This window comes from Jaculus jaculus, chromosome 2, assembly GCF_020740685.1.
Source record: "Jaculus jaculus isolate mJacJac1 chromosome 2, mJacJac1.mat.Y.cur, whole genome shotgun sequence".
NCBI classification, from domain to species: domain Eukaryota; kingdom Metazoa; phylum Chordata; class Mammalia; order Rodentia; family Dipodidae; genus Jaculus; species Jaculus jaculus.
Window position 1 is genome coordinate 42456984 of NC_059103.1, and position 144179 is coordinate 42601162.

General features: G+C 42.0%; 2 protein-coding genes across 7 annotated transcripts; both read left to right on the plus strand.

Moving 5' to 3' along the window:
• Positions 1-4065: 4065 nt before the first annotated feature.
• Smad2 (SMAD family member 2) lies at positions 4066-81495 on the plus strand. Of its 5 annotated transcripts, none has more exons than XM_045143321.1 (11): positions 4066-4156; positions 39229-39517; positions 58329-58418; positions 59420-59613; positions 60627-60761; positions 62704-62778; positions 70744-70797; positions 73160-73372; positions 76132-76269; positions 76439-76583; positions 79201-81495. In XM_045143321.1, the coding sequence occupies exons 2-11, from the start codon at positions 39282-39284 to the stop codon at positions 79322-79324; spliced, it is 1404 nt and encodes a 467-aa protein (XP_044999256.1). In that variant the 5' UTR covers positions 4066-4156; positions 39229-39281; the 3' UTR covers positions 79325-81495. The 5 variants fall into 5 exon arrangements, with proteins under 5 accessions (XP_044999256.1, XP_044999257.1, XP_044999255.1 ...); XM_045143322.1 differs by having other exon boundaries at positions 4077-4156; positions 39234-39517; XM_045143320.1 differs by lacking the exon at positions 4066-4156 and adding an exon at positions 4386-4538.
• Positions 12487-12915, plus strand: LOC101605604 (DNA-directed RNA polymerase II subunit RPB4-like). Of its 2 annotated transcripts, XM_045143326.1 has the most exons (2): positions 12487-12726; positions 12823-12915. In XM_045143326.1, the coding sequence occupies exons 1-2, from the start codon at positions 12487-12489 to the stop codon at positions 12913-12915; spliced, it is 333 nt and encodes a 110-aa protein (XP_044999261.1). The 2 variants fall into 2 exon arrangements, with proteins under 2 accessions (XP_044999261.1, XP_044999260.1); XM_045143325.1 differs by having other exon boundaries at positions 12487-12915.
• Positions 81496-144179: the final 62684 nt, after the last annotated feature.

Here is a 144179-nt window from a genome sequence, read left to right on the forward strand (position 1 = left end):
TTTTTATTTATTTATTTGAGAGCGACAGACATAGAGAGAAAGACAGATAGAGGGAGAGAGAGAGAATGGGCGCGCCAGGGCTTCCAGCCTCTGCAAACGAACTCCAGATGCGTGCGCCCCCTTGTGCATCTGGCTAACGTGGGACCTGGGGAACCGAGCCTCGAGCCAGGGTCCTTAGGCTTCACAGGCAAGCGCTTAACCGCTAAGCCATCTCTCCAGCCCAAGTGCTCACATCTTAAACACAATCACTTAAATCATGAAGTTTCATTACATTGATATAATTGCATTACAACTTGCAGTAAATTTGCAGTTGTTCTTTATAATTTTTACTTAGTTTGTTTCATTTAATCAATACCATTTCAGTTGCAAATAACTATGCATTTCCTTGTGATATAATAATGTTTTAATTAGTCTCACTAGGACAAGCAAATAGAGCATGGATCTTGACAAGACACAGCAGTTCTTTGTACAAGTATATCTAGAAGGATGGCATATAAGTGTAGAATGCCTTCAAACCTGTGACACACATGTCATCTTCTTGTTATGCAAACACTGTCTTTTACTGGTTTTTAATTACATTGCATCTTGACAAAGAAGAAATGGAGAATAAACTGTCCTTGGCATTCTGGAATTTACAACTAGATGTGGAGATCAACTGTATGCATATGAGAAGTTAAGAAACTGCTCAAGACTATGAATGAGTCAAAACACTAATCAAGGCAAAGTAATGGCATGTGTAGAATTTTCACAAGAGAAAACAGTTCATAGCTGAGTGATAGAACTTTGGGCTGGAGTAGCCAAGAAGGGTTTTACAAAGATTTACATGAGTGTATCAAGTTAAATTACAGAAAAACTAGTAATGAAATTTAAGTTTTTTACTCATGATCCTCAGGCCTTTTCCAGGAGCACCCACAATTTTTATTATTGTTTTTTGTGTGCATTTTACTACCTTTAAATGCATTCTGAGTTGATTTAGGCTTGAGTTTGCAGTGGCATGAATAATAAAGGGTTAAATGTGTCCATTCATACAAAAAATCAGACTCAATATAACTTGCACAATAGGGATCTACTGATAGATCTTCAGGTACCCTAGTAGATTTCCAAGCTGATTGTTGCCATGGCAATCCCTGCTCTAAGCGCCTTCAGTTCTTGTCTTGACCCACTTTGGTTTAAATGCATTTCTGGCTGAGGGCATAGTAGGCATGCTTCATTTCTATGCCCCTTGAGGGGTCTTCTCTAGTAGCCACAATGCCCTCTTCCTTTTTCTTCAATCCTAGATTCTCTAGCTCTTGAAGGGCTTTCTAAGTGGAAGAGTTATGAACTCAATAGCTGACACTTCAGAGAGATGCTTAAGATAGTCCTCAGGTATACTAGCTACTGGATTAATGTACCTCAAATTAACTCCAATTCAATAAGTAGGTTTTCCTGGAATCCATCTAGCCCTCCTGTGCTAATACTCATGTGGACCTAAATCCACAGATTGATCATGCATATATACAAAATTTACATGATTTAAATAGCTCTTAATATAGCATTTCATATTAAAGCTTTTGATTTGTTTGGGTACGAAGAAGAACCAAGAGCCAGAACCAGACTCCTTGGTGGCTATGGAAGGTTGAGACAGAAGGCACGAGAGGTGACACAGCTCCCTTGGGTGGTTTTCTGGGTGCTCCTTTACAAGCCATTTTTCTTCTAGTGTAACTGCAGCTCAAACTTAAGGGCCTAGCAGAGACCAAAGAACTCTACAACTGAGCTATACTCCCAGCCCATACTGTTTTCAAAAGGTTAGCCTGTCTCTAAACTGTCATTTTGGGGGGTATGAAGAATTAGTTTCTGCTAAGTTTCTCTTAGCATAAATGTTTGTTTATAACCAAAGAGAAGTTAGTGCTTGTTAACTTTGCTTTAATTCCCTCTTAGCATAAATGTTTGTTTATAACCAAGAAGTCAATACTTGCTAACTTTCCTTTAATTTCAAAGTCCTGTGCTATTTACTTTCACATTTTAAAATACTTATTTATCTGAGTGTGTGTGAGGTGCGGGAGGGAGACAATGGGCATTCCAGGGCCTCCAGCCACTGCAAACAACTCCAAACACATGTGCCAGCTTGTGCATCTGGCTTTATGTGGGTCCTGAGGAATGGAACCCGGGTCCTTGGGCTTTGCAGGGTAGAACCTCAACTGCTGAGCCATCTCTCCAGTCCCTGCTTTCACATTTAATTCGCCAGTAGAAACTAGATATAAAGTGCAGTTATTACTTTAATCACGGATTTGGAAGAGAGCTGTATTCAAAACTAAAATTGGCCTATGTTCAGAGCTCTTCCTCACAGCTTCCCCATGACAGTAGTACTTCCGTGCATGAAGACAGAGAGGTGAAAAATTTGAAGGCATATTGAGGAACCATGTAAGTCCATGGGGATGGCCCCAAATCTCTCAAGGTCCACCTGAAGACACTTCCCAAGAGAGGGTATTTTTCAAACACTGCTCGAAAGACTCATATACTTCTGAACTGCTAATACTGCTAGCCTCGTTTCCTCTCTCAACTCCAGTCTCCCAGTATCTATGAAGAGGAGCATGGGCATGATAGCCAGCCAAGAAAACTGATGTAGTTTTGTCTCTGCCACCAGCAACCTGATGTATCTAAATTTCTCTTCAACTTTAAATCTAGAATGTTCCTTGCCTAACATAGTGGGTGCTCAATACTGCCTGCATGTGATTGCTTGGGCAGGAACGTGGGTGTCCCAAAGTTAAGATTAGTTATCACTGTACAGGGTTCTGTTCTCTTGGGCAGTCCCCAAGTTTTCGAATTTGCTTCTTCCTTTAGGGCAAAAGCCAGAAGTAGGAGCCCAGAAATAGCACTTCAACAGGCCAGCAATTACGGAGCACACTGCCAGGAGCTCACACTTCACAATCAGCATCCAAAACAAGCATTATTAATACTTTCACTTCGGGGCGGGGGTGGTGGAGGAGAGATGGATTAGCGGTCAAGTCGCTTGCCGGAGTAGCCTAAGGACCCAGATTCTATTCCCCAGTACCCACGCTTAAGGTGGTGCATGCATTCTGCAGTTCGTTTGCAGTGGCTGGAGGACCTGGCGCATCCATTCTCTCTCATAAATAAAAAAAAGAAAATACTTTCATTACAGAAGGAGCCAGGATTCCGGCATGAGAAAAATCACCTGGCAATCGCAATCGGTCACGCATCCCTCAAACCCTTATCACACATAAAAGATGCCCGCAGCTTCAGCACGAGGGCCCCGCCCACTCATTTGCATAGGACACGCCCAGCAGCGAACAGGTTCGCGGGCCTCTCCACAGCCCCATCGGTCCCAAGCCAATATGGAGGGGGCGGGCCCAGCTCTGAGCACGTGTCCACTCCCGGCCTCACGACGGAAGGTGGGCGAGGCGGAGGCCCACGGTGTGGGTGGTGGGGGAGCTGGGAGGGACGGGTAGAGGTTTTCCCGGCGTGGCAGGCCGCGGGGCCTCCCTTCTCCACAAACCCCGCGGGAGCGCGTCGCAGACTACCTCGAGCGAAACCGCGGACGGCCCATCCCATCTTATCCCTCGCTGCCCCCGCCCGGATGGCCACGCCTCGCCTCGCCTCACGCTCGACGGGGGAGGCGGGACCAATCAGCGAGCGACGTCTCCCTTCCGATTCGAGGCCCCCGACGCGCGGCTCACACCCCGGGCTTCTCGCGCGCTGATTGGCTGCGCGCGCCGCCGGTCGTGCGGGGAGGCGGGGCGGGCCGAAGACACACGGAGGTGGGGGAGGCGGTGACCGGTGACTCGTAGCGTCCCGCTCGGTTCTCCCCACCTTCCCTCCGCCCCCCCGGCCCTTCCCGCGGCTCTCGGCCGCCTTCCTTCTGCTCCTCGGTTCGCTCTCCGGTTTCCGCGCGCGCCCCGCACACGGCGCTCGGCCGGCGTGCCTCGCGCCCTAACGGGCGGCTTGGGGCGCCAATCAGCGGGCGGCAGGGTGCCAGCCCCGGGGCTGCGCCGGCGAATCGGCGAGGCTCGCGGCCCGGGGTGGGAGGCGGGTCTACCGCGCGGCCGCGGCGGCGGCGGCGGCGGCGGCGGAGGAGGAGGAGGAGGAGGAGGAGAAGCAGCAGCAGCTCTTCGAGCCTGCAGCTCGCGAGCTCCGAGTGAGCCGGGGGGATCCCCCGGAGGTGGGTGTGCTGCGGCCGGCGGCCGGGGTGGAGGGCGGAAGCGGAGGTGGGCCGGCGGCGCGCGGGCCGGGAAGGCGGGAGCGCGCGCCCGAGGGGAGGAGGAGGAGGGGCGGCGGCGTCCCCACCCCCTCCTCGGCGGGCGGCGGCCGGCCCCCTTCCCCTCGGCTGGGCTCGGCGCGCCGCCGCGGCTGTGGGCACCGGCCTGGGGAACGGGGCGGGGCGGGGCAGGGGCTCGGCGGTCCCGGAGTGTTTTCAGTTCCGCCTCCGTTCGTCCATTGCCCTCTCCTCCCTGCCAGACCCTCTCATCCCATCGCAAGAGGAAGGAACAAAAGGTCCCGGGCCCCCCAGATCTCTCGGGGCGGGACCTGGCGCCTCGGTGCAGGTATCGCCTGGGCAGCCGCCCGCGGGCCTCGGGCCTCGGGCAGGGGTGTGTGCGCGCGCGGCCCGGCCGGGCTGGCGGGTCACATGGCCGCGGCGGGTGGGGGCTGGGTGTGGCGGGGCCGTGGGCGTGCGGGCCGGGCCGGGGTCCTCGAACCCGGGGGTCCTCGAGCCCGGAGCTCCCGCCCAGCCCGCTTGGCGGCCGCGTCCCTTCCCCTGCGCCGCTCGTGCGCTTGCTTTTTCGGGGCTCGTCCGGATTTCGGAACCCGAAGGGCCCGAGAGCTCTTGTAGGAGTTGTTGGGAAGCCGAGTTAGGAGCGTTGGGACACTTTTGTTTCTACTTTTTTCTTTCTTTTCTTTCCTTTCCACCCTTCTTCATTGGGTCCTGAGCCTTTGTAGACCGTAACCGTGGCGGGGGCCGAGCGGCCCCTGTGTCCTGCACAGACCCGGCTCGCGGCTGCTACTCTGCCCGGGATCGTCCTGGCACTTGGGAAAAGTTACTGTGTGGGTGCAGCTACGTCTTTTTATCACTCGCCTTTAGAAAGCACACTAATTGGTTTCACGTAGTTCAAAACTTGATTTTTCAAAATTGCGTCTTTGGCTATTTTGTTCTCCTAGGGGATGCTGTCTTTGACCCCTAGGCTTTTATGGCTTCGCCGTAAACCTAAACAAAAGAAAAACAACTTAGGATGATTTTGTTAGTCCTTCCTTTTGCCCTGGAAGCTAAATGCTACCTGTTGTCAAACCATTAGGTTTTAAAACTACCCACGCGGAACAAATTCGGAAAACAGCATTTTTTTTTTTTCCATTAAAGTCAAGTCTTGGTTGCTACAGTTCGGGATATCCTGAATTGTGTTTGAAGCTTCTAAAATTATATTTAAAAGAACAGTTGTCGATAAGTCATTCACCAAACTTAGCTGAAGTTCTTCTTTTCAAAAAAAAAATGGTAGGTACCCTGAAATGTCAATTTCCAATTATTTTTTCAATTTTTCCTCTGATTTTCCTCTGAACGTCTGTCCCTATTAGGGTGTTCTTGTAGAGCCTAACGTGAAAATAAATTTGCTGCTATGCTGAAAATATATTTGCTAGTCAACTTTTTATTTCTTTAAAAAGAAGTTTCTGTCTTACAGAGAAGTATTAGCAGTTAAATGAAATTTGAATAATTTTATGGCATGAAAATATGAAGCAAATGTAATACAGACATGAAAGAAATGCAAAATGGATTTCATAAATTTACTACTCGTTCAACTTTTTTATGTAGTGAAAAAATATACTATTAAAGAATCTCCTCTCCTAGGTCATTTAGCAAATGTTTATATTCAGAAAGTAGCACTGATTTTATTTTTAAAATTTCTTAGTTTTTTGCCATAATCTTACCTGTGGCAGTAAGTAAAGATAATTTGTAGCCTTTAAACATTTTTCTAAATTGAGTGCCCACTTAAATGTTTAATGTTCTAATCCGGTGGGTTTAATTGAGTTTATTACCTGGCCAGACCTAACGAATGTGATTTGCAATACCTATTACAGTTCTTCAAAAAGAAACGAGAAGTTGTCTTCTTTCCTTTGTACTTACACCTACAGTGATTTCAGGTTGTGGACACTCAGCAAAGTTTGGTTTTCAAGGTTGTAAGCTGCTTGCATCTAAATTGCTACAGTCTGTAAGGTTCATAAAGTAATAGTCTTGGAGAAGCTGTGTAGGGTAATTTCCTGTTGTTCGTGGCTTGTCAGGCTTGGTATGTTTTAACTCTTAGGAACATTGGGGGTGGTTCTGTAGATGAGCCATTTTCTGTTATGGAAATGAAGGTTGCTTCCACCTAAATAGCAAAAGAGATTTGAGATTCTCTTTTCATTTTCATATTATAGATATTAGAATAATTTTGCCATAATCTTAGTACTTTGCATGGTGGGGGAGGATGTGAGTGAAAAACAAACAAAAGCAAACCTACTCAGTTTAGCTGCATGAGTTGCTGGTCAAGGACCTTTTGAGTTTTTCTATTTTGTTAGAATTTCAGTTTTGATTTTTAGATCTAAATGGTTCCTTATTGTTTGGTTTTGGTCCTGTTGTTCTATGCTGTAGGACTCCAAACTTCAGAGCCTTGTTTTCTAAGGAGCAGCCTTTTATACAGGTGTCTCTGTAGTGCATGTAAAAGCTGTATATAGTACACTCTGACAGATGGAGGTTTATTCATATTCTTGGGACCAGAGTCATTTTTAGAGGGTGGAGAGGGGCATGCATGCCTTTTTAGAGTCTTTGTCTTAATAGGAGCAGAAGAAACATTTTTAAGTCCTTCGTTTCTGTAAAGGCAAAGATGTGTTTCACTAATTATTCAAAGGTCAGTCAGAAGCTGAAATGTAAAGGATTCAAAATCAGGTTAGGAATGAGGATTATTTAATAAGCAACTTGAATTTATTCATTTATACGAGAAACTTTGTCAGGTCTAGGAGTAGGCAGAAAAGATCTAACTGTAAACACACTGGTGTTCCTTGATGGAATTAGGAAAGTGGAAACTCCTAATGTCCTTTGTCCTTAGCTCCAGTGTTGAGGAAATTTAACTCTGTTGGAGTATAAATTGAGCGAGTGCAAGCATGCACTAAATTCATATAGAGCCAATTCTTTAAGTATACCTCATTGCTTTCTGTCCCATGTATAGGGAGGGCAGCCCAAGAGAGGATGTGAAGTGTTAGTTTAATGGCACTGGGATCATTTTTTTTTTTGGACAGGAGGAGGGAGAATTAGTTTTCGCTGTCTGTACAAACTGAAGATACAGCTAATCTTCAGAAACAGTTCATTGTTGAGCAGATGTGCATCTGCAGAGCTCAGCTAAATTTGGCCTCGATTTGATTGACCATTGCCCTTTAGTTAAAGAAAGTGGTTAAGGAAAGAAAGAAAGCTCTAGTCAATCAGGTTCCTATGAAAGGATCAGAAATAGCATATACAGAAAGTTAGGTAGGCCAAAAGGAAAGATTGGGTAGCAGTCTCGCCCAGTGAAAACGGTCTTGGATTTTAGACTCAGAGAGCCCTAGGCTAATACTTGCCTTCTTACATTGTGTTTTTCTCTCTCTCTGAAAATGTTGCAAATAACCTATTAAGATTATTAAAGGACCTTGGTTAAAAAACCTAGAACATTCCTTGAAACAAGGATTCTCTCATATTATCTCCTGTGTGTTCTTAGTTGTAGGCTTTAGTTATTTGGGTTTTTCTGACTGAATGATTTGCCTGCTCCAGTATCTTTATTATCTTTGACCTCTTATAAAATACATATGAGATGCATACACTGAACTTTAACAAAGACCTAGCAGCGCTAGTATGTATACAGGGAGAACCTTTAAGATACTTAGTCACAACCTGTTGGCATTTATTTAAATGTTTTTAACAAGCAGTTATCTGACTTCTAAGTCCACAGTAGATTAGAGACAAGTAGATTATGGGTAGTGTGGGAGGTTTAACAAGGGTGTGGTGGGAGTAGTTAGGAAGATGGGAAATGTTAGTTTACTGTCCATTATAAGAAAAAAAAAAGTGATAACAGCCTGTGAGGATGTTAGAGATAATCTTCAGCAAGACACAAGAGCAAGTACCCAGAGCTTGACTAGCATGCCAGGCCATTGAGCAGGACCAGACTTGGAGGCCTAGTACCACTGTCCATCAGTTCACTAAAAGCTTGTGTGGAGAGCCCTTTTCAAGAGTGTAAGTCTTCTACTTACACTTTACATAATTGTTGAGGATAGTAATAAACAGGCAGAGAGCATGTGCTATATAGCTGAGATCTCTCTTGAAAAATCTACAGTAAAGAAAGGTGACTTTGAGGTATAATGCCTCACACCGCACATCAGAGTGGGCCATTTTTTTCCCCACCATCCTGCAGAAATGTCCTATCAAAGCTTTTACTCAGGCTTTGAGATAGATACAATATGCTAGAAATTTCCTGGACAGAGAAATTGTGGACAGCTGGCCAGCCTGTATAGTCAGGGTTTCTTGCCTCTTAATATTGTCTTTGATGATTATTATTTTGAAGACTAAGAGTCTCACTATGTAGCTCAGACTGGCCTCACACTTAATACTGTGTAGACCAGGCTAGCTTTAAACTCACAGTGATCCTCCTGCCTCAGTCCCAAGTGCTAGTATTCAAGTGTATCCTTGGTAATAGTTTTGGATTCTCTGGCTTGTTAGGGTTACTTTCTAAGTCCTCTTGTCTATTGAACAATTGTTATTGACCCGTGATAAGGCAGCCTTGCCTAGTTTAGCATAGTGCAGAATGAATCCAGTCAGTTTCCTTTTAAGATGTGTGAGGGCTGTTGCTTGTCACTGCTTAATTTTGGTTATTTTCAAGAATGGTGTAATAGTGATGTTTTAGTTAGGGCATGTTTCAGTGCTGCTTCTCTGGAATATAGCTCTCAGTTCATCTCAGCAGTTTGATGTAGGGAAAATACGATTTTGCCAAGCCAGGTAGATGTAGATATTGCTTGTTTTGGCCAGATGGCTAGAAAGATAAGGGTAACTCTGACATACCAACTGGCCTCACACCCTAGACTCTAGGACCTAGGGGGTGGGTGGTTCTGTGGCTCAGTAGATTTTGCTCACTTGTAACTAATCTACTCTACTAGAACAGTTTCTTGATAATTCAGTACGTCTTTGTACTCTCAAGAACCTTATCTTAAATCTTGCATAGATTTTAAACTATCACTAAAATTTGTGTTCAGTGAATTTAATGTGAAATTGTCACTATACTACATCTTAACTTTTTGAAATCTGGGATTTCATTGGTTTCAGGGCTGCAAAGCAGAAAGTCAGTGGAAGATTTGTATTTCTTGGAGTTATCTGCAGAACCCAGTCTCTTTTCTTTTGGGGAAAAGAGGGGTAGTTTGAAAGAGTAATCTTGGGTGAACTACTGGGAGCCCATCTCTTTAATCCTTTTAGTTCCTTAGGTCAAGACTCTTGATCTGAGAAGTAGCATAGTAAGTCTGTGATGTCATACTTGCAGAATAGTGAACTGCATTTTCATGTGCCACCTCATGTACTTCTGGAAACTAAAGGGGTCATTGGCTAAACTTTGTATATGTTAAGAAAGCATCCCATCTTAGTCCCATCTTTCACTTCAGTTTGTGAGCTGGGCAATCTGCTGTGCAGAGTGCACTGTATTAAGTCCTTACAAATGGTGTGGTAGGAGCTGGGGCTTGAATGACTCTGGAACTGTCACATGGGCAATAACTGTGTTATTGGTGGAGTGAGTGAGTGCATGCTCAGAGGAACTTTTTCAATACTTTGCTGTCATGTATGATGAGGTTGTAGTTCATGTCTGCTGCTCAATTAAGCTTTTTTAAAAAAAAACGTTATTACTTTGTAATTTTTTCTTCTGTATTTTCTTTTCTTAAAATTTTATTTATTTATTTGAAAGAGAGGAAGAGGGAGAGAGAGAGAATGGCTGCGCCAGGGCCTCTAGCCATTGCACGCAAACTTCAGATGCATGAACCACTTAGTGCATCTGGCTTTATGTAGGTGCTGGGGAATCAGATCTGGGTCCTTAGGCTTTGCAGGCAACTGTCTTAACCACTGAGACATCTCTCTAGCCCCAAGCTTTTTTAAAAAAATATTTTAAAAATATTTAAAATTTTTATTTATTTATTTGGGAGAGAGAAAGAGGCAGATAGACAGAATGAGTGCATCAGGGTCTCCAGCTGCTCCAGATGAACTCCAGATGCCTGTGCCGCCTTGTGCATTTGGCTTACATGGGTCCTGGAGAATCTAACCTAGGTCCTTTGGCTTGGCAGGCAAGTGCTATAACCACTAAGCTATCTCTCCAGCCCTTAAAATGTTTTAGTATCAGTAGCATCCAGCTTTAGCTCAAAGTTTGTGCATTACCATTTCTGCTGTAACCAGTTGTTTTCACACTATAAGCACACATACATGTGAACATACACCACTAACTCCAAAGCCTTGAGAAAGAGTAATGACTACAGGATTACAAAATGTGAAATGACTAAAAAGTTTTTGTTAGGAGTGGGAGTAGACAGTTGCAGGAGTATTAGGTTTTCTTTTCATTCTAGCTACCCCAAAGCCTTGGAAGCCTCACTTGGAGAGCGTCAGGTGGTACTGAAACCCAGGCTATTTTTGTCAGGTAGCTCCCCACCATGGGTGTCTGTTTAGCACTTGAAATGTAGCTAATGTGACTGAGGAACAGAAGTTAAGTTTTCTTTAACCAATTTTTGTCTTGTTATTTCGAGGGTCTCACTCTAGTCCAGACTGATCTGGATCTCATTCTACAGTCCCTGGCTGGCCTGGAGCTCAAGTGATTCTCCTACCTCTGCTGGTACTAAAGGTGTGTACCACCACACCTGACTAGTTTTAACTAACTTTAATGTAAATTTTGGATAGTCGTATGTGCCTAATGGTTGCTGTATTGGTCTACACAGGTAAAATTAATCATTTTCATCATTGTAGAAAGTTTTGTTGGACAACATGATTTTTAAACTTAATTGAATATGCACAGTCCACAGACCCCTTCCATATGATTGATGTGGGTACTGGATCAGGAGGATGGCAAGATAAACCTGGGAACTGGAAGGGCCTACTTGACACTCCTGCTGATTTGATCTTGAGCCTATTTAGTGTTGTGATGAGTGTTTATTCATGATCTGGAGATGATAACCCAGTGTGCAAGTTGTATGTTTATGAGCTGATTATAGAGTTACTGGTAGCACACGGCCATCAAGAGTAGACAGGTTGTCTCTATGCAGAGCTCACTCTTATGTAAAGTAAACTTTTTCTAAACTCACTACCTGCTTTTAGGGTTAAATTTAAATGCTCACAGTTGGTTGTAGCAGTCCATAAAATTGCACACATGAATGTTTTTGTTTGCTTTTGTTTAAAAGGGCACATTACCCACCATTCTCCATGGGGCCAACTTAGATTTCCAGTTGGCACTGTCTTTCCTTACTAGCTTACAGCTTTGGAAAGGAAATAGTTATTGTGAAAGTTGAGAAACCTGGGTTTTTTTAAATTATGGTTTTCATCCCGTGTGTGTGTAATGCTGTAGTTGAATGTTGGGGCCTTGAACATGTAAACAAGCAGTTATGTCCCCAGCCCCGTGTTTTAGTTTTTTAAAAACAAAATGCTTCCTGTTGCCCTGGTTACCAGTGATTTCTTGGATTAATAGTTGTGAAATTCCAGGTCATGGGTGGTGTTGCTTTTCTTTTACTTTGATAGTTTGTGTTTGAACATAGATTGTCAACATTCTAAGACAGTTATTTTTTTTTGACAGTTTTCATACATGTTTAGTGTGGTTTGATCATATTTTCCTTTAATCACTTTCTTGTTTCTCTTCCACCGAAATATTTGGATGCAAATTTTTTTGCCTCCCTTCATCATTCATGATTGGAGGGCCAACATTATACAGGTAACAGCATTCCTAAGCTCTTCTCCCTATCCTCTGGTTCTTACATTCTTTCTACTACCTCTTCTGCAATTTTGCCTGAGCCTTGGTGGTGGTGGTGGTGTGATACAGATGTCTTATTTAGCACTGATCATGCAGTGGTAATTTTTTTTTTTCTCAGCTCTTTGATAAGTTTTGTGTCTTTCCATTAGTCACCACCATCTGCTAAAAGAAGCTTCTCTGACCAAATACGAATTTATGGACATAAACAAAGATATTCAGATGGCAGTTTGATGGGCACAGTATATCCATCTAGCCCAACAACGGTAGTAGCTTCTCTCGTAGGGTCTGTGACGTTTTCAGACTTAGGTTTTTGACTTGGTTTTCAGGACCAGGCATAAATTTGCTTCTGTGGAGTGGGCCTCAACTCCAATAAGAGTGGTTTGTGACTCCCATAGCAGTCATGCCACTATCGCATCAGTGGGATTATCTTGGCTGGCTGGCCACTTCTATGGCCCATTTGGTCCAGTGCTGGTTAAGACTGTTGATGAGGCTTCCAGTCATGGTGGTGGCGCCTCACGGAGCAATGGGGGCTGGCGGCTGCGATCCGCCGACTGGCGACGTGGAAGAGGATGCCTCGCAGCTCATCTTCCCCAAATACTTTGAAACAGCTGAGACCCTTCTGAACTCCAAAGTTCACATGCTTCTGGAGCATCGGAAGCAGCAGAATGAGAGTGCAGAGGATGAGCAGGAGCTCTCTGAGGTCTTCATGAAAACCTTAAGCTACACTGCCCGTTTCAGCCGCTTCAAAACCAGAGAGACCATTGCCAGTGTCCATAGCTTGCTTCTTCAGAAAAAGCTACATAAGTTTGAGTTGGCTTGTTTGGCCAGCCTTTGCCCAGAGACTGCTGAGGAGTCCAAGGCTCTGATCCCAAGCCTGGAAGGGCATTTTAAAGATGAGGAACTGCAGCAGATTCCTGATGACATGCAGACCAAGCGTAGCTTCCAGTACTGATCTCCAGACTACGTCACTGTGTTCTCCAGGAAACACCCCTCCCAGCAGCACCCCCTTCATAGGGGCAGCCGGCTTTCCCCAGAAGTTCTGTTGCTGAAGACATTGGATTTCTTTCTATTGTTTCTGGTTTTAGAGATGAGATCTTGCTCTGCAGCCCAAGCCATTCTCAGAGGAGCACATCCCAATTGCTGAGATTCCAGGTGTCAGCCTCCACACTTTTTGGAGAGGAAAGATCAGTTTGGTATTGGTCTGTTTCAGATGTGACTGTTAGACAATTGACCGGTCATCTCTGAACAGCCTTGCCAAGGCTGGCTTGATCGTCTAAGCACGCTGCAAACTGGAAAGTGTACGTGGGCTTGCACGTAGTCATCTGTTGACTACCTCATACCATGACTTTCACCTCACCTTATTTTTTGTTTATGACCTTTTATATTTTAATATCAATGTGTTTTGTAGGTTTGAAGCTAAGCTAGGACGTAGGAAACTTGCATAGGAAAAGATTGTTCTTACCTATATGTAGAAGGGAGAATTAAAGGGGTATCATTGTTTCAAAAAAAAAAAAAAAGACTTGATGACTTTTCTCCCCCACAATCCTGCATAACACTTTCAAGCATTATAACAGCCAGCAGTAAAGAGGCTTCCAACTCAAAAAAACTGATTTTATACTATTTCCAGTGAGACACTAGGTGCCCTACTAGGCAACAACCATCATATTTCCAATATTTTATGTTGAATGAAATATTTGACTTTGCGTTTCTATTGAAATTCATAGAAATAAGGTAGTACTTTGTATTTCTTTTTAAAAAGTATCTTATTTATTTGTTTATTTGAAAGGAGAAAGGCAGAGAATTGGCAGGTCAGGGCCTCTAGCCAATGTAAACTCCAGGCGTGTGTGCCACCTTGTGTATCTATCTGGCTTACATGGGTACTGGAGAATCGAACCTGGATTCTTAGGCTGCACAGGCAAGTGCCTTGACTGCTAAGCTATCTCTCCAGCCCAGTACTTTGTATTTCTATACAACTTGAAGATACTTGAAATTTTTTTCCCTCTATACCTTTAAAAGGCAACAATCTACATTTATTTCTACTTGTTACATTTTCAACTTTACTAAGTACTTTTTGCTGGCTGATCTTTCTCACATTGTTTCCACTGCCCTTCCAGATGAACTGTCAAGTATTGTTTCCTGAATGATTATACTACTTTTGTTATTGTTGACGACTTTCTTTTTTAAAGCTTGAGGTGTCATCCTTAGCAAAATTGTTCATTGTTACCTTTTAAAAAAATATTTTGGGCTGGAGAGATGGCTTAGCACTTAAGTGCTTGCCTGTGAAGCCTAAGGACCCCAGTTCGAGGCTTGGTTCCCCAGGTCCCACGTTAGCCAGATGCACAAGGGGGCGCAGGCGTCTGGAGTTCGTTTGCAGTGGCTGGAAGCCCTGGCGCGCCCATTATCTCTCTCTCCCTCTATCTGTCTTTCTTTCTGTGTCTGTCGCTCTCAAATAAATAAATAAAAAATGAACAAATATTTTAAAAAAGTATTTTAAAAAATATTTATTTGATATAGAGGAAGGAGGTAAAGAGAGAGAGAATGGGTATGCCAAGGCCTCCAGCCATTACAAACGAACTCCAGATGCATGTGCCGCCTTGTGTATCTGGCTTATGTGGGTCCTGGGGAATTGAACCAGGTTCCTTTGCCTTTGCAGGCAAGCGCAAAAAAAAAAAAAAAAAACCTTGTTCACCATTTTGTTTAAAAAGTATTTTACATATTTATTTGAGAGAGAGAGAGAAAAAACGGGACAGATAGAGAAAATGAGAATGGACGTGTTAGAGCCTCAAGCTGCTGTAAATGAATTCCAGACTCATGTGCCACCTTGTCATCTGGCTTGACTGGGGAATCGAACCTGGGTCCTTAGCTTCTCAGGCAGTTGTCTTAACTGCTAAGCCGTCTCACCACCCCATTTACCCTTTTTGAGACAGGGCCTTTCATTGGCCTGCAGCTCACCAGTTAGTTTACACAGGTTGGCTGGCTAGTGAGCCCCAGGGATCTTCCTGTCCCTTTGCCCCAGCTCTGTGATTACAGGCATATACCTGGCACTTTTATTTTTACATGGTACTGGGGATTATACTCAGGATCTCATACTTTACCCACTGAACTATTTCCCTGGCCCTAGACTACTTTTCAAATTTATTTTATTTTATTTTTCCAGAAAAGTCCCACTATGTAGCCCAGACTCTTCTTGGAACTCAAGGTCTTCCTGCCTCAACCTTTTGAATGCTAGGATTATACATTTGTGCCAACGTGCCCAACCACAATTTATTATGGCGACATATACACGTGCTAGAGCAGACACAAAATTAGGTCTTATTTGTTCTAATGCAAATACATGGAAATGTTGGATAAACAGACCTTCTTTCATGTATATAATTGACAGGGCTAGACAGAGAATATGCCTAGATAGTAGGAAAAATACCAGTCAATGTTAGGAAAGAGCTGGTCTTGGGGAATTTATACTAGAGATAGGATTCAGTAGCTGAGGGCTAGGTGGTGATTCCATGCAAGAAAAGGACACAGCTATGGGAGTTTCTATACAAAAATAAAACCAAAAAAAAAAAAAAATCATTGAAATATCTGCTTCTCTCAAAACATTCTGTAGAGGAACTTGAAAAGCACTAATTTGCAGGTGTACTTGAATACCACAAGAATTAATCTGAAAAATCAGATCCACAATTAGATATGGAGTGATATTTTTATATAGGTACTACGTTACTGTAATTTGAAGTTAATAGGGTATATTGTGATAGGTCCCTTGCTATCTTTCCAATGGCAAGTAATGTTACTGGGATTTTGTGTATTGTAATATATAAGCAACTTCATATTTATTTCATTACAAATAGGTACTGTTCTTAACAGTATATCTTACAGATTGTTTCATGCTAGTTCATGAGTGCCTCTTTTCATTTGGGTTGCATAATCTACACTGTTGGTGAATATTTAAATTTTTTCAGTCTGTATTAAAAACAATGCTGTAGTTGGGCTTGGTGGTGCATGCCTTTAATCCCAGCACTCAAGAGGCAGAGGTAGGAGGATCTCTTGAGTTTGAGGCCACTCCTTACCCCAAGAAAAAAGAAAGAAAATGCTGTAGCAAATAACTTTGTAACTCTTTAGTGCCTGTATAGGTATGTCTCTTGAGTCTTCAGAAGTAAGTCAAGAATATCTACATCTGTATATTTTTTAGAGGTTTTATTTAGAGAGAGAGATGCACACAACACTTTATGCATCTGGATTTATGTGGGTACTGAGGAATCAAACTCTGGTCATTAGGCTTTGCCTTAACCACTGAGCCATCTCTCCGGCCCAAAATGAGATACTTGAGTATGTCACCAAGACACATGAACAGATGGAAAAGATAAATGGGGCTTCATAACAATTAAAGTTGAAGAGGTACCCGCAAGAAAAGAAGAAAACTGAGCCGGGCGTGGTGGCGCACGCCTTTAATCCCAGCACTCGGGAGGCAGAGGTAGGAGGATCGCCATGAGTTCAAGGCCACCCTGAGATGACAGAGTTAATTCCAGGTCAGCCTGGACCAGAGTGAGACCCTACCTCGAAAAACCAAAAAAAAAAAAAAAAAGAAAAAAAAATAGACATTTCTCCAAAGAAGATATAAAGTGAGCAGAAAGCATTTGAAAAGATACTTAGCAGCAGTAGTCATTACAAAATTAGAAGAACAGGGAGGTGCGCTTCATTTCTGAGGTAATAGCAATTTAGGTTGGGAGTGATTGCTGATTAATTTTACTCACAGTGGTATCATTTAGAAAACCAAAGCCATTCTGAAACTTTTCTAAATGTCCTGTTTGTTTTTTTTCCCTTCCTGGCAATTCCAGCTTTTCTTTGTCATCAGTCTTCTGAGTTTTCTTAGTCATACACTGGCCCTGACGCAGGTGGGTTTTCATCCCTTAGTTGTGGAGTTGTGATGTCCCTTTCCAGTTGAAAACACCCATCTTTCAGTTCAGGGAATTTCTCTTCATTTGTTAAAACTCTCTGCCTATTATCTCTTGTCTTTCTGGAACTCCTGTTTTGGCCTTGTACCTCCAGAACTGGTCCTCTTTCTTTTTCCTACATTCTGCTGTTTGCTACCTTTTGAGACATTACTTCTACTCTTGTTCCACCCCTTTTATTAATTTTCTCTGTTCTGCCTTTATGAGCTAGCTACCAAGCTTCCCAAGAGCAGTTCTTTATCTTATATTATCTGTTACTCTTGACCAAGCATTGCTATATATTACTGCTCTAGCTAGCTTAATGATTAGAAAAATACTTTGTGTCATCTCCATTTTCTTGAAGCTTCCATTTTTTATTTTTGCCAATTTTCTTATGATAAAGTATCCTTCACTAAAAAGCCAGGGTGTAGAAAGCTGGGCAAAAACTGGAGATGCTAAGGATGCTTATCTCCTTTCAGTTTCACTGAGAAAGAGATCTGAGTGGGTGGGTGTTAGTAAGCTCTCACAATTAGTCCCTGATGCCTTCTAGGCTGGTCAGTGCCTCCTTGACAAGTCTCAAGAATCTGGGTAGCTAGGTATGTAGTATGTAGGATCCAGAGCTCAGTGGAAGATGAGATTTGGGAGTCTTACAGTGTACTTGTGCTCATTTACTCCATTTGCTAATAATGCCCATGCCATCTCCCAATCAAAGCCATTGTTTCACCCTCTCCAGGGAGTAGGTTATCCATAGTGAACTGGGAGGGAGGCTCTAAGAATCAAATTCCTTCTCAAATAGTTCTCACCTAATCCTATTTATTTTATCTTCCCCCATTTTGTCCTCAGTTCCTGCCATAGCTAGCTAGTGTTAGTTGAAAATCTATGAGGATTCTGTGAATTCTCTTGCTTAATTTTTCCTGTGGTTAGCCTAAGAGTTAATATTATCTGATTTGTTTACAGTTATTATTTAGCCATTTTCCACCTCACATCAGAGTTTTGTTTCTGTTTTCTCCTTACCTGTTCTCTCTATTGTCATGAAATCTTTTCTTTCAATCCATTTCTTTATTTATTTAGAAGATGTGAATGGGGTTTTTAGGTATGCTGCCCAGGCTGACCTTGAACATTTGAACTCAAGGGTCTTCTGCTCAGCCTTCTCAGTAGCTGAGACTTATTGGCATATTATCCGCATACCCAACTCCTTTCTGCTATCTTCACCTGTAGTCCCCGATGAGCTTTAATATTTCCATGAAAACAATTTTAAGAGTCACCTGAAGAACTGAAGTAGAATACATAATTTGATAATTCAGTAGGATTAAGGTCTGGAAAGGAAGAAAACTTTATAAGGGATGTAACAGGGTGCTAAGGATCCAGGAAAGTCCTTGAACCCTAGGTTGGTTTCTAATTTTAGTCAAAGAATTGAATAAAAAAACTGAGAAGCATAATTATATTTATTGGGGGAAATAGAGCCAAGGAAAGGCACCCACGTGGCTAGAGATCCTACATGGAAAGCCTGGGGAAAAAAGCATGGAAGAAAAAAAGTTCAAGGAGCTCTTGCCATGTGGAGAGCTGGAGGGAATAAAGAACCCATGCAGAATCTGGGTGTGGCGGTGCACACCTTTAATCCCAGCACTTGGGAGGCAGAGGTAGAAGGATCACCCTGAGCATGAGAAAAACTAGGCGGAGAGTAAGGGCTAGAGGGCCCTCCTGGCTTCAGCTGAGGGAAAAGCTCACCCACAGCTGGAAGCTCCCAAGTGGTCCAGGAGCCTGCCCTCACCTTGCAAAGGTATTATAACCTTAGGGTGGTGGGCTGTCTTCTGGCTCAGGTGAACCAGTGGGTCAGCTGCTTGGTTAGGGCTAAGGGCTGTCTCAGGAAGAGATTAGCTCTGACACCAAGTTCGAGGGGCTGAACTTGACCAACCACATTGTTTAAATCCTATGAAAGACCTCCCTCCCAGGAGGGGTCCTGACTGTCGAAAAATAGGTCTGGGGCACTAGGCAAAAGAAGTCAGATCATCTTGGATTTCTAGCAAGTGTGAACGTTCCTGCACTTTTCACCTTCAGGGGTCCAGTCACCCTAACTCTACCCCCCTCTCAGGGTGGAGAAAATAAGCAAATGCATAGAAATTAGAAATATGCAATATAGTGAAAATTAAGTTTAAAAATATAAGCCCAATATATAATTTTAGGCAGGACTTACTAGTTAAAAGAGAATGTTTATTAAAAAGAAATTTCCACTAAATCCTTTTTATTAGCCTTGGTTGGGCTCTTATGTGAAATACTCTTATGTAAAATGCTTAGGAATAGTAGGATTTTGAATTTTTGTTTTGTTTTTGAACATGAGTGTACACATCACAAGGCATGGACATGTGACCCAACTGTAAGCACAGAATTTATTGCTATTTCATGTGGAGACACACTCACTGTGTGTGTGTGTGTGTGTGTGTGTGTGTGTATTCTATATGACATCTATCACCTGAAAGTGTTTATATAGCATTTTTAGTACATTTGTATTTTTGCAACACATAAGTTCAGCTGTGGAACTTTGCATTTTTGGTATTCCATTGATACGCAGGAAGTTTTTAAATTTTGGATTGGGGTGTATAATCTCCTAAAAATATGATGGCACAGTGTAAAAGTAAAAGAATAGGAAATTATGGGCTACGGTGTAATATATAAGGTAAGACTGACAGAAGGATAAATATAATGCCTCTCAACTCACACGAGAAGGTAGATTAAGAAATTTCCAAGTCGGTTGTGGTGGCACATGCCTTTAATCCCAGCATTCGGGAGGCAGAGGTGGGAGGATTGCCATGAGTTCGAGGCCACCCTGAGACTACAGAGTCAATTCCAGGTCAGCCTGGGCTATAGTGAGACCCAACCTCGGGGAAAAAATTGCAAAGGAGAGCTGGCTTAGAAATTAAAGTGTTTGTGTGCAAAACCTAAGGATCCAGGTTTGATTCCCCAGAACCCATGTAAGCCGGTTGCATAAGGTGGCACCTATGTCTGTAAATTAGTTGGCAGTGGTTGGAGTCTCTGGTGTGCCCATTTTTATTCTCATTCTCTTTCTGTGTCTCCCAAATAATACATAAAGAAAATTTCCAAAAAAAAAAATTACAAAGGAATTGAAGATGTAGCTCAGGTTCTGCCTTTGACGCACAACATCAAAAAACCAAATTAAAACAAGGACAACAGAAGTATGTAGTATTGGAATAGCACAATCAGCAAGCCCCCAACCATTATGGAAGATGTGTTCTTCTCATGTGACTGAAGTTTTATAAAAATTGATTATGTCTAGACCTTAGAGCAAGGGCTGACAAATTCTTTGCTCTACAAATCACACTCTTTGTCCCTAGTGCGGTATAGTAGCAGCTTAACAGTTTCTAATCCATAGTTACATAGAAAAGGACCTGTTTGCAGATGTGTGAGGAGCAATTCAATAAAAATGAGAAGATATGTGGGACAGAATGATGGAAATACTGCTTATCAACCCTGGGATAGGACTGGTGATGGATGGAACTCAGTGGTAGAGTGCTTGCGTAACATGTGTAAGGCTGCAACTTCTATTCTGAACACCACAAAACCAAAAAAACCCTGTGGTATACAACAGGACATTTGCTTATGTGAGAAGCTTAGAACCTTAAGTGACAGAGTTAATGAATCAACTTTATAATGAGTAAGTTGATGGCAGTGAGTTAAGAGTAGTTGATGATGTGCATAGTAGACCAGCTAAAGCAGGAATGTCCTGTTGAAATGGCTAAAATTTGTCAGTAGAGAACATGCAGTACAAATGTATTTGAAATCGAAAACTTATAGCAGACACATCAAGATTGAAAACTCAAAAAATACTCTGAACGGCTTTTTCTCCCTTTAAAATTAAAAACATAAAAGTGGACAGTGTCTAGCAAAACAAATGATTAGTTTTAATAAGAATTTTAAATTTTTAAATTTTAACATATGATTTAAGAACCTAGCCAGAAATATATATACATCATATTAAAAAAAAAAATCCAAGACCAAACAGTAGACAAGTTACCATGAGCTGAGCAGGGCAGGCAGCACCTGCCCCTAACCCCAGTGTTCAAGATGCAGGACTATCATAGTTTCAAGGTCAGCCAGGGTTACATGCTAAGACCCTGCCTTTGCAACAACAACAACAACAACAACAACAAAATACCAGACAGGCAGGTACTATCACCAAATAGGAGGAACCAGTTATTGTAAGCTTAATATAGAATGTTTAGAAAACAAAACTGTTTTTCTAGGTTACCATAATTTTGATAGTGGGAGAATATATAGGTCACACATTCCTCAGTAATGAACACAGCTGTAAATATTGTAGGTAAAAATGTTAATATTGACTCAAAAATGGCTAACTAGGGTGTCTCAGGAATGGAAAGATGATTGACTATTACAAACCTGTAAATAAAATTCATTCTATTATTAACACATGAAAGGAGAATACCAGTGATATTCTTGATGGTTGGGAGAAAAGGCATATGACAAAATTAAGTACTTAGGACAAGTTTTTAGAAAACTAGGAATACAACATAACTCACTAAAGAGTACATATGATGTAATTTACTTAAAGGTATTTATAGAACAAGTAAAATTGTTATTTGGTATTCCTGAAAAATCAGTGAATAGTTGCATAGGATGGGGAAGGTGGACTGACTGAAGGGATACGAGGAAACCTTCTGGGATGATGAAAAAGTCTTGTTTCAGTTGTAATGAAAACTTTGTCAGAACCAGCAAAATGCATGCTTCCCATATTTATTACATGTAAGTTATTCTTCAAGAAGTAAAATTGGGGCTGGAGAGCTGGCTTAGCAGTTAAGCACTTGCCTGTGAAGCCTAAGAACCCCAGTTCGAGGCTTGGTTCCCCAGGACCCATGTTAGCCAGATGCACAAGGGGGCACATGCATCTGGAGTTCGTTTGCAGTGGCTGGAAGCCCTGGCGCACCCATTTTTTCTCTGTCTCTTTCTGCCTCTTTCTCTGTCTGTAGCTCTCAAATAAATCAATAAAAAAAAAATTTTAAAAAAAGAAGTAAAACTGCATATGAAAGTGCATTTTTGTATACTGACAACAAACAAAATTTGAAGTGTATGCCATTTAAAATGGCAACACAAACTACAGAATACCTAGGAGGGGAAAAAGTACATGGGACCTTAATGGAGAATATATTAAGATTCTATGAGAAGAAATGCTGCTGGGTGTGGTGGCATACACCTTTAATCTCAGCACTGGGAAGGCAGTGGTAAGAGGATCACTGTGAGTTCAAGGCCACCCTGAGGCTACATAGTGAATTCCAGGACAGTTTGGATTAGAGCAAGACCCTACTCAAAAAAGCTTATGTTTATGGAAAGACAGTGTCGTAAAGCTGTCAGTTTTCCTCTAATTATTTATAAATTCAATGTCATTTCAGTTAATTTCTTAGCAGGTGAAAGGGAATTCAGTTTGTCATATACCAGGGCACAATATGTGGTTTCACTGGTTAAGGCACAATGCTGTTCACCTCAAGCATAGACTACTAGAAGAAACCATGAGTTAGAAATGCAAGTAGTGTACAAATTGGCAAGGAAATGTTACAGGACATGGTGCTGGTACACTTGGTTATCTGTGTAGTGTTAGAAAGATACATACCTCACATCATATTACAAGATTAGTTCCAGGGTTAGTGATGCCTGCAAAGCCTAATGACCTGAGTTTGAGTTCCTAGTATTCATGTAAAGCCAGATGTACAAAAGTGACCCATGCATCTTGAATTAGTTTTTAGCAGCTAGAGGCCCTGGCATACTCATTCTGTCTCTGTTTTTCTCTTTCACTGCTTGAAAATAAATAAATATATATCTTAAAAAGTTCCAAGTGGATTAGATAGCTAAAGCTGAAAGTAAAACATGTCAGGCAACAACATTTAGAAGATAATAGCACATGGAGGCTTTTTAAGAGAAATACGTCCAATCCGAGTATGTTAACATGAGGTACAGAAACATACAAAAGACCATTGAGAGTCACTTGGCTGGCGAGATGGCTCAGTGGTTAAAGGTGCTTGCTTGCATAGCCTGATGCCTTGGTTTCAGTTCCCATGTGTAGCCAGCTACATGCCCAAAGTGACACATGCATCTGGACTTCATTTATGATGGCAAGAAGCCCAGGTTTGTTCATATTCTCTCTGCCTCCCTCTCAAATAAATAATATTAAAAAGTCACTTGCTGACTTAAGCTGTATGAATCTTACATTGACAAAAGAGTATTCAGAATACATGAATGATTGCTGTTTTTCAGGGGAAATGATGGTGACTATGGATGAAGAGTTCATAGTCATAGAATGCAGAGTAGTCACTAATGGTGAACATGTTCTCCAACTCTTTTTAAATTTAATTTATTAGTTTTCTTTTCAGCAAATACAGGCAGTTTGGTACCATTGTTTAGGCTCATCCATGTTCTACCCCCTCCCAATGGACCCTCCTTGTTGATGTAAATGGGTCGTGCATTGTGGAGTTAGCCCATAGTTATTGGTACGATAAATGTCTCTGCATATCATGCAACATGTGACTCTGACATTCTTTCCGCCCCCTCTTCTGCAACATTTCCCTGAGCCATGTTGGGTTCATTTTTTGTCTGCTTCAGTGCTGAGGTGTTGTGAGCCTCTGAGGCTCTGGCTCTCTGATTTGGCAGGAGTTGATTTTTCTCTGTGTTGGTCTCCTTCCCCTTTGTGCTGGTATCCAGTTCATCAGGAAAACAGCACCCTTGCTTGTTTCGCCAATTTTCCTTAGTTTTATTCGGGTCCCTTTTGAGGTGTGTTGGGGCAGCTCTCTCCTTAGGATCTGCATCTCTCTGGAAAAGAGAAGCAGATTCTCCAACGGACGTTCTCCAACTCTTACGGGTAGTCCAGGATTGCAAGTACTACAGTCCTCTGTGGTACCCAAACTGTTGGTCAGCACTTGAGGACCAGACAGTGTGAGGTGTTGGTGTTACTAGGTGAAATTGGAGTACTTGGCAAAGTCTGTTCGCTTGTCCTATTCTGCATCATTTCTACTCCTTGTTATATGTCCTAAAGCAGTGGCTTTAGTACATTGTGAAATACTTTACATTTGACAAAAATGGAATTAAAGACTTTTTGTTATTTTCCTTTTACTTTTTTCAGACAGATGTCTCCACATTGGTTTTTCTACTTGTCATACAAAAGAGTGCAATATTATGGGGAAATGTCTTGTGAGTACATGCAAATAAATATATATTAGGTTACAATGTAAAAATGTACTTTTCACAGTGGGGCAAAATAGTTAAGTTTAAACATGTGTGCACTAGAACAGCTGTCACATAATATAGAAAATAAATCAGACTATTCATAATGACACGAGTAGAGAACTGGAAATCTAGAAACCCAGAGGAGGATGGACAGTGAAATTTTTTTGTTTTGTTTTTGTTTTTCAAGGTAGGGTCTTGCTTTAGCCCAGGCTGACCTGGAATTCACTATGTTCTCTCAGGCTGCCCTCGATTCATGGTGATCTTCTTACCTCTGACTCCCAAGTGGTAGGACTAAAGGCGTGCACCACCATACCCTGCAACGGTAAACTTTTGAGTCATGCTATGAAGCGCTATATGCCAGCTTCAATGAGTGAACTAGGATATAGGACAACTATATGAGTGTTACTACCATAGGTAGTCAAAATGTTGAGTGAAGAAAACCAGTTGACATGAGTGGTGATAAACATAGAGGCTTATGAAGGATATAAAATCTATTTGGATCTATGATGTAGCAAAACTGGTGAGTGACCATTGTCAAAAAGCACAGTAGTTATTTCTGAGAAATAAGAAGAAACGAAATGGAATCAGAAAGGTATGTCTTTAGCTACATTTATCTTGTCCTCTTAGATCTGATTAAATACTGCACAATATCTGATGGAGGGACAAGGATGTTTAATATAATTATTGTAGGTGCTGGGAATTGAGCCCAGGGGCTCTTGTACCTGTTGAATACATGTATACCACTGAGCTATACCTCCAGCCCCTTTATTGTTAAATAAGCATCTCAATTTGCATTAACAGCAAGATACTTTGAGGAATAAATAAATTTAACAAGATATGTATGAGACCTTTGTAGAGAAAGTTACCCAACATATCAGTGAGTATCAGATCCAAAATAAAAGCAAATACCACATTTTCGTGATGGGAACATTGTATGTCACACCTGTGTTAGTTTTCTCCATTAAATTCATTGCACTTCTGATCTTGTGGAATGATATGCTACATTTAAAGTCTGAAAATTTAGGGGAAGTTCACCCTGGCATTTTAAGACTAGAAAGCATTTGTAATTAAAACTGTGGTGATGATACTAAATACCAACAAATGCACCATGAACATACTTAAAAAGCCCACATAAGGGCTGGAGAGATAGCTTAGCAGTTAAGCACTTGCCTGTGAAGCCTAAGGATCCCGGTTTGAGGTTTGATTTCCTCAGGGCCCACGTTAGCCAGATGCACAGGGGGTGCACGCATCCGGAGTTTGCAGTGGCTGGAGGCCCTGGTGTGCCCATGCTTTCTCTGCCTCTTTCTCTGTCGCTCTCAAATAAATAAATAAAAATGAGCAAAAAATTAAAAAAAAAAACAAACGCCCACATAAGCAGGGTGTGGTGGTGCATGCCTTTAATCCCAGCACTCAGGAGGCAGAAGTAGGAAGATCACTGAGCTCAGGGCCACCTGAATAGTACAAAACAGTGAAATTCAGGTTAGCCTGGGCCGGAGAGAGACTACCTTGAAAAACTTTAAAAAAAGCCACATCAGACCTTTATTTAGTAATTCACTACGAGGTAGTAGTCACTTTATAAATTGTTGAAAGATTAACTTTAGTGCTATAAAATAAGCTGTTCTTATGGGAAATGATTAGATCATTGTCTTATTCCATAAACAAAACAAAGTTTATGATATATGGAAAGTAAAATGTTTATAAAAATATCTAGAGGAGGCTGAGGAGATGACTCATTGGTTAAAGTTGCTTACTTGCAAAGCCTGATAGATCTGGTTTGACTCTCCAGCACCCATGTAAAGCCAGATGTACAGAATGGCACATGCCTCCAGTTCATTTGCAATAGGAAGAGGCCCTGGTGCTACCATATTCTCTCTCTTTTCCTCACAAATAAATAAAAATATTTAAAAATTTTTAAAAATATATTTGTGATCAGAGAAATACAGGAAGAGAGAGAGAGTATGGGCATGCCAGGGTCTCTAGCCACTGAAAATGAACTCTAGATGCATGCATTGCTTTGTGCATCTGGCTTATGTGGGTACTGGGGAATAGAGCCTGGGAATTTAGGCTTTGCAGGCAAGTGCCTTAACCAGTGAGCCATATCTCCAGCCCCCCAAATATTTAAAACTGTATGTATGTATGTATGTATGTATGTATGTATGTATGTATGTATATCTAGAGGTAAGTCTCTAGAAAGTTGGGTGGATGGTATTTGCACTTCCAGTTCCTCCTATGTTAGTAACACCTGCTCCATCTTGCCCTCAGGAAAACACAGGGAGCTTATGCTTACTAGACCTCCATATTGAAGCTCTCAGTAATTATTTCCTACTATATTGGGTATAGAAAGGATGCCTTTAAAAAGAAGCAAAGTGAGCCAGGCGTGGTGGTATATGCCTTTAATCCCAGCACTCGGGAGGCAGAGGTAGGAGGATTGCCATGAGTTCAAGGCCAGCCTGAGACTACATAGCGAATTCCAGGTCAGCCTGGGCTAGAATGAGACCTAAAAAGCAAAAAAAAAAAAAGGGGGGGGGGGAAGGAATATAATAAAATATTTTAAATTCAAATATTTACTTATGCATTCAGCAAATAAATGAAAAATTTTAAGCATTTGAGATTTAAAAAACATTCACAATAGTAGCATTTATGTCAGAAGCAGTGAGAAAAGCACAGCAGTTGAAGACTGCAAAGAATATGAAATATATGTAAACTTAGAGAACTACTGGTAGCCAGAAGGCTTTAGTATAACTTCATGATAGTTAGATCTTCTACATAGTGGAAACTTTCCAGTGAGCAATCTTAGAATCCTAGTTTTACTAAGGTATCATTTGATAAGCTTTCTTGCTTAGCAGTAAAATTCTCTCTTCCTGTTCTTTCAAAACCTGTATTACAAACACATCACTTCTGGAATTAGAAGCATTACGATTGGAACTTAGTTTTCATTCTTTTCAATTTATTTATTTATTTGCAAGCAGAGGGAGATAGAAAAGAGACAGAGAATGGGAATGTCAGGTCCTCCAGCTGCTGCAGGTAAACTTCAGATGCATGCTCCACTTTTTGTGTCTGGCTTTACATGGGTGTACTGGGCAATTGACTTTGCAGGCAAATGCCTTAACCGCTGAGCCATCTCTCCAGTCCCCGTTTTCAGTACTTAAGGATGCTGGGGGAAAAAAACAACTCTTCAGTTAGTTTGCTGCCAAACTATTGAAGGAAACCTGTATATTTTGTAAGCGACTCATTCTCATTTTAATAACAATATGATTATTAATGTTGTATATTTCATCTTCAACTTGGTACAAATTGTTAAATCTTGTCAACCTACATTCAGTATATTTATATTTCTTAAGTGTCTAGATATTTCAGTTATTTAAGGTTATAAAATAAATGTTCAACTAGTTGAAATGTACTGTTAGTATTATAAATATTGTGACATGGATTTTTAACAAAAGACCATGGATGGATGTCAGCCAGTATTGGTTACTAAGATAGGCAAGGTAAAGGCTGGTAACTTAAGTGTTCTCTGGGTTCCATATTAGTCATAACTGATACTGTAAGATGTGAGAAACTGTATATATTTTCTCTAATCTTTAATAATCCTTTTTATTTTTTGATGATGGTAGAGAAGTTTTTCATTAATTTTTAGATATTGTGAATAGAACAACAGAGCCAAACATACAGGCACTTGTAAGATGATTCTTAAATTGCTTCTTATACAGTTTTTTCAGCAAGGTAATCACAAGGGGAAGGGATTACTCGCTACCTCAGGAAAGAATTTATTTTAAAGGTTAAGTTGGTGGTACTGTGAACAGGCTGATAGCTTCAGAAGGCAAGCCCAGGTACTGGGTGTTCAACAGCTGTCTGCTGAGCTTGGTACTCTCTGCCTAAGCTCTCCAAGTCTACCATATTTTGTGCTGCATCCTGGCCAGGGGATGGATGCAGCTACTAAATAACAGCTTGCATAAAACTGACCCTGGACCCCTTAGCCTTCAGATTCGCCCGTTTGTGTTCCAGATTGTGATGAATGCACTGCCTGCTTCTAGCAGGTAGCAGTCTCTGCTCAACAGGACATGAGAATTGTCTCTGCAACAACAACTTTTGTAAGCGTGAACTTGTGTCATTAGCTTTTTAATGTTCCTCACCTACCACAGTGCATCTAATACTTCTCATTTTAGTATATTTTTTTTTCAAGGTAGGGTCTCACTCTAGCTCTGGCTGACACTATGTAGTCTCAAGGTGGCCTTGAGCTCAGTGATCCTTCTACCTCTGCCTCCTGCGTGCTGGGATTAAAGGCGTGCACCACCAACCCTGGCTACTTCCTATTCTAAATGCTGTGTGACTCCTAAAATATTTCTTGTCTTCAGACTTCTGCTCTGCTGTCACAGCTGTGGGACCTCTCCCTTCCAAAGGTTGAATTAATCATGTTCTCTAGGACTGTGTCACATGGCATTATATAGTTGGTTTCCCTAGACCATACTTTCCATGTCACAGAGTTAGGAGTTCAGCAAGGGCCAAAGGTAGCCATGTACCTTCTGCTGCCTGCTCATGCCAGGCTTCTAGGTTATCACATGTGTCTGATGCAGATTCATGCACTGCTGTTTAGTGCTACTTCAGCTCCACATCTGCAGTGCGTGCTTGCATGCTTTGAGTCAGTCACTGTCAACAGTGGAGTGAGACTTCTGTCGAGTTCTCACGGTTGCTTTTTATTGCCTTACAGGTCTGTAACTGTGCAAATCTAACTGTCCCATTTCTGCTGCATTACTAAGGAAAGTTCCATGACCCTACTTACTGGCTTCTTTAACATTGGTGGGGGGAGGGGTCCTAAGCTACCGCAGGGCTGTCATCACTGCAGCATTGTTGGTCAGATTCCCTATGGTCCTAAAATAGATACCAAAATGATTAAACTTGACATGTTACCTCTTTTGGGATACCCTTTGGAAGGTCTTCTGAATTGATTTTTATTTTGGTTTTTTGAGGTAGAGTCTCACTCTAGTCCAGGCTGACCTGGAATTTACTCTGTAGTCTCAGGGTGGCCTCGAACTCATGGCAATTCTCCTAACTGCCTCCGAGTGGTGGGATCAAAGGCGTGCACCACCACGCCTGGCTTCCTGAATTGATTTTGAGAACCTACCAGTTGTTGTTGTTGTTGTTATTATTATTATTATTACAAAAGTGAAAATGATTTTGAATTGGATTGTGATCAGTGTTTTCTAGCAAATCACCAAGGCCTGAGTTTCTTCACTGAAAGGCTGTTTTGAGGATGGTCTTTTAAGATGATGTGTATTAAGTCTGTGTATGTATTGCTCTATTAGAGCAGCCATAGTCTTTGCCTTAAATAAGTTTATCATGTGGGTTCTCTAGTTTTGTCCTCAAAAGAAATTTCCCCAGTCCTGCCTCTCAAACTATGCCTCCGTGTACTTGCACAGTGGGCATACTCGTCAAGGCTTACATCTTTTGGAGAATTAGTCTCTTCCCTCTGGACATTTCCAATGTATGCTGGAATATTTAATGTTGATGATTTAAGTCATTTAGGAACTTCTTGATGTCTTTGTCCAGATATGATTTCATTTTTAAATTAAAATTTATATCTGATAACGTTCAAATGTTCAGTTCTGTGAGTTTTAACAATTGTTTACTCATATGTGACTACATTTCAAGCAAGGTAGCAAACAATGTTACCACCCCAGAAAGGTGCTTTGTGCTTTTGTCCAAGTAAATTTCCTTCCCCAATGACACTGGGACATTTTGACTTCTGTCAGTAAATTAGTTTTGTTTGTTGTGGGAAATCAAACAATATATGTGATGCTTTTGAGATTTCTCCATGTTGTATAATAAGTAGCTCACAAGTTTTATTTCTTGTTGACAATATCATTGTTATGAATATTCTTCTATGACGTGTGCTTTTCTACACCCTTCCCCTATAAGATCTTACTATGTAGCTCAGGCTGGCCTGGAACTCGTGATCCTCTCTCGACCTCCTGAGTACTGGGATTATTGGCACGTGCCACCACACCTTTTATTGACATATATAGTCATTTTTCAGGTGTTTTTTGAGGCTGACCTGGAATTCACTATGTAGTCTCAGGGTGGCCTTGAACTCATGGTGATCCTCCTGCTTCTGCCTCCCAAGTGCTGGGATTAAAGGCGTGCCACCACGCTTGGCTGTCATTTTTCTTAATATGTATCTAGGAGTGAAACTTTTTATTTTTATTTATTTATCTGACAGAGAAAGAGGGAGGGGGAGAGAGAATGGGCATGCCAGGGCTCCAGCCACTGCAAACGAACTCCATACACATGCGCCCCCTTGTGCTTCTGGCTAACATAGGTCCTGGGGAATTGAATGTGGGGCCTTTTGCTTTGCAGGCAAATGCCTTAACCCCCAAGCCATCCCTCCAGCCCGAAACTGTTGTTTCTAGGCGATATATGCCTAACTTTTGGGGAACTTGTCAGTTTTCTAAAGGCATTTCACATTTGTAGCATCAGTGTAGGGTGTGTCTAATGGTTCTACACAGCAAATGTCCAGGTCCTAGTCCTAGAACCTGAGAGAACTGTTTCACATGGTAAAGGAACCTAACAGATGTAATAGAGCAAAAGGTCTTGAGATGGAGAAGTGATTCTTACTACCCTGGTGGGAGAAGAGGTGATTACGGAGAGATGGTAGTATGACATCAAAGCCGAGCTTGGAGAGGTGTCCTCAGAAGATGAAGGAAGGAAACACAAGTCAAGGTGCACAGTGCTGGCATCCTCTAGAAGCTGAAAAGGGCAAGGAAATGTTTGTTCTCCTTGGCCTTTCTAGAAGCTGGCCGTGCCTTGCTTTACTTCATGGGAACTGATTTTAGTTCCATCTGCCCAGTTTTAAGGCAATGAGTTTGTGATAATTTGTTATAGCTACAGTAGGATACTAACATAGTTGATGTCCTCATCATCATTTAGTAGTATGGGAGAACTTTATTCTAGGTGATAAGAAAGAGTACTGCATTGTGAGCATCTCCTAATGTCTTCCTTTATTATCGGTAATATTTTATTTTTCTGTTTTACAAAAAATATCTTTTTTGGTTTGTAGTTTTGCACATGCTGGGTTGTAGCCCTTTGATAGATGTATGTATGTGTTGTAAAAATCCCAGTGATACCCTTTTTTCTAGAGTATGGTCTCATTTTCAAGCTCAGTGACCCTGTCTCAGTAAAGGCATGAGTCACTATGCCCAGCTTTATTGTTAGCTTTTGATAGTTTTTTTTAAAAAATATTTTATTTATTTATTGTACTTATTTATTGGGGGACAGGTAGAGAATGGGCATGCCAAGGCCTCTAGCCACCGCAAACAAACTCCAGATTCATGCGCCACCATGTGCATCTGGCTTACATATGTACTGGGGAATCCAACCTGGGTTCCTTAAGCTTCATAGGCAAGTACCTTAACCACTGAGGTATCTCTCCAGCCCTTGATAAGTTTTTAATTTTGATAATTTTCTATAAATTTATGATTGGCGCTCTTTATGGTTTTTTTCTTTTTATTTATTTGAGAGAGAGTGAGAGAGAAAGAGGCAGATAGAGAGAATGGGCACACCAGGGCCTCCAGCCACTGTAAACAAACTTCAGATAGCATGCACAACCTTGTGCATGTGGCTTATGAGGGTACTGAGGAATTGAGCTTACAACCAAGATCCATAGGCTTCATAGGCAAGTGCTCAACTTCTAAGCCATCTCTCTAGCCCCTCTTTATGTTTTTAATGCCCTGAAAGTACTGTTTTCCACAAGTTTAAGATTCTGCTTAGCCATTAAGGATGGTATGACATAGTAGTGGAACCATAGGATTTTATGTTTTGTTGAAAAGTGGACTGACTTGGTGCCTTAGTGGAAAATAGGTTGTAAAGGGCTGGAGAGATGGCTTAGTGGTTAAGCGCTTGCCTGTGAAGCCTGAGGACCCCGGTTTAAGGCTCTATTCCCCAGAACCCACATAAGCAAGATGCACAAGGGGGTGCACGCGTCTGGAGTTTGTTTGCAGTGGCTGGAAGCCCTGGCGCGCCCATTCTCTCTCTCTCTTTGCCTCTCTCTCTCTCTCTCTGTCACTCTCAAATAAATAAATAAAAATGAACAAAAAAATTTAAAAAATAGGTTGTAAAGAAATCTTCAATTATTTAGTAATCTTAGTTTTTTGTTGTTTTGTTTTCAAGGTAGTCTTAATGTAGCCTAGGCTGGCTTCAAACCCATGACCATCTTTTCTTCTTGGCCTCCTGAGTGCTGGGATTAAAGGCATGCACCCCTGTGCCCAGCCTATCTTAGTTTTATTAGTGCTATTTCAAACTGTCTCGTGTATAAGATAAGTGATTCTGTATTCAAAACCCAGTTTTTCAGTGTTCTAGAAAAGGAAACATCCAGAGTTGATAGTGTGCTATATGGTGCATTCCCTAAAGATTAAGTCCATGTCTCAATCCTGGAACCTGTAACTGAGTTTATTGATCTTTACCAATGTACCTAAGGATCTCTATGAGATTGTCTTGGATTATCTTGGGCTCTAAATCCAATACCAAGTGTCCTTTTAAAGAACACACACAAGAGAAGGGAGATGGAGAGAGAGATTGGAGTGACAGAACCACAAACCAAGGGAATCCAAGGGATTCTGGGCAATCAGTAAAACCTAGAAGAGGCAAGGAACCATCTGCCAGAGCTTTCAGACAGAATGTGACTGTCAAATGTAGAGTTGAGTCATGAAAGAATAAATGGGGGCTGGAGAGATAGCTTAGCTGTTAAGGTGCTTGCCTGCAAAGTCAAAGGACCTTGGTTTGATTCCCCAGTACCCAAGTAAGCCAGATACTTAAGGTGGCGCATGTGTCTGGAGTTAGTTTGCAGTGGCTGGAAGCCTAGGTGCGCCCATTCTCTCTTTCTGACACTCTGCCTCTTTCCCCGCTCTCAAATAAATAAATAAAAATTTTTTAAAAAGAAGAAGAAATGGGTTGTTTGAGCTATTAGGTTTGTGAAAACTCACACAGAGGCTTCAGGAAATTAATACAAACATAAATTAAGATCCCTGAAATTAACATGAAAGACTTGAGCATTTAGCCTAAGTTAGCTTGAAATAAAAAGTTTAGGATAAACACATAGCTTTAGTTGATGAGGATTTTTTTTTTAACTTAAGGAATTGTGGTTAAGAGACATTAACTATAGTGGATGGAATTGAATTGAAAGCAACCCTAATAAAAATAATAGATTCAGGGTTGGAGAGATGGCTTAGTAGTTAAGCACTTGCCTGTGAAGCCTAAGGACCTCAGTTCAAGGCTCGATTCCCCAGGATCCATGTAAGCCAGATGCACAAGGTGGCACATGTATCTGGAGTTCACTTGCAGTGGCTGGAAGCCCTGGAGGGACCATTCTCTCCCTCCCTTCCTCCCTCCCTCCCCCTCTCTCTCTCTCTCTCTCTCTCTCTCTCTGTCTGTTGCTCTCAAATGAATAAATAAACATTAAAAAGTTAAAAAAAATAATAGTAGATTCAGTAAAAGTAAATTTAAATTTAATAGATTCAGGCAGTGGTCATTGATGGGTACTCATTGCATGGAGGGATGAGGGAAGAAGTTCCAAGGGCATAAACCCATGTGGATAATCACTAGCTGGCTAGTCAGCGCTGTAGAAGCAGGCCCCAAACCTGTGTGGAGGCCTGTGGACGTGTGGTGTTGTAGAATCTAAAGTAGGCAGCTAACCACATTATGTAAGATAGAGTAAATTAGTAATACCACAAGGGAAACCGTTACAGAAAATAAGACTACTTAGGGAATAGCTGGAGTTTCCTAAATCAGTTCTATGAAGGAGAGAAAGTGGGGAGGAGAGACTACTGCAGGTTAAAAAGACGTGAGAGGCAAAATGGATTGAACTGTGTAGATTTTGTTTTGGACCTGGACTCAAATCAACCATAAAATGAGTTTTTTAAAAATGGGGGCTGCTGGGGTGATGGCTTAGTGGGGCTTGCCTTACAAGCCTGAGGACCCATGTCTGGCTCCCTAGGACCTGCATAAATCAGACCTACAAAGGTGGCACATGCGCACAAGATGGCGAGTGCATCTGGAGTTCTGTGGTTACAGTGGCTAGCGGCCCTGGTGCGCCAATTCTCTCTTGCATGCATAGACGCGCACATGCACACACTCAAATAAATAAAAACAGTTTTATTTTATTTTATTTTATTTTATTTTATTTTGTTTTATTTTATTTATTTGAAAGCAGAGACAAAGAATAAGAATGTGTGTGCCAGGGCCTCTAGCCACTGCAGACAAACTCTAGATGCATACATCATTTTGTGCATCTGCCTTAATGTGGGTACTGGGGAGTTGAACCTGGGCCATTAGGCTTTGCAGACAGGTGTCTTAACTGGTGAGCTATTTCTCCAGCCCTGATTTTGATTTTTTATTTTGCTTTAAAATTTTATTTTTATTTATTACAGTCAGAGAGAGAGAGGGAGAATGAGAGAATAGGCATGCCAGGGCTTCTAGCTGCTGCTGCAAAAAAATGTCAGACACGTGCCACTGTGTGCATTTGACTTACATGGGACCTGGAAAATTGAACCTGAGACCTTAGACTTCTCAGGCATGTACCTTAGCTGCTGAGCCATCTCTCCAGCCAGATTTTTTTTTTTTTAATTATCCAGTCAAATGGGGGATAACAGATTATCCCAGGTTTTGATAATGATTAAGAAGATATCTACTTTTCATATTTTGGTACTAAATTATACCGAAGTTAAATGACAACATGTAAGATAAATCTTTTTAGATTTTTTAAAATTTTTTGTTTATTTTTATTTATTTATTTGAGAGCAAGAGAGAGAGAGAGAAAATGGGCGTACTAAGTCCTCCAGCCAGCACAAAGGAACTCCAGCTGTGTGTTCCCCCTTGTGCATCTTGCTAATGTGGGTCCCTGGGGAATCAAGCCTTGAACCGGGATTCTTAGTCTTCACAGGAAAGCGCTTAACTGCTAAACCATCCCTCCAGCCCCCTTTTTAGTTTTAAGAAAAATTAAGGTAGAGCCATATTTTAATCATCTTAGCAAGTGGGACAAGCATTGCTATTTTTTATAAAAGTAAATAACACTATAAAAATGATTTATAAGCCAGGTGTAGTGGCACACACCTTTTAATCCCACCCAGCACTTGGGAGTCAGAGGATTGCAGAGTTGAAGGCCACCCTGAGACTACATAGTGAATTCCAGGTCAGCCTGAGCTAGAGTGAGAACTTACCTTGAAAAACAAGCAAACAAAAATGATTTATAGGTCTGGAGAGATGGCTTAGCGGTTAAGCGCTTGCCTGTGAAGCCTAAGGACCCCGGTTCGAGGCTCGGTTCCCCAGGACCCACGTTAGCCAGATGCACAAAGGGGCGCACATGTCTGGAGTTTGTTTGCAGTGGCTGGAAGCCCTGGCGCGCCCGTTCTCAATCTCTCTCTCTCTGTCACTCTCAAATAAATAAATAAATAATGAACAAAAAAATTTAAAAAAATGATTTATAATACAGTCTTAAAGACTTTGTCTTAATTAACTTTTGTCCATCTTTTCAGGGATGGCATACTCCATTAAAAATAGATTGAGGGGCCCTGGAGAGCAGCCTTAAGGCACATGCCTGCGAAGCCTAAGGACCCAGGTTCGATTCTTAAGGTCCCATGTAAGCCAGATGTACGTGGTGGCACATGCCTCTGGAGTTTGTTTGTGGTGGCTAGAGGCCCTGGTGTGCCCATTCTCTCTCTCTCTTTCTGTCTCTAATAAGTAAATAAAGATAAGTCTTTTAAAAAATCTATTGAGGGATTGTCAAGATGGCCCAGTGATTAAAGACATTTGTTTGAAAAGATTGCTGGCCCAGATTCAATTCCACAGCCACCTATGTAAAGCTAGATAAAACATGCAAAATTAAAACGCAGCTTCAGTAAATATATAGCTACACCCACCCACAGAGTAGGGAAGGGAGTTGCTGTGATAGCAGTAATGCCACAGGTTAGTGTATTAGCAACATTTTCAAGTGGAATGATACATGGCTTCAGGATATGAGGGCTCTGTGAATAAAAGTGAGTCAGCAGGTTTTATAAAAAATACTATAAATTTACAGGCAGAGAGAGACAGAGAATGGGCATGCCAGGGCCTCCAGCCACTACAGAGAAACTCCAGACACATGTGCCAACTTGTGCATCTGGCTTTACTGGGTACTGGGGAATTGAACTCAGGTTGTCAGGCTTTGCAGATAAAAAATACCTTAACTACTGAGCAATTTGTCTAGCTCAAGTCAGTGGATTTTTGATACACATATCTGGAAAGTATGTTTGGCTGGTAGGTAGGGTCATAGAAAACTAAGCAAATGAAAAAACAAGACAATTCTGGAAGTATATACAGTCTTGAAAAGAGCCATGCTTCCCCAGGTATGGTGGCTCATGCCTTTATATAATATGAGCACTTGGGATTTGTAGAGGTATTGTGGTGAATTCAAGGCTAGCCTGGGGGTACAGAGTGACTTCCAAGTCATTCTGGGTTTGACTGAGACCCTACCTAAAAATATGCTTATGTAGGGCTTAGTGGTTAAGGTGCTTGCCTGCAAAACCTAAAGACTCCAGATCCCATGTAAGCCAGACATTTCAAGTTCGCAAGGTGGCACATGCGTCTGGAGTTTGAGTCCCATGGTGGCGGTCCATGGCTTGCCGGTTCTGTCTCTCTCTCATAGTCTCTCATGAGAAAATATGCTTAATGTAGTAACGACTAATCTCATCAAACACACGCACACAAATTACAGTTGGAATATGATTATCATGGTGGAGAAGAGGAAAGTAAGAGCTATGTTAAAGAAAGTAAACTCAGATTTTCCATTGGAAAATCAATAGATAACTTTGATGTTTCAAGGGTTACCATTGTAAGCATGTTACATTGACTTAATGTTGGCATTTGCTGTAAGTTTATCTATTTGTATGCATGTTCATGTGTGTGTGCATGTGTGGAGGTTTGAGGACAACTTTCAGGTCGATCTTTACCTGTTGTGGTAGCAAGCTTCACATTGCTGGGATGAACCTCCCAACCAGACACAGTTATGGGAGGAAAGGAATTTGTTGAAGCTTACAGATCCAGGGGAAGTTCAAGAATGTGGAAGAAGCTGACCCTCTTCCACAGGTCCTGGCAGGCAGACAGAAATACTACCTACCAGCACCATAAACAAGCACACTTCAGGAACCCCAGGCAGAGCTCCAGCACACTGCATATCTTTAGGCTAGAATTGCAGACCCACCCTCACACTTTAAGGCTGGACTCTCAGATTCACCCACAGTGACACCAAGTTACAAGCTTGAATAAAACTCCTGAATCTAGCAGAGGACATCCATTCAAACTACTACACCTGCCTGTTATACTTGAGGCCCAGGTTCTTGCTGAGGATTCTCATTCTGCTATTCTTCGCTGCACCCGTTTTGAGCCTCCAGGAAATTCTCTGTCTCTGACTCCCATCTTGCTGTTAGGGTCAGCATCTGGGATTACAGAGGCCTACCTTAATTTCTGGCTTTTAAAAATTGCACTTGGATGTGGGAAGAGTAGTATATGTGATTTTGTGTGCTATGCATATTGTTGTATAATTAAAAATGAAATTGTGTATTAAAAAAGAATAAGAATGAAAAGTCCTCTTAAAAGGAGGGGAAGGTGAATGAAGCCTTTTCTTGACAAGTTTATTTACTTTATTCATTAAATTTAAAACTTTGGGGCAGCAGACTTAAATATTATTACCAGTAATTCTTTTTTTTTTTTTTTTTTTTTTTCTGTTGGCAGTGGAACCTAGGGCCTTGTGTATTCTAAGCAAGCATTCTATCATTGCACTATATCCTCAGTCCTTACTTTTTAAGTGTTTGGTTTTTCTTTGCAACAGTCTCACTCTGGCCCTGGCTGTCTTGAAGTCATCTTACCTGAGCCTCATGAGTGCTGGATTATAGGAATGAGACACCATGCCCAGCTTTTGTTGTTGTTGGGAGTTTGTTGTTGTTGTTTGTTTGTTTTTTGTTGTTGTTGTTTTGTGCTAGGGTCTTGCTGTAGCCCAGACTGACCTGGAATTCACTCTGTCATCTGAGGCTGGCCTTGAACTTACAGCAGTCCTCCTACCTCTGTCTCCCAAGTGCTGGGATTAAAGACATGTACCACCATGCCCAGCTTTTGTTGTTGTTGGGAGTTTGTTGTTGTTGTTTGTTTGTTTTTTGTTGTTGTTGTTTTGTGCTAGGGTCTTGCTGTAGCCCAGACTGACCTGGAATTCACTCTGTCATCTGAGGCTGGCCTTGAACTTACAGCAGTCCTCCTACCTCTGTCTCCCAAGTGCTGGGATTAAAGACATGTACCACCATGCCCAGTTCGGCTGCTAAGTCTTTTAAGAATAATTTGAAGTCTTAAAAATGAGAAAAAGTTGGCTTTTGTGAAACATTTTAATTAATATTATGAGTTAGTTTATAAAAGGTTAATAAAGTAGCAATGGCAGCAATAAAATTGTTCAAGGCACTGATACAGATTTTTCTTGGGCTGGAGAGATGGCTCAGTGCTGTTAAAGGTACTTGCTTGCAAAACTTGCCAGCCCGGGTTCAGTTCCCCAATACACATGTGAAGCCAGATACAAAAGCAGTACATGTGTTTGTAGTTTGCTTGCAGCTGCAGAAGCTCTGATAGTCCCATCCCCTTCCCCCCCATAACTAAAATATATTTAAAGAATTTTTTTTTCTTGCAAAATTATACTTGCCTAAACTTGAGCCCTTTAAATATCCTATTTTTGCAGTTGATTGCCACACACAATTCAAAGTAGTCAAGACAGCATTGTCATGATAAAAAAGAGAACTTAAGGGCTGGAGAGATGGCTCACTGGTTAAGGCACTTGCCTGCAAAGCCCATGGACCTGAGTTTGAGTCCCTAGTACTCATGTAGAGCCAGATACACAAGATGGCACATGTGTCTGGAGTTTATTTGCAGTGGCTGGAGGCCCTGGCACATCCATTCTCTTTTTTTTTTTTAAAGAGAAGAAACTGGTGAAAGTAACAGTTTGAATTTGTCTTGTTTCATAGTTTTCATTCTCTAGTATTTTGAAATCATACTTTACCTTAAAGTTAGTCATTGGCCTTTCATTGTCTTTCCAGCACAGATTCACAAGACTACTTCTGCAGTGTGGGTTGCTGCCTTTGGTAAGAGCATGTCGTCCATCTTGCCTTTCACGCCACCAGTGGTGAAGAGATTGCTGGGATGGAAGAAATCGGCTGGTGGGTCTGGAGGTGCAGGTGGAGGAGAGCAGAATGGACAGGAGGAAAAGTGGTGTGAAAAAGCAGTGAAGAGCTTGGTGAAGAAGCTGAAGAAAACAGGACGATTAGACGAGCTTGAGAAAGCCATCACTACTCAGAATTGTAATACTAAATGTGTTACCATACCAAGGTAAGTGGCTTGCTAGAACTGCTGTTTGTTGATATGGTGTTGAAAATTACTTAGGGGAACTTGAATAATGGTACTTCGAGTCATTTATAAACATTGATGCTAAAAATTATTCAACCTGTCATGAATTTAAATTTGCTAGTGAAGACTTGTTACTTTAGACATTTTCACAAGCAGGGAAATTTAATCAAGCAAATTGTAATCCTGGGATATTAAGTTTTATTGTCATTACTTGAATTTGCATGTTATTCTTATTTCTGTGATCAAGAGTTAAGATTCATATTTCTCTATTACTAGTAATAACTGACAGTTTTTCCTTCCATGGTCAGAACTTTATTAAATATTTTAGAGGCTGCCACTTCCCATGAGTTAGGTAGTTTTTGCTCATTATACCCCATAAAGGGCTGGAGAGATGGCTTAGCGGTCAAGTGCTTTTGCCTGTGAAGCCTAAGGACCCTGGTTCGAGGCTCAATTCCCCAGGACCCACGTTAGCCAGATGCACAAGGGGGCGCATGCGTCTGGAGTTCATTTGCAGTGGCTGGAAGCCCTGGCACGCCCATTCTCTTTCCCTCCCTCCCTCCCTCCCTCCCTCCCTCCCTCCCTCCCTCTCTCTCTCTCTCTCTGCCTCTTTCTCTGTCTGTTGCCCTCAAATATATAAAAATAAACATTTTTTTTAAAAAAGAACAGTATTTAAGAGAGCTTTTTAAATGTGTTGTAGTAGTCAGAAACTGTCTCAAAACTGGCCTCTTCTATTGAAAGGGAGATTGAAAGTTTGAGTATAATTTTGGTAATTTACAGATCAATTATAGATAGATGTTAGAAGAGTTGTGACATGTTTTAAAAATAATGTTTCAGTATTCTTTGTGTATATTACAGGCTTATTTGTAAGTCTTTTTGCCTCAAAAAATCTCAAAAATGATTGTTTGCAATGTCATATATATGTGGGTTAGATGTAGCATGTAGGAAACTGTTCCAGTAAGCTTGTAGATAATAGATCCCAGAAACACCACAGTAGATTATTTCTTGCTTTGTTAGGCAGACTATCCATTTCTTTTACCTTACATGTTTCATATTATCTTAAGTAAGTCACTTTTCTTGGTTTATTTTTCTGTTTTACAAATGCTTATGAAGTGCCTGCTTTATGTAAGTCACTGTTTGTAGACATATGGGAATAAATATAGTGATGAAAAAAGTAGTTTTCTGTCCTCTTAAGGGATAATTACACCTACTAAACAAGTGAACATATGACTATAAATTGTGATGGAAGTAGGTGCAAGGAAGACAGAAAATTCAGTGATAGGATAGATACTGCCTCAGTGGCTTGGGAATGTGATGCTTCAGAGTTTGCTGAGGAAGAGTCTGTAGAATGAGGAAAAGGTCAGCCAGAGTAAAGCCTGAAGATGGTAAATACCTTCTTATATTGGAGGACTTAAAGGAGGAAGAGTATAAGACTTGGATGGAATATTACAGGGAGCTGTTGGGAATTTGAATGTTAGTATAAATAAAATAGGAAGCAAATAGTATTTTTGTTGTTTTGTTTTTGGTTTTTTTTTCGAGGTAGGGTCTCACACTAGCTCAGGCTGACCTAGAATTCACTATGGAGTCTCAGGGTGGCCTCAAACTCATGGTGATCCTCCTACCTCTGCCTCCCGAGTGCTGGGATTAAAGGCGTGTACCACCACGCCTGGCCTCAAATAGTATTTTTTTTTTTAATTTCATTTTTCAAAGATTTAAAAACAAAACATTTTGCCTAGATCATTAAGGCCTCTAGAGACAGACGTGAGGGATTTTATGTCTGTGCTCACGTAGTAGTAGTAAGGTAGATGACGATGGGGAACTTGGTTGGGATGTTGTAAATGTAGTCTAAAAGCAAGATGAGTGAGGTTAGACTGGTATGGCTGTACTAGCTCTCAAGATGAATGGATGGAGCCGGTGTTTTGGAGTGGCGTTCACAGGACTTGCAGGTGAATTGGCTAAGATTTGTCAAGCTTCGTTTGTTCATTTCTCATTATATAGTTGGTAACATTTCAACTTAGTAAACAGTTTTTAAATGCTGCAAGCATGCCAAAGTGTACCAGCGTCTGCTGTTGGATGGTTCTTTCTGATAAGGGAGATGAACTTAAATAATTTCCTGGGCTATAGTAGATACTAGGAAAGAAGCATGCCCAAGGAACTTTGTCCAGAGGAAGCTCCCTTCTAGAAAATCTTGGTGCCAGAGTTGAGTCTGGATGGTGAAGAGAAGAATTAGTGAGGTAGCATTGTGGTATGGAGATGGTGGGTTTTGGGAAGGATTGGTGATGGAATCATTGGAAGCGTCTTAGATTCAGAAGGCAGCTGCATTTTTTTTTAACATGTGTTTATCTTTTTTCTTTGTGGTCCTACTAAGGATTGAGCATAGAGCTGGCATATGTTAGGCAAGCATGCTACTGCTGAGCTGCATCCCTCAAACCTTAGTGTTTTAATGTAGTTTAGTCTGGCCTTGTATTCATTCATGCTGCCCATGCAGGCTCCAAATTTGAGAGCTTCCTCCTTCAGCCTTTCAGGTGCTAAGACTACAGAATGCCACCACACCCAGCCTGGCAGGCTAATTTTAAGTATAGTGTCTGTCTGCAGTGAGGAGACCTGGGTCAGCTCACCAAGCGAGAACAGTGGTTCAGGTAGTGGAGCATGGTACCACACTGCACTCACCACCCAAGGCTCCATTGTACTGCAGTGATGTGGACCACAGTGGACCCAGATAGCTCTGCTCTGTCAGGGAGGGGGTACAGCAGGTAAACTGCAGCTGGCGACCCACCCTGTGGAAGTCACCTCAGTCATATTCCTTTTACCTGTGTTTTATTCTGTATATAGACTCGCTTAGAGATTTCTTTTCACAGTTTATAGAGTTTCCATTATTAAAATGTTTCTCTACTCTTGCTAAATTAGTTAAAATGATTATTGTACCAAGAATTCCTTGAAGCTTAGAAGCTAATCTGATTGTGTGCCCTTTAAAAATGTAGATTTGCAGCCTGGCATGGTATTGCATGCCTTTAGACTTCAGCCTTTAATCCCAGCACTCAGGAGGCAGGAGGATTGTAGTGAGTTCAAGGCCACCCTGAGGATACATAGTGAATTTCAGTTTAGTCTGGACTAGAGTGAAACCCTATCTGGAAAAAACAAAAACAAAAGAAAATATAGATATGATAATGTTGATTGTTAATCGAAAAAACTGTAGCTTCTTGTAGCTTGCCATGTATTTCATAACTTTCTAGTAGCAGAAAAAATTTGTCATGTCAGATTATTAGTTATTTCTTACCTATTAACTATTCCAAATAAAGTAAATTGTAGTTGAAATTCAGTCATCTCTAGTCTACGTGGAGAGTAAAATGTACATGAGATGGGAGTAGAAAAGGTTATGTTGTAAATAAACTGAGCCTGATTAAAAAAAATATTTAAAATGTAATACAAAATAGACTTAATATGAGCTCATTTACTTAAAATTGCAAGTAAAGTGTTAATAAAGTACCTTAAGATTTTACACACCTAAAAATACAATTAAGTACAATTAATGAGCATGCTGGATTTTGCAAAACAAGTGTGGACTCGTGAAATATTTGTATTGTTGACATGTGGAAGTTTCTTCTTTTGTGCTGTCAGCCCCAGTAATGTTAGAGTGGGATTAAAATTAGGGCAGACAGTTCTGGCTTTATGACACTCCCATGCCCTTACCTAATTACTTACTGCCTCTGAAGATTTGGAATGTGGAGAGATTTGTCTTTTGTGCTTCCTATCATTTTTTATAGTGCCACATACAGAGTCAAGTTTAACTAGTGAGCTGGAGAGTGCTAAGTAGTGGTTTTATGAAGACTTTCAGTCTTGGCATTTTTAAGAATGAGGAAAGAGAAAACTCCGTCCTAAAATCGGAATGGCAGTTGGTTCAGATAAAGAAAAAATGGTTTTGAGCACATATTAACTATAATAAGGCAAAATCAAAACCTGGTGGGGATGGGGTTTTTAAACTAAAAGCAAGTTAACTATGGGATTTAAAATAGTAATTTTATAATAGCAATCATAGGTTTTCAGTACCAGGAATGAATTCCCTCCCATGGAGTAGGTCTCCAGTCCAATCAGAGAGCACTTAGTTTCTTCTAAAATCATTGTACCAGTTGGCATATTTGACCTTTCTATCCTACTGTAAGGCTTGCAAGGTCTACTGCTGATTAAGTCCATTGACAACTTCTCTTCCCCCTAAAGGCGGCATGCTACACAGCTCTTTCTAGAGTCCTGTCAGCTAGTCAACTGGGAGGAAGCTTCTAGCTCATCTCCAGCTTGATTTCTTAGTGACCTGCAGTCCAAGCATGTGCAGTCTTCAGCAATAGGGTCTTACCAGCTAGTTCTGGTGGGCAATCAAGAGCCTTGGCAATGGCCTGTAATGTTTTGGGGGCATCAGAGACCTCATTGGCCAACAACTTGTCCCATCTCCAGCACTGAAAATTTTCTAACAATCTATGACTTCTGGACACAGCATTATCTACTTCCACAGGGTGCTTCTTCCTAAACTGTCTTTTTTAACATATATATTATTAGCTAGCAAAGAAGTAGTTTTCCTTGTGGCTATTCATAACAACTTAAACTTTTGTTAACTTTCCTCCTTCCACTCCTCTCCTGTGTCCCCTCCCATGACCCCATTTAGACCTTCCCTGTGTTTACATACCTACTATGCCCTTTCCTCTCCTCCCTCCCTCATAACATCCCTTTCTAGCTTCCTGGTCTCTACTACTGACATTCGCTCCAACTCACATACATATCTACACATTGTTAGTTAGATTCACACATGAGAGAGAACATGAGGTATTTTTTGACTTTCTAGTCCCAGTTTTTTTAGGGCTTTTATTGTGAAGGGATGTTGGATTTTTTTTCAGAAGCCTTTTCTGCATCTGCTTAGATAATCTTGTGATTTCTGTCCCTCAACCCATTTATATAGTGTATTACATTTATTGATGAGATAAAGCCCACCTGATCAGAGTAAATGAATGATCTTTTTGATGTTCCTGTGTTGTTTGCCAGTCAGTATTTTGTTGAAAACGTTTGCATCTATGTTCATGAAAGTCTGCAACTTTCTTTTTTTGTTTTGTTTTTGTCTGGTTTTGGTATCAGGGTAATGCTGGATTCATAGAAAGAGCTTGGTAATATTCCTTTCTCTTCTGTTTATGGAAAAGTTTGAGAAACATTGGTACTTTTCTGTAAAGGTCTGGTAGAATTCACCAGTGAATCCATCTGAGCCTGGACTTTAGTTTGGAGATTTATGACTGCTTTGATCTCATTGTTTGTTATAGGTCTGTTTAAATTGTTTGCCTCATCTTGCTTTAATTTTGATAGGTCATATATATTAGAAATGCATCTGTTTCTTTGTGATCTTTATATTTAGTGGATTTTATGTTTTTAAGGTGATCTTATTATGGTTTTCTGAATTTCTTTGGTATCTCTTGTAATGGTACCCTTTTACCTCCTCGCTTTACTAATTTGTGTCTCCTCTCTTTCTGGTGGTCATTTATACTAAGGGTTTGTCAGTCTTGTTTATGCTTTGAAAGAACCAACTCTGTTTCATTGATTCTTTGTATTTTTTGTTGTTGTTTCTATTTCATTAATTTCCATTTTAATCTTTGTTATTTCTTCCCATGTACTGATTTTTAGTTTGCCTTGTTCTTTTTCCAAGGCCTTAAGGTGTAACATTAAGTTACTTACTTGTGACCTCTCTAATTTCTTAATGTAGGTACTTAAAGCTATAAATTTCTCACTTAAGACTGCCTTTATTATATCCCATAGGTTTTAATACATTGTTTTTATTATCGTTTGATTCTGTGAATTTTTTTTATTTCTCCAATGATCCATTCATCATTTGTTTAGTTCCTTAATGTAGAAAAGGAAGGAATACTACCAAACTCCTCCTATGAGTTTGTGTATGTTGTATAGTCTTTCTTGCTATTGATTTGTTAATCCCAGTGTAGTCGGAGTACAAGGAATTATTTCATCTTTCTTGTATTTGTTAAGATTTGCCTTGTGTTGTTCCTTGTCTGCCACCTCATTTTGAGGCAGTCTCTCTCTCATTGATTGTTATGGAAATTTCTTCTCTGCCTTCCATCTTGGCTTCAGTATTCTGGGATTTTACAGAAGCCTGCCACAGTTTCTGGCTTTTTACCTGGAGGTGGAAGCACTTTAATCCACTGAGCTCTCTCCCCTGCCCCCCAGTATTATTTTACAATATATGATTCTAGGTCTTCATTGAAGTCCTCCACACATTCATTTTGCCCATTTAAAACATTTTTATTTTTATTTATTTGGTGGGGGGAAGAGGGAGAGGATGGGCACACCAGGGCCTCCCGCCACTATAAATGAACTTCAGACATGCTCTACTTTGTGCATTTGGCTTATGTGGGTCCTGGGGAATTGAACCTGAGTCCTTTGGCTTTGCAGGCAGGTGCCTTAACCAATAAGCCATCTCTCTAACCCATTTTGCCTATTTTTTTTATGTATTTATAACAGTTACTTTGAAGTCCATTTGCCAATTCTAACATTATTGCATGTTCTTTGGATTAACAATCATGCTTTGCTGCCTGTTCACATGTCATGTAAGTTTGGTTGTATGCAATATGTCACATATAGTGTATAGAATTTATGTGTAAAAGAATTATAAATGATGGCTTTATGAGTATGCTCTGTTTGTGTTGGCTGACAGTGAGAAAGGCTGATTGCTTTAATCTAATCAGGTGTCAAACTAAGTTGGGACTGGGTTGCATTTTGATTTGATAACAGTCTAGCGCTGGCTTATACCTCTTCTGCAAACAGGACTTCCTGGGATTTTGATTGAAAACCTGGCAGGCTGTCATGAAACCCTGCAAACATTGGAACTTCTGTCCTTTAATGGCTTGAGTTAACTTTCTAGCCTCAGTTTTAAAGTCTCATAAGCATGTTGAGGGGAGAGACTTGTGCTTTGGATAGTTTTGCTGTGGTCTTCCCTTCAGAAAGGCTTCTTTCCCAGACCAATCCTGACCTGCATCTGGGCACTGCAGTGAGCACAAAGGAGGAAATGGTGGTTGTGAGCTGGACTAGAAGGTTTTCTCTTTAAAAAGTATTTTTATTTATTTGCAAGAAGAGAGAGAAAGTATGCATGGATGCATGCCAGGGGCCTCTTGCTGCTGCAAATGAACTCCAGATGCATGCACTGCTTTGTGCATCTGGCTTTATGTGGGTCCTGGGGGATTTAACCCACTCCAGCAGGCTTTGTAAGCAAGCACGTCATCTGCTGAGCCATCTCCCCAAATACAAAGTTTTCTTTTTAACTTTTGCTTCATCTGGAGCTTGTTACTTTGGTAGTTCTCCGTGATCTTTGAACAAGGTTTTTCCTTCTCTTTCTCTTGTTAATACAAGAACATTGATGATGTCCTGCTTTTATATCTTACCTGGAAGTAGGACTAACAACAATGTGATTCATAAAAGTAACCTATATTCATGATACGGTGCTACAGCATTCCTGTGGGACTTGCAGAAAGGATTTCCTCAAGAAAAGCATTGCTACACTTAAAACTCTTCACTCACAGCCAGGCGTGGTGGTGCACGCCTTTAATCCCAGCACTCAGGAGGCAGAGGTAGGAGGATCATCATGAGTTCAAGGCCACTGTGAGACTACAGGATGAATTCCAGGTCAGTCTGGGCTGGAGTGAGAACCTACCTTGAAAAACAAAACAACAAAACAAAACAAAAAACCCTCTTCTTCACTCACATATAAACCATATAAAATATAAATGCAGGGGAAGTAAGGACCTTATTATGAGAAGTTACTTGGAAGAGGGGTATCAGCTATGGCATTTCCCCTTCAAATTGAAGGTGTTCATAGGAACAGCTCTTCAGCTTGGCATGTGTCTGCTAAATTTTGAGAGATACAAGGTTCTTGGCTTCTGTTGAGAAAAAAAGCCTAAAAAGTGAAACCAGCCAGAGCTGCCCTAGTAAGCCAGTGGAGTAAGAATATGCTGAGAAATAGCCTGCCTTTTCAGAGTGGGATGGGTCAAAAGTGCAATGGACTAAGCCAACTAGGAAGATAGCAGAAGTAGCTTTGAAAGGATCAAGAAGCCTAACTTGGTTGGGAGATGGGGGGTGGCCAGAGTAATCTCAGCAGAGCAGCCTGAGAAGCTCCTGTAGCCAGAGAACGTGGAGGAGGAAAGCATTAGCATTTGAGTACTTGACCTCCATGTTGTTGCCATTGCTGTCCCATCAGAACCCTTCTCTTCTGCTAGTCCAGAACTTGGAGGTGAGCCAGAGAGGTGCTTATAAATAACATCTGGGAGCTGGAGAAATGGCTTGCCTACAATACAAAGCCTAGTGACCTGGATTTGATTCCCCAATAGCCACACAAAGCCAGAGATATACAAGGTGGCACATGTGTTTAGAGTTATTTTGTAGCAACTGAAGGCCCTGGCACTACCATTTTCTCTCTGGATTTTTTTTTTTTTATTTTGTTTTTTTTTTACTTTTTAATTTTATTTATTTGAGAGTGACAGAGAAAGAGGAAGATGGAGAGAATGGGCACGCCAGGGCCTCCAGCTACTGCAAACAAACTCCAGATGTGTACACCCCTTTGTGCATCTGTCTATCGTGGTTCCTAGGGTATTGAGCCTTGAACCGGGGTCCTTAGGCTCCACAGGCAAGCATTTAACTGCTAAACCATTTCTCCAGCCCCAAGTGGAATTTTTAATTTATGAAGAGATTTGTCATTAGTACCTGTCCCTGAACATGACTAGAGGGAAAAAAGCCTTGATGTTTCTGAGGAAAATATTTTGACCCTACTTGTTTCATGTGTTGTCTGCTTCCTGCTTTGGAACTTAGGGTTCTGAATTGGTGGCTATATGCAAGGGAAAATTTATGAGGGAAATGTAGGGTTGCCATATACATCTGCAAGAAATCCATGCCATTTTAAGAAAGCAAACAATTTTATTTTAGCGTATACTATGTGACCCCAGTATCTGTTAAGTTATCCAGTGACTTTTTCAGAGTATTTTGTCAGCAACTTTAACTAGAGTTTTCTTCTATTAACATTTTTTTTTTTCCTCCTGAAGTAGTTAGTTAATGTTTATGATCAAAATCCAGGGTTGTAGCTTTGCTTTGCTTTTGTGTTGCTATAGGAGGAAGTACTGTGAAATGCTCATTTTTGAGGCTTTTCAGAAACTGATCATTAATAAATCAAATTGAAATAGGTATGGCAAATTCTTCTTGAAACTATGCTTTGAGCTGGAGAGAACTTAGCGGTTAAGTCGTTTGCCTGTAAAGCCAAAGGACCCAGGTTCGATTCCCTGGGACCCACATAAGCCAGATGCACAAGGTGGCACATGCATCTGGAGTTTGTTTGCAGTGACTGGAGGCCCTGGCATGCCCGTTCTCTTTCTCTCAAATACAATCTGTTTTTAAAAATTATGCTGTATAACTCTTGTTTGTATATAAGAGGATATGATTTCTTTTATTAGGGACAGTAATGATGGTAGAAAGTTATTTTTATTTATGTTGAGGATAATAGAACTGAAGCTTATAATGAAAAGTAACAAAGATGTTCTCTTTAGCTTTTATAAATCATGGCTTATGGAATTTTACTGGGTGTAAATAAGTTAGTTTGCATATACTACCTAAACATTTTTAGCCTCTATATATGCCAACACTTTGTCAGCTTCAGAATGCTGTGCAAATGTGAATGATTATTTGGTGGGATGCTAATTTCAAGAAAGATGTACAGGATAAGAATATTTCCTTACAACCAGATTCAAGCATTGCAAAAATGAATGACTTTAACAAGATTTTGTCCTATGTAGCCATCCTTTTTTGACATTTGTATATTCCAGATTTTTATGCTCTTAATTTCGAAGGTTAGAATGATGTACTTCCTTTCTATTCAGATACCTTTTGTCATTCATAATTGAATTATTAAAAACTATGTGTGAAAATAAATTAAGAAAATCCATATGTTATATTACTTAAAGGTCTTTGAGCTCTTTTCAGTGTTAGCTACAGTTTTTAAGTAAAAAATTTCTATTTTGGGAAGGACGTGAAATCTTCCAACAACCCATTTTTAGACTTGATATTTAAATCTTTTCAGTGACAGGGAATATTTTATGCTTGTGGAAGATATTTTGTTATTTTTTTTATAAGCAAGAAACATCTAGGGGGATCTCAGGTAGTATTTTTTGACATGACACTTTAAAGGTAGAAGTGAAAAATACTGGAGAAATCTTATCCCCTGATTCTTCCTTCTGTATCTAAGAACGGCTGTACCAATCTAAAGAGTGGAAGTATTACTTATTATGAATGTGGGTGAAAAAATTATTGGAAGTGTACTTTAGTGATATACAAAAAAGGGAAAATATAAGGGAATAGGGCCAGTCCAGCAACACAGTGAGTTAACTTTCAAAAGTTAGTCAGTGAAATTCACTTGGTTAACAAAAGAGAAAAGACGTAAGATCACCTTATTCGGTCAAAATCATCTGACAAAGTTCATAACCCATCCATGATAAACACCCCCAGCAGGTGAGATTTTCTCAGTTTGGTCAAGGACATTTAAGAAACATAAATAGCTAAGAATATACTTCATCACAGGAGACATGCTTTCTCTAAGTAAATGTTTCTTTTATTTTAGTGGAGGACCCAGTCAGTGGAAAGAGTTAAAATATATTGGGGCTGGGAGATAACTTCATTAGAAAAGTGCTTGCCACACAAAGTGTGGTTTTGGATCCCTAGCATCCACTGAAAAGCTGGGTGTGGGACCATGTTTGTAATACTATCCCAGGGAAGAAGAGTCAGGAGTCCCCCCTGGTTACTGGCTAGCTAGCATAGTTGGTGAGCTCCTGGTTCAGTGAGAGGCCCTGTCTTAAAAGATAAGGTGGAAATGATTGAGATACCTGACATCGGCCTCTGGCCTCCACATGGGTCCCACACATACAAAATATGTGTGCACACACACAGAAAAGAGAGAAAAACACAAAGCTTTGATGGGCAAGAATGACTCAGTATCTGTTTGTAGGTGCTATGGTGGTTAATGTAGGAAGCCCTAGGGAAGCCACACAGGCACTAGAACTGTGAGGAAATGCCGCAAGGCCATTCTTGACAGCTCAGTATCTGCCTGAACAGAAGAGCTCTACATGACATTTCAAAGGTTTTGTTTGTTTGAGGTAGGGTCTCATTCTAGTCCAAGCTGACCTGAATTCATTATGTAGTGTTAGGCTGGCCTTGAACTTAGTATGATCCTCCTATTTCTGCCTCCTAAGTGCTGGGCCTGAAGGCATGTGCCATATTTCAAAGTTTTGCTGAAGGAAATGAGGCAGAATAAATGAATGGGGAGTTTTGATTCTGGTATATCAAGGTATGTTCTTTTCAGACTGTACTCCCTCACATAACTGGCTACTTGGTTGAAGTAACACAAGGTAGTCAAGAAAGGGGACAAAAAGCATAATTTAGAGAGCATTTGACACTTGGAAGAAAAGAATGGCATGGATGGATTTGCTTTTTTTCCATGCAAAGTTCAGGTAGGTGAAATTCCAGTACAAGACCCACTGTGTTTCTGGATTGAACCAAATGTCAGACTTGAACACATTGCTAGTAAAAAGTGAGGAGAGAATCCCATTAAGGAGCGAGCTACCAGGATTCCCTTAGATAACTTACAGACAAGTTGCTGAAAATCACAGAGCCCTAAATCACGCAGGTGTGGGAAGACAGGGCACTTTCAACAAAGAAAATAAAGGTTACAAAATGATTTGAATTGCTCAAAGACAAGTTTGTAATTTGAGTCCTACCCACCAAAGCAAAAAATAATTAGTAGAAGAATATAACAGAACCTAGAATCTCCATTACAACACTCACCAGGTCTTACATACAATGCTAAATTACTCAACTTATGGAGAGCAAAGAAAATGTAATCCTTCCTCATGAGGAGACCAACCATGAAATAACTTACATGTTGAAACTGCAAGACAGTAAGCTGCTAGATCATGTCTGTAAGCTGAAGCGTTCCATAATACTAAATGAGAAGGTGTCCCAAGTGCTAACCTCAGTAGTCAAGAGGTGGATTATGTTAATTCAATTGCCACACTTTATTCACTCTTCACACATTAATTAAGCCAGGTTCTTTTCTCTGTTATCCTCTCAACTATCATAAACCCTTGAGGCACTCACTTGGGAAGTCAGTTGGTCCGCGTGCGATTTCTGCTTTGTCTGCTCCACTCCATGCCAGGCTGCTGAGGGTTCCCACGGGCTGCTCTTTCTGGTGGCGGGTGTGGCAGGTATCAATACAGAGAGGGACGTGGAATCTGACTCTCTGAGTTGAGTGATAGTATTCTGAGCTTTTGCTGGGATGTTTATGTCCATTTTTTCCCTCAGTCATCCTGGCTGCTGATAGCCACCTGAGGGTTAGCTCATTTGCAATAAGTGCGCAGCTGGTCTCTGGTCATGGCCCCCAGTTCCCATGGTGATGTTGTTGCTGCTGGATGAGTGCCCCATTTTACTTAGAATTATTACTAGTCTTAACTATGGCTCCTAACAGAAGGCTTAAGTTACTTGACTTCAAGACTTAGAACATGATTCTGGCTTAGAGAAAGAAATAAACAGCGCAAAAAGATCAAACCTTTACTTGACTCTCTGAATCAAGATGCCATGGAAATCCCAAAGTGAAAGTGTTTGAATAGAGTACTGAAACTTGGATATCTACATGAAAGAATGAGTCTGACCCCCCTGCCTTACACTATTTGAGAAAATTCTAGATAAATCATCATTCTCATTTATAAGGAAGATGATAAAACTTCTTTAAGAACATATAGAGTATATTTTTAACTTGGGAGTAGGCTTTTTTAGTTTTCATTTTTTATATTTGTAAACAGGAGTGTGCCAGAGCCTCCTGCCACTGCAAACAAACTCCAGGTGTATGTGCCACTCCGTGGGTCTTGTGTGGTGTAGTAGACAACTTCGAGGTTGCTGAAATGAACTTCCAAACCAGGCACAGTTATGGAGAAAGGAATATTTATTGAAGCTTACAGATTGAGGGAAGTTCCATACTGGCAGAAGAAGCTGGCCTGCTTTCACAGGTCCAGGCAGACAGAGAAAAGCCACAAACCAAAAACCTAAAGCCACACCACACAGAAGTACACATGAGAAATTTCAGACGGAACTTGGGCCCTTTGCGTATCTTTAAATTGAAATTCCAAATCCACCACCACACCTAAGGGCTGGATCCTAAAATCCACCAGTGACATCTCCTCTAGCCAGGTAACTGGAAATCTAATTTATTCTAAAGAACTTTTTTTAGGTGTTTTTTTTTTTTTCCCCCAAGAACATGATTTTGTTTTGACTTTTTACAAAGGATACTTTAGTTGCAGACTTCCCTGCTGGCTTTATTCTTTTTTTAAATTTTTTTATTTTTCAAGGTAAGGTCTTGCTGTGGCCCATGCTGACCTGGAATACACTATGTATGTAGGGTGGTCTCGATCTCATGGCAATCCTTCTGCTTCTGCTTACCCTCCTGAGTGCTGGGGTTAAAGGCTTGTGCCACCATGCCTGGCTTGAGAAGTTTTATTTATTTCTTTGAATTCTGTACTGATGTTCCATTGTCATATGACTTTCATTGTTTCCTTGCAGAAATTATTGGTGATTTGTCTTTGTATTTAGTGGATTGTTCTTCCCTGGCTTTGGATAAATAGAGTGAATATAATTTCAATTACAGTAAAAATGGATTTATTCAGCAACTACTACAGTAAGGGAAGGGATGAGTTTTAACTTATATACAGATACCTGGACATCGAAGGGGGAGGGAATAGAGAGGGAGAGTGAACAGAGTGCTAGGCAAAGTCGAACAGGTTAAAATAAACAAATAAAAACAAAAGGATCATTCACATCAATGTAGTTAGGCTCATCTCTGTGTCTGTCAATGGATTTTACTTAAGTCAGGGCTCTAGCATCCTTTAGATTGGAAGAGAGGCAGGCCTTCACAAACCTTCCTGATTTGAAGGCATCAACATATTCCTAAGAGCAGGAAAGACTCGACAATAGAAGTGCTCAGACAAACAAACGGGCGGGTGGGCATTGCCTAGCTGAGTGTTTGGAGGAGTAAGTACCAAGTTCTCTTGGTAGCTTTCTTTCTTTCTTTTTTTTAAATTATTTATTTATTTGAGAGAGAAAGACAGATAGAGGGAGAGAGAGAGAGAATGGGCGCGCCAGGGCTTCCAGCCTCTGCAAACGAACTCCAGACGCGTGCGCCCCGTTGTGCATCTGGCAAACGTGGGACCTGGGGAACTGAGCCTCGAACTGGGGTCCTTAGGCTTCCCAGGCAAGCGCTTAACCGCTAAGCCATCTCTCCAGCCCTCTTGGTAGCTTTCTTAATTACTTTCTTGTCATCTCTTTGGTCACAGCAACAAGAAATGCCTTGAGGGAGAGTTCATTTCAATTTACAGTTGGATGTTGTAGTCTATCATGGAAGGGAAGGCATGGGCAGAAGCTGGTCACATTCAGTCTCGGACTCCAGTCCATGGGATGATGTGGCCCACAGTGAAATTGTATCTTCCCACCTCAGTTAACCTAGTTAGGATAATCCTTTATAGGAATGCCCAGAAGCTTTTTTTCTTAGGTGATTCTAGCTCCTGTCAAGTTGAGAGTCCCTATAAACCATCATAGCAGCCTTAAACTATTATAGACAGGAGCTCAAAATAGGGGCTTGATTAACCATGGAGCTATTCCTACTTGTTTCTTCTTGGGTATTTAAGTTGAAAAAATGTTTCAGGAGTTGAATATTTTAGCCATTTTTTCCAGCCTTTATGATTCCATGTTTTTCTTTCTGTTCTTTCTGTCACTGCATGTTACTAAGACTATTCATTTTGTTTATCAGTCTTTTGATTTTAGCGCTGCTGTTGTAGTAATTCTGCTAATCTGACTTCAAATTCCCTAGCTTAACTGTCTCAACTATTGGGTCTTTTAAATTCTGAGTTAGTAGTTTCCAGATTTATTATTTCTTTTTTTTTGTTGTTGTTGTTCATTTTTTTTAATTTATTTATTTGAGAGTGACAGACAGAGAGAGAAAGACAGATACAGGGAGAGAGAGAGAATGGGCGCGCCAGGGCTTCCAGCCTCTGCAAACGAACTCCAGACGCGTGCGCCCCCTTGTGCATCTGGCTAACGTGGGACCTGGGGAACCGAGCCTCAAACCGGGGTCCTTAGGCTTCACAGGCAAGCACTTAACCGCTGAGCCATCTCTCCAGCCCCAGAGTTACTATTTCTTTCTGATTTATTTTTATAGTTTCCAGTAGTTGAGATTCCTAATCTGTTCATAAGGTTTTTCAACATATTCATAATTATTACTTTAAGATTCTTTTGTAAAAAATATTCTATTTGAGAGATAGAGTAAGAGGCAGACAGAAAGGGAGAGAGAATGGCCGGGTCAGGGCCTCTAGCCACTACAAACAAATTCCAGATACATATGCCTCTTGGTGCATCTGGCGTATGGAAGTACTGGGAAATTGAACCTGGGTCCTTAGGCTTTGCAGGCAAACACTAACCGCTAAGCCATTTTCTCCAGCCCTAAAAATTCTTTTTATAATGAATATTTTGGCATGTGTGTTTTGTGGTGTATGCATGTGCACATGCTGATGCAGTGTTGCATGTATTCACCTGTGGCAGCCACAGAACACCAGATGTCGGCCTCCATCACTGCTTTGTCTATAGCAGGCCCCAATGACTATTCAGTCTCTGTTACCCACAGAACTGGGATTATAGACATGTGTGGCCACACCCAGCTATTCACTTCAGTTTAGGTCATACAAACTGGGACACTCTCAGCCTCTCATGCTTGTACAGGAAGCACACTTAACTGCTGAGCCATCTCTCCAGCCCCATAATTACTTTCAAATTCTTGTCTGGAACCTGTTTCTGTTAACTAGGAGTAATTTTTAGTTATTTTTGGTTGTATACTGGATATTTGTTCTAGCAAGTAGTTTTTAGTGGCATCAGATAACCAGATTTTGCTTCTGATGTTGGCAACAACTGAAATTTCAGCTTCAAACTTCCAAATGCTGGTTTCATTGGACACCTATTGTCTGTCCCCATGTGTAATTAAGAACTTGGGCAGAGTTCCTATTTCAGATTCTTCCTATGGAGTTCAGGGCTAGAGTTGTGTTGTTCTGGCTAGCTGAGATTGGGTACTGCCTCAGGTACAAAGCCTTAGGAAGTCTTCAACAGTTTTTATCTGTTCCTAGTCTGTCTCTTATTTTCAAATACTTTGTTAGATTGGGTTCAGAGGCTGCTGAACATGGCTAGAGCCCATCTTCACTCTTTGTGCATTCTTTTACTAGCTGTACACTTGTAATTAAAGAGAATTTATAATGTGCTTCAGAGTCTGGTTGGGCCAGTCTCTCCCTTCTCAGCATTTTCCTGGTTGTACTTACTTGGAAAATCTTGAATGAAACTTTTTGAAATGTTATTTTTATAGTAGATTACAACAGATTTATAAATTAGGGATTTTTTTCCTTTGGTTAGTATACTTTTGTTTAGTTACATTGTTTCTTTGTATAATTACATTTATTCTAGATGCTTTGTATATGGTGTTGTAAGTTGGATCCTTATTAAAAATATTTTTCTAGCTAGGTATAGATGTACATACCTACCTGTAGTCCCAACATTTGGGAAGCTGAGGTAGGGTTTCATGTGAGGCAAGCCTGGGCTACGTATTGAGATACTGCTTTACAATAACTACCCCCTCCATATGTAATGCATATCTAAAATACAAACAACCAGAAATTTTACTAGCTAGAATCAAATTCAATATTTTTAAATAAATTTTCCAATGTTGTGAGGGAGGTGTAATAAATGATAAAGCTGAGACTTAGCCATACCCCATGATGACATTCAGAAAGTGGCTGAGTTAGGTAGGCTTTGGGTTTGGGTTTGTTTCTAGATGGATTATATGTTCTTAACAATTGCTTTATTTCAGGGCTTAAATAGAGCACAACTTGAGGCCTAGGTGCCCTATTTTATATTCTTGTTCTCATGAGTTGTGAGGTCACATAGTTCGTGTGAAATGTTCTTTCTAGTATAACAGAATCGCCACTGGTCTGTACTGTTAATGATGGCCCTTGAATTGATTTTGAAGAAGCAGCTGTATACTATTCCTTACGAGACTCTTAAATTTAGGTGGCATACTGTGCTCTGTTTCTAAGAAAAGAACCGTTGATGCCACAATCATGCTAACATCAGCGCATCTTTAAAAGGTGGGGGAATGTCTAAATTGTCCCCTCATTTTTGGCCTTTGCTGAGTTTTGTAGTTTGGCAATGTTTGTACCCCCAAAGTGAGAGTATCTGCATTTTAAAGTGGTACAGGATCTTCTCCCTCTCTCCCTCCCCCCCACCCAGTGCCTCTTAATCAGGGGTTTCTTGTAGCTAGCTAGCTGTTAAAGGGAGTTGTAGCCCAGCATATTGCACAGTTGTGTTGCCTACCCTCAGGAAGCCAGCACTTTCTCTGTTGCCCTTGAAATTATTGATCCAGTTAGTTCATTGGCAATGTGTAAATTTGGAATTTAATCAATTGTGTTTTTAATTTATGTGTGTATGTGAATACATACCACAGTGTGCGGGTGGGGGAGCTCTGTCAGACAGGGTCTCTTGCCCCACTGCAAATGAACTGTCTGACTAAAAGGAACATGAGACTAGCTGGCCCAGAGCTTCAGGTTCTGCTAGTTCTGCCTCTTGTTGTAGTCCTGTTGGGATCATCACTTTATATCTCTCTGGCTTTACGTGAATGCTGGGGAATTGAATCCTTGAATCAAGACAGGGTTTGCTAACAAGTCATCTTATCTCCCTAGTCCCAATTTTTTTTTTTCATGTTGTTTTGAAATGTTCTTTTCCCTCCATGAAGTATGTGAGAAATGGTATTGAGTTTAGAAATTACCTTTGTTTTTAAAGTACAGCTTAGCACCCGAGAGACATGATGAACCAAAGTTCATGCTAACCCTTCTCCCAAAGACAAAAAAATTACATTCAAATGAAGTAGCAGGAAAAATAGAGTTGTCTTTGGCTTGCCCATGTTCTGGAAAGAAATGCAGAAGAAAATTTTTAAGTTTGCTATAGTAGAATAACTTAAATTTGTCTACTTTGGCTGTTACAGTGATAAAGCAATGAACATGTTCAGTAAAACCGAATATTGCAAATAAATTACCTGAAAATCTTGACTTGGATATGTTTATGCTTTTTAATTTTAATTTTTGAGTCAGTCTCATGTAGATCAGGCTGTCCGTGAACTCAGTCATAGCCAAGATGATCCTTGAATTCCTGATTCTGTCTCCCAACTTCTGGGATTACAGGTGTGTGCCACCAGGTCCAGCTAATATGTGCTTATTTTAACTGGAATTTTTCTTATATTAAAAATGCATATTTACAGCTATTGTTAGGTAGAGTCTTTGTTCCTGTTTTTCTCAAGATTGATAAAGGAAGCACAGGTAGAAAGCCTGATGGTATAGACCTAGGTCTTTTGCCTTGTTAAAGAAAATTAGAAACAACATAGGAATGAGTACATTAGGTTAGAGAGCATTGGTGTTCACATTTTTAAAACATAATCATAACTTATCTGGAGTCACATGTTCCATTTTATTGGCTTCCTTCATATAGAAAATATAGTCGCCAGCACTAAACCCCTATGAGAGAGTGAAGCAATGTATATTTTCTGGGTGAAGGAAGCATTCTGTACATTCTCCATGTTTTACATCATGGTATTCTGAATAACCATGCTTCCATGTTCACATCAATTTTTTGTTTTTCAATTTATGCACAGCACTTGCTCTGAAATTTGGGGACTGAGTACACCAAATACGATAGATCAGTGGGATACAACAGGCCTTTACAGCTTCTCTGAACAAACCAGGTGAATATGCTGCCCTCTCTGGAATCCTAGAGCTCTGTGGGAGGGGGGTGTTTCGGAAGACCTCTACTGGGTTGCTTAGTATAATTTTGCCTAGGATGTTTCCTTAATGTGAAATAAGGCATAGCATTTAAAAAACCTGCTTGCCAGTATTAAAAATATGTTTCAGCTGATGTTCTAATCAATGCAATTTTAGTTTTTAATCTTCTTTCAATTATTGTGTCCCCCTAAAGAATAAGAATTTTTTGATAACTATACTTACTGTAGTTCAAGATTAGATGCATATGTTATTGGCCTAATTTTTAAGTAGATACATGACCAGATTTTGCTAAATTTCTTGTTATCATGTAAATCTCATCTTTATACTAATACATATTTACAGAATCTCTTGCATCACAATTAACAGTAATAGGCTAACTTGTTTTTTTTTTGTTACCTTTTTTGAATCATCTCATTCTTTTTTCAGCATATTAGTATTTGTCCATTTCATCTCATTCATTACCATCTGCATTTATGTGTGAGCTATATAAATAAACTTCAGATAGTAAAACAGTCCACACTGAATAAATAATTAGTTACATTAGTCTAAGTAAGTTATTATCACATCATTGTTGGTATTTATCATTTTTCACACTACCTTTTTTTGATAATCAACTACCTACAGAATGAAAGCCCTTTGAAAGAGTTTGGCTCATTAAAGATGGATGTTGACAAAAAGGTTTTCAAGTATAATCATATGACATGAAAAGATGAATTTCCCCAAGTGGCTAACCTTTCATTGGCATGTGAGTCATTCCATAGCATATTGATAGGCAGCATCTGCTAGTGTGTTGCTTACTTGGTAGGTCCATTCACGACTGCACTTTCTTCCTGGTTCTCACTAAAACTAACGCAATGGCTGTCCTTTCTTTATGCTCTTAGAGTATTAATTTAGCCCTTTTCTCCAAGACTACTTTTTTCCTTTTTAAAGTTCCCTCCTTTCTTTTCCCCTTGCTTCCCAATAGGTCTCTCGATGGTCGCCTTCAGGTTTCACATCGGAAGGGTTTGCCACATGTTATATATTGCCGGTTATGGCGCTGGCCTGATCTTCACAGTCACCATGAACTTAAAGCAATTGAAAACTGTGAATATGCTTTTAATCTGAAAAAGGATGAAGTGTGTGTAAATCCTTACCACTACCAGAGAGTTGAAACACCAGGTAGGAGAACTGTGGGTTTTTTTTCCTGCTTTTAAATTAAATGGCTAAACTGAAATATACTTGTATAAAATTTTAGCATAAGATTCTTACAAACTATTTTAAATTAAGCATCATTCTTGGTAGGATTGAAAAATGCTTTTTAAATTTTTTTATGGAACAAAACTTTTTGAAGGGAAAGGATATGTATGTTTCTTGGGCTAGTATACTCTTGGACATCAAGGTACATTTCCAAGAAATGCCACAGATTTGCTGTCTTTTAGAGTGACCCTGAGAGCCTTCCTCCCTCACGTCTGTGCAGCAGTGCCTGTTTTCACACATTTTTCTCTGCACATGCCTTCAGAAGTAGTGGATGACAACACTGTATAGGAGCAATTTAGCAAAAGTCATTGTAAAGCTTCCTTCAGTGAGCTGTGAACCCAAAACATAAAAATACAAGAAAAGAAAAGCTGTGTTTTTCTAGTTTCTTGCTTTTTTTTTTTTTTTTTTCCTTTTTGTTAGCATCTTTATTCATTTTTCAAGCAGAGACAGAGAGAGTGAGCATGGGTAAGTCAGGGCCTTTTGCTACTGCAAATGAACTCCAGATACATGTGCTACTTTGTGCATCTGGTATTGTGTGGGTACTTTGGGATCAAACCCAGGCCATCAGGCTTTGCAAGCAAGTGCTTTTAACTGTTGAGCCATCTCTCCAGCCCAAAAGCAATGTTTTTAGAAAAATTCTTTAATTTGACTGCAGTGAAGACAGATTTTTTTAATGTAATTTTGTAAATTCTTACAATAATACAGTATTGACAGGGCCATATTGTTCTCCAAAGTACAAAACACACATGAGCTTGGAAATGTAGGTAATGGAGTATATAAATAAAGCTACGAGCAGATATTCCAGTTTCCAAATATCTACTGTAATAACAAACTGGTATGCCCCAACTTTTAAAAATGAAGTTGTTGTCGCCTTCTACCTTGTGAAACCTTCCAGTGAAACCCTCTCCCCCTCTGGATTTCTGTGATTCTTGCAGTTTTACCTCCGGTGTTAGTGCCTCGGCACCCTGAGATTCTAACAGAACTTCCACCGCTGGATGATTATACCCACTCCATTCCAGAAAACACTAACTTCCCCGCGGGAATTGAGCCACAGAGTAATTACATCCCAGGTATTTTCTTCTGGATCTCCTATAATATGGGTAGATAACAACCTTGTAAAACTGAGGGATTGGTAATGTGGTTTTGCTTTTTAAAAATACTATTACATATTGGATAGAAAACCAGATGTGTTGGGTCATTATTTTGTGTGGTCTATGTCCAGTATATTAAGCAGTTTTGTTTAGAGCAAACTTATGCTTTATATTTCATTTTCTTTTGCAGTGGTTATTCCAAGTCCTGTGAGAAACAAAAAAGATCTTAGTAAGTTTTGGTTTAGTGATTGAAGCCCAGAGATGCAGAATGAAAGCATATTAAATAATTCAGGAAAAACAGTATTCCTGAAACTAAAGATTATTTCTCAGATAATTTGATAATGTTTAACATTTCTATAGTAGGTAGAATATTTTAGTTCTGTTAGATAATAGCAACATACTGAAAATTAGAAAACCTCTTTCTTAATGTTCATGGACCTCAGTAACTTCTAATGAAAATGAATGAATTGAACTACATGGTTCTTACATTCCACTCATTTTATGTGACCCAGTAATACCCTTATAGTTTTTAATTATTTTTTTTAAGAAAGCAACTAATGTTTTGTTACATACTGCCCCTTGCTTTTCCCTTAGTAGAACTAAAGGTGATAGATAGTATGATAAAGAGTGAGGTATATTCTTGCAAGGCGTGGTGGCACATGCCTTTAATCCCAGCACTTGGGAGACAGAGGTAGGAGGATTTCTGTGTGTTCGAGGCCACCCTGAGACTACATAGTGAATTCCAGGTCATCTTGGACCACAGTGAGACCCTACCTTGAAAACCATATTCTGGATTTCTCTTCTCCCCTCCTATCTCTCCTTTCTCTCCCCTTTTCTTTCTCTCCCGGTCTTCCATCTTTTTTTTTTATTTTATAAAACTAGAAACATGTAGAAACGCAAAGACTTCCAAGTACTTTTAAACTTTTTTAGTGTGTTCTGCCATGAGAGTAATACTAATTCATTGAAGGAAAAGTTAGACTTTTTTCAATAGCTAGTTTACCAGATACAAAGTAGTTTCTAATAGTTGTAATTTTTGATTACACAATTTTATTTCAAAAGACAAATTAAGGTTGTTTTATTGGTTTTTTTTTTTTTAGGGTTTGATAAATTTTGAGAAGGAAGGGTACAGACAGTGGAGTAAAATGAGGGCAAAGGGAATTATTAAATAGGACATTTTCTTTATTTAGCTTCTTTGTCATAATCCTGGCTAGAAGTGGGGTGCATGTGTTCCATGCGATGAAGAAGGGAAGTGTCATTTATGTGGGAATTACTATTACTCAATAATGCTAGCAAATTAGGGTGTGAGTACACCATATTGTAAGAGACATGTCACAGAATTACTTGCAAAGGACAGTGTTCACAGTGTTTAGTGCCTTCACATGTGGAGGTGTTTGCTCTTACTTTTTGTCCTTTGTTTCTTTGACTAGATAGATGTTAGCACTTTGTAAAGTAGAAAATTAGAAGCAACGTGTACTAACCGCTTTTTTTGGACACAGGTTTTATCTGTTCTAAGTGGTTGCAAAGCCAGTATTTCACTGTGTTTCATTTCAGGAGGACATTTAACATTTTCTCTAAAACTCAAACACCTATTCTCAATTTATAGATAATGATGGAAGTGGGTAAAGAAATAAGATGAAGTGTCTTAAAATTCAGATTTTCTTAGACATTTGAGCTACTGATGTTCAAACTGGCAAAGTCTTCATCTGTTGAAATTTTTTAGCTTTAAATTTTTTTAGCTTTAATCTTTAAAATAGTGCATAATGATATGAATTCTTTTTTTGTTTGAGCATAGAAAGGTAAACATTTTTGGTGATTTTTAAAAAAACCTTTTTTGTTGTTCTTTGGAGTGATTCATTGGCTGTAATTGGTAACTGGGAGAAAAGTTGACATCAAGTTAATTAGATTTTTTTCTAAACTGTAGAAACACCACCACCCGGTTATATCAGTGAAGATGGAGAAACAAGTGATCAACAGTTGAACCAAAGTATGGACACAGGTAAATATGTATTCCTCAGTTCCTCAGTGTTGCAGTCAGGTTCTCATTGCTGGCAGAAAACACCTGATCCAGAGCAGCTTGTGGGGGGAAAATGGTTTGTTTTGTCTTATAGACTTTAGGGGAAGCTCCAAGATAGCAGGGGAAAATGATGGCATGAGCAGAGGGTGGACATAACCTCCTGGCCAACAGAAAGTGAACAACAGCAACAGGAAAGTGTTCCAAAACACTGGCATTGGGAAACTTGCTATAACACCCATAAGCCCGCCACCGACAATTCATTCCCTCCTGCGGGCATTACTTCCCTAAATCTTTATCAGCTGGGGACTTAGCTTTCAGAATACCTAAGTTTATGGGAGACACCTGAATCAAACCACTATACTCAGTAATGAAACAAGATCCTCATTAATGAATTCAGCCAACCACAGATGGAAAATTGGTTCTAGAGTGGATGTAGTGGCTCATGTCTGTCATTCCAGCACTTGGGATGCTGAGGTTAGGTGAGTTCCAGGCCAGCCTGGTATGCAGAGTGAATTTCAGGTTAATCTGGAATAGAATGAGACCCTTCCTTTAAAAAGAAAAAGAAGTAGCAAACGTTGGTTTTGTAAATTGAACAGGTGCAGTTCTTTTTATTTTGTAGTCCCTAATGGTACAGTGTTTACACATCATTTACTATGGAGACTTGACTATCTGTAAGATTTTGATATGTGCAAAGGATCCTAGAGTCACTTTCTTCATAGATACCTAGGGACTGCCATACATTTTTTGGATTGTTTGAAACTTCCAAGATAATCTTTCTAAATTTTGATAAGTTCAAAAACATACCAAAGAAAGAAAATCTTGGATCTGGTTAACATATGACTTATCAGGAAGGGTCATGTTGTTCCCAAAAAATGAACATGTGTTTATCTTACACAAAAATTGTTAGAATTTTCTCTCATTGAACTAAATGAAAAATTTTAAATACTCAAATGTTTTTTTCTTAATTTTTTTGGTTTATTTTTGTTTATTTACTTGAGAGACAGAAAGAGGCAAAGAAAGAGAGAGAAAATGGGCACGACAGGGCCTCCAGCCACTGCATACAATTTCCAGACGTGTGCGCCCCCTTGTACATCTGGCTAACGTGGGTCTTGGGGAATGGAGCCTCGAACCGGGGTCCTTAGGCTTCACAGGCAAACGTTTAACTGCTAAATCATCTCTCCAGCCCTGTTTTTATTTTTTCTTAAGTATTCTGTGCTTTTGCTTAAAGCTTTATTTCCCTGTGAATGAAAATCTCTCTCATAGAAGACAAGAATAAACCAAGTAACACGTTTTCAGAGGGATTTGAGAATAGGAGTGGGGAGACCAGCTTTTCAATATTGTTGATTTCAGTGAGTTCTGAATTACGGTAATTTACGTGATAGTTAGCTATAGTATCCAAACAATGATGCTGAAGTTTTAACTTAACAGTAATAAACTCTACACACATCTGAGGCAGCTGAAGAGATAGATCAGTGGTTAAGGTACTTGCTTGCAAAACCTGATGACCCAGCTTTGCTTCTCCAGTACCCATGTAAAGGCAGATGCAAAAAGTATGTTGGCAGTGGCAAGATTCCCTGGCATAATTATTCATTCTTATTCTCACTCTAAGAAAAAAATAAAAATAAAAACTACACACATCAACACATTCAACTAGTTGTTAGGTAACAAAATGTATTACTCAGGGGCCTTGTGGCACATGCCTGTAATTCAAGTACTTGTGAGGATAAGGTAGGAGGATTGCCATGAATTTAAGGCTAGCCTAGGTTACAGAATGAGTTTTAGGTCAGCCAAGAATACATTAGAACCCTAGCTCAAAGTATAACCCAGTAGAACAAAGAAAATTATCAGTGAAACTATACTGTCCATTTTGATTTATCCGTTCTCTCTGTACCTTGAAGATTAGCCTTACAATTCTTCCAACAATCTGATTTTTTTTTCTCTATAGCCCAGGCTGACCTGGAATTTACTATGTAGTCTCAGGGTGGCCTTTAACTCATGACAATTCTCCTACCTCTGCCTCCTGAGTGCTGGGCTTAAAGGTGTGTGCCACCACACCCAGCAGTTTTGTTGTTTTGAGGTAAGGTGTCATTCTAGCTCAGGCTGATCTGGAATTCACTGTATATTTCAGGGTGGCCTTGAACTCATGGTGATTCTCCTGCCTCTGCCTCCCAAGTGCTGTAATTAAAGGCATGCACAGCTTTTTTTTTTTTTTAATTAAATTTTGAGGGGTTGGAGAAATGGCTTAACAATTAAGGTGCTTGTCTGCAAAGCCAAAGAATCTAGGTTTGGTTCTCTAGTACCCATGTAAATAAGATTCATAAGGTGGCACATGCATCTGGAGTTGGTTTGCAGTGGCTGGAGGCCCTGGCACTCCCATTCTTTCTCTATCTGCCTCTTTCTCTCTGTTTCTTTTTCTTAAATGAATAAATAAAAATAAAATATTTTTAAAAATTAAATTTTGAGCTGGGTGTGGTGGTGCACACCTTTAATCCCAGCATTTGAGAGGCGAGGTAGCAGGATCACCGTGAGTTTGAGGCCACCCTGAGCCTACATAGTAAATTCCAGGTCTGCCTGAGCTAGAGTGAGACCCTACCTTGAGATAAAATAAATAAATAAATAAAGTTTTGAGACAGGTCTTATTGGTAGCCCATACTGACCTCAAACTCAGATCCTCTTGCCATAGTCTCCCAATTTCTAGGACCAAGTACATTGCTTAATTCAAGGGGAAAAGGGGAGCATTTACAATAATCATTTCTTTGTATTGTTCTCATCATTCCACCAATGGGAAAAATCCTAGATGTCTTATACAGAAACTTTTCACTTTATGTAATCTCACATGTCAGTTCTTGGGATTATTTGCTGAGCTGCTTGAGCCCTTGTTAAAGTCTTTGCTTATGTCTGTATCTGAAAGTGTTTTCCTCTAGTTGTGTCCATAGTTTCACATCTTAGAAATGGAGTCTTTGATTTGTGGGCTTTTTGACCCACTCGGCCAGAGCCCCCACTAAAGGGTGTTGTTGAGCTGTATCTTCCCTCTTGTTTCTTTCCCTGCTTTTCCTAATATTACGTAGTAGGGGTTACGACAGTTACTGAATCATTAAAGATGAACTAGACTAGTTCCCAGCAGTGAAGAGGACAAGTGGTTTATTTCAGCATTTGTTGTAATAAAGCTAAAAAGAGAGAAAGCTTGGGTGCTGTAGTTCCATCAGTAGAAATCTTCCTGAACAAAAAAAAGAGAAAGAAGTCTTTTTTTTTTTCTTCAATTTTTGGTTTTTTTGCTCTAGCACAGGCTGACCTCGAATTTGCTGTGTAGTCTCAGGATGGCCTCAAACTCATCACAATCTTACTCACCACTACCTCCCAAGCACTGGGATCTAAAGGCGTGTGCCACCATGTCTGGCTGAGAAAGAAAGCTTCCTGGCACTATTCGTACATTATTGAAAAGTGATATTCCATAAGTATTGCTTTTGTTATCTGATTTTTGCTGCCATTGCTAATTTATTATATTTCAGCATATTGAGTCTTTTTTTTTTTTAGTTAAATTAAAACACTTATTAAAAATTTTGCATAAGCTGGGCGTGGTGGCACACACCATTAATCTCAGCACTCAGGAGGCAGAAGTGGGAGTATCACTGTGTGTTGGAGGCTACGCTGAGAGTGCGAAGTGAATTGATACTTGTTATCATTTGTGTATCAGGTGGTGCGTATATGTATCTAGCTTTTAGTCTTTTTCATGCAGATAACCTGGTTTTCCCACCATCAGCTGCTGTTACAGACCCTTGTCAAAGATGAGGTGGTTGCAGGTGTAGCTATGTGTGGGTTTGTTTCTGAGTCCTTTAGTCTGTCCTCTTGGTCTGTGAATCTGTTTTTGTCAGTACTGTGCTGTTTTTGTTACTATGGGTCTGTAGTATAAATAACCATACTCTAAATGACTTGTAAACTATCCACACAAAAATGTGAATATGGGTGTTTAGAGCCACTTTATTCATAGCTTTGAAAGATTGAAGCACAACCAAGATGTCCTTAACAGATGTATATCCAGACAGTACACTCCTACTCAGTATGTGGAAGAAATGAGCTATTAAGCCATGAAAAGATATGGAGGAATATTAAGTGCATACTAGTAAAGGAAAAAGTCAATCTGTAAAGCTATATACTGTTATGACCCAGCTAGTTAATGTTTTGAAAAAGGCAAAACTATGGAGACAATACTCAGGTTAGGGATTGCAGAGAAGAGAGAAGTAAATAGGTGAAGTCTGTGGCATTTGTAGGGCAGTGGGGATGTCCTATGTGGTGCTACAAATGGAGACACATTATACATTTGCCAAAACCCATAGAAAGTCAACACCAGGAGTGACCCTAATGTAAACTGTGTGCCTTTGAAAATGGTGTATCAGTGTAGGTTCAGTAATCTTAGGACTTGGACCACTGTGGTATGGGAATTGAGAGATATATGGGACTGCTTTGTACCTTCCATTCAACTTTGCAGTGACCCCAGAACTACTTACAAAAAGAACAGTTGTGGGGGGGGGTGTTGGTTTTTATTAGATAATCTCACTCTAACCCATGCTGACCTGGAACTCATTCTGTAAGTCCAGGCTGACCTTGAACTCACAGCAATCCTCGTGTTTCAGCCTTCCAAGTGCTGAGATTAAAGGTATGTGTCACCACCACACCTGGCCTTGAACAGATTTTTAATGTCATCTCCAAATATATTAAAATAGATTTAAAAACTGGGGTAAGGGGTATTAGGAGATATAGCTCAGCAGTTAAAGGTGCTTTCTTACAAAGCCTGATGGCTGGGGTTCAGTTCTCCAACACCCATGTAAAGTCAGACAGCAAAAAATTGTGGCAAATGCATCTGGCTTTGTTTGCAGTGGCAAGAGACCCTGGTGAGTCACGCCTCCCCTCCACACACAAGTGCTCATCTACACATGCACCCAACAAATAAAATTGTCCCAGCAGTTGGGAGGTAGAGGTAGGAGGATCACCATGAGTTTGAGGCCACCTTGAGACTACATATTAAATTCCAGTCAACCTGGGCTAGAGTGAGACCTTATATCAAAACAAACAAACAAAAAAAAAACAAAACAGGGGAAGTATAATAAATATATTAAATTTCTAAATTTACAATTAGAAAAAAAAATTTTAAGTTAATAGAAAATATGAGATTATACTATTTGTAAAAAACAATATATCAAAATTAGCAGATGTCAACATGTAGTGACAGTGCAAAGAAACACAAGCTCGTAAGTTAGTTCTTGATGAGTCTAAACATGCTGGGAAAGTACTTTAGCACTTATAAAAACATTTAATGCTTCATTTAAAAAAAATTCTACCAATATATGTGCACTTGTATGTAAAAGATACATGCTCAGGGATTTCTCTAGATGTCTTAGGGACAAGGAGCATACACTGCTGAGTCCAGCTGGCTGATAGCATGAGAACAGTGCTGCCTCATAACTGCTAGACCAGGTGTGAGCAGGATTTGGAATGACAGGAAAAACTCATAGGTAATTAGTAGTTATTTCCCTCTGTTTGAAAATAATGTTTCCTTAAAAAAAAAAAAAAAGCTGCTGTTTAATAACTTGTTGGTTTACTTTAAAGTTTTAAAATTGTACGAGCCTTTCTTTTTGTTATTTGTGAATCTAACTTTTATCATTTCTGAAGTAAGTCCTAATTGTTCTAAATAAATTTTAACCCTGTTGGCCACTTATAATGCATATTTAATAGAGGTGTAGACAGTTTAAAGAATAACTAAATAGTGCCTACATTTCTAATTTTTTTTTTCTGGATTTGCTTCAGGAAACAGCAGTGGATTTTCGTTTATTGTTCTAAATATATTTTGACCTTTCTTATATGTACTTGTTGTAATTTGTCAACAGATTTTTTTAAACTGAGGAACAAAGAAAAATTATAGTTGTGTTATTGAAGACTGTTCTGTAATCTGAAAAAAATTAAGTCATTACCTGTTCTTTTTTTCTGTCTGGGGGTTGCCATTTCACTCTGGTTATCTGACATTTTATGTCATGGTTACATTGTTATATGGCGAAGCTGACCTCCCTTACTTTGTGCATGTGAATGTGGAGCAAGAAATTTGTTAGCTGCAGTTTCACAGGAGAATTCTACTGAACTTTTAAAGAATGTGCTGTGAAAATACAACTTAAATTGTTGCAGAGTACAGGAAAAGACATAAAGCTAAATCATCACAACCTTGATCACAGAATCTTACAAATAGCTCTCATGCAATAATACCAGTGGCATTGCTTATAGAGAGTACTTGTGGGACAATAATCATCACAGTAGCTTATACACAGTACTAATGTAATAATGCTCCTTAGTATTGCTTATAGACAGTGTTCAGGTAATGATACTTGTCAATATTGCTTTTGAGAGTTGATGCGGATGTTCTGAATAAGTGATTTTCTAGCTTCAAAGCTAAGTACTTTGCCTAGCGGGAAAATTTTAGACGCAAGACAAGGGCTACTTTTTTAAAATGAAATGAATAATGTTACCATTATTACTGAACTGACTGGGCCCCAGTAATTCTGCATGATCAACATTGGGAAAATTAAGTCATTAAACAGATAACATATTTGCAACCCTGACCATGGAGGGGCTTAATTTTTTTAATCATAAAGAACCTCCTACAAATCAGTAAACAGTAGACCACAAGAGGAAAATCGGGCAAAGAATGGACTGTTTGCCAAAAGGAAATACAGTATAAATAAGAGTAAGGAAGGCATCTTGATGTTCCTTAAAAGAGAAATGTGGGGGAAAACAAAACAACAACAAAAACTAATACTTGGGGCCTGGAGAAATGGCTTAAGGCACTTGCCAGCAAAACCAAAGGACCCAGGTTCAGTTCTCTAGTTACCCATGTAAAGCTAGATTCAGAAAGTGGCACATGCATCTGGAGTTCATTTGCAGTGGCTAGAGGTCCAGGCATGCCCATTCTCTCCCCCTCCCCTTGATCTCACATAAAATAAATAAATATAAATACACATACACACACACACACAACCTATTATTGGAGACAGGGTTTTATAGCTAGACTATGTTGGCTTCAAACTTGGCATGTAGCTGAGGCTGGCTTTACATTTATGATTCTTCTGCCTCTACCTCTTGAGTGCTGGGAATACAGACAAGTGCCACCACGGCCACCTTACAGCTAAACTTGTACAGACTCATGTTTTCATCTCTCAGCACTTAGACCTTAGGCATTTCATTACCATCAGTGGTGGCAACGAAATGCCTATGATGATTTATTTTGTTTGGTTTGTGAATTACTAGGGATGGAACTCAGGCCTACTGAGTACTAGGCAGGTACTTTACCACTGAGCCATGCTTTCTCAGCCTTATAAATGATAATTTAACCACAATCTATCAAAATTTATAAAGATCCTAGCCCTTTGACCCGGCCATCTCTTTGTTAAAAATGTCTTTTTTAGATTGAGAATAAACAAGTGTATAAGCTGATTCATTGCAGTCTTGGTTCTTAAAGCAAAAAACATTGGGAAGAACCTGAATATCTCTCATAGTGTACCATGATGTAAGATCTGGCCACTGGCAGATACAGGTAGATGCATTCAATTCAAACTGTGCTTGATAAAATAACTACCAAAAGTGGTCAGAACTTTGTTACCATTTGTATATGAAGGGGGGGGCAGAATAGAAATATGTTTCCTAGAAAGGTACATGAGAGCTGACAGTAATGAATTCCTTTGGGAGGGGTCCTAAATAGCAAGCACCAGATTGCTTATATACCCTTTTGTACTTCATATTGAAGCCCGCAAATTAAACTGAAATAGCTTAAGCATTTGAATTCTTGATATATAAATTCTGTGTATTATCAATAACAAAGCCAGATAGGACTACTTTACTGTTGCTTGCTCCGAAGTTCTAAGAATACTTCAGTATCTATTTCCATTTGTTTTTCCTTTGGTTTAGGTTCTCCAGCAGAACTGTCTCCTACTACTCTATCCCCAGTTAACCATAGCTTGGGTAAGTTGTGGTTGCTTCCTACTATTTTCACTTTATTATTTAAGGAAAGTCCTCTCTAAAATTTTTTAAAATATTTATTTATTTGCAAGCAGAGAGAGAGAGAAATACAGCAAAGAGAGACAAACAGAAAGAATGGGCACACCAGGGCCTCTAGCCACTGCAAACGAACTCCAGAAGCATGTGGTACTTTGTACATCTGGCTTACGTGGGTCCTGGGGAATTGAACCAAGGTCCTTTGGCTTTGCAGGCAAGCGCCTTAACTGCTAAGCCATCTCTCTAGCCCTAAAATTTATTTTATATGTGAGGAAAATAATCAAAAAAATTTTCAGATGGCTTAAATCAGCAGTTTTATAAGAGATTGATACTGTGTTTCAGAGTTACAAAAGTTATAACTTAATATGGAGACATTTCAATGGGTAAGTTTATGATATGACTTACAATGGCAGTTAATGTAAAAGGTCTATGTGCATATGTGTAGGCATACCACATAAATATATGTAATTGTGTCATTTATTACTTACATCATTTATCTTAGGTCCTCAGTTTACCTTGCTATTTCACACAGTTTCTCTTCAACTACTACATGTTTGAAATTTATTCTACAAAATTCTCAAGTGTTTTTTTTCATAATATAGTCAGGGACTGGAGAGATAGCTCAAGGATTAAAGTGCTTGCTGTGCACTACTGAATATCTGAGTTTTGTGCCAAACCACATGTAGAAGCTGAAAGCTAAGGTGGGCTTCTGTCATCATAGAAAGGAGTTGGAGACGAGAATTTCCTAGAAGCTTGTAAAAGAAACAATGAATGAGGTAGAAAGCAAGCACTACAAAAAGTCCTCAGAGCTCCACACATGCCTCTGCACTCTCAACATGAGCTTGCACACGCGCAAAGATAGAAAAAAAGAAAAGAAAAATTTTGCCGGGAGTGGTAGCACTTGGGAGGCTGAGGTGGGAGGATCACTGAGTTTGAGACTACATAGTGAATTCCAGGTCAGCCTGGACTAGAGTGAGACCCAACCTCAAAAAGTCAAAAATTAGAGCCAGGTGTGGTGGTGCATTCCTTTAATCCCAGCACTCAGGAGGCAGAGGTAGAAGGATCACTGTGAGTTCAAGGCCACCCCGAGACTATATAGTGAATTCCAGGTCAGCCTGGGCTAGAGTGAAGCTTTACCTCAAAAAACAAACAAACAAAAAAGCCAAAAAGGGCTGGAGAGATGGCTTAGTGGTTAAGCGCTTGCCTGTGAGGCCTGAGGACCCTGGTTCGAGCTTGATTCCCCAGGTCCCACGTTAGCCAGATGCACAAGGGGGCACACGTGTCTGGAGTTCGTTTGCAGTGGCTGGAGACCATGGTGCACGTTCTCGCGCTCTCTCTCGCGTTCTCTCTCTCTCTCTCTCTCTCTCTCTCTCTCTCTCTCTCTGCCTCTTTCTCTCTGTGTCGCTCTCAAATAAATAAAAAAATAAAAATAAGCATTTTTTAAAGCAAAAAAATAATAAAATTCTTAAAAACTAGAGGTTTAAATACATGTGTTCCTCATTTTTCATGAAAAAGTCTATTAATGCCATGTTCCAGTTCCACTTAGATACTCTTTTTGTATTTTATTCCTTGGTTCCCATATATGGTGAATTTTCTTTTTATTTTTGTTTTTATTTTTTTAGAGAGCTAGAGACGGAAAATTGGCATGCCAGGGCCAGAGCCACTGAAATCCAGATGCTTGCACCACCTAATGGGCATGTGTGACTTTGCAGTTGCTTCACCTTTTTGCGTCTGGCTTCTGTAGAATCTGGATAGTAGAATGTTGGTCCTTAGGCTTTGCAGGCAAGCGTCTTAACCGCTAAACCATCTCTCCAGCGTGAATTTTCTATTTTTTATCAGTAGGGTAATTCACCAAATTAAAGTAGACAGATGTCAAAGAAAATAGCATATTGTATATACTTATATTATTTTCTTGTGTCTTTTGACTAATGTTTGTTCCAATATTTTACTTTATCCTATAACAAATTACCTTCATTATCCATTTTAGAAATGTACCCACTATGTTGGGTTGACTTACTTTTGCCTGTGACCATCTTGTACTTGAACAGGAACTAGACTAAAACTACTAGGGAAACAATCCAACATAAACTGACTTTGTGAGATGGGTGAGATCTGAAAAATTGGAAATCTAGTCTGATCTATGGAAACTGGACTTATGTATGAAAAAAATATTGAAAATCTAGTATATGACCTGTTGAAATCAATGTTGATGCTAATCACCTTCTAAACGGTTGCCCATACCTGTAGGTGTGGAGCACATGAAGGTGATATTCCGTCTATTTTTGTCTTGAAGTGTTCATACAACATTTCTTCCTTTTACTTATTTCAGATTTGCAGCCAGTTACTTACTCAGAACCTGCATTTTGGTGTTCTATAGCATATTATGAATTAAACCAACGGGTTGGAGAAACCTTCCATGCATCACAGCCCTCACTCACTGTAGATGGCTTTACAGATCCGTCAAATTCAGAGAGGTTCTGCTTAGGTTTACTCTCCAATGTTAACCGAAATGCTACGGTAGAAATGACAAGAAGGCATATAGGTATGTTCTTTCCTTGTTTGAAAATCCAGTGCAATATATTCACAAAGTAGGTATTCTGTTGTGGTATGCTAAATGAAAGCTTGTATGTGAAACAACCCTGAGCCTTCTCTCCTGGGTTCAGTGCCGTCACAGATAGGTGCGCCAGCTTCACACTTTTTGATAGGTCTTTGGTGATTATTCAATCTGCAAGCTTTTTTCAACTTTATCTTATTTTGCACACTTGACCCTGGCCAGTCTTTCAGTAACGATCTTAACTTGCTGTCTTAATTCAGTCATGTATTTCAATTTATATTTGTTTTGTTCCTCCCTCCATTTCATTTATGAAAGAAAATCTGCTCACTGTTAATCTGAAAAGAGTTGTCTAAAACAGAAACTACCATTTAGTACAATTTAAAATATAATCCAGAGGTCTCCAAATAATATGATTTAGAGATATCTGGCAGGCTCAGAAGCCATGTCAACAATTTTGCCATGTAGCCCTGGATTCCTAATGGTACTGAGATGCCCCTTGCCATTGTCCCCTCTGAGTGCAGTGGAACATTCCAGAGCGTTCCACGCATCAAATTTTGTAAGTAATGAAATGTAGATCTGATACAAGAAGAATCCAGCTTTGGAGTTATGCTAGACTTTAATAACTTTAAGACTTAAACCTTGCCACTTCCTCTTATTTTTTTTTTTTTTTTAGGTTTTTTCAAGGTAGGGTTTCACTCTGGTCCAGGCTGACCTGGAATTCACTATGGAGTCTCAAGGTGGCCTCGAACTCACGGTGATCCTCCTACCTCTGCCTCCCAAGTGCTGGGATTAAAGGCGTGCGCCACCATGCCCAGCTCCAACTTCCTCTTAATTTTTAAGTTAGGAAACACATTTCCTTTTCAAAAAAAAAAGATATTTACATTAATAAATAATGGGTTTATTAGTCTATATATTCCAACGTTATTTGAGGCCCTTAGATATTTATTTTGGATGAGGTAAGGAGGTTTGAGTGTCACTGATAATTCAGTATCATTCTCATTACCTTACTGTTTCTTTAAAATAGTTTTCTACTGTTTTATTTGGATTAACCATTTCTTCCTATGAGAAATAATGCAGATTACCAAAAAGTGGTTTTAATACTGTCAAATGACTGACTAGGAAGTCTCACTAGTTGGCTATATATGCAGTTCTCCAGTCTTGCTGGAAGTGTACAATGGATTATCTTTTCTGAGGAAGGCCTCCAAATATCGACCCCTTTACTTAGTTGGCATAGGGTTTTTTTTTATGATTTTGTATAAAAATTTAGTAGATGGTTTCCTGTGCCCCTATTTACTACCCAGTAAACTGGTAAATTGCTATAATTCTAGGTCATCTTTTTCACTCTGGGTTCCTAGTTTGTCATGTGATTTGATCAAAGAATATAACTTGAAAAATTTACCTTTTGCAATTTTGGTTTTTGTTGGGAGGATGCTGGACATTGACTCCAGCAGGGCTTTGTGAATGCTAAGGCAAGCACACTCTCCCCTCCCCCAGCTATATCCCCAGACCTATACTTCATCTTTTTGCAGTAGCCAAGTATGCAGTTGACACAGTTCCAGAGTCTCAAGACAATGGGGTAGTAGGTTCTGCATTGTCTGTTAAATCTAGCTTGTTGGTTGTCTTACTAATTATTTCTTTTGCTGTATAACAAAGATAAGATCAGCTAACTTGTTTGTTTATACCTGAAAAATTCCTTAACCTACTGTGTGATTGAATAACAGGTATTTACAAGGTGGACTCTTTGTTGCCATAGTGGAACACTGCCCATCACCAGTGTTATTTAAATCCTTATCTCTAGTATTCTTGTGTCTTTGCTCAGATTCTGAAACAAATACTAAAGTACCCTAGTTTAATTTTTCTTACCTTATCCTGTTTATATAGTCAAAAGATTTGGTTGCTTTCGTAATAGAATGTTTTTTAATTTTAATGAGGTCTTTAAAGAAAGATATTCATTATTCATAATTTACCTAGACATTGGTTAATTCCTTCAAAATTAACTCAGATTTTAAAATTAATTGTAATACATGTAATTTGTATGTTACTGTCTTACTATCATGTGCTTTTCTATAATATTGAAGTGTTTTTTTTTCTGGTTGTTCGAGGTAGGGTCTCATTCTAGTCCAGGCTGACCTGGAACTCACTATGTAGTCTCAGGGTAGCCTCGAACTCACAGTGATCCTCCTATCTCTGCTTCCCAAGTGCTGGGATTAAAGGCGTGCACCACCACACCCGGCTATATTGAAGTGGTTTTGATGAGCATTACTTTAAAAAAAAAGAAAAGTTTTTTTTTTTTTTTTTTTTTTTTAAGATTGTTAAACGTTTTTGGAAAACTATACCAGTGATAATTTTCAGAGTTAGACTTCAAAAAATCATGGCTGTGAAAATAGTAATCCCGGGCTGGAGAGATGGCTTAGCGGTTAAGCGCTTGCCTGTGAAGCCTAAGGACCCCGGTTCGAGGCTCGGTTCCCCAGGTCCCACGTTAGCCAGATGCACAAGGGGGCGCACGCGTCTGGAGTTCGTTTGCAGTGGCTGGAAGCCCTGGCGTGGCCATTCTCTCTCTCTCCCTCTATCTGTCTTTCTCTCTGTGTCTGTCGCTCTCAAATAAATAAAATAAAATAAAATAAAAATTTAAATTTTAAAAAAAAAGCGAAAATAGTAATCCCATTAGAGTTCCTCCAAGAAAATGCTCACAAAGACACTCTGACATAGTAAGCGCTCATAACTAATCCATGTGTATTCTGTTTTAGGAAGAGGAGTACGCTTATATTACATAGGTGGGGAAGTTTTTGCTGAGTGCCTAAGTGATAGTGCAATCTTTGTGCAGAGCCCCAATTGTAATCAGAGATACGGCTGGCACCCTGCAACAGTGTGTAAAATTCCACCAGGTATGGACTCAACAATGTTCATCAATCTATTACCTCAGCATGCTGAGCTTTTCTAGTTGTAATAATTTTAGGAATCAGGAGCTAATTTGCATGTTTATTATAAAACCTGCACCACCTTTACAGGTGTTTTCTAATAATGATAAATGTCTTTATTGTTTCTAAATTGTAGGCTGTAACCTGAAGATCTTCAATAACCAGGAATTTGCTGCTCTTCTGGCTCAGTCTGTGAACCAGGGCTTTGAAGCTGTCTATCAGCTCACTAGAATGTGCACCATAAGAATGAGTTTTGTGAAAGGGTGGGGAGCAGAATACCGGTACGAAGTACATACTTACTTCTTAAATGATTACAGTGTAATCATTTTTATTCCATTCTTCTGCATCGTTTGGAGTTCATTTCTACCTATATTCATTGAATTGGGGAGTCAACAGGTCTACATGTAAAATAATAAAGTTGAAAGCCTCTTAGATTTATAGTTACTGTAAATTACTGTGAATGGTGTTACAGAAGATAGGACTAAAGCATGTGCTGGCACGCATTTTGGCATAGTATATAGTACTATATACCACAAAGGGGTTATCTGTTTTCACTCAGGACCCAGGAAAGGCTTCCTAGTTGAAATGGCACATGATCTGGGCTCAAAAAGTTGCATAGGATTTCAGGAGCTAGGAAAGGGCAGTATGGGAAATTGTTATTCTCAGTAGAACACCATTATGATTTGAAGTACAGGAAAATATGCTGGACAATTACGTTGAAACCAGCTGAGTAAGTAGTCCCTTTCATGTGTTGTCTTACTTTCAGTAACTGATGTTACCAGCCTGGAGCTTAGCCTGCTAAGTATGTGAGCACAGGCAGAGAAATTCCAATACCATCTTCTGCAGAGCATTGCATCCTTGGATGTTAAGGTTTAAATTATATTGGGTGTGTATTCTTTGGAGATGAAGCACTTATAATGGACTTCTCTCATTGTCATAGGACTGTCATGTTGAAGTAGCAAAAACAGACTTATTGACTTACTCTGCAAGTAAGATAAGAACTAATATCAATGCATAAGAGTGATAGTATATCATGTGACTTTTAGCCCTGTATTGAAGTACTAAGGATGTGTTTATTTCTGTCTTTACTTATTTATTTGAAAGAGGGAGGGAGGAGAAAGAAGAAGAAAGAGAGAGAATGACATGCCAGGGCCTCTAGCCACTGCAAACAAACTACAGATGCGTGTGTCACCTTGTGTATCTGACTTATGTGGGTACTGGGGAATTGAACTCGTGCCCTTAGGCTTCGCAGGCAAGTGCCTTAACCACTAAGTCAGCTCTAGTCCTGCTTCTGTTTGTAACTTTATTGTTTTGTTGTTGTTGTTGTTATTGTTCATCTGTTTGTTTTGTTTTTCAAGGTAGGGTCTCGCTCTAGCCCAGGTTGACCTGGAATTCACTATGTAGTCTCAGGATGGACTTGAACTCATGCAATCCTACCTCCGCCTCCCTGTCGCTGAGATTAAAGCGTGCGCCACCACATCCAGCTCATGTTTCTGTTTTTAAATCAAAAGCCTGAATGATGTTAAATGAGATATTGTTCAATGGCTGTGTTATGGAACGTTCAACTCCAAGTCATACTGTGGCTAGGGTTAACTCAAGTCCAAACTCTGATTTCTTTTGATAGGCCTTCTATGTCAGAGTCACCATTTGAAACTTGTTTACTACTAAGTGGTTGACTAATTAAGTAGAGTGACCATATGTCTCGGTTTCCTTGAGGCAGTCTTTCCTGGTTTACACATCACTCCATTTGCCTGATAGTACCTAAATTCTGTCTCCTAGGTGTCCCATTTCAGATGGTTAAATAAGTCAGTATGTTTATTTTAATTTGAGGAGGAGAATGCTCTTAAAAAAAAATACTTACTTGTAAGGGAGAGAGGAGGTGGGAGTGAGCATGCCAGATCTCCCACCACTGCATTTGAACTCCACATGAACGCCCGACTCTGTATATCTAGTTTTCCGTGGGTACTGGGGAAATTGAACCCAGGCCATTGAGCCTATAAACAATTGCCCTTAGCTGCTGACCATCTCTCCAGCCCAGAGGGTGTTTTATAAATCACTTTTAAAAAGACCAAACTGGCTTGGGAGATGGCTCAATGGGTGAAGTTTTTGCCAGCAACCATGAAGACCTGAGTTTGAGCACCATCATCCACATAAACGTCAGGTGTGGTGGTTGTACCTGAGGAGGTGGAAACAGGAGAATGCCTGAGGCTTGTTGGCTGTTTTACCTAGTGAGCTCCAGGTTAAGTGAGGGGCCCTGTCTCAAAAAATAAGGTGAACAGTGATTGAGGATGACACCTGATACTAGCCTCTGGTCTGTAAACATAGCACATACACATGTAGAAAGAAAGAAAGAGAGAGAGAGAAAGAAAGAGAGAGAGAGAGAGAGAGAGAGAGAGAGAGAGAGGGAGAGGGAGAGGGAGAGAAATCGGGAGGCAGTGGGAGGATCACCATGAGTTCAAGGCCACCCTGAGACTACATAGTTAATTTCAGGTCAGCCTAGACCAGAGAGACTGTACCTGAAAGAAAAAAAAAAGAAAGAAGGAAAATGAACTAGAGAAATGGCTTAGTGGTTAAGGCGCTTGCCTGCAAAGCCAAAGGACCCTGGTTTGATTCCCCAGGACCCATATAAGCCAGATGCATAACATGACACATGGGTGTGGAGTTCGTTTGTAGTGGCTGATGGCCGTGGTGCACCCATATTCTTCCTCTCTCACTCCTTCTCTCTCTCCTTTCTGTCAAATAAATTTAAGAAAATAGACAGAACTCATTGGGGTATTTTGATTTTGAAAATGAATTATTTTTCAACCTATTAATCAGATAATACAAAATAAATAATTGCTCAAAAGAAGTTAGGTTCTAGTATATAATGCTTTTTTCCCCTTGTGTTCTTTAAAACAGAAGGCAGACAGTAACAAGTACTCCTTGCTGGATTGAACTTCATCTGAATGGACCTCTACAGTGGTTGGACAAAGTATTAACTCAGATGGGATCCCCTTCAGTGCGCTGCTCAAGCATGTCGTAAATTCCATCACAAGTCAAGTCCCATCAAAGACTTAATGTAACAACTATTCTGTCATAGTATTTGTGTGTGATCCCCATGGATTGTTTGCCATCCGGAAATTCCAGAGAGAAAACAGCACTTGAGGTCTCATCAATTAAAGCACCTTGTGGAATCTGTTTCCTATATTTGAATATTAGGTGGGAAAATTAGTGTCTAGAAATGCCGTCCCAACCAGGGGGACGAGAAGATTTAAAGACTTCATGTTGTCTTATTGGGCATAAGACTGAATGTCCCAAAGGTTTATTATTAACAGTAGTAGTTATGTGTACAGGTAATGTATCAAGACCCAGTACCGCAGTATTGTGCTGTTTATATACATTTTTAGTTTGCATAAATGAGGTGTGTGTGTGCTGCTTCTTGATCTAGGCAAGCCTTTATAAAGTTATAGTACCTAATCTGTTATTCCCACTTCTCCGTTATTTTTGTGTCTTTTTTAATATATATATAATATATATATCAAAATTTTCAAAATTATCACTTAGAAGCAGATTTTCCATGTAGAAAAACTAATTTTTCTGCCTTTTACCAAAAATAAAAAAAAAACTCTTGGGGGAAGAAAAGTGGATTAACTTCTGAAATCCTTCACCTTAATGTGTTCAGTGGGGCTTAACAGTTATTCTTTGTGTGTTTAGTCACTGCTAAATCTCATTATAAGGAATACTTATTGAAAACTTTTTTCAGCCTCTTTTCTTCATCCCACTTCTGTTCTGTTACCAAAACAGTGCAGCATGATGTCATTGCCAGTAACAGTTGCACTGATGGATACTGGCCATCAGCTAGTCCTGAGGCCATGAAAGGTTTGCGTGCATTACAACCAGACTTCAATAGGTAATGATGACTCAGCTGACTTATCAGTCTATTGATTTGCCTTCCCTCTTATCAAAATGCCCAAGTGGCAGTATAATTATTTTCAGGGATATGCTAGAATCATTGAAGTATATTTAGCTTTTTAAAAAAAGCCAATCTAATAATAAAGTACCCTCTTTTTAAAGTATTTTAAAATATTTTAAAAGCAGACCTTCTGCTCTTCCATTTCAGTAGCTTTGTTTCACTTAGTTACCAGATTGTATTACGAGGAGGACCTTTTGTAACTGTAATTGCCTCTGCAAAATACCTAGAGAAGTGATGATGAAGTATGAACAGCAGATAACAGCCATCTGTTCTTAAAGTATGTTGTACCCAGTTCATAAGTTGAATGTTACATTACATAAATACAACTCAGAATTTTAAGAATTGGGAAAAGCTGTGTAGCAGGTGTTTGGCTCACAGTTGCCTGAACTTTGTACTTCTCATCACTAATCCTGGGTGTGTGATTCACCGGACCTTATGCTACGCAGCAAGGAGATTCCATCAGCTCTGTTGGTAGTCCGTTCTGCAGCAAATTATGTCCAGTGTCAACTCAGTGCAGTGTAAACCTGCCTTCTTGTTTGCATCTCAGAAATGGAAAGTACTCATTCCTGATCTCCTTTCCATAAATTTTCATATTTTTACAGATAGGTACCTTTAGTATTTGTTCTTTAAAACCATATTCACCTGTATGTACAGGTATCATTTCGATACTTTTGGCATTCGGTTTTCTATGGGAAATGACCCATTTTTCTATATTTGTGTGTATATGTATGTTTCATGTAAATTTGGTACAGTGATTTTTTATTCATTCAGATATTTATTGTTCACGTGTTGATGTGCCAGGAACTTGATAAACCTTTGGGTAAAGGTGTACAAGACAGCTCCAGTTCCTGCCTTTGCTGAGGTGGCAGTTGCTGTGAAGGAGGTAACCAGGGTCCTGTCCAGAGAACGACAGGGTGAGGCTTCCAGGAGGACATCGGGAAGGCCTCAGAGGAAGTGATGCTTGAGCTGACACCTGACCCAGAAGGACCAAGCCATGTGAGGGGCCAAGGGAGATGAGCACTCCTGGCAAAGGGGACATCATCAAGCCCAAGGCTCAAACTAAAGAAGACTTAACCATAAGGCGGTCCTGCGTTGTTATACAGAAACCAAATGTTGAAGACCAGAATGATTCTGCAGTTTCTGTTATGCTGAAGGGTTGCACTGTTTGTGCTAGAGTGCTTCTGTTATCTCACCAGTATATCTTCTTCCTCAAATCTTTCTTATAAACATTTTTACTTGCACCAGGTCAGTTCCTCCTTTTTTTATGTGCAGATTTTTACCAACATGACCTGCTGCTTCCTTCCAGACACTGCTATACACTAATGATTGCTTCTGATGTCCAGTGATGTTGGGCCTGCCAGAAATACAGTCAGTGAAGCCTCTGCCCCCTGGAAGTTTTGACATACTTTATAACTTATGCTGAGCTTAAGGAATAGTTATGGGGCAGAGAACAATTTATAGGTGGTAGGATGTCTTGGCAATTACTCTTGCTTAGACATGAAAAAAGAAGCAATGCCCAGTATGGCATCTCGGCAGTGGGGCATATTTCTCAGCTCAGGTGGGATTTTCCTTACAATATGAAACTGGAACTAGGGTCTGAAAATGGCCATTCTGTTGCACATTGACTTACTCACAGTGGTCATTACATCATGTAAACATGCCTGATAATTGCATTCACTTTATGGTAAGATGCTGGTTTTGTATTATATTTCATCTACTGTCACCTAGGTTTTTTTAATATTCTCTCCCCCTTGCAGGGTTGGGTTTTAAATTCCAAATTATAGACCTGGCCACTTCTCAGTTGCTTGGTCTTAAAAAGTTAGCTCCATTGTTAAGCATCGGGTGCCTTCCTCAGTCCAGAAGTGTCTGCAGTGTGGCCTCTCAGAACTGAATGATATTTTGTGATATTTTGCCATCCCTCTTAATTTGTTTTGAGGCAAGCCCAACAGACTGGCCTTTTTTTTTTTTTTTTTAAATGAGAGAGAATTGGTGCACCAGGGCCTCCAGCCACTGTAATCCAACTGCAGATGCCTGCACCATCTTGTGCACTTGGCTTATCTGGGGAATCGAACATAGGTCCTTAGGCTTTGCAGGCAAGCACCTTACTTAACTGCTAAGCCATTTCTCCAGCCCTTGCAATCTCACTTATAAGGTGAGTAGGGCTTGAAGGCAGCTTATTTACTTTATCTGGGAGTTGTACATGAGATTTTTGGGGGGAGAGGGTTGATTTCTTAGAAAAATAATAATTGAAAAGCCTTTATAACCAGAATAGAAAATATAACTGGATTTAGGCCAGTCTTTTGGAATACTACTAAGTTTGGCTCATTTCATGCTAGTTACAGAAGTATTCCTGTTAAAGGTCTGAGCTATAACAGTTACACTGACTATACGTTGTGGTACATTTGGTCACATTGATGCCTATTGTTTACTCAACCATTGTGATACATGTTGAATACTAAAATGATGCCTGGGACATGGTCCTGGTCCTCATGCTGGGCACAAATCTAGGAGGGTTACTGTTGCAAATCAGGACCTTTTGCTTTGCCACAAGGAAAGCTGCCTAATTTTTCTTAAGAGCTAAATCTTTTAATTCTGTACTCTTACTTAGTGTTCTAAGTATGTGTGCAGATTGTTTTTCTATCTCAGTTTACCTTACACCCTATGCAGGTTCGCTTACCTTATGTGTTGTTTACCACTGTTGTCGTTCTGTCCTCACAGTATTTGTGCCTTTGTTGTGTTCCATCCAGACTGAGACTTCAAAAGTGAAAAACAATCAGTTAGGTAGTCTTTTGCTAGCTGAAATCAAAGAACGTGTATGCCCAGTTGGTTTCTCTACCTCTTATAAAAGCAGCCTATATGTACTTTTAAAGTCTTTTTCTTAATTTACAAAATAGTTGGAGTATTTATTCTATGTTAGGTATTCTCTTGATCCGAGGGCAGGTGGGTTGGTAGTAGGATATAAAATAATACAGTTTTCACTGTATTTAAATTTTTGTCTTTATGTTCAGTCCTTGCTTTAGATGCCAAACATTCCAAGTTCCTCATTTGACCCTTCTCTGTGGACGTGAACAACCTGCGGTCTTTTCTTGTACTCTGATCTAAGGCTCTGGAGTTTATATGTATCAAGATATTGCATATTTACGTTCATACGGTTTTCTTTTCTTTATATTCTTTGTATTCCTCAACTGAAATTCATTCTTTGTCTGCTCTGACAGCATGTATGCAGGTGTGCTTGCTGGTTGCCATTTCCCCTGTCAGCTGCACCTCTGTTGTCCACTGCACTTTGTGCATGTGTAATGGTTCTCCTCTTTGAATTTGGCTAGTACCTTGAGAGGAGGGTGCTTCTTATGTGCCAAATTCTCATTTCTTTGCTGAGGTTAGTATTGTTCAAATTGATCCATTGCTTTAATCTTACACACATGGCTCTGAAATTCTGCCCAGTTAAATGTCTTTGTGACTGACAAGTAGCAAAATGCCAGATTTCATTAAAGTTTTGTTTTGTTGTTGTTGTTTTGTTTTTAATGTGATGAGTTTTTCAGGTAGTGTGTCCAGTGCTTTCACTTACCGAGCAGCTCTAGTCCATGGCAAGGTATACTGGAGGGTTGTATTTAGTGCAGTTAGGATTGTTGGTGGCTTGTGGTTTTCAGAGTCGGATCTTGCTACTGGTTCTGTCCTCTCAAGTAGACTTCCTTTTGTGTATGGGGATTAAGGGATCAATTGTCTCTTGGAGGGTAATGTCTGTTTTGAGCCTCCTCACAGCCAGGAAATGTGAGCTATGCTAGATAATCTAATGATCACTTTTATGAAAAGAGCTTATCTTCTGTGTTATGTAATTTCTTGAGTAGGAACTGTTTTATCTTGGGATATTATAGCTAACTTTAACAGAGCTGCCTCAAACTTTAGTTTTAGGATGTGTGTGAGAATTATATACACATACACCCTCAGAAAAACTAAGATGGAATCATTTTAACAATAGTGAGTGATTCCATTGTTTACATCAAAAAACTCAGTTAAAAATTCCTCATTTTCTTGTAGACATTTTCCTTTCATGACAGACCATCAGTGTAGCTTTAAAAAAATTCTGCCACAGTCTCAACTTGGTGGTTCAGTTGTTAGTCCATTTTTAGGCAGTTTGACAAGAATCATAGTGTTCAGCTTCAGGTAAAGCTTTCCAAATACCTGTTCTTATATTAATGTACACCTAGTAGGCTCTGGAATGATCTGAAAATTGCCTTATTAAAAGCTAACATTAGATTATTCCCTTTCACTGTTATTCCCCAACTACCACCACCAGATTGCTGTGTAAGATACCTAGGAAGTACCATTACATACCACCTCATGATAGTGTGAATGAAAGGGGTTCAAATATGACTTCTGGGGCTGGTGCATGAGAAATAGAATTGTTAAAGCTTTTTGAGCCATCCCTGTCCCATAGGGCCCTGGCCAAGGTGTATAAACCTAACTGAACAGCCTCCATGTCAGTTGGCTTGCTCCTAGAGTCCTAGAGTGAATCCAAGGCTTCTCTATTGCTTGACTTGCAGGATCCCTTGAAAGGATAATGCCTGATGACAGAAGTGAAAGGCTTGCTTCATATACAACATTAAAATTTTTCTTTTGCTGGTTGTGGCACACGCCTTTAATCCCAGTGCTTGGGAGGCAAAGGTAGAAGGATCCCTGAGAGTTCAAGGCCACCCTGAGACTACAGAGTGTAATCCAGGTCAGCCTGAGCTGGAGCGAGAACCCTACCTTGCCTACCTTGAAAAACAAAACAAAAAAAAAAAACTTTTATCTTTTCAAGAAAAATGATACTTCCAAACTTCAAAAAAAAGCTTTCCCAAAATTTCTAGTTTGTTGGGTTTGAATGGGAGGTAGAATTTTTTTTTCCTGTGTGTGTTTTAAAATATTGTCTCAATAATAAAGCCCACAATATATTGGTTTAAGGGTAAAAGTGAAGCTTTAGAAGTGTAAAGATAATTTGGTTGTTCCATTTCATAATCAGCTGTTATTTTTGTCCCTGTGGCTTTAAAGTTTCTGGCTCTTTTACAGTGTTCATCACTAGGTAACCATGTTTCTAATTCTTTACTAAGTTCTGCTCTTTACAGTACTGTAGTATAAAGTTAGTGTTGAGCATTTGTCTATAGGAATAGAGGCTTACTAAACTCTGTTCTTCCAGTGAAATTTTCTTTTCTCAGTAAGTCCCTAAGAAAACAGCTGTTGGTGGATATCATTGTTGAAGCTGAAAAGAAACATATAAAGGTAGAGGACTGTTGTGATACATAAGTGTTCTTGCCTTAAAACTAGCCCGTTGTTGATTTATATAAGTAGTACCTAAATGGATAAATTTAAATCTGGAGAAATGATATATATGCAGTTCATTAACATGTATTTTTTGATTTAGAAGTAACCTGTCTTGACAAAATACAGAACCCAAATTGGGCACTCCTAATTCCAACTTTACCTCAGGCTTTATTTTTGCTTTTTGTGACCTTTTAAAACCTAAATATTTGTGTCTCCTTATTAGTGACAGTGATACTGTGACAGTAAGAATTTGTACAAGAGTGTGAAACAGACCATGTAGGTAGGTATGGAGATGAAGCAGTTCTCTGGCTATTGAGCTAGGTCACCACGTTGTGAGCCACACAGAGATGCTTATATCAGTATTTTTACCATGTCCCCACAAAGCATACCTTTTGGTGGACACAGTAGATGTAATGTGATTTGGACTACAGCAAATAATCTTCTTTTGGCCAGCTTTCCATATATGAAGCCTGGATGTGGGATGCTGGCTGGCACTGAATGTTTTCACCTAAAAAATTAAGAAAAGGTAAATGAATCAGATTATAGATTTAGCTCAGAAAAATCTCAAAAAAAAAAAAAAAAGGTCAGTAAAACATCAGTGGACAAAGCCAGGAAAAAAAGCATTTGGAAGATTTGTCTGAAAATGGATTTCAAGACTAAATTTTGATATATTACTAACATCATTGGGTTCCTCACAAATGTTCTTAAAGCTAATATCTTAAGGTGCTCTGGACTTTTTTTTTTAAAGCAAGTCTAGGAGAAGTACCGTTAGAAAGTGAGAGAAAGCCTGATGTCCTTAAAAACAGCTTATATTGGGAGTTCTTTTGTCTAGCCATGTTCAGGGAAGTGAGTGAAGGTCTTCTAGTGGCCAAGTGCCCTCCATGCCCAGGACAGAGGGGTTTCTGGGTGGAGAACTGTCAGACCAAGACATTCTCATGATTGATTCTGTCTTCCTCTTGTCATCGTAAGTGATGCTGTATTCAGCTGCCCTGTCTGGCTGCCAACACTGCTAGGATTTACCTCCCAGTTCTCTAATCACTTAGTACTATGGATAGAGATAGAACACGAGATTTACAACAGATAATAGCTAAGAGTACCAATGTAGTGCTAAGACTTAATATTTAGTGACCCAGGAAAGGTAACTGGCTATTTAACAGAAAACAGGCAACAAAATAGCTAAGAATCCATGCACGTGTAAGCACAAATTGGATCCTTAGGAAGGTAAGTATACACTGTTTATAGTAAACCACATGGATTTCCTCTCATGAAGGAAAATGTGGCCTTGGGCGCTTCAGTCTCTGTTTCCCAGTCCTGCTCAAGAAGTCAAGAAGAATGTGGTCTTGATTATGTCTTTCCAGTGAATGTTACAGTAAAATTATTAAATATATCAGCCAAAAGCAGATGAAGGAGTAGGGTGTCTTGATAGAGACAGAACCATTTATACTCAAGTCTTATGTCCTCTTCCTAGCCTTAGGTGCTTACCAGCTAGAGCACTGAGCATGGGAGCCAAGGCTGTTCTTAGAGGGCATCCACTTGTAATGCAGCATGCAAGGTGTGGATCTGTTCCACTTCCCTCTGGTGTCCTCAGCAGCTGAGCCCTGCACACTGTGATGGAAATGTTAAGTGTGTTCTCTGTAAGCCTTCCTCCTGGGATTGTCAGAGTGGTGTGGTTCCTGTTTTGTTTTGGTTTTGAATTAAACAATGAGCTGAGGCTAACAGCTGGTTTTCTAGTTAAAATTGTGAAATACTGATTTCATTTTCCTACCCACACCAAATATTTTAGTCTATTTAAAGTATTAAAAAATAGTTCTGCTTAAGAAAACATTGCTTAGCTGTCCTGTGGTTTCTGGTCAATTTATATATACATACAGATTTGTGTGCATCTGTTTGTGCTTTCACTTTTGACCTTCTGTGCTCTTACCCGTGTTAATAGTTCTGTCACCATTGAAAAGCAGATAGTGTTCATAGCATTAAAAGAAATCATTGAGTTTTTGATCATACCATTATGGGACTGGTTTTTAATACTTTTTAATTATTTTTTTATTTAAGGTGACCTTTTTTTCAAAAGTGATTACATTTTGATGTTCACTGCCTAAATTATATGGATACAAAGAATGTGTCTCACGTAGGTATGATCTTGAGTATACCTTTTCATGTTTAATTTTGGTGTAATGCAAAAAGGCTATCCTACACCTTTGCTTAGTATGTCCTACACAGTTAATAAACACTTTTTAATTTCATAGTTGGCCTATTGCAGATTAGTATTAATAGATAACATCGTAGCCGGGCGTGGTGGCACACGCCTTTCATCCCAGCACTCGGGAGGCAGAGGTAGGAGGATCACTGTGAGTTCGAGGCCACCCTGAGACTACAGAGTGAATTCCAGGTCAGCCTGGGCTAGAGTGAGACCCTACCTTGAAAAACCAAAAACAGATGAAAACTAAAGTTTACTTTGAAAATACATTTAGCAAATACTAATTTTTTTAAATATCAAAAAGTATGGACAAGACATATTCTCAGCTATATGTGCCATGAAATAATTGAGAATTTTTTTAAAATATATATTTATTTGAGAGAGCATGAGCAAACCAGTACCCCTTGCCACTGCATACAAACTCTAGATGTGTGTACCATTTTGTGCATCTGGCTTTTTGTGGGTACTGAGTACTTGAACCTGGGCTATTAGGCTTTGCAAACAAGAACCTTTAATGTGTGAACCATTTCCCCAGCACTGAAAGAACTTTCTAAAATATTCTTATATATTTGCAAGCAGAGAGAAGACAGAAAGAATGGGCATACTACGGCCTCCAGCCACTGCATACAAACTCAGATGCATGAGCCACTTGTGCATCCGGCTATTTGTGGGTACTGGGGAATCGAACCCATCCTCCAGCCCCTTGAGAATTTTTTAAGACTAGCTGTATTTCTTTGTGCTGCCCCATGGGCATATTGTTCTGAGTGTACTGTTCAAGATGCTTTAGGTAATCATGCTTTAGGGTGCAGTGAAAAGGGAACCCCCACAGCTGAATTACTCCATCCTACTGGTATTCAACAGTCTGGGCAGTAGTATATAGCTTAGCATTTTTTTTTTTAATTATTGAGAGAAAACCTGTATATAAGTTTACTAGTAAAATTGCTGCAGTAAGTTAGCAGTGTAACAGGTTCTTTTTAACATTTACTTACAACATCTCTTCAGTTGACTGATGCCTGGGGTAAATCCTTCTCAGCCATCACCTTTCCTACTGATGAGCCTGCTGCCATGCCATTGGTTGTCTTCTTCGGAGATTACGATGGGCCTGGTGGGTATGGCTGAAGAGCATATAGGAACCAGTAAGGTTCGTGTTTGGGCTTTTCCCACTTGCATATCCCTTCTCTTCTGACAGATTGAAAAGTATGCTGGTATTATCCAGTGTGATCATTGGAAGCACCTGGCGTGTCCAGGAGCTCAGGCGAAGCCTATGCCAGGGTACTTCTCTCCTCCCTCCCACCACTCGTGGCTCCTTCCCCTCACTGCATGGGCCCAGCTTTCCTTCTGGCAGACCTATTCTTTTTATCAAACTATACAGTGAAGTCGTCCCCCAAAGTAGACATTTACAAATGAAGGAACCCAAAATAATAAACTATTCCTCAGTGAGTAGCTGTAGAACTATTTTAACTGATAATTTTGATTAAAACATGCTGCTCTGCACATGGAATCAAACACATTAGTACAAGGCAAGAACTTGACTCAGATTTCAGGTAGTAAGTTCAAGGGTAAGTCAGTGATTCTCTATACATGCTTCCTAGGAATCCCCACAAAAACAGTTTTGTGCTCTAGTCCAAGCTACAAGCCTTCATTGTTCTAGTATAAATAGAATTAAAGATGTATTTTAAAGTTATTTGCAAGAAGAGAATGGGTGTGCTACTGTTAACATATTCCAGACACATGCTCCACTATGCATCTGGCTTTACGTGGAAACTGAGGAATCAAACCCAGGTGGTCAGGTTTGAGAAGCAAGCACCTTAAAACTGAGCCATTTCTCTAGCCCCCTTACATTTTTTTAAATTTTGTTTGTTTGTTTGTTTGTTTGAGAATGACAGAGAGAGAGAGAATGGGCATACCAAAGTCTTCAGCCACTGCAAATGAACTCCAAACATGTGTGCCCCCTCGTGCATCTGGTTAACGTGGGTCCTGGGGAATTGAGCCGCCAGCTGGGGTCCTTTGGCTTCACAGGCAAGCGCTTAACCGCTAAGGCATCTCTCCAGCACCTCCCCCCTTACATGTTTTTACAATGTCTCAATGTAGTTTGTTTTTGCTGTCTCTGCCTGGTAACTGCACTATTAGATGTCAAACTGTTAACAGAAGAGATAGGATCCAGAGGAAGGCAGAAGCATAGCCCAAGGGCAAGGGCAGTGTTCAGAGTTGAAGGATGCTTTCAAGTGGGGGGAGGTGCAGAGGTACTTTTGAGCAGGTTAAACTGAGGTCTTAGAGCACCCTTGCTTGTTAGTTGCAGCATGCATGGAAGCCAGACATTGCCGATGTGTCATATGTGGTGAATAGAAGACTCAATCCACTCTGAAGCCCATGTCTAATAACAGCTTGGATAGCTGGGAGATCAGTCCACACCTAATAACTACTTGGATGGCTGGGAGATAAGTTCATATCTAATAACTGTCTGGATGGCTGGGAGAGTAAAGCCACAGATAGCTGTGTACCTTGGGTTTCCTCCCAGGTGCACCAACATTATGCTGCTCTTGCAGCCATTTGGAAGCACAATTACGAGAATGTCAGCCGTGGCCCACCCAAAGGATGGGCTGCTTGGTGTGGAGGCTACTGCATTTCTACCAGTAGCCTCTGTACGTGAACGTACTGATTTTTGTTCACTTGTACAGCTGAAATTGAATTTGATTAAAGGAGTCTCTGAGGTGTGTTTGGTTTGATAGCAACAAAGCAGAGGTTCCCAAGCAGCAGTTCACTGTCAAGAGCAGTCATGTTGAACTGCAACTAGAATTCACTTACTCTAAATCAGAAGGCTATTTTCATGAGAGACCCTATCTCTACTGACCTGATAATGCTGTGTCATGAATAGTATGTTAGTACATGTGACGACTCATTTGTAAGTGGTTAAAGTGGGCTGCACGCCGGGTGTGGTGGCGCACGCCTTTAATCCCAGCACTTGGGAGGCAGAGGTAGGAGGATTGCTGAGTTTGAGGCCACCCTGAGACTACATAGTGAATTCTAGGTCAACCTGGGCTAGAGTGAAACTCTACCTTGAACTCCCTCCTCCCCAAAATTATAATAATAAGAATGTCAACTTAAAATCTACTGGAGCAGTTATCCACTGCTACGAAAGTAATGCCTAACCACAAAACCACAGGAGCAGTGATCTTTGTGCCTAACATTTAGGTTATGGGGTCAGGTGGTTGCAGTGGGTATCTAGGACAGTCTGGCCTGGTACACTATATTGTTGACCTCAACTGGCGGGATTTAGCATTTCCCCACACACACAGTAGCCTGGGGCTCTCATGGAGGTGGCAGAGGGTGAGTGATGGAGCCCAATCCAAGACTTCAAGGCTGTATGCTCCATGCTCACCATCACATCCTAAGCCTCATGGAGTAGAGAAACACACTTCTCAGAGCCATCAAGAAGAGCCAGTCCTGATGATATCTTAAATAAGAGCCTCAAGCCTCCAAAAGTGAGAAATTATATCTTAATTTTTTTTTTTTTTAATGATGGAAAGCACTAGCAGAGTTCTTAAACAAAGGGTGGGAGGAGGACAAGGAGAGTGGGAAATTGGGGACAAGCAAATCCCTCGGCCAGGCCCTGGCTTTGTTGCTATACTGTGGGCCAGCCAAAAGCAAAATAGGGAGACTGAAGACAAACCTCAAGCAGAGTCCTAGCGGTGGTTGTTTGGTTCAGTGTTGTAATTCAAAGAGCATGAAAACCACACCCGTTTTAATATGCCCCATGAAGAGAACTGAAGCAATGTGGCTTTTTATCCAAAGGCCTGTGGTTACAGTGGTAGCTGCCTGTTTGGCATGTGTCTAAGAGTTCATACTCCCTGGCCTCTGCGGAACTGAGTTCACACTTCCCAACTGAGGTAGAGGAATTCTTCATTCAGAGGACCCACCTCGGCAGGTTTCTTACTGCCCCTTCCAAAGTCCTCCTGGGATTTCCCACTAGCCAAACGTGCTGTGGGCCTACCATACTTGTGCTGGCCACCTGGAGAGGGTGAGCGCTTCAGGAGGCTGCACTGATTAGGCTTTAGCAATAATGTGACTGGTAAGAGTATTTTAACCCTGAAGTTTTTTAAAAGACCACAATCTACCTATGTCCTGTTCTACCAGTGTAAACAACAACTGCTGCCATGGAGACGATGCTCCCAAGTGCTTGGTCACACATTTGTGTACCCACCATTCCTTCAGCAGACTCTTAGAGGACTGGAGACATTTTTTAGGCTGTTTTTTTTTTTTTACCCCCATCTCCACATTAGTCTTTCGGTGGGGCCCATAGCTCATCTTGATAATCACAAAAATATGCTATGATCTTTGGGAGCTATTTAATGGGAGGTTTTTTTTAACCTTTTTTTTTTATGGTTCCAAGCTTTCTTTAAGTAGTATTTTTAACTTAACTGTAAGGACTACAAAAGATCTATATTGGTATACTTAAATTTGGTGATTGAAATTAAATATAAAAGCAAGACTTTTCATGTATGGTATTTTTTACGTATTCTGTTATTCAGCTAATCTATTTGAAACCAAACATTCTGTCCATTGCAAGTGTCCCAAAATTAAAATGTTCAGTAAACCAAAGAAGTTTATTGCTCATCTAGCATTGCATTTTTAGGTAAAATAATTATGTCAAGATTATTGGCTATGTATAGTACTAAACATGCCAAGTTGATATATTAATTCTGCATTAAAACCTTTGTGGTTACTTCTTAAGGTTTTGATAAATCGCTTAGTTAATCATTAGGACAGATCTTTTAATTTTGTTGCTGTTATTGTTGAGGAGGGTATGGACATGCCAAGGCCTCCTTCCATTGCAAGTGAACTCCAGATGCATGTGTTACTTTGTTCATTTTGCTTTATATGGGTACTAGGGACTTGAACTTCTCCAGTCATCAGACCTTGCAAGAAAGCACCTTTAACCATTGAGCCATCCCTCCAGACCCAGAATCTATCACTTTTGATTTTCCCAACTAAAAGTGAATTACCCAAAAAATATCTTTAGGATACTGAGCATTTTTTTTTTTGTATTTTTGAAATTACACCAATAAGAAAGCTTTCTTATAAACACTGAACAACAAATAGGTACAGTTAAAACAAAGCAAGGCTCTTTCATCTCAGCATGTCCACCATCCCCTCCCTACAGAGCAGAAGGGTATTCTCTTTTCTCACTGCAGAATGGAAGCTAACATTCTTGAGGGAAGCTGATCTGGTCTCCACCCTTGAGTCCTTCTCAGCACAGTTCTTTAACACAGCGGCAGAGCACAGGTTTCATGTTGGTTAAGCCACATGCTGTGAGTCCTAGCTAGTTCCGCAAGGCTTCTGTAGAACTCCATTATTGCTCTGCCATTTTCAGTTTTCAACCACTACTGGCCCCTACCTAAAGCCTATAGAAAGCTCTAACTCCTCTACAAAACAAGTGAAAATCTCACACTTTTCTATGGCCTTGTCATTATTTCCTGTTGTTCACAGCCAGTGGCCTTGAGATCAGTTCATGCCAACATTTTCTACTTTCTGACCCACCCTCCCCCCCACACTGCCATTTGCTACAGTTGACCTTAGGTGCTTCATTTGTTCATTCACTCTGTCCAAGGCTGAGTGGAGTCACGTGTCACAAGAAGCCAGTGTGAACTGGAGAATGGGAATCTGTATTAGCAGAAATTCTGGAGGGGATGACCAGCCAGGACTCAGACCCACAGCTGGGGTTCCCATTCCTACCAGTGTTCTTCCTTCTTCCTACTTCATGTTCATTAGAACTCACCATGAAAAGGCTAGTTGGAGTTTCTTCTTATAATTTGAACTTCCCCATAAGCACCATCTCTAGCTTTGGGAGCAGGTTGAAAGAGGCGTGTGGCCTTAAACTTGCCCAAGATAGCATCCTTAGGAAATGGACTTAAAACTGAACACTGGACTTACAAAAGTTCTACTTCCCAAGATGGCATTGGGCAGATGGGAAGGTAGAAGTCACTGGTGCCACAGGAAGTGAATTCTCCAGTGCGTCTCCTCAAGTCTCTGACTGTTCCATGGCTGGTGGTCTTCCTGCTGTCTTTTGAATGTCACTATTCTGGCTGAATTTACTGGTGGATATAAGTGGACCCCTGGCTGTGTTCATTTGCTACTCACCACAACTCTCCTGGTACTGAGGACTCTGTCTTCAGCAGTGTTTGTCTGCCAATTACAGGACTATAGATCATCTCCTTGGCATTTGGGTAGATGGGAAGGGAGGGTTTTGGAACTTCGGGAAGTCCTGAACAGCTTACTCATCAACTGTTGGGAAGCCAACTGTTTTCTCAGACTCTAGGAAGGGATATTTTGGTTTGGTTTTTTTCAAGGTAGAGTCTCACTCTAGCCCAGGCTGACCTAGAATTCACTGCATAGTCGCAGGGTGACCTTGAACTCCTGGTGATCCTCCTACCTCTGCCTCTGCAGTGCTGAGATAAAGGTGTGCGCCACCACACCTGCCTTCTCCGACTCTGTAGACACCTGGCCACTGATGGCTAAGTGAGTCTTTCCATGATGGATCGTGTGTGCGCAAACACAGACAAGCTTTCTCGGAGCAAATGCAGCCTTCCCTAGCTGTGCCTTGGCCACTAGTTCACTAACTGATGCAGTTGACTTGCATATAACCACCGTGCAATTTTTGCCCATTTCCCATCTGGGTAATTTCTGTGTAGCTCTCCCCACACTCCTGAGAAGGAAGGAAAGTTCATTTGTGACTGTTCTTATTTAATACCTGCTCTCCCTTCCCGAGTCTTTCTCCCTGTCAGTGATTTCATTTCCTCCCCATCAGTTTGTTTTATTTATTTGAAGGAGATAGAAAAAGGCAGTCAGAGAGTCTGGGCACAACAGGGCCTCCTGCCACTGCAGATGAACTCCAGACACATGTGCCCCTTTGTGCATCTGGCTTTACGTGGGTACTGGTGAATTACACCCCAGTTGTCAAGCTTTCAGGCTTGGCAAGGAAGTAAGCACCTTTAACCGTTGAGTGGTCTGTGCAACCCCCACTTTCATTCTAAACAAAGCTTGACTTTTTAAAAAAACTACTTAGGGCCTGGGTGTGTGTCTCAGTGGCGAAGCACTTGCCTGGCATGTGTGAGGCCCTAGGTTGCATTCCCAGAACTCTGTAATCATTAGCAACTACTTATCTTTCTAGAGAAGCCAAAGGATAGTCAAGTAAAGGCTCTGGAAGTCATAGCTGAGCAGGGACTGTTATTCTGCCATCTCCTTCCTGGGACTCTCAGCTTAACTATTGGAAAGACAGTGGAGGATCGCTTACAAAGAAAAGGAAATCTTTAATATTGTCAAAATTCTGACTCATGGCTAGACCTACACTTGCTTTCTGGCTCCAGTAGCTTTGCCTCATTGGGTCCTTATTCTGATGTTCTAAAGTAACACTGTTCAAAGCCCTCTACCATCCTTCCCAGACTTCATGGTCCCTCCTCAAGCCTGTCTTGGCCATATCACAAGTAGGACAACATACCCCTGACTCCTTGGCTTCCTTGGGAATGCCTTTGCTGTGGAAAGCTCTCCAGTATTGCTCTGCATTTCAGATTCACTCGCACTCAAGACCTACTTTATATCAGTCTCCTCTGTGAAGTCTGCCATAACCACCTCTACTGCAAAGAGCCCCCTTCAATAGCAGTGGCCGGCGGCAGCACTTGGATGGTCATGGGATATGTGCACACAAACCTCTTGGAGGGGTTTCCTGGAGGAACAGTAACGCATAATCAGTTTGGCATAGTAAGTGTGCTCCATAATGGCAATTTCTAAGTGTGGAGGCCTTCAGGAGCGGGGAGCTTTAGATTTGATTCATCTCCACTGAGTTTTAAACCCAGTGAGGTTAGGTACTAGAGTTATATTTTCCCAAAAGTGCATGTTTTGTGGGGGGAGGGATGCTGAGGATGCTATGCCTGTGCTCTACCATTGAACTGTAACCCCAGCGATGCACATGTATCTGCCTGTGTGTGCTGCATCCTTGTGTCTGCTTCGCGATCACCAGTGCTCTGTACATGCTGGGGAGGCCTGGCTGGAAGGATTCTTTCTGAGAGCTCACTGTTTCTGTTGGTCTCACAGCACTGATAGAGTTCCCCTTTGTCCCCTGCATGTTTCACCCACAGGGGTTCCATGTTCTCAGTGGCTCTTATTTTCTCTTTTGTGATGGAAGGTTCTGATGAGCCTTGAAATGCCAGTTTGGAGCAGAGGTGGGGTAGAGGGAGGCGTGGGGTTGGGGACCAGGCTGTCCAGTCCAGCCCATGGAAGTATGGTGCCTGCTTAGGGGCTGAAGCACTGCTGTAGGTTTCAGAGGTGGCTTCTGTTACAGCGGCAATGGCCATGGGTGTGAGGACATAAGCCCTGAAATGCTCACCCTGTCCCTGAAAGCTAAGTGGACAGCATCTAGCTCTTGCCTTTTAAAAATTAATTTATCTCCATGCACTGAGCTCACCACGTCCCTTGCCACAGCAGGTAAATTCCAGGCGCATGTGCCACTTTGTACGTCTGGCTTTACGTGGGTACTGGGGAATTAAACCTGGGCCAGCAGGCTTTGCATGCAAGCGCCTTTAACTGCTGAGCCATCTCTTCAGCCCTAGTTCTTGTCATAATTGCACGTTAGGGGCTGTCAGCTGGAGGATGCAGTTGAAACTGTAGCTACCACAATGTGGTCCTATTTGGGTGCATGTGGTTTTTGTCATTTGATTTTTAGAGTGCCAGGGACCAAGCTCAGGGCCTTGTGCATGTTGGCAAGTGCTCTACCACTGAACTACATCTTCAGCTATGCACTGCGGTCCTGATGCTGTCTCCCAATCCCCTCCACTCCTTGGGATATGTTAATGCTCACTCCCATCAGGAAAAAAAATAAAATCACAAGCAGAGAGACAGAAGAGAAAGAATGGGTGCACAAGGGCCCCTACCTGCTGCAAATGAACTCCAAACACGCCACTTTGTTTATCTGGCTTTTAGGTGGGTGCTTGGGAATTGAACCCAGGTCATTAAGCTTTGCAGGCAAGCGTCTTAACCACTGAGCCATTATGTCCCGGTTCCCCAACAAAGTTTGGAGGTCAATAATTGTGATCTTTAGAGAACAGTGACATAGAAGTTGTTCTTGTATGAAAAAACTCTGATGATGTCAGGTAGTGTAAAGAAGATGACCAGAAGATGATGCAAGGATGTGAAAAGGGGGCTGGGGAGATGGCTCAGCTGTTAAAGGTGCTTGTTTGTAAAGCCTGCTGGCCTGGGTTTGATGCCCAAGTACCCATGTCAAGCTAGATGCTCAAACTGGCATATGCATCTGTAGTTTGCAGCAGCAAGAAGCCCTAGCTTGCTCGTATATACACACTTGCCTCTCTCCCCCTTCTCTCTCCTGAATAAACATATTTGGGGGGGGGGAGAATATGGGAGGGCTCCATGGGCTATTTTAACTACATTTCTAAATCAAACGTGTTAGTTGGTCAGTCAGCCTTTTTCAGTACCATAAGCCTTAGTCCCTGCAGGAGAAATACCATCCCTGTTGAGAAGCTGGATTGCTGTTACCCCGCCGATGCACATTGTGAGGCCGGTGGGAGATTCAAAGCACTGTTTGCAGCACAGAGGTGCCAAGGGTAGGCAGGGAGGATGAGACATGCTGACTGAGACTCAGGCTGTGGAGGTTGGCACTCGCTGGGGGCTAGCAGGAAGAGCACGAAGGGAAAGCCCTGGGGGTTTGGGAATGAGGGTGACTCAGTTGATGAGCAGGTTTTTTTTCACATGGATACAATTTGGAATCTGCCTGGTTCTTGGGATTTCTAGGTCCCAAGATGAGAAACCATTTCTCAGACCTTCTTGACTGGGGTTAATGGTATTCCAGGGAGTCTCCTGTGCTTGGGACAGGTGGTATGGGCAGCCCTCGGACTTCATGACTGAAGGAAACCTGTTTCAGCTGTAAAATTACCAACAGACCTCATCAGTCCTCTTTGAGCAAATGAGATAGAAATCTGTTAAGCCAACCTTTAAAAGATTTCCTCAGCAAGCCTACTCAACTCCATAGTAAAGAATATCTCAGCCCATGACTCAAATGGAAGTGATAGTTTCTTCTTTTTGATTGGAGAATTAAAAAGAAACTGGGCATGGTGGCACATGTCTTTAATCCCAGCAATCAGGAGGCAGAGGTAGAAAGACGTCTGTGAGTTCGAGGCCACCCTGAGACTCCATAGTGAATTCCAGGTCAGCCTGGATAGAATGAAACCCTACTTAGAAAAAAAAAAAAAAAAAAAAAAAAAGGAGAAGAAAGAAATCTACACTCAAGTAACCAGGTATATGAGGGAAAATACCTCCTTCTGCAAACTTATCATCAGGCAAGGAAGGGGCAGGGAAGTGCTCAGGGAGTGGGAAACTGCAAGATTTAAAGACAATTAAGAGACAGTCTAAGCATTGGCTGCCATCCAACAAAGCTCTTAGGAGAAAGTCACTGCCCTTCTCAGCTCTGACCTGGAGGGAAGAGGAGTCGGAGAGACCTGGCACAGACTCCTTGCTTAATGGCTCTGGGTCCTCCCCAGGCCCTGGGAAGGGGTGGGGTTCCGGCAGGGAGGCCGCTTTTCCTGAGTGCACACAGCACATCTAGTCTGGCCAGTCTACTTTCCAACCCCCTGTGGGTTTCCTTAACCTCCACCTGGCTCACCTTCCAGATTGGAGGGATAAAGAATGCCACCCACTCCCTGCCTCTTCCTGCTTGCTCCTGGCCTAAAAAACAGAAGTCCCTTTACTGCCAGCAGACATCTGCTGTAGGCTTTATGCAACTGAATGTGGGAGAAACTAGTGTGCTTCAGGTTTAAAGTCAGGCAATCACTGGTTCCATAGCACAGCCGACCTTCATCCTCGCCAAGATGCTTTGGATTGTCACACTTGTCCTGCATGGATGGTCATAAGAGCGTTACTTGGGGGTGCTGGAGAGATGGCTTAGCAAGTAAGGGGCATGCCTGTGAAGCTTAAGGACACTAGTTCGATTCTCCAGATCCCACGTAAGTCAGATACATATGGTGGTGCATGCACCTGGAGTTCTTTTGCAGTAGCTAGAGGCCCTGGCATGCCCATTCTCTCCCTCTCTCTGTCTCACAATCTTAAAAAAAAAAAAAAAAAAAAGTGCTACTTGGGTGCTAGAGAGATGGCTTAGCACTTAAGGCACTTGCCTATGAAGCCTAAGAACCCATGTTTGACTCCCCAGGTCCCATGTTAGCCAGATGCACAAGGTGATGCAAGGTCACACATGCACACAAGGTGGTGCATGCATCTGGAGTTTGACTACAGTAGCTGGAGGCCCTGGTGTACCAACTCTTTCAAGAAAAAAAAAAAACCTCTCTCTCCCCTTCTTCCCTCCATCATAAACAATAAAAAAGTTACTGGGGCATCTGATGTTCTTACTGGGCTCATTGGCAGACTTTTGAAGCAACAATGAATTATCCAGTTGATTACCATACAAGGTGCCATTTGGCTATTTACTTTGTGACTCATAAATTAACTCTGATTCAAGCTTTTACAGATAAGTCTAGAAATCTAGAATCTAGATAAATCTAGAAACATGTTGAGTACAAAAATACAGCCTGTGTGCCAGGCCCTATGCTAAGGAGCTTTAAAATAAAATCTGTGGGAGCCCATTGCTTTGAACCAAGCTGTTTGTGGCCCTAACAAACCAAATCAAACCAAACTGAAACATCTAATAGTTGTACTAAGGCCTTATGTCCATAACAACTGAAATTTATCTGACCTTCCAGGGAATTGGGTGAGAGATGGTGGAGGCTGGCTATGATTTTGTAATGAGGAAGGAGGAGCAGTATTTGTACAACTTAGATTATTTTACAACAGAACCGCCCCTTTGCCTGCTGTGTTCAGGGAACTCTGCTTTAATTCATAATTATGTGTGGTGTCACTGGGGTCAAAGTGTGGTCAGTGCAGTGGCATGCCCCGAATCCATGCAGAAATGTTCCCAGAATCCAAACACTCACCAGAGCCCCCAAGAGCTCACTAGCCCTGCCACATTCCAGGAAAGAAGTGAAGGGATGTTGAATTTGGTATCCTTGGAATTAGGTGGCAGCCTATCCCAGAAACACACTGCAGCTGCCTGCTTGGGGACAGTTATTCCCATAATTAGTTCTCAGTAGTGCTTCTCAAAGTCTGTGGTTCCCATGCAAAGACCACAGAGCAGAAGTGGGATTCCCACATTCACTTCCTAACTCAAACGTGCAAAGGACCTGTACCCTGATCTGGGCATCTGGAAGGGAAGCGGAGGTATTGAAAAAGTATGCAGAGCACCCATATATGGAGGGTCTGAAAGAGATGCCTGTCTCTCTATGTGACCGCCCCAGGGTAAAGATGAAACAACATACCCTGGTGCAGACAGAAGGTCAAGTTACGCTCTTTAATTGCATTCGTTAGCAAAGAGGACTGCAGGAAATGGGAGCATTGGAAGGATATAGTCAGAGCCTGGCGAATGGAAGAGAGTGTTCATGGGTGTATGAGAAAGGTTCTATAGGAGTGTGATGGGTCACCCTGGGAAGTCACTTGGGTTAAGACACTATGGTATTGCCTCTTGAGAGGGGGGTGTGTGTGTGCTGAGATCTCAAAGAAAGGGTGAATAGAATAAGCAGATTCGAGGCAAAGCTGGGTAGCCAGCAAGAAGGATGGCTAGTGAGAGAAGACCCCAGGCTGTAGACCCTGTGCCATCAGGAGGAATGTGGGGCAAGAGGAGGCCTGGGTAGTGGGCCAGAAGAATATGGTACTAGATTCAACTGTAACAAAACTGGGTGAGCACCAGGTCGGAACTCCAAAGCCCATTGGTTTCCAGTCTCACATTTCATCACCTAGCTGTGTGGTCTTGGCAAAGCCCTTCTCCTGGGACCTGCAAGGGAGTTTACTAAGATGACTTCTCTAGAAATATCCTGGGAGACAAGTACTCTCAGAGTCATGGAACAGAAGGGCACCAGACATCCAAGGAGAACACAGCACCTCTCCTGTCTCCAGCTGTGTTAAGCCACGTAGGCTTCTAAATGACCCCTAGTTTCTGCTCCCACATAGATGCCAAGAGACATAGGAAACAAAGTGACATGACATAAAATTGGAAATGTCTATAAGAGAATAGCCATTAAAAATTCTCTATTTCTCCTCCGAGACAATCAGCATTACCAGTTTCTTATATTCTTCCAAGATGGAGCTCATGACCATACAAACAATTATATAATTCATCCCTCCTTAAATGGTAGGCATGAAGAACCACTATTTTGTACCTTAATTGTGCCATTTATTATTTCTTGGAAATTATTCCATGTTAGTGAGTGAAGGATGCTCTCATTTCTTTTTCCAACTGCATAATATTCCACTGTATGGATAACATATTCAATTAGTCTCCTGCTGGTGAGCACATATTGCTGTCAGTATTTTACTATTATAAATTATGTTCCATTGAGTAACATTATACTCATGTCATTTTGCATATGCAAATAAAATAAATTCTCTGGTAGAACTGTGGAACCAAATGAAGTTTGCAATTCTGAGTTACTACAGAATTGCCTTCCATAAAGCTCGAATCACTGTGCACTCCCCTTGGCTCTGAGAATACCTGCTTCTTTCACCCAAGGCTTTATAAAACTAGTCCGATCTAGTGTTTTCCCCCAAGAAAGAAGACACATTGGGAAGAGAAATGAAATCTTTTAAAAGACAAGTCAAACTGCACCCCCATTGTGCTCAAACCTTCCACTGTTTTCCTATTGTTCTTAGGATGAAGCCACAGTCCCTCTGCCTGCCTCACAAAGTCCAATGACCTAGAACAGGCCACCTCTCTGACATCACTTCCTACCTCCTCCTTGGGCTTCCTGCTGTCCTTGTCTTCCTGGCTTTCTCCTTTGACCTTGAGTGCACCAATTTTTGTCCCTTCTTGGGGCTTATATCTGCCAGCTCCTCTATAATTTTATTTCATGCTAGTGACTCCACATTGTTTTTATCTCTAGCCAAAATTCATACTTAAGATCTCAGAGAAACTGCAGTTACCTTCAACTCCTAGGACATCCCTTTTAGAAAAGAGAGAGAGCACTTCTTCATAGATGAATAGATGACACCAGCCAATAGACATGAGGAAATCATTATTGCATGGCCACCATAGTTGTGACCAATTCAGACAGGGTCATCAAAGAACACTAAAACCAGTGATGAAAGCTAATTTTCAGTCTAGACATTTATTTATCCATTACAGCAAAAAGAAAAAGGGCCTTTCAATTATAAACAGATATGGTGGAAATCTTAACATCACCAACGATGGATAAGCACATGTGTACCTCCTGATGTGAAATATTTTTATTTTGTTTATTTATTTGGTTTTTTGATGTAGAATCTCACTCTGGTCCAGGCTGACCTGGAATTCACTCTGTAGTCTCAGGGTAGCCTCAAACTCATGGTGATCCTCCCACCTCTGCCTCCCAGGCTGTGATTTCAAGGCCAGCCTGAGACTGTATAGTGAATTCCAGGCCATCCTGGGCTACAGTGAAACTCTACCTCGAAAAACCAAAACAGTCACACACACACACACGTTTAAGCGTAAAAAAAAAAAAAAAACCTCAAGTTCTGGAACACCATAAAGTATTATGAGTAGTAGAGTACTAACAATAGACTTCAGAAACTATTATTAAAAACTCTAGGTGTTTGGGGGGCTTTTTGTTTATTATCTTTTTTGATTTTTTTCAGACTCATGTAGCTCAGGCTGACCTCCAACTAACTATGTAGCCAAGGATGACTTTGAACTTCTGATCCTTCCACCCCAGTATACAATTGCTGGGAATAAAACAAAAGAAATTCCATCTTGTTTTTAAAAATATTTAGTTAGTTATTAGGTAGAGAGACAGGGAGAGAGAATGAGAATGAATGGGCCTTTTGCCCCTGCATATCAACTCCAGAAACACGCTCCACTTTGTACCTCTGGCTTTATGTGGCTACTGGGGAATTGAACCCAGGCTGTCAGGCTTTGCAAGCAAACACTTAACTACTGAGCCATTTCCCCAGTCTCCACTTTGTTTTTTATAAAAATAGGCTGGATTTGGAGCTGAGAGTGACACAATATGTCTTAATTTTTAAGTAATTGCTTTGATCTAGTGTCTGGGTTGAGAATAACCTTTGTAGGATGAGGAGAGAAGCCATGTGAGCAGTGAGAAGCTACTGCAAGGATCCAGGCAACATGGGGTGACTTGAGCCAGGGTGGTGAAAAGTGGTTGATACAGATGATAATATATAAATGATATATGTATTCCAAGCATAAGAACAGAAGAGGATAACAGCCATATCGTCTAGCAGCAACAATGATAGCTCGCATGTCATGGGTCTTGTTTCATTTATACTACCCATTTTCTCCTTCCATTTCATTTTTATATAATCTCAGACACCATTTCACTATGACTATGTCCTTAAGAATATGCTGATGTGGTGGACATAGTACTTGAGGAAAGGAGGACTGTAGGATGTCCTCTTTTTGTTGTGAAGGACAAAGGTTCAGCTCATTCAGGTAGGGTAGAGGCTTCAAGTGGAGCAGTTCTGTGAGAAATGAGCAAGAGATTACTTCTGCTCTTAGGCAGCTTGCAAATGCCTGCTTGAAATTCCAGAAGCTGCTGGATATTCAAGTCTATATCAGGGAGTCTGTGGCTGGTGGATTTAAATTTGGGAGTTGTCAGTATTTAAAACCAGAAGACTCAACTCCATCTTCTGGTAATCACAGGGTAGCTCCTGTCAGACTAAGCCTTCTGCTGGTAGCGATTAGACGCTGGAGCATGAGAAAGTAACCTAAAGCAGACATGCTGGAGGAGGTTGACCCTTGAGAGAAGGGAACTGCACTGGGGGAGATTATGTTGACACAGACTTCAGCCCTCTCTTCCCAGGGTGCCCTCTGGCCCATGCAGCACACAGAGAATAAGATGCAAGTACAAAGTCCCAGCCCTGCTGTGTCAGGGCTTCCAAGAAGCTGGAAACCTAGGGCACAGGAGGATTCTTAGAGCACAGGTCTTGTCATTGGCATCTACACTTTCCCATCTTTGCTTGGCTCCTTAATCATGCAGTGCAGGGCCTGGCACTGACACCCCCAAGGTTCCCAGGGGAAAGCAGCATGTGGAAGGCTGTTAAAAGTCCAGCAAGGCATCAGCTCTCCACTGACATTTAAGTCCTAGGCAGAGGGTTTAGGAAGGACCTGTGTCCACACCTGAAGGATAAGGGCACCTCCCCCAGATCTAAGGGTCAAATTGAAAATGACTTACCTTAATAGTACTTAAAAATCAGGCCATCTCAGGATCAGTATGACCTGCTGGAATTGGGCAGTTTACTAGAACGGTCCTCTTCAAAAGAAGTTAACAGAATCTGGAGTCTCTACAATAACTTCCCCACAGTGTCCAATCTAAAATTACAAGAAATACAATGAAACCAGAAGGTACGACCACAGACAAAGGGAAGTCAGTCAGTAAGCAGACACATGAGTATTGCTGATGTTGGATTTATCAAGTAGGACATTAAAACAAAATTGTAAGTGTTCTTTATGATTCAGTAGGAATAACGAAGATCTAGAGCATTTCAAAAGACTTATGAAGACTATTACAAAGAACTCAATCGACACTCTAAAATTGGAGTAATCAATATTTACAGTAAAAAATGTATAGATTAGAAATTAAAAAAATCAGTAAACTTGAAGTCATTCAAATGAAGGGGAAAATATTGGAAGAAATGAATATGGCCTCAATGACCTGCATCATTAAGTATAACCCACATGTAACTGGAATTACATGAGAAGGGAACAAACCAGACGGAAAAAAGTCATTTTTATTTATGTGTGAGAGAGGCAGATAGAACATGGCTATGCCAGGCCTCTTGCTGCTACAAAAGAACTCCAGACACATGCACCACTTTGTACATCTTTTAAATATTTTATTAGAGAGATGCAGAGAGAATGGACGTGCCAGGGCCTCTAGCCATTGCAAATGAACTCCAGGCACATGTGCCACTTTGTGCATCTGGCTTTATGTGGGTACTGGGGAATTGAGCCTGGGTCCTTTGTCTTTGCAGGTAAACACCTTAACTGCTAAGCCATCTCTTCAGTCCCATTTTGTACATTGTGCTTTTGTGGGAACTGGGGAATCAAACCCAGGCCTTCAGGCTTTGCAAGCAAGTACTTTTAACCACTCCTCACCAGCCCAAAAAAAAAAAAAATATCTGAAGAAATAGTTTCAGGCTGGAGTATTAGCTCAGTAGCTAACTTGAATTTGACTCTCAGCAAACATGTGAAAGCTAGGTGTGGAGCCATGCCTATAACCCCAGTATTAGGGAGGTGGAGACGAGGATCCCCAGGCTTTGCTGGCTAGCTGGTCTAGCTCAGTGAGCTCGAGGTTCAGGGTGAGAGATCCTATCTCAAAATATAAAGTGGAGAGTTATTGAGGAAGACCCCTGAAGTCAACTTCTGGCCCCTCTGTGCATACACACACACCAACAAATGAAACGGTTTCTTCAAATTTTCCAAGATTCCTCAAAAATAGCAGCCCACAGATCCAGGGAGATCAGTAAGTCCTACATAGGACAAATGCAGATAAAGCCATATCTTAGTACATATAACTTGTCAAGCATACTAGAGATAAAAGAAATTCTTTAAAATAGCAAGGGAAAAATGGCACAGTACATTCAGGGATGTGCCAATAAGAATAATGACTAATTTACCTGAAAAAGAAAGTCATCAATTAATGAACCTTTTAAGTTCTTTTAAAAAACAAAACCTGTCAACCTAGAATTCCATATCCTGTAAAAATACATTTCAAAACTAAAGTCTCAGAGATACAAAAGGCTAGAGAACTTGTTGACTGTGGATCCACACAACCCAGAGAGTCAAAGGAGTGTTTCAGGCTAGACCAGATTGCAGCACACTGGTGTGTGGGGATAGACAAAAATTCCAGGATGGGTGAGCACCGAGGTTATGCGCAGAGAGAGAAGGCGTGAAGCCCGAGCTTCCTGGATGGCTGCAGCAGAGCTCAGGAAGGAGGGCAGGAAGCAGTTGAGAGTCAGTCACCAGTGAGGTCAGAGCTCACATCCTGTCAGATAGATGCCCTGATGCAGATCGGTCATGTTGGATGAAGACTGGAAGTCACTGCCTGGCTCACAGTATGACTGGTGACAGCAGGCTCCTTCCCCATCTTTCCCCAGAGTGGCCTGGTCCCAGACCGAGGGGACTAACTGCTCTCAAGGGCCCATGGGGAAAGAACCAACATTCCATTGTGACCTTTTCTCCCTCCACACTGCTTCCCAGGGAGCCAGCGTCCAGAGCGAGCACTGAGGCAGAGTGGATTCAGAGGCGTTTCCTCATCGTGGCAGATGTGACTTGTACGTGGTGACAGACCACACCTGACAGCGTCAGTCCCAGCCCCGTGCTGCTGTGGAAGAGCACCACAGCAGGATGTTCCTGCTTGGGACAAGAATCCCTGGGCACTCTTCTTTCCTGCCCATTGGTCAAATGATGGTACTGAAAAGAACAGGAACCTAATTTAAATTAGCCTAAACAGTAAAGAGGCTTAATGTCTCACGAAATAGGAGTCTCAAAGCAGCCCACGCCTTCTGTTGCCAGGGAGCGAGTTACTTCTATCTCTGCTCTGCCATCCCCATTCATTCATTCACTCAACACATATTTATGGCTGTCTACTTCAGGCCAGGCAGTGCTGTAGGGGATGGAGCTGTGTCAGTGAACAATACAAAAAAAAATGCTTCTCATGGAACTTACATTCTGTTTGTGAAAAGACAAAAAAAGAATACAAAATGATAAATGAGGTGAAAATAAATCAAGCCGGGCAAAGGGAAATAAATATGTGACAGACATTGTGAAAAGTCTATAGAAAATAGTCAAGAAAGATTTCTAGGGCTGGAGAGATGGCTTAGCGGTTAAGTGCTTGCCTGTGAAGCCTAAGGACCCCGGTTCGAGGCTCGGTTCCCCAGGTCCCACGTTAGCCAGATGCACAAGGGGGCGCACGCGTCTGGAGTTCGTTTGCAGTGGCTGGAAGCCCTGGCGCGCCCATTCTCTCTCTCCCTCTATCTGTCTTTCTCTCTGTGTCTGTCGCTCTCAAATAAATAAATAATTTAAAAAAAAAAAAAGAAAGATTTCTAGGTTATGGGGAGATGGCTTAGCAGTTAAAGGCTCTTGCTTGTGAAGCCTAACTGCCTGGGTTCAATTCTCCAGCTCCCACATAAAGCCAGGCTCACAAAGTGGTACATACATCTGATGTTGGTTTGCAGTGACGAGAGACCCTAGTGTGCCCTTTCCACCCTCCAAAATAAAGACTCATCAGGCGTGGTGGCATATGCCTTCAATCCCAGTACTCGGGAGGTAGAGGTAGGAGGATAACTGTGAGTTTGAGGCCACCCTGAGACTACATAGTGAATTCCAGATCAGTCTGGGCTAGAGCATGACACTACCTCAAAACAAACAAAACCTAAGAGAGAAAAGCCATGATGTAATGCAGAATATAAAAAGATTTCTCTGCTCAAAGGACATGTGGGCAGAGGCCTACAAGAGCAAGCATGTGGCTCAGGCTGAGGGAAGAACAAGGACCATGGCCTGAGGAGGGAGGCTGCAATCTTGAGGTTCCAGCAGGGACATGCCAGGAGACAAAGGAGAGAAACAGCCGAGATGGGCCAGACCACACGAGCCTTGTGGGCTATGGTAAGTGTACTGCACCATAAGCCCTCAGAGAACAAGGAGGGGGTGTACCTTAACACTGCTCTTAAAAATATCACTGCATCCTGGAGGAGGACAGGGGTAGAAGCAGAAAGGCCTCTTGGAATCACGGTGAAATAGCCTGTTTTGCATCAAGGTGATGGCATTAGTGGAGATTTCTGGTTTACTTTAATGGTGAGGAAAACAGTATGTTGATCAGATTAGGAAATCAAGTTGTTTTTTTTTTTTCTCCACCTAACTGAAGTATGGAATTATCAATAACTTGAATCAGAAGACTGGTGACTAGGGGATAGTAAGTAGGTTTGGGGTCTAAAAATCAAGAGCTGAGTTCTGAAGGTGTTTAATTTGACCAGGTGGCGATGCTGATTTGGCACTGGATATGCAAATGTGAACTGTAAGGAGAAAATGGGGCTGGAGAATTGGGGGTCTATGGGTGGTCCCCACTGCCATGTGCCTGATGACCACTCAGAAAGTGAGGGTGGCTAGGGAGGAGGTATAGCAACTGTCATAGATTCTCTGAAGTGTAAAGATTGGAAAGAAGAGGGGCTGCAGAAGTGGCTCAGCAGTTAAGGTCCTTGTCTGCAAAGTCTAATGGCCCAGGTTCGATTCCCCAGTACCCATGTAAAGTCCTATGCACAAAGTGGTGCATGCATCTAGAGTTTGCAGCAGCTAGAGGCCCTGGCGTGCCCATTCTCTCTCTCTCTCTCTCTCTCCATCCTTGAAGACAATTAAATAAAAATATTTTTTTTTAAAAAAAAAGAAAAGTTGTAACTAATAAGATCAAGTGGGAGAAACCAGCGAGCACAGAGGAGAACTGAAGGATTACCATCATGAGATCAAACTTCATGGAGGACAGTGGTTCCAAGTGCCGTTGGTGGGTAAAAAAAAAAAAATCAGGGCTGGAGAGATGGCTTAGCGGTTAAGCGCTTGCCTGTGAAGCCTAAGGACCCCGGTTCGAGGCTCGGTTCCCCAGGTCCCACGTTAGCCAGATGCACAAGGGGGCGCACGCGTCTGGAGTTCGTTTGCAGAGGCTGGAAGCCCTGGCGCGCCCATTCTCTCTCTCTCCCTCTATCTGTCTTTCTCTCTGTGTCTGTCACTCTCAAATAAATAAATAAATAAATAAAATAAAAAAAATCAAGAACTGCTTGACCATGGAAGTAGCATATGGTGATCATTTGGTGATTAAACAAAACCAGTTTCTGTGGGTGGTGGACAGAAGAGTCCTCAATGGTCTAGATCAAGAATGGACTTAAAGAATCTGAGACCGTGTGGAGAGCATTTTGAAGGCGCTTTACTGTGAACAGGAGTACAGGGGTGAGGTGGTGCTCTAGGAGGGAGGTGGTGTTATGTGAGGCTTTCTAGAAATGAGAGGTAAGGTAACATTTGATTCTCAGGAGAATGACTCGGCAGAGAAGGGAAAACGGGGGATGTCAAGGAACAAGGCGTGATGACCACACGTCAGTAAGGGAAGGTTGACCTGGTGCTTAAGTAGAGGGGTCTTGGGACAGACAAGAGTACAGTAGGAGGCAGTGGACATTATTCTGGTGCTTTGAGACATGGTGGTGAGGATTCTCGAAAGTTCTCTTGCAGTTGCTTCTACTTTCTCCCTCGTTCACCCTCAGTCAGGTTCTCACTGAAATCAGGGGCTTGCATGAGGTGGTCCTACTGTATACAAAAGCCCCTGAGGCAGGAAGGGCAAGGGTGTGTTAACCTAAGGGCACAGGGCTAGTTGATGGGGGTCAGCCTGGGACCTTAGAACCCTGAGCTCAGAGCTGTTTCACTGTCCCTCAGGCCAGGGAGAGCCGCTGGGTGTGCACTGTGATATTCTGCAGCAGCACTGTCAGGCCTTCTCTGAGACACTGGCCTCAGCTCACTGGTGAACCTGGCCAGGCTGGGCTGACGCAGGAGGTGCAGGGACATCGGTGGTGACAGGGAGGGCAGCCCTGCCTTCTGTAGGTTTACAGGCTCTCCACCTTTGTGCATATTTTATAGAAGCAGTTGTTTGCTTAAGGACCCCAAATGGAACCTTCACATGAGCTCTGTGCTCTTGGCTTCTGGTTCTCTTTGCCTCAGTCTCCCCATGGGCTTCAGGCTGATCACAGGGATTCTGAGAGGACAGGATGTATGTTGATGTCTGGCCTGGGCATTGGGCCTCCTTCACTACAGGGGAGGAAGGCTTGCAGGGTATCTGGGTGGCAGAGTTACCTGGCAACTGGGCCTCCCGAGGCCCTGACTCACCACCCTGGGAGTGCCAGCCTCAGTTTTCCCAGCTGTGAAATGGTATGGGCACTTTGCTGCCCTGGGAGGGCTATAATTATAAGAGGGTGTGTGGAACCCTGTAAGGCCCTGGATTGTACATTCTAAGAGAGCCAGAAGACAGCCATGGGTTTGCACTGGTGCAGGAAGTTGTGAAATGCCTTCGGAAGAAAGGACCACTGGAGGTGAGGGGAAAATGGAATGGCGACTCAGAGTGCTTAGTGCTCCTGGGAAGCCATCTTAGCACACACCAAAGCCCTCTCACAATTCAATCATGTTGTTGCTTCTGTTCATACCAAAAGGGCCTTTTTAAAACACAATTAGGCTCTGTTTTATTATGTGTGACAGACGAGGCCATTAACCATCCCGACTATTAAATCAGACTTCATTAAAAAAAATGGAAGTAACTGTAAATTGCCTTGGGTCACGATCGTTTAGAGCTGAGACATTTCAGAGAAAAACATTAGGGAGCTGGGGACCATGATGAAGTTAATCAGTCTGGCATTCCATGGCGGGGCGGACTGTGTGCTTGAGAGGGCCCTCAGCCTCTCCCCACAGACCGCTTCTGGGGAGGGAGGTTGGTGGGGGTCCCTGTTGCTCCTTTCTCCAAAGGGGAGCAAGAAAGCATCAAGGGAGACATGAACATTTGAGGACCAGGGCAAGGGTGTGTTTTCTAGGGAGGTTTTGTTTATACCAATGGGATGACAAGTCGGACAATACATTTTGTACTGTTTTTCCCCCACTGAAGAATGACTTTCGAGCTCTAGGGAGCCATGAGGAGGTATAATATAGCTCTTGGACCCCAAACAGGTGGGCTGGTTTCTACGGAGTTCCTGGTTTTAGATGGCTGGCTCTCTTTCCCACAGTGGAGTGTACTTAACTCCTTGGTGGGTCCTGAGGGGAGCCCCTGTGTAGGAGTGAGTGTGGCTCTGCTCTTCTGAATGGGGTGGGAAAGAGAAGTTGGACAGAGTCATCCATGTGGGAGCCATCCAAACGAGGAGAGGGCCAGTCTTGTGCCACGTTCTCTATCAAGCCCACTAGGCCAAAGCAAAACCAATGGTCCTTAAACAGTATGCCCAGCCTGGGTGAGGGCTAAGAAAAGGTCCAGTACCGAGTTGCGTCTGGGACACATCTCAGTATTGAGATGTCACAAGGGAGAGATAAGGGGCAGAGAACACTCAAGGTAGGGACGGGAGGGGGGGAGAGGCGAGGCCTAAATAGTTGATAACTGGGGCCCTGCCTAAGTACTTTTCCAAGTTAGGTAGGGAGGTACAGATGAGGGAGCTGGCCCTTGTAGCCTCGCTTGATCCTCAGTCCATCCCTGATCCCAAGTTCATCTTACTGCTGGGGTGGCCTGCGCAGGGCTCACGTTCCCCAGGAGTCCTCACAGACCAAATGTGAAACTACCCTTTCAGCATGGTCTTCCCTCCCTCTCTCCTCTCCCCCTCCAGAACCACTGTCACCTGACAGCAGCGTTTTGCTAAGCATAGGAATGCAGAGACCTCCTTCTAGCTGCAGCCGAGAGCTCTGCTCCGTTGGAGTGCTTGGTGGGGATGGTGCCCCACATCATTGTGTGGAGAGACAGTAGGGGCTCTTCCCTGGGACTCACCCCTCTTCCCTTACAGACAGACACCCTGGGATCTCTCGAGAGCTCTACTCTCCTGACTGCCTGTGCAGAGAAGGCACAGGATGTGGGATTGAGGTTTTGAGGATTCTGGCTTGAAGGTTTATATTGTTTCCTTATTTGGGTCATTACTGTAGATATTGTGTCCCTATGTATGTGTGTGTTTTGTGGAGACCAGAGGTTGACATTGGGTATCTTACTTGATCACTCTACACATTACTTTTTAAAAAAAATTTTTTTTTGTTTATTTTTATTTATTTATTTGAGAGTGACAGAGAGAAAAAGGCAGATAGAGAGAGAGAGAATGGGCATGCCAGGGCCTCCAAACCACTGCAAATGAACTCCAAACGCATGCACCCCCTAGTGCATCTGGTTAACATGGGTCCTGGGAAATTGAGCCTTGAACCAGGGTCCTTAGGCTTCATAGGCAAGAGCTTAACCACTAAGCCATCTCTCCAGCCCTACACCTTACTTCTTGAGATAGAGTCTCTCACTGAATCTGGAGTTCACCAGCTGGGCTAGACAAGCTAGCCAGCAGACCCCAGGGATCTTCTTGTTTCTGCCTCTCCAGTGCTGGGATTAACAGGCATGCACGACCATGCCTGTCATTTTACATGCATGCTGACGATCTGAACTCAGGTCCCTCTGCTTATCAAACACTTTCCTTATTGAGCCCTTTCTGCAAAGGTGGTTTCTGTCTTTTCTTTCAGTATGAGGTATAAAGTATAAATCTCTGGGCTGGAGAGATGGCTTAGCAGTTAAACGCTTGCCTGTGAAGCCTAAGGACCCCCGTTCAAGGCTCATTTCCCCAGGACCCATGTAAGCCAGATGCACAAGGGGCCACATGCTTCTGGAGTTCGTTTGCAGTGGCTGGAGGCCCTGGCATGCCCATTCTCTCTCTCTCTCTCTCTCCCCCTCTTTCTCTCTCTGTCTGTCACTCTCAAATAAATAAATAAAAATAAACAAAAAAATTAAAATATAAATCTCTAACCATGTTAAACTGAGCCAGGTATGGTGGCACATGTCTTTAACCCCAGCATTTAGGAAGCTGAGATAGGAGAATGGCTCTGAATTCAAGGCCAGCCTGGAGCTAGAAAGTGAATTACAGGTCAGCCAGGTCTATAGTGAGATCCTGCCTTGCAAATCAAAACAAAAACAAAAGCCAGGCGTGGTGGCCCACGCCTGCCTTTAATTCTAGCACTTGGGAGGCAGAGGTAGGAGGATCGCCATTAATTCAAGGCCACTCTGAGACTACATAGTGAATTCTTGGTCAGCCCGAGCTACAGTGAAATCCTACTACAAAAGTCAAAAAAAAAAAAAAAAAAAAAAAAAAGGTACACTGGGACAACTTCTAAATGATTTTATCTGGCCAGCCACTCACAAGATCTTATCCTGCAGAAGGAAGCGGGCCCAATGGGCCCAGTTCCATCCTTGTCCTTGCCATTAGACAGGGGAAAGTGTCCCATTCGGCATGGTGACAGGGAGCACTGGCTGGATGTGTTCCCTGTTCCTCTCCTGTTTCCTGCATGTCGCTCACAGGCGCCCACATGCCCTGGAGATTCCCTGTTGCCAAACGTTGTGATTTTAATCCTGCCTGTTTTTCCTTCCTGGAGACCAGGACCTTCCTGAAGCTCATCCGTACAAAGCGCCCCAGTGCGCTTGCTGGAGGGCCATTTCCTTCAAAGGCTGCTCCCTGGGGAGCAGCAAGTCAGCTGGACTGGTCACTGTCCCTCTGCCGCAGCCTGCTGGTGCTTGGGCGTGGGGGGTCCCGCTATTGTTTCCTTTGGCTCCCCTCAGCAAAGCCAAGTTGTGCTCTGGCCTGGAGCACATCTAAGCACTGGACCCGCCTCGGCAGGCCTGACAGATGCGGTGTTTTCCCAGCTTTCTGCCTGAGCAAGGCCGCTGTCCTGGCAGGAGGAAGAGGTTTCTGTCTGTTCCCGGATGTACCCACTAACAATGCCCTGGGCCACGAGAGGATAAAAAAGGAATTGTGTGTCCCAGAGCAAGCTGACATCCGGGGGTCCTATGTGTCACTGTCTGAGCCACTCCACCATTGCCACCCAGCTCCTAGACGTGGCTTCCTGAAGCTCTGATCTGGGGATCCACACATGAGGATTCAGTTAAAACTCTGCCTTCTGCAAGCTTTGCAGTCCCCACCGACTGCTTCCTGCTGCCCTTATTAACTGGGGATTAAAAGTAAAATGTTTGGGATTGGAGGGAGAGTTCAGCGCTTAAATGCACTTCCTGCACAAGCCTGAGAGATGGAGTTCAAATCTCCAGATCTCCAGATCCCATGTAAACAGCTGGGCGTGGCTATGTGTGTCTGTAACCCCAGGCCTGCAGGAGAGCAGAGACCTGAGACTCATCAGGGCCTCACACAAGCTCTGGCATCAATAGAATCTGGCTCAAAACACCGCCAGAAGGAGGAGTGATAGAATGCCCCACGTCCTGCTCTGGCCACTAGAGGTGAGTGCACCCTCCACATGGGGAGGAGCATGTGGGGTGCCACGCCCACTGCACACACACACACACACACACACACACACACACACACACACACTCGAGCGCGTGCGCAAAAAGAAAAGGAAGATATTTGGAAAACAGCACTCTGCAAACCTCAGGGAAAGGAGCCTGGTGTGAGACGTGAGTTCAGGAGCACAGGCACTGTGCAGATTCAAGGTGTGGCTATTTTTATATTTCACAGTGTGGCCCTGTAATTCTGTAGGCAAAGCCAGCCTGGGAAATGACAGCCATTCAGGGGCTATTCCCACCTTTAAAGGGGGAGGTCGGGAGAAATCCTGAAGCCAAGATTCATTATCTCTCTCTCTTTGCCCCTTCTCTCTCCAGGGTTTCCCCACGTAGCCCTGGTTGGCCTTGAACTCTCAATCCTCCTACCCAGCCTCTCAAATTGCTGGAATTACTAGTGTGTGCAACCAGGTCTGGCTAAGATTAATTTTTTGTTTGTTTGTTTTTTGAGGTAGAGTTTCACTCCAGCTCAGGCTGACCTGGAATTCACTATGTACCCTCAGGGTGGCCTCGAACTCTCAGCAATCTTCCTACCTCTGCCTCCCGTGTGCTGGGATTAAAGGCATGCACCACCACGCTTGGTTTAAGATTATTATTATTATTTTGCTTTTTCGAGGTAGGGTCTCACTCTAATCCAGGCTGACCTGGAACTAACTATGTAGTCTCAGGATGGCCTTGAACTCACGGTGATCCTCCTACCTCTGCCTCCCAAGTGCTGGGATTAAAGGCGTGCGCCAACATGCCTGGCAAGATTAATTTTTTTTAAAGCAAGAGATAGATACTAATAGTTAACAAAGATGTTAGCTACCTTTCCCCTTGCTGCTGTATTACATAACCACTCAAGGCGCATGGTAAAATGTCTGTGGAAATTCAGTAGGACAGCAAGCCTATCCCCACTGGCTGATTTATCTGGTTTCCTCACTGGAACCATGGTGACTATCTTTCCTGCACTCAGGGGCAGTCCTCACTCTCGGGCCATTGCCCTGAGTCCAGCTGACAATGCTCAGAGATGCCCGTGGCTCTGAGGGAGATGAGTCCCCTCTCTTCTCTGGGACTTCCAGCTTGATTTCAAAGATTCTTTCCTACACAGAGTCCTCATTCGGCCCTTCCTGTGGCACCAATGAACAGTCCTGATGTTAAGTGTTTGGAAGCAGGAACCAAATGTGCATTCAAACAGAGGTGGCTGGCTGGGAGCCTGACACAGTCATTAGTTTTTTTTGTTTTTAAACAAATGCACTCATTCTCCATGACCATGTCAAGCTTCATCCTTACTTTCCTCAACTCTCCTATATGCCCGCCATGGTAAGCATCTGATGACCATATGTCACACTCCAAGTAGGGAGAAGAGCTGTCAGATGGGCACATGGCCAGGCCTTCCAGCCAGCCTCACTTGCTGCCTCTCCTTCCCTTGCCCAAAACTTGCGTGCCCATCTCTCCTGCTTGACTTCGCCCTCTGCCCTGGTGAAAATGCTTTCTGTTCTACTATGAACAGTGCCCCTTCTAATCCTTATTCTCCTAATCACACGCCTAGTCAGGCTTGTCAGAAGTGTCCACACGGGCCTTCTGCCCTGCCTCACCTCCACCATGCGTCTTCCTTGGTCTTGGTGTGGATGTCTGACCTCCTTGGGGCTGTGTGTTACTAAATCCACCAGGCGTGCACAGTGAATTGTCTGTTTTACCTGGCCTCTGACTCCCTCCCAGTGGGCTATCCTCTTGTCTTTACTGCTGTTAGCTGAGGGATACCAAGTCGGGCGGTCTTCCTGCCCAGCCCCTGTGGCTACCTTTCCGTTTTCTTGGTCAGCTTTCCCATCTCTTCCAACTGGCCACTAGGCACGGATGTCTTCAGGCGCCATGTAGAGGCTTTTGTTTCCTTTAAGTCCTTTTAGCATGGAAACTTTTAAACACATATAAAAATAGAAAGCGCAGTACACTGAATTCTTATTGCTCATTAGCATCGTCAATGATTTCTAACATATGGCCTAAATATTCATAATTTTTATGTCTTGGCAAACTCTATACTGATTTTTTTTTGGTTCGTTTTTTTGAGAGAGTCTTGGTATATTACCCAGGTGGGCCCTGAACTTGGATCCCTAGTTCTGGGATTTCAGCATGTATCATCATACCAACCCCTTTCCTGTGGATTTTATTCATTTATTTTTGGTTTTTTCAAGGTAGGGTCTTGTGGTAGCCCAGACTGATCTGGAATTCACTATGGAGTCTCAGGGTAGCCTCAAACTCATGGCAATCCTTCTACCTCTGCCTCCCAAGTGCTGAGATTAAAGGCACGTGCCACCACACCCTGTGATTTTATTTATTTTTGCATGTGTATTTATGCCTGTTTGTATGTGTGTGGGATCACATGTGTGTGATACTATGTGAACATGCTTGCACAAGTAGAGGCAAAGGCTGACATCAGGTTCTTTATCACTCTCCACTTTATTTGTTTGAGAGAGGGTCCCTGGCTGCACCTAGAACTCAGCCATTCTGCTAGTCAAATTTGCCAGCCAGTCTTGGGGATCCACCTATTTCTATCTCTCCAGTTATAGGGTTATGGGAGCATAACACCATGCCTGATTTCTTTTCAGTTTTGTTTTTAAATTCTTCTTAGCTTTTAATTGACAACTTCCATAAATATAGACAATACACCATGATCATAATCCATTCCTACCATCCTCTTTCTCCTCTCCCTCGTCTTCTCTCCACTGAATCCTTTCTTCTTTCCAACTAATCTCTCTTCTGTTATTTTTTAATACTTTTATTTATTATTTGCAAACAGAGAGAAAGTGAGAGAGAGAATGGGCATGCCAGGGCCTCGGGCAGCTGCAAACAAACTCCAGATGCATGTGCCACTTTGTGCATCTGGCTTTACATGGATACTGGGGAATTGAGCAGAGGTCATTAGGCTTTGCAGGTAAATACCTTAGCCACTGAGCCATCTCTCCAGCCCCCTCTTTTCTATTTTGATGTCATCATTTTTTCCTCCTATTATGTGGACCTTAGTACAAGCCACTGTCAGGTCATGAATATCAAGGCCACTTTCTGTCTGGAAGACAGCATTGTAAGCACTCCTCCCTTTCCTTTTTTTTTTTTTTAATTTATTTATTTATTATTTTGAGAGCAACAGACACAGAGAGAAAGACAGATAGAGGGAGAGAGAGAGAATGGGCGCGCCAGGGCTTCCAGCCTCTGCAAACGAACTCCAGACGCGTGCGCCCCCTTGTGCATCTGGCTAACGTGGGACCTGGGGAACCGAGCCTCGAACCGGGGTCCTTAGGCTTCACAGGCAAGCACTTAACCGCTAAGCCATCTCTCCAGTCCTCCCTTTCCTTTTGACTCTTGCAAGAGTTGCCTCTTCTGCAGTGGTCCCTGAGCCTTGGAGGGTGTGATAGATTTGTCTTGCTTAGTGCTGAACACTCCACCATCACTTCTTCTCAACACCATGGTGACTTTTGGGTTATACCAGTAGTCACCGCCATCTGAAAACAGAAGCTTTTCTAACCAAAAGTAAGAGTAGCATTAATTTATGGGCACAAACATAAGTGCTTGGTGGGCATAATATATATGCATTTATCCAGACAACAGTAGTAGTTTAACCCTAGGCACGCCACATTTTTATGTGGGTGTTGGGGAACTCAACTCCTCGGGCTTGCACAGCCAACACTTTACCCATTGGGTCATCTCCCCAGTCCCCCCTCCCACTGATTTTTAAGCAAGCCACAGACTTAACCTTATATAGCCATTTGGAGGATAGTCAGGTCCACATGAGACCTTTCCAATAAAACAAACAAAAATAGAGCTAAATGACTTGAATAGTCATAAATGTGATTCTGTGTTTGGGGAGGAGAATAGTAGCTGAGAAAGGGAAGTGTGGGGAACTTGGGGTGCTGATAATTTTCTATTCTAGACTTCGGTGGAGGTTACACAAATATATTCATTTTGTGAAAGTACATTGAGTACCTTAGCAATTTATGCATTTTATTTATTTATTTATTTATTTTAATCGAGGTAGAGTCTCACTCTAGTCCACGTTGTCCTGGAACTCACTCTGATGTCATAGGCTGACCTCCAACTCACAGCGATCATCCTACCTCTGGTGACCTACGTGCTAGGATTAAAGGCATGCGCCACCACGCCCAGCAATTTATGCATTTTCTACCTGTTCCATTGTAATGGAGGTCACTTAAACTATGTCCTGCAGAATTTCCTGTGGCTTCTGCCCAAGAGGGCAGCAGTCACCTGTGATCCTGCCATTTCCCCGGACTCATTGGCTCTAGAAGGATCTTTTGTGGTGCAGTGCCTGCCATGCCATAGGTCACCACCAGGGGCGCTGTCTAACCACACCATTCAAGGGGTGGCCACCTCCTTGTTACCGGCTCCCTTCAGCCTCCACAAGGTCAACTGGCCCACACTATTCAAATAACTCTGCAACTTCTTTCCCATGGATCAGGAGAGTTTTAGGAACTACCGGGAGCCAGAAGTCAATGGATGGCTAGTCTGTCTCCTAAATCTAATCTCACCAAGGGAGATATCTAATGCGTAGACTGTTTAAATAAAGGCTTGAAGGAATGCTTAACTTCACTGCTAAAGAGGTAAAATGCCAATTAAAATCCCAGCAACATACCATTTCATATCCATTTGCGCGGCCAGAAATGTTAAAAGGTCTGATAATACCAACTGTCATCAGGGAAGTGCTGAGGTCACAGTTATAGAGGTGGGATATATATAAATCAGTCGAAACCACTTTTGAGTGAGACTTGTCAACAGCCGGAATAGTTAAAGAGGTTTCTTTCAGACTGCAGACATCTCACTCCTTGGTCTGTGTTGCAGCAAACAAGAAACTTGTCAGGACAAGAATTTCCTGTAGGATCATGTATAGCAACAAGAAGCCGCGAAGAAGGGGGAAGGGGGGGAAGGAACAAACCAAAAATAAATTTAAAACATGTGGTCCATCCATCCAGCAGGTGATGTATGGTAATGCACTACAGCCATGTCTGTCACCATGGATATATCTCAAAGACATATTGTTGAGTAGGAAAAACAAGTTGTAAAAGAAATGTTCAGTAAAATGTCATCACTGTAGTTTAAAAACATGTAAATTAGGGCTGCAGAGATGGCTCAGCAGTCAAAGGCACTGGCTTGCAAAGCCTCATGGTCCAGGATTGATTCTCCAGTACCCATGTAAAGCCAGATGCACAAAGTGGTGCATGTGTCTGGAGTTTGTTTGCAGTGTCAGGAGGCCCTGGTGTGCCCATTCTCCCTCGCTCTCTCTCCCCTCTCTGTCTGCTTGCAAATAAATAAAATAAAAAGTAAGGCATGTCAGTTAATAGCATAAAATGTGTATGAATATTCTCAGTATATTTTTGCTGCTGTAACAGTGTATCATACACTGGATCATTTAAAGAAACAGAATTTTATTTGGCTTGGTATTCTAGAGTCTGCAAAGTCCAAATAGAGGAGGTGCATCTGGAAAGGGCTTTCTTGCTTATGTGGCAAAAGGGCAGGTGAGTTTTCATAAGACAGAGACAGTGATGGACCAATTTATATTTTTTAAAAGATTGTTTAGACACATGTGGGTGCTGGGGAATTGAATCCAGGCTGGCAGGCATTGCAAGCAAGCATCTTTAAACATTGAGCTATTTCTGTAGCCCAACCAATTTATACTTTAATCAGGAGCCCACTCCCTAGATAACAAACTTACTCTTATGGTAAGTAACTCACCTTTCAATACAATTTTCCTGTCAATAAGTTTCTAAGTATTTTATGTATTTTTTATAAAATTATTTTTATTTATTTGAAAGAGGGGGGAGAGAATGGGTACACCAGGGCCTCTAGCTACTGCAAACGAACTTCAGACACATGCACCACCTTGTACATCTGGCTTACATGGGTCCTGGGGAATTGAACCTGGGTCTTTGGCTTTGCAGGCAAATGCCTTAACTACTAAGCCATCTCTCCAGCCCTATTTTATGTATTATTTATTTGCAAGGAGAGAGAGGAAAGAGAGGATGGGAGGGAAGGAGGAAAGGAGGGAGAATGGGCACACCAGGGCCTCTAGCCATTGCAAAGAAACTGCAGATGCATGCTCCACCTTGTGCATCTTCCTTCATATTGGTACTGGGGAATTGAACCTGGGTAGTTAAACTTCATAGGCAAGCACCTTAACTGCTGAGCCATCTCTCAAGCCCAACATTTCTTTTTCTTTTTTTAAAATTTTTTTGTTTTATTATTTTTATTTATTTGAGAATGACAGAGAGAGAGAGAGAGAGAGAGAGAGAGGGAGAATGGGTGCGCCAGGGCCTGTAGCCACTGCAGATGGACTCCAGATGCATGTGCCCCCTTGTGCATCTGGCTAATGTGGGTCCTGGGGAATCAAGCCTCGAACCGGGGTCCTTAGGCTTCACAGGCAAGTGCTTAACCGCTAAGCCATCTCTCCAGCCCCCAACATTTCTTTTTCAACTTGCTTTATTTCTACACTACAAGGGGGAGGACAGGAAGGATTCATCTCATTCCCAATAGCTCCCTTGTCCCAGGGCCCAGTCTTCACTTCCAGTGCTAATGCCCTTTCATCCTGGCAAACAGTTGGAAATTTCCACCCTTCTGCAGGTTGAGCTGTGCTTTCCCATCATGTGACAAAGAGCTGGAGGGATGTGCCCAAAGTCATGGAGTCAGGCTGCCATGCCCACGCTTGGACCTGGCCAGCCTGGTCAGGCTGAGCCGGACCAGAGGCTCAGGTATGTATTCACCTGCATGGCCGCCTGTGGCCTACAGTCATGCCGACGTGGCAGGGGTGGGGGCTATTATGGGCTTAATGGTGTTCTCCCCAAAGTTATTAATTGAAATTCTTATTCTCCGTCCCTCAGAATGTGCAGCATTATTCAGAAATGGGATCACTGGTGTAGTAGACAGCCGTGGGTCACTGGAATAAACTTCCAAACCAGGCACAGTTATGAAGGAAAGGCATTTACTTGAAGCTTACAGATGCAGGGGAAGTTCCATAATGGCAGAAGAAGCTGGCCTGCCTTCACAGGTCCAGGAAGAGAGAGAAAAGCCAGCGTCAGCACCATAATCAAGCACACTCCAGGAACCCCAGCAGGACTCACGCACTTTGCATATCTTAAGTTGGAATTCTGGGTCCACCCCCAGTAACACCTCTAGCCAGGCAGCTGGAAATCCAAGAAGCTTGAATAAAACCCCTGAATCTATTGGGGACATCTATTCAAACTACCACAACCAGAAATAGAGTTACTTAATGTGACGTTGCTTTGATGTGTTTTGAGCCAATGTGATTTGTCTTTTTTTTTTGAGGCAGGGTCCCATTCTAGGTCAGGCTGACCTGGGATTCACTATGTAGTCTAGGGGTGGCCTTGAACTCACAGCGATCCTCCTACCTCTGCCTCCTCCCGAGTGCTGGGATTAAAGGCATACACCAGCATGCCCGGCTGATCCCTGTCTTTATATAGAAGAGGAATTGAAATCCAGGCAGATGTACAGGGGTGGGCAATGTGAAGATGGAGACGGAGATCCATGATGCCTCTATCACCCAAGGATGCCAAAGTTCCCAACAAACCCCCAGAAGCTGGGAGAGACAGGTTCTCCCTGGCAGCCTCCGGAAGGAGCATCCCCTGCTGACTCCTTCACCTTGAACTTCCAGCCCCCAGAACTGTGAGATGATGCCTTTCTGCCCTCAATCCTCCTGGCTGTGGGTGCTTTGTCACAGTGGCTCCAAGCTACTGTAGGGTCTAAACTAGCACTCCGTGGCTGCAGAGCCGAGGACCCAAGCTCCTGAGAGCTGTGGTGTGCTCAGGGACACTGAGCTCACACCTGCCTTATCTGTCCATGTCACAGGATGACCTGGACACTTTCTCTGAGGCAGTCTGCTTCATTATGGCCTGCGAATAAAATATGGTGGAGTGGATTTTTCCATGAAGAGTGACATGAAGGGCTAGAGAGATAGTTCAGTGGTTAAGACACTTGCCTGCAAAGCCTGACAACCCAGGTTCGATTCCCCAGTACCCATGTAAAGCCAGATGCACAAAGTGGTACATGCATCTGGAGCTCTGTTACAGTGGCTGGAGGCCCTGGCAAGTCCATTCTCTCCTCCCCCACCATCCCTCTCTGCTTGAAAAAAAATTAACAGAGGAGTGTCCAACACTGAAACATCTCTATCACACTCTCCAAGACTCAGGGTCCATTGCAGAAGAGGTGGTGGGAAGAATGTAAGAGCCAAAGGAAGGGTACCACTCCTTACAATGCAACTCTCCAGACAGAAATTGGCCTTGATATCCATGACCTCACAGTGCCTGACAATACTTTCACAAGACCCTCATAATAGGAGAAAAAGACGATGACATCAAAATAAAAGAGAGACTAACCCAGAGAGGGAGGGGATATGATGGAGAGTGGAGTTGTGAAGGGAAAAGTGGGGGAGGAGAGGGAATTATCAGGGTTTATTGTCTGTAAGCATAGGAGTTGCCAATGCAAAAAGGAATTGTAAAAACAGAGAGTGACATGACACAAAGACTTTCTGGGCGGTCTGCTCCTGAACTTCATCTAGATGGTGTCTGTGGAAAGAAACATGTTGACTTATCACACGCTGGCGATCAGGTAATGAGCCAGGCCCACGCAACAGCCCAGCCATCAAGCTTGCAGCCATCCAGACACTGTCGACTGCTGGGTAATTAGAACAAGTCAGGTACGTTTGGCTGCTTAATTTATGGCACCTATGGCATTTTGACCATGGCCTTGGCCTTCTAATCCTGGCGTCCTTTACGTCTTACATCCCTGGGGGTGGATGATCCTAACCTCCTCTCCCTCTCTCTCTCTCTCTCTCTCTCTCTCTCTCTCTCTGGGCACTATTTCTTGTGTCTACACTGGGCTGTCACAGCTATTTACTGGAGTTTGGAAGCTGAGCGATGGGAAGTGTGTAGTCGTGGGAAAGACTACCACCAGCCACCAAGAGACCCACAACACTGTCCTGTCCCTGTCTCTCTATCTACAGCAGTATATGCTTGGCCAAGCCATGTCACTACTGGGGTCAGTGTTCTTATCAGTAAAGTGAGGAGACTGAAGGTGAGATTAGCCTTTTCTCACCTGGAAGGAGACCAGCAGAGATGGTAAAAGATGCCAAGAGAGGGGTTTAATTCACCCACTGCTTTCATTTCAAAACAAAAAAGCATGTAAGTAGAGTGTCGGTTTTTTTTTTTTTTTTTTTTTTTTTTTTTTTTTTCCCAGCATGTCTGTGCAGGCCTCATGAATATCAACACTTATACCTTAGTACTGGCTCCCTAGACTTCCTGGCTAGAAGTCTGGTGAAAAGTACACAGAGACAGATATGCCCCGTAAAAGGTGGAGAAAGCTTAATCCTACAACCATAGGCTCTGACTTCTGAATCCCAAGGCCAGAGCTGGCTTACCCCCCACAGAGAACACTTGGCTGCGGAGAGCCATGACGTCTTCAAAACAATGTAGGCCATTGCCAAGCACTTGGTTACCAACGGAGCTAAAAGGAAAGTCCCTATGGCTGAAGACACCACAGGCTACCAACCTAGGACACTGAGAAACCATATGGGAACAGAGAGGAAAGTCAGTTCTCACCTGGAAAACCTTCATGTCACTGGAAAGAGCTATGGGAGCTATCACATGCTAATGGTCACCAGTGGCATGAATAAGCGGGAGGACCCCGCAAATTACACAACCCACCAGATGGACCAGAAACACACACTTGCCCGATAGTGGCATACAGTCCTTGCGGATCACCAACTGCTCAGTGGTGAAGAGCTCACATATGGCGCTGGGAACCAGCCAGCGCCGCACAGGCAGGAAACACCCAACCCCTGGAGAGAAGCTGTGCTCTGGACAAGTTGAATGGGCATCCCCATCCAAACGTCTCTTAACATTATGTGCTTTCATCAAAGCTGCTCTCGTCCTTGGTTGGGGAAGCTGCTTTATTTTACAGATGGCAGAGAATACCGGGGAGATCCCAAATCAACACTCAAAACATACTGCTGCCACACCCGAAGCTTAGGGATTGTCGCGGAAGAGGGGTCAGGAAGATTGGCAGAACTACAGGGTGCGTAGGAATATCCTGAGTTACAGCCCCCCCCCCAACTAACAGAGGCCCTAACTATCCCCACAGTGAACATCAGGGACCCTACCGAGGAGGGCCCCCAGGGACATGGGGATGGGGGTGAAAAAGACTACACCCTATGTGTGTGTATGTATGTGTGTATATGTATTTTTTAAGTAAAAAAATACACAGGAAACATACATTAATTATTTTTAAATATGTTTTTATATTATTTATTTGAGAGAGAGAGAGAGAGAATGGGTGTATGGGTGTGCCAGGGCCTTTGGCCACTGCAAATGAGCTTCAGACACATGTGCCACCTTGTGCATCTGGCTTACATGGGTCTTGGGGACTTGAACCTGGGTCCTTTGGCTTTGCAGGCAAGCACCTTAACCTCCAAGCCATCCCTCCAGCCCCATACATTAATTCTTTTTTTAATGATTTATCTTTATTCATTTGAGAGAGAGAGAGAGAGAGAGAGAGAGAGAGAGAGAGAGAGAGAGAGAGAATGGGCACACCAGGGCACTCCAGCCACTGCAAATGAACTCCAGATGCGTGCACCCCTTGTGCATCTGGCTAACGCGGGTCCTAGGGAATCAAACCTGAGTCCTTTGGCTTTGCAAACAAGTGCCTTAAATGCTAAGCCATCCCTCCAGCCCCCCTTACACTAATTCTTGAGGTGTGCAATTTAATTGGCAAAGAACTCTGTAAAATAAAGATTCTGGAAATGGCTCTTCTTAAAAGGTGTTTTTGGTTTGGAGAAAGTGCAACCACTGAGCCAGGTTTCTAGTCTCCCTCCTGCTTCAAGAGTCTACGACCCTAGGTCCTACACTTGCATACTAAGCGCCCCCCGCAAACCTCAGTGATCATATTAGCTACTTTTGGGTTGATGAAACCAGAATACTTGAAAAGGATGGGGGAGTTGTTTATTTTGCTCATGGTTTCAGAGGTCTCCATCCATCACAGTGAGGAATAGCATGATGGAATCAAGCAGGTCACATCCTGGTATCTGGAAGCAGAGAAAGGGGAGATACAGGAAGGGGTTAGAGCAAGATATAGGTCCAAGGACACCTGCTTCCTCCCACTAGCCCCACCTCCTAATTCATCAGTCCCCAACAACATCACTAATGAAACCATCAATTAGGTCAGATCCAGGATTCAATCACTTCCCCAAAACCCATCACCTGACAACCTAATCTCTAGTATATGAGGCTGTGGGGAAACATTTCATTTAAACCCTAACAGTGATTGTAACCCCAGCACCTGTGACCTTTCTCTGAGGTTGTCAAAGCTGTGCCTGTAGCTTCCTTCCTTCTCCTGGTCTTGTGACATCTTCCTGTTGCAGACTTATAGTTCTGGGTCTCAAGTGAGATGGGAAATTTTCATCTCTAACTTCCTGGTTCTTGCTAAGGACATCCCTGGCTATTTAATGTAAAGGCTTTTGCCACATCATTGTGTTGATGCAACACACTTCCCATTAAGATGTGAAACTCTTGCACTATGGGCAGTTATTACAGCCAGAATTAGGTCTGGGCCATGGGTTATTCTATCTATGCTGAGGGCCCAAGCTTCTGGCATTGTGGTGTTAGCTTCTACGAGGAAGAGACACAGAGAGCAGACTGGTGCAGGGCAGAAAACACCCTCACAAGCAGCAATCTCCTCCATAAGGGTGCTACAGGCTCCTTCCTTCCACCTCTGGAGTTCCTGCACGCCATGAACTCAGAAGGCAGGACAGCTTGTAAGGGGCCTAAGAACAAAATGCCTCATAGTGTGAATGAAGGGGAAGGGGAAGCGCCCAGGGCAGCCACATGGCCGAGGCTGACTTCAGAGGCAGGAGAACAGGGTCGACTGAAGCACCAGACTCGGTTAGGTTATGTGATCCCTCTCAGGTGATTCTGGCGTACATAAATGTGATGCAGAGAATCATAAAATCACAATGATTACTCAAGTCTCTCCACTTCACTCTTCCCTAATGATAGAACTCCTTTCTTCTTTAATTCATTTCATTGTTACTTTTTTTTTTTTTTTTTTTGAGGTAGGATTTCACTCTTGTTCAGGCTGACCTGGAATTCACTAGGTAGTCTCAGGGTGGCCTTGAACTTACAGTGATCCTCCTACCTCTGCCTCCCCGGTGCTGGGATTAAAGGTGTGTGCCACGAGGCCCAGCTTTGATTTGTTTATTAATTATTATTTTTGGTTTCTCGAGGTTAGGGTTTCACTCTAGCTCAGGCTGACCTGGAATTCACTATGTAGTCTCAGGCTGGCCTCGAACTCATGGTGATCCTCCTACCTCTGCCTCCCAAGTGCTGGGATTAAAGGCGTGCGCCACCATGCCCGGCCCTTCTTTGATTCATTTTTAAAGTAGGCATGCTGCTGCCCAACACAAGGTGTGTATTTCCTTGTCTTCTCAGCACAAAAGGACAGGTGAAAAAGTGTCTTAAAGGGAACGGATGCTCCTTGTGTTCTCCTAATCCTCAGTTTACTCTCCTTCCCCTTCCCACTTTCCTTCTTGTCTGTCTGGAGGTGAACAGTGCTTCCTACCACATACTTCCACCACCATGGTATTCTGCCCGAGTGCACGGAGTCAATCACCAAGGCCTGAATTTTCTGACACCATGAGCCAAAAATAACTTTTTCCTTTTGTAAGTAGTTTCTGTCAGGTATTTGACCACAGAAACAACAAGAAACTGACTAACACAGGATTACTCCAGATAGAGCTTATTAGATAGGTCACTCTTGGGCCCAAGATTGCCATTGCAACTTAACGACAGAAAGATTGACATTGGTGCATGGCTGCAGAGGTGTCCGTCCATCATGGCAAGAAGGGCAAAACAGAACAGTTCACATGGTGGCCAAGAAGCAGAGAAAGGGGATAAAAAGGGACCTGAGACAAAAGAACCCCCCCCCCCCACACACACAAACACACCAAGGACTTTCCTTTCCTCAGAGATCTAATTCCTCCAGCTAGGTCTCACCTCCTAAAATTCCCAAAACCTCCCAAAGCACACTGTCAACTGGAGGTCAAGGTCCCAAAACATAAGTCTTTTGGTGGAGCGGGAGCACTTCACGTCCCAGCCTTCACAAACCCCAAGGTAGATGGTGCTTGGTCACGACACCATGGTGTCATGCCCACTCTGGTCCGCCAGCCCTGGACCTTTGTCCAGTGTAATAAGTACCCGTTGGGTTTAGTTCTCTGTTCCTTCGGAGTTCTCTCCCTCAGTACTAAATTACAGGGAAGCCATTGTTTCTTTCTTCAGTTTTCCTGCAGTTCTTGTGATTCTCTTTGGTGTTGGTCTGTCGTGAGGATATTTCTTTTTTTTTTTTTTTTCAAATTTTTATTAACCACTTCCATGATAATAAAAAAAATATCCCATGGTGTGAGGGCATTTATTTTTTAATTTTTTAAATTTTATTTATTTATTGTTTATTTGACAGCAACAGACAAAGAGAGAAAGAGGCAGCTAGAGAGAAAGAACGGGTGCGCCAGGGCCTCCAGCCACTGCAAACAAACTTCAGACGCGTGCGCCCCCTTGTGCAGCCGGCGAACGTGGGTCCTGGGGAATGGAGCCTCGAACCAGGGTCCTCAAGCTTCACAGGCAAGCGCTTAACTGCTAAGCTATCTCTCCAGCCCGTGAAGATATTTCTTAAGATTTACTCAGTCCCTGCTGTTCTTGCACTGAGGGACCTGGATTTCTCAGTCTCTGTTTTGGCAGGCAACAGCATGTAACCATAATTTATTGACATTGTTTGGTTTCTATGGTATTTATTTTTAGGTTAGCATTTACTTAAATCAAATGATACTGCTTTTCCACTTACAATAGTGGCATGAGGTCACTTTCCTTTTTAAATAACATGCTTAAGCAAAAACAATTGAGCCAATTTAAAAGACACTCAGTGACTAAGGGTACAAGTCTAGCAGACTTGAGGAGGTGGCTGGAGGATGGTGACGTTTGGAAAAGGAGGCTGCAGGTACTACTTCGGAAACAATTATCCAAATACTTCTTCATGGCACTTGTTTTTGATGCTTCAAAGTTTTTGTTGTCATTGTTGTTTTTGTTTTTTGAGGTAGGGTCTCACTCTAGCTCACGCTGACCTGGAATTCACTCTAGTCTCAGGATAGCCTCGAACTCATGGTGATCCTCCTACCTCTGCCTCCCAAGTGCTGGGATTAATGGCGTGTGCCACCACGACCGGAGATTCAGAGTAATTTTATAATGGGGCTTCCTAATTCCTCAAAGCTGTCATTTAATAAAGACTCCCACAGATCATGCTCTCTGAAGCCAGACTCACTGGCTCTTTCAATCACTAGTTGCTTGACTTTGGGCAAGTTACCGCAGCTCTCAGAGTTCAACATCTCACCTGAAATGTGGAGCTGATGGTGGTAGGTAACAAAATGTACATGAAGTACTGAAACTTGTCTGACATACATTAACTGTGCATCACACAGGGGCTGCTATTATTTCTGTTATGTGTGGCTTGAACACACCATTAAGCAGTGTTGAGAGTATTAAGTACTTGGAGTGGCATGACTGTCCTGACCGTCAATGAGCTTCATGTCTTAGAGGAGAGGTGTGTCACTTCCAGCACAAAGACATACACAGACGCCACTCAAGGCGGAGGTGTGCACAAAAATGACCAAGGACGGGCTTAACAAGGGCCAATGGGTTGAAGTTGCAAACTTTCTCCCTTCAGGTGACCTTGAATTGTAGTTCCAAGAAGGAGAATGTCACATGACCATGGCAGGGAAGAAAGCTATGCATTTTTATCACAATCAAGGTTGAATGTTGAAACTTTCTAACACTGGACTTCCAGTTAAGATGGCAGCATAGGAACCATGCCAAAGCAGCCTAGGGGAGAAAAAGCCAAAAACACAAAAACAAAACAAAAAAAACAACCCAAAAACAAAAAATCAAGCAAAAAATCCCTAGCAAAATACACTCTTCTACTAAAAAGTGAGGTGTATAAGAAGTTATCAGTGGCAGCAGAGAGACAGGAGAGATCCAGGGCATCCAGAGCCCACAGAGGCAGGCAGTGGCGGCACCAGGTCCATGGGGCCACAGCTGCCAGGCTTGGCTTGAGCCACAGGAAAAGCCAGGTGAGGGGATTTTCCACTCACACTGGAGCTCTTTGCAAACTCAAGAAACATGAAGGGAGAATGACAGCGAACAATAGAGGAGCAGATCACTGGGTAGAGGATCACGTGGACCAGAGGGAGAACGAGAGCCACCATCCACAGCCTCCCCTCCCCCACCACCAGCACAAGCGCCAGCAAGCACCAGAGACCTGGGGAAGGGAGCTCACAGCACCCAGCACCTGCGACCAGAGCAGCGATCCCACAACCCAGCCAGCATACTTGAACCCACAGTGCACCAAAGAGGGACCCAAGCAGGAGCGCAGCATAACTGAGACCAAAATCATCCCAAAAGGTAACTGGGATTACACCAAATTAGCCTGGTATATAGACCTTAACCAGAAGTGCTAATCACACACACCTTCCATGTCAGGATAAACTATATGTTAAATCTTATAGATGGTCAGATTTGCCATTCTTAAATAAGCTATATTTTGGGCTTGTTAAATGTTGCTTCTTGGGTTATAATGGCTTTGCTTCCTCTTCTGTTGTACATTAGGGAAGGGTCTTACTTGGTCACAAGCTGACTTGAAACCCTCAACAGACCAGAAATCTTAACCTCCTTGTTGTCAGGGTATAGGGCACCACACACCCTAAGAGACAGTGATGTTGTTAGAGGATCTGAGAGTCATAATATCTACTCTTGCATAAATACTTTGTGGTGTTTTTCATTGAAAGTATACATTGTTTAGGTAAATTTTAGAATCTGCCTATATTTTGTTCCACTCAGCCTACTTGAATACTCTCATAGCAGGCAAACCAAACACCTAGGTCACTTTTGTAGATACTCTGAGAGTTTTGAGAGCCACACCTAGCACCTTAAGCTTATACTCTGAAGATATATAATATCAGATTGATTGATACATCTAATAAGACTGCAGCTAACTAGAAAATCCAAGCATTAAATTAATCCAAGATGCAAAAATATGTACATTATAACACAAGAAACACCAAAAACCAAGACAACATAAATCCACCAAAAAAGCATTAATGCATCAGAAATGACATCCCATGAGAATGAGGTAGAGGAAATGCCTGAGAAAGATTTCAAAAGTGATTATTAATATGCTCAAAGACATCAAAGAGGAAATCAAAGGAATGAAAGAGAAAATTAAGGGAATAAAAAAAGATACAGGACACCAATCTAATGAAATAGAGAGGTCAATATAAGACATAAATAAGGAAATAGAAATAATAAAGAAAAGCCAGTCAGAATTACTAGCAATGAAGAACACAGTTAATGAAATAAAATTCTCTGTAGAAAATCTCACCATTAGAATGGATGAAGGAGAGGAAAGAATATCTAAACTAGAAGACCAGGTGGCAGATATAATACAGTCCAATGAAGAGAAAGACAAACTAATAGGAAACTATGAATGGGAATTTCAAGATATTTGGGACACTATAAAAAGATCAAACATAAGAATTCAGGGTATAGTAGAAGGAGAAGAATTTCACTCCAAAGGTATAGTAGGGTTTTTCAACAAAATCATAGAAGAAAACTTCCCCCAAATTGGGAAAGAGTTGCCAATGCAACAGGAATCCTTTAGAACACCAGCCAGACAAAACCTGGAAAAGAACCTCTCCTGGCCATATTGTAATCAAACTACCAAATATACAAACCAAAGAAAAAATATGAAAGCAGTTAGAGAGAAAAATCAAATTACCTACAAAGGCAAACCCATCAGGATCACAGCAGATTACTCAACACAAACTTTAAAAGCCAGAAGGGCTTGCAGTGATGTATTCCAAGTTCTGAAAGATAACAACTGTCAACCAAGGTTACTTTATCCTGCAAAGCTATCCATTCAAATAGATGGAGAAATAAGGACATTCCACAGCAAAAGCAGGCTAAAGGAATATTTGAAGACAAAACCAGCTCTACAGAAAATACTTGAAAGAATCCTTCATGCTGAAGAGAAAGAAAAGCACACATATAAGGAACCTGGAAAAAGCAAGCCATACTCAAATACTAGTTAATACAAGAAAGCAAAGGCAAAATGGGAAGAACTATAAAACAATGGCAAAAATAAATACATACCTTTCAATAATATCTCTTAATATCAACAGCCTCAATGCCCCAACCAAAAGGCATAGGTTTGCAGACTGGGTTAAAAAGCAGGATTCTTGGGCTGGAGAGATGGCTTAGTGGTTAAGCGCTTGCCTGTGAAGCCTAAGGACCCTGGTTCAAGGCTCGGTTCCCCAGGTCCCACTTTAGCCAGATGCACAAGGGGGCGTACGCGTCTGGAGTTCGTTTGCAGTGGCTGGAAGCCCTGGCGCGCCCATTCTATCTCTCTTCCTCTATCTGTCTTTCTCCCTGTGTCTGTCGCTCTCAAATAAATAAATAAATAATGAAAAAAAATATTAAAAAAAAAAGCAGGATTCTTCAATTTGTTGCCTCCAAGAAACTCACCTTTCTACAAAGGATGGACACTATCTTAGGGTGAAAGGTTGGAAAATGATATTTCAAGCAAATAGGCCTAGACATGTGCAAGAGGGATTCAGAGTAACTCACATGAAGGATAGTGTAACTGATCTGAAATTTGAGATGCTGTCCACTTCAGGCAACTCAGAGTCTTAAGTTTACCTCTAAATGAGTTAATTTAGTCTGATAAATGAACATCAGCACATTTTATAACACAATCTAGATTGTCCATATCAGAATATTTACAATGTGTGTGTTGCAATCAAAAATAACTTGAGCCGGGCGTGGTGGTGTGTGCCTTTAATCCCAGCACTCAGGAAGCAGAGGTAGGAGGATCACTGTGAGTCTGAGACTACATAGAGAATTCCAGGTCAGCCTGGGCTAAAGTGAGACCCTACCTCGACAAAACAAACAAACCAAAACCAAACCAAAACCAAACCAAACCAAAAATCCCAACTTGATACACAAAGAACTGGGCAAATGTGTTAATTCTCAAGTGAAAACGCAGCAGTAGAGGTCAAGTCTAAGACAAATGCCTTCCTACTATTTTGTTCACAAAAGAACTTTGGAGTCACTTTTAGAATCATATGCAATGAGGTTAAAAAAAACCCAATAACACCTCTTTCCTTCCTTCCTTACCTTCCCTCCTTTCTTTTCCTCCCTCCCTCCCTTTTTTCTCCTCCTTCCTTCCTTCCTTTCCTTCTTCTTCTCTTTCTTTCCTTCTTTCCTCTTTCTTTCTTCTTTCAGAAAGAGATAAAGGGAGAGAGAAAGAGAGAGGGAGAAAATGGATGCACTAGGGCACTAGCCACTGCAAACAAACTCCAGATGCATATGCCATCTTGTGCATCTTATGTGGGTACTGGGGAATTGAACTTGGGTCCTTAGGCTTCACAGGCAGGTGCCTTAACCACTAAGCCATCTCTCCATCCCCCAAACAACACTTTCAATGTGACTAAAAATATGGGATATGGGGAATCTTAGTTGATAAATAAAAATATATCAATAAGAATGATAAAAAGTAATTTAAACAACCCAGTGATATGAGGGGCTGAATAGATGGCTGAGTGGATACTCATACTTGCACAATGCAGCATTAGTACCTGAGTTTGAACTCCCAAAACCCATTCTAGCTAACATCTGTCATTCCAGCACACCTACTGAGAGATGGGAAATAGGGACAGAAGAATCTTAAATTTTTTTTTTAATTTGAGAGAGAGAGAGAGAGAGAATTGGCATGCCAGGGCCTCAGCCATTGCAATAGAACTCCAGATGCTTGCGCCACCTAGTGGGCAGGTCCAACCTTGCACTTGCTTCATCTTAATGCGTCTGTCAGATCTGCATAGTCAAACGTGGGTTCTTAGGCTTTGCAGGCAAGCGTCTATCTCTCCAATACAGCTCCCTATTTTATATTTGCAAGGAAGAGGGCAGCAGGCAGAATGGGTGTGCCACAGCCTCTTGCCTCTGTAAATGAACTCCAGATGCCACTTTGTTCGTTTTGCTTTATGCAGCTAGCAAGCAAGTATCTTTAAAGTCTAAGCCATCTCCTCAGACCAAGGCAGAAGAATCTTGTGGACCAGCAAGGATGCAGTGGTAAACAAGAAGCAACCCTGCCTCAAACAAAGCAGAAGATAAGGACTGATTTCTGAAGTTGTCTTCTGTCCACCTACTTCAGTCTCCTGTTAGGATTAAAGGTGTATGCCACCATGCCCCAAGACACATTAGCATTCTTGAGGAGTATAGTACATGCAATACATGATATGCTATACAATATACATGATAATTATCCCATGAAGAGGGCTGTGGGTGGGGTAGTGTGAGGGACAAATGAAACTATGTAGTTGAAAAGTGTTTACATTCTGATGCAAAACTATGTAATAATAACTCTAAAAAACAAACCAAGGAAATCTACTGTAGTTTCTGGCATAGCCTCTTAAAATAATGCAATTAGTTCTAGTTAAAAAGGTAATAGATGGGCTGGAGAGATTGCTTAGTTGTTAAGGTGCTTGCCTGTGAAGCCTAAGGACTCATGTTCAACTCTTCAGATGCCATGTAAGCCAGACGCACAAGGTGACACAAATGTACAAGGTCGAACATGTCCACATGGTGACACGTGCATCTGGAGTTTATTTACAGTGGAAGGAGGCCCTGGTATGCCAATTCTCTCTCTCTCTCTCTCTCTCTCTCTCACACACACACACACACACACACACATAAAAAAGACTAGTCTGTTAGGCTTGCCTCAACAAGAAAAGATAATAGATATATTAAAATTGGATTCGAAAATATGCTCAAATACTCCAAAGAGGAGATGAAAGTGGGAACATAGGAACAACAAACTAAAACAAACAAAAAACAAAACAAAACAAAACCCCAAAAGCAGAACAGTCAAATGGATGGGGTGGTAGTTTGAATGGATGTCTCCCAATAGACTCAGTTTTATTAAAGCTCATTGGATTTCCAGCTGCCTGGCTAGAAGAGGTATCATTGTGAGGAGATCCTAGGGTCCAGCCCTAAGGTGTGTTTGGGGGTAAATCTGAAATCCTCTGTCTGAGGTTCCTGGAATGTGCTTGCTCATGGTGCTGGTGGTGGTATTTCTCCTCTGCCATGGACATGTGAAAGGGGAGCCAGTTCCTACTACCATTATGGAGCTTCCCCTGGATCTATAAGCGTCAATAAATCCCATTCCTGCCATAAACTGTGCCTGATTTGGAAGTTCATTCCAGCAACATGAAGCAGACTATGACAGATGGACAATAACAAAATGATAGATCTAATTTCAACTATATCAATGAAATGTTACTGAACCAATCAATTAAGTAGCAATTCCCATTATTATTATTATTATTTCCCCTGTAGACTATATAAAAGTAGAGTTATCCTTTGACCAGATCCATCTGTTACAATATTTAGCTCTTGAGTACCCAGGGTTGGCTTTGAGTTGCTGCCACCCAGCAGGCAGGCAGGGTGCTCCTGCAAAGACGTTTATTCTTTCTGTCCCCACTGAAGGCCCAGGCCTGAGCACGCCTTGTATGCTCAGAGCAGATAGAATCAGAATAGGAAGGATGGTGATCATGGATTTTTTTATCCTGACCTGGGCTGAGGTTTCCTGTTCATCTGAGGTTAGTTTCTAAGCAGGTTTATAAAGGTAATTAATATGCATGTTCCATATTTGTTTAAGCTCTGTCCAAAAAATATTTGTTGTAAAAAGTCCTTCCTGGGCTGGAGGGATGGCTTAGCAGTTAAGGCATTTGCCTGCAAAGCCAAAGGACCCAGGTTCGATTCCCCAAGACTCATGTTAGCCAGATGCACTAGGGGGCACACATGTCTGGAGTTTGTTTGCAGTGGCTGGGGGCCCTGATGCGGCCATTCTCTCATTCTCTCTCTTTCTCTCTCTCTCAAATAAATAAATAAACTAAAGAAAATTAAGAAAAAACACTTTTAAAAAAGTCCCTCCTATCCTGGATCCTTGAGTCAATTTGAAAAGTGCTTTGTGTTCAGCCTTGAACCACCTGGACAGTGGATGGGGAAGGGTGAGGATGTGTGTTTGGGGTGGGAAGAGGGCAGAACACCAAGATAGTCACACTTGGGTTTTATTTCTCGACTCCAACAGATGACAACCTCTTGTGCTTTTTTGTTTGTTTGTTTGTTTTAGTATTTGAATCCACCTTCCAGGAACCTATGTCCTCAAGATGGGCAAGTAAGTGGTGGTATTTCTAAAAGTTTGTTTTATGGAGGAAAATCCAGCTAAGCCTGATCAACTGGTCCTGCCAGCTTTATAAACCACAGAATCAGCATGAAGAGGAAAATTCTTGATAATTGAAGGGGTGTGGGTGAAGGAATGGGCCTAGAAGTAGTCTCTGGATGGTTAAATTTAGGGATTGGAGTAGGGGGAGCGATCTTTAACACATTATTTGGTATTCAAAAAGTTTGCAAGGACAGGGACTAGAGTGGAAAAGGGAAAAGGTCATGGGTCATGGGCCATGGAGTTCAAGAGGATCCATTCTGCCACTCATAGCTGTGGAGTGTGACAGAACTCCTCCAGGCCTTAGTGTTACCATCTGTAAAACGATCCTGACACGTGGTAAATATTTAATGAGACTGGCTTTCCTCCAGGTTCTTCCCTGTCTCTGTGCTCAAGTATGTTCCTGTTACAAACAATTCCCAAGCCTGGCAGACTGAAATGGTAGAATAATCATGTGGTTTAATGCAGAGCTTTGAAGGATAGCAGATGAAAGTTGGCTAGGCAATTTAGAATAACAGGACCCCAAAATGAACAGCCTTTTCTTCTTATATATATTATTTATCTGTTTGACAGAGAAAGAGGGAGAGAGAGAGGGAGAGAAAGAGAGAATGGGTGCACCAGGGCCTCCAGCCACTTCAAACGAACTCCAGATACATGCACCACCTTGTGCATCTGGCTAACGTGGGTCCTGCAGAATTGAACCTGGATCCTTTGGCTCCACAAGCAAGTGGCTTAACTGCTAAGCCATCCCTCCAGCCCAAACAGCTTTTTCTTTGACTAAAAGTGGGGAATGTCATTAAGCCTGCAAGGAGAACCTGGGTTTTTCCTTCTTTCCTGGAAACATATACCCTCCAGGAAAGATTTCTAAGGAACTAAGCATACACTCTTCCTAGAAAACAAATACTTCTGAAAATAGTGCACCCTTCACAGAAACCCTGATACTTACCTAAGATTTCTGGGAACATCACCCCTTTCCTAAGAATCCTATCTAGAGACCTACTAAACTTGGTCTTTCTCACTTAAAGGAATTCCCCTTTCCATAAAAACCCTGACCAGAGCTGGGCATAGTGGCACACTCCTTTATTTTATTTATTTATTTATTTATTAGAGAGAGAGAAAGACAGGGAGGGAGAGAAAGAAGGAGAACATGGGTGCATCAGGGCCTTCAGCTGCTGAAAATGAACTCCAGAAGCATGCACCACCTTGTACATCTGGCTTATGTGGGTCCTAGAGAATCAAACCTTGGTCCTCTGGCTTTGCAGGCAAGTGCCTTAACCGCCAAGCCATCATTCCAGTCTGGCACACTCCTTTAATCCCAGCACTTGGGAGGCAGAGGCAGTAGGATCGCTGTGAGTTTGAGGCCAGCCTGAGACTACATAGTCAGTTCCTACCTTGAAAAACAACAACCATCACTAACCACCACCACCACAACAAAAATTAAACACCCTAACTGGAGACACCCTCCTCTCCCACAGGTCCTTGCCTTCTGTTAAACTCTAATAAACTTCTAAATTCTGTGTCTTACTTTCCTGTGGTCACTGGAATTCATAAGACAAGAACCCATAAAGGCCACTGATCCAGTTGAAGCAGTATGACCATTGAGTGTCAGGTACCTCAGCACCTGAGTCAGTGCCCATCTAAGAGCTAAGGCTCTGTACTTCTCACGAACAACCCAAAAGGACACTTACCTGCAAAGCCTAAGGACCCAGGTTTGACTCTCTATATCCCATGTAAGCCAGACACACAAAGGTGAGGCAAGCACAAGGTCACATGTGCCCACTAGGTGGTGCCAGCATCTGGAGTTTGATTGCAGTGGCTGAGGCCCTGGTGTCTTTCTCTCTCTCTCTTTGTAAAATAAAATAAAATTCTCCAAGCAGTGTGGGGCTTGTGCTTCTCATCTTGTGTAATTTTCTCTCCTGTGTGTGGCTGCATTTCAAGACTTGCATCTGGCATATGACAAGAGTGGAGGGGACATCTCCTCTGGGCAGGTTATCAAAGATTTGGCCTTTAGTCTTGCTACCTCTTTTACCCTACCACCTTCCTGGCTTTGCAGAAAGTAAGTGGCCATGATGGAGAGAGGCCCTCATGACCTGGAGCTGACTTAGGTCTCAGGGACAGAGAGCTTGCCAGAAGCCACGTGAGAGAGCTCAGAAGAGAGGCTTCCCCATTGTCAGGACACCTTGAGGGGACAGTAGCTAGGGAAAGAGGCGACCAGCTAAGCTATGTGCAAGCTCTCTACCTACAAAGGCTGCGAGAAAAGCTTTGTCTCAAGACACTAAGTTGTGGGGTTCTTTGTTACGAAGCATAGGTAACTAATGCCTCAGGATTCTGCAGCTTTGGAGGGACACAGAGAGACAGCTTGTCTCTATTCTTCTGGTCAGCTGGGGTAGATGGGAGTGACATCATGTGGAGGCACCACACTCTATCACTCTCTGACCTAGCTGGGAATGTGGCTAAGACCCTAGAGAGAGAAATTGGCTGGAACACATGTCTGACCTCTGCATGAGGCCTGGGCTTACTCCTAATCAGGAGGTTGGGTCCCCAAGGCAGGAAGGGAAAGAGAGAATACCACCTTTTCTAACTTAGCATCATCACATCATCAGCCACACAATACTGCTTCCAGTACATTCTGTTCCTTAGAAGAAACACCCTAAGTCTGAATATTCAGAAGGGAAATGAGACCTAATCTTTCTTTTTCTTCTTAAGGAGAATAAGCAAGCAAGAGAGACAGACAGAGAGAGAGAGAGAGACAGAGAGAGAGAGAATTGGTGCACCAGGGCCTTAGCCACTGTGATCAGACTCTAGACATTTGTGCCACCTAGTGGGCATGTGCCACCTTGTGCTTGCCTCACCCTTTTGCATCTGGCTTACATAGGATCTAGAGACTTGAACATGGGTCCTTGGGCTTTGCAGCAAGTGCCTTAACCACTAAGCCATCTCTCCAGCCTGACCTTACCTTTTATTTTTATTTTATAATTTTTTATTTTTGTTTTTCTAGGTAGGATTTCACTCTAGCCCAGGCTGATGTGGAATTCACTATGTAGTCTCAGGGTGGCCTTGAACTCACAGCGATCCTCCTAGCCGGCCTTACCTTTTAAAAGAGGATTGCCAAGGAATTTGAGGGACCACATGGGATCAGAAATATTGTGGTTTTAGAAAGTCCAGTGTACCACACTTGGTCTGTGTTCCCTCTGTCTTATTTGTCTTAACTCTAATTGGCCCCTTTTGGGGATATGGTTTTTGAAAAAGAGAAGATTTAAGAAAAGTCTTTTTCCTAAAATGGAATCAGGTGGCCTTAGGCCATGGGTTCCAGTTGTGTTGGAAGCTAAGCCTTCATTTTGAGATCCAGCTTCTGTGGTATGCACAAAACACCTGGATGACTCTTAACACTGACAAGGAGCATGCTCAGAAGCTCAACAACTTGGATACCCTGTAATGTGAGTTACTGACTCACTGTGGGGAAAGAGGGAGGGAGAGTAGACATGAAGAAAGGAGGAGGAAACATCCAGATATATTAGTGAGGTAAAAATATGGGAAACAATATAAATCAAAAAATGTAAGAGAATAATGCCTTTATCTCATTTAGATTAAGTAGAATTCCATATCGTTTTCTTTCTTAAAATAACAAAAATGATATTTATTTACTTGCAGCTGTACGTATGGGCTGCAAACAATTGCTAGCATGGCTGTATGTGGGTGGCTAGGGAATTGAACCCCTGTCAGAAGGCTTCTCAAACAAGTGCTTTGAACTGCTGAACCATCTCCTCAGCCCCTGAAGATTGCTTTCTAAAGACAGCTTTATTGACATACAATTCATACACTATGCGATTCACTCATTTAAGCTGTACAACTAATGGTTTAATTTGTTCACAGAATTGTGCAACTATCATCATAATTACTTTTGAAATTTCATCACCCTACAAAGAAATCTTGCACCCCTTAGCTTGGGTACTGGCAGTAGTGACAATTCATCCCCTGTACGCTTCCAGCTCCGGCAACCATGAATGTGTCTTTTGTCTCCGGAGCCAAAGAAGCGGAGATGCAGGTGGTGACTGATGCCTTGGAGCAACCCGGTAGTGTTGGGACAGTGGGAAAAACCTGACCCACTTCCTGTCTGCACAAGCCCTAGGGAAGTTTGAAGGAGGCATTGGAATTTGGGGGTAACTGCCTCCTCTCCCAAAGGATGTATGAGGGTTTATATTGATTGTTAACTTGGCTGGACCTAGCATTACCTCTCAGGGATTATCTTTTTTTTCTTTATTTAAAAAAAATGTTTTTATTTATTTATTTGAGAGAGAGATAAAGAAGCAGAGAAAGAGAGAGGGAGGGAGAATGGGCACATCAGGGCCTCCAGCCACTGCAAACAACCACCTTATGCTTATCACTTATGTGGGTTCTGGGGTATTGAACCTGGGTCCTTTGGCTTTGCAAGCAAGTGCCTTAACCCCTAAACCATCTCTCCAGCCCCAAGATTATCTTTTTTTTTTTTTCTTTCTCAAATACTTAGGGCCCCTTTCTCAAATAAATAAAATAAATAAATAAAATTTAAAAAAATCTGGGTGGGAGAGATGGCTTAGCAGTTAAGGCATGTGCCTACAAAGCATAGGGACCCATATTCGATTCTCCGGATCCCACATCAGCCAGACGCACAAAGGTGAAGCAAGTGCAATTCATACATGCTGACAAGGTAATGCAAGCATCTGGAGTTCGATTGCAGTGGCTGAGGCCTGGAGCGCCAATTCTCTCTCTCTCCCTCTGTCTCTGTCTCTCTAAAAAAAAAAAAAAAATTATTTATTTATTTTTATGAGAAAGGGGAGAGAGAGACAACAGGTATGTATGCCAGGACCTCTATCCACTGCAAAAAACAAACAAACAAAACAGCCTCCAGATTCATGTGCCACCATGTGCATCTGGCTTAATGAGGACTAGGGAATCGAACCTCGGTCCTTAGGCTTTTAAGGCAAGTGCTTTAACTATTGATCCATCTCTCCAGCCCTCGGGGACTATCTTGAGTAGGTTCACTGAGATGGGGAGACCTCACCCTAACTTCAGGCAGTGCCATTATTTCATGGACTGGGTCTTGGACTGAATGGAACAGGAGAGAGCTAGCTGAGCAGCAGCATCCATCACTCTGTTTCTCCTCCGTGGACTAAATGTGAGCAGCTGCCTCAAGCTCCCGCTGCCCTGCCTTCCCTGCCATGAGGGACTGTGACCTAGAACCAGAACCCCAAATTAACCTCCTTCCCTTGAACTGACTTTTGTCGGTATTTTGTCCCAGCAGCGACAACAAGAACAACAACAAATGATCGGAGCAGCTCTTGTCCAAATCTGGGAAGGAAGTCAGGCTAGTGGGCTCCCTTCTCCCTATTCACTTTGTACACGGCTTCCTCTGAGCTCTGAAGTGGCCTAGGAAATCAGAGCCGAAAATGAGGCGAGCCCAGGTCTGGACCGTCACAGTGGTTTCTGGCTTAAGTAGGGCCACAAGAGATGAAAAACCTTGGGCAGAACTGTGTTTCTCTTAGAAGACCTAAACTTTTTTTTTTTGGTTAAAATTTATTTTGTTCATTTTTATTTATTTATTTGAGAGTGACAGACAGAGAAAGAGAGAGAGAATGGGCGCGCCAGGGTCTCCAGCCACTGCAAATGAACTCCAGACATGTGCGCCCATTGTACATCTGGCTAACGTGGGACCTGGGGAACCGAGCCTCGAACCGGGGTCCTTAGGCTTCACAGGCAAGCGCTTAACCACTACGCCATCTCTCCAGCCCCTCCTTTTTTTTTTTAATGTAATTTACTGTGTAGCCAAAGAGAACTCCTGACCCTCCTGCTACCTTTTTGTTTTGTTTTTGTTTTTGTTTTTCAAGGTCGGGTCCCACTCTAGGCCAGGCTGACTTGGAATTCACCATGTTGTCTCAGGGTGGCCTCAAACTCAGGGCAATCTTCCTACTGCCTCCCAAGTGTTGGGATAAAAGGCATGCGCCACCACCCCCAACCCCACCTGCTGTCTTCGGAGGGCAGGGATTATAGGTGTGTGCTACCCTACCTGGTTTTATGCATTAATGAGCATCAAACCTAGGGCTTTGTCTATACTAGGCAACACTCCCCCAGGCAGGCTATATCCCCATCCCTTGGAGAACCTCTTGCACACTGCTCCCATCCTGATAGGTGGGCCATCTTTATACCCCGCTCACAAATAAGGCCCAGAGAAGCGGTGAGACTTGCATAAAGCCTCACAGCTAAGACAGATCAGAAACTGGCATTCCTAGTCCCAAAGAGAGATGGTGCTTCCTATCTCGACACCTTCTCTTTCTTCTCTCTTAGAGGCCTCTGCTCGGGATGATTGGCTCCAGAGCCTATGCTTGGCTCTACGCGGCCTGGAGGCTGGGAACCGGGTTGGCAAGGCAAGAGTCTGTGATCTGCATTCTCCTAACCGGCCAGAGGACCAGTAAGGCCTGACCGACTGTCGACGTCTTGGGACCAAACAGCGCGGGAGCCTCAGACAACCAGCAGCTCTTCTTGAGGCTGGAAGGTGCCTCCCAAGGGAGGGCCCCTGTTTCACAGCTGAGTGTAAAGCTGTGAGGCTCAGCAGCAAGGAGTGGGGGCTGGGATTTGCATGGCTGACTTTTCATGTTGCTGTGACCAAAGACAAGAGGCCGCTTCAAGGAGGAAAGGCTTATGTTGACTCTGGGTCATGGCAGGGGAGGCCTGGTCGTGATGACTTGGTGATAAGAGGTGCTCACATCTGTGAGGGCAGTTCAGGAAGGAAGAAGAGAGAGAGAGAAATGTCAAGGCTCTACTCACTCTCTTTACTCACTTTTTATGGTACTGTTCACATGCAGGGTGGGTGTTCTTTCAGTTAATCCTCTTTGGAAAAGCCCTCACGGACACACCATATATATATATGAAACATATATGTAATAGACATACATGGCATAAGTGCTACAGGCATTCGCTAATCCAATCAAGTTGACAATGACAACTGATTATAGGGATGAATAACAATGAGGCTAGACAGGTTTGCTGGCTGGATCCCTGAGTGCCCCTGAGAGTCCGTCAGGCTGAACCTGGGATGAGAGGACCACATCCCAGAGTCCTCTGCTGCTCATCAAGGGCGCCATTCCCTTTGGCAAGCATCCCTCATGGCTGCTTTGATTTTGGAAACTATTACTTTTCCTGTCAGTGTGATAAAATTCCTGAAGGGAGAAACTGAAGGAAGGAAGCAAGGATTTATTTTGGCTTTTTTTTTTTTTTTTTTTTTTAGGGGATATAGTCCAGAGAGATTGACTGGGAGTGGAGCTGGACCATAACCCTCAAGTCCTGACGGACTCCCTTCATCTAGGCTGGATCTCCTAAAGGCTTGAGAAGTCTGGAAAAAAGAAAAGAAAAGAAAAGAAAAAAAGAAAGAAAGAAAGAAGGAAAGAAAGAAAGAAAAGGCTACCAAGCCAGGCGTGGTGGCACACTCCTTTAATCCCAGCCCTCGGGAGGCAGAGGTAGGTGGCTGTGAGTTCGAGGCCACCCTGAGACTCCATAGTAAAGTACAGGTCAGCCTGGGCCAGAGTGAGACCCTACCTCGAAAAATAAACAAACAGGGCTGGAGAGATGGCTTAGCAGTTAAGCACTTGCCTGGGAAGCCTAAGGACCCCGGTTCGAGGCTCGGTTCCCCAGGACCCAGGTTACCCAGATGCACAAGGGGGCGCAGGCGTCTGGAGTTCGTTTGCAGAGGCTGGAAGCCCTGCAGCGCCCATTCTCTCTCTCTCTCTCTCTCTCTCTCTCTCCCTCTTTCTCTGTCTGTCGCTTTCAAATAAATAAATAAATAAGAATAATAAATAAATAAATAAACAAACAAACCAATAAAAGGGCTACCAGCTGGCAATGTGGGCAAGTGTTGAAATATGGGAGCCTGTGAAGGACACTTCACATTCAAGCCATAACATTCTCTCCCTGGCTCCCATAGGCTCACGCCAAACGGAGAGCAAGGTGGGGTGCAGCAGGAGGGGAGGGGGAGGGTGGAACAGAGCAGCCCTACTCCTAGGTAGGAGGTGAGCTTTAATCTCTTCAGGAATCTTAATCCTCTAAGAAAGCGAAACTCCTTTCTAGGGAGGGGGTTATTTATTGTGCATTTTAAAATTTTTCTTTATATTTATTTGAGAGAGCAAGAGAGAAAGAAGCAGACAGAGAAAGACAGAGGAAGAGAATGGGTGCTCCAGGGCCTCCAGCCACTGCAAACAAACTACAGACGTGTGCGCCCCCTTGTGCATCTGGCTTACCTGGGTCCTGGGGAATTGAACCTAGGTTCTTTGGCTTTGCAGGCAAACGCCTTAACTGCTAAGCCATCTCTCTAGCCCTATTGTATATTTTTTGACCTATCCAAATTTCTCCATTTCCTAGTTATTTTATCTCATGAATTCATTCTCCCCAATGGCACTCCCCCATTAATTTGAACTAATACACCTTAGTTCTAGGGTTTAAATGGTTGCCCTAGAAATTTTAACAAGCACTGTTAAACAAGAAAAACTAGAAGTCGACTGGCAGTTCTATTCGGCTGTTCCCATAGGTATACTCCAGTCACTTTCTGTTTGATTTAATGTGGCAGACACACCACAGTCCCCCATGATCTTGGACAGTTCCCTTCCCTTGATTGTGACTGGTTTTTGACATGCCTCCAAGACATGAAAAATAGAAACAATAAGGGAATATCACTCTGGGAGTGTGAATAGTCACATGGTACTCCCATCTTTAAAATTTTTTAATTTATTTATTTGAGAGCAACAGATAGAGAGAGAAAGAGGCAGATAGAGAGAGAGAATGGGTGCGCCAGGGCCTCCAGCCACTGCAAACGAACTCCAGATGTGTGCGTCCCCTTGTGCATCTGGCTAACATGGGTCCTGGGGAATCGAGCTTCGAACCTGGGTCCTTAGGCTTTACAGGCAAGTGCTTAACTGCTAAGCCA

Excerpts from the sequence above, each read along its gene's own strand:
- Smad2 (XM_045143321.1), top strand. The coding sequence starts at position 39,282 with ATGTCGTCCATCTTGCCTTTCACGCCACCAGTGGTGAAGAGATTGCTG. Across the intron at positions 62,779-70,743 it reads GAACCAAAGTATGGACACAG|GTTCTCCAGCAGAACTGTCT; the intron begins GTAAATATGTAT and ends CCTTTGGTTTAG. Across the intron at positions 76,270-76,438 it reads AGTGTGTAAAATTCCACCAG|GCTGTAACCTGAAGATCTTC; the intron begins GTATGGACTCAA and ends TCTAAATTGTAG.
- LOC101605604 (XM_045143325.1), top strand. The coding sequence starts at position 12,487 with ATGGGGGCTGGCGGCTGCGATCCGCCGACTGGCGACGTGGAAGAGGAT.